This window comes from Sciurus vulgaris (genome assembly GCF_902686455.1).
Source record: "Sciurus vulgaris genome assembly, chromosome: 9".
NCBI lineage: Eukaryota > Metazoa > Chordata > Mammalia > Rodentia > Sciuridae > Sciurus > Sciurus vulgaris.
In genome coordinates this window covers 36,238,954-36,348,611 of record NC_136469.1, presented here as the reverse complement: position 1 = coordinate 36,348,611, position 109,658 = coordinate 36,238,954, and the positions used below count along the sequence as shown (strand labels likewise).

At 36.3% G+C, this 109,658-nt stretch overlaps 1 protein-coding gene across 2 annotated transcripts; it reads left to right on the top strand.

Moving 5' to 3' along the window:
• The first annotated feature begins 15,075 nt into the window (after window positions 1-15,075).
• GASK1B (golgi associated kinase 1B) lies at window positions 15,076-64,685 on the top strand. 2 transcript variants are annotated; one of them, XM_079153546.1, is made up of 5 exons: window positions 15,076-16,064; window positions 17,295-18,439; window positions 33,035-33,249; window positions 56,702-56,928; window positions 61,138-64,685. In XM_079153546.1, the coding sequence occupies exons 2-5, from the start codon at window positions 17,530-17,532 to the stop codon at window positions 61,343-61,345; spliced, it is 1,560 nt and encodes a 519-aa protein (XP_079009672.1). In that variant the 5' UTR covers window positions 15,076-16,064; window positions 17,295-17,529; the 3' UTR covers window positions 61,346-64,685. The 2 variants fall into 2 exon arrangements, with proteins under 2 accessions (XP_079009672.1, XP_079009673.1); XM_079153547.1 differs by lacking the exon at window positions 15,076-16,064 and adding an exon at window positions 16,359-16,605.
• Window positions 64,686-109,658: the final 44,973 nt, after the last annotated feature.

The window sequence follows — 109,658 nt, the reverse complement described above, 5'->3', positions numbered from 1 at the left end:
GCTTCAGGAAGTCACTGTGTGATCATTCAGTTTGGGGACAAAGCCGGAACTTGGACAAGGGCAAAATCACAAAGAAACATAGCAAGCCTTAACTGAACTGCATGGAAACATACTCTGTCTCTGGATGTTCATGTGACACTAAACCAATAAAATTGCTTTTGGTGGAGGCTTGAGTTGGAATTTTTATGTTTTCTGTTGCCTGAAACAAACAAAATGAAAAGCTTCCAACTAATAACTGGAGAATGACTTCCTGTATTGTGAGGCAGAGAATTCAGCTTAGCTGGCCAGTGTAGCTCCTGATTGTCCAACTCTCTATAATTGTTGGACTGCTGGTAAAATGGGCCTCTCTTAATCCAAGTTCTATGCATAGGTAGATTTATCACAAATCAAAAATGGTTAGGTTCAAATGTGCCTTGATAACTCTGAATCTTTTAGTTTGGTGTGGGAGTAGCACAGTAGCTTCTGGGCTGTGCCAGCCTAAAGGTCAATCTGTAAGGCCTGCTCGTGTCCCCAGGTTGTGGGTGGAGTGAGAGTGTACCGTCAGCACTATTTGTACATTTGCCTACCCTCCAGTAACAGCCCTTGTGGACCCAACTGAGTATTTGTGCCTTGTCTTTAACCCCAAAGAGAAAGATATAAAATGCTTCTTGCTCTCTTCTCTGTCTGGGAACTAATAATTAAGTTTCATAACTAAACTAGCATCGCAAATCCAAAACCTAAAGGAATGAAGAAAGTAGGTGGAACCTTGATAAGCTGAGCCAGCTGTAGGAGGAGTCATTTATGTGTGTGTGTTTGTACGTGTGTGTGTGTTGGGGACAAGCATACTCAGCTATATCATAGAGCTACAATTTTCTGGGGGCTTAATCTCTGGCCAAAGGGCACCTGGTTAAGAAACTGGAGAGATTTAGAAGCATCAAAATTTTATAACTAGATGTGAAAATGAAAAGAAATTTTCTAAACCTCAAAAAATAAAAAAAAAAATAGATTGCAATAAGCTACATTAAAGACTAGATTATTTTTCTATCCTCCTTAGAGAAAGCATTAAAAATCATTGCCATTTTAAGAACTTATCAAAGAATACGTGCCCCAAAAATGTAGGATAGGTATTAGCTGTATCAGGGGGTTAACTGTTAACATTAATAACAAAAATTTTTGAAGTTTTGGAATTGACATTGTTCATAGCATTTGTTAAAAACGTGTAATCAGTTTTTATGTCTTTGCTAGTATTCACTTTAAGATCTAATTTTGCATTTTTTAATTTAAATAGGGTCCCCTAAATTGTATTACTGTAAGACACACAAAATCTGAATTTTTCCCTTGTTTGTATGATTAAACTATCCTTAGTCTTCTTCAGATGAGTAGGTTTGAACCGAAACTTATCTCTCCCTAGCATTTTCCTGCAGTCTTTAGGAAGTAGGAACATGGTCAAGTACTTGTCTATTTTTTCTTTTAATTTTCTAAAACCTTAGCCTTGTTAGGCACATGGTCTGATGCCTAAAATGCAATGGTTTAGCCCACAGTTTTATTACTGCATGCATTAGTGACCTTAATTTAAATATACCTGCAAAGGCCCTGCTTACTAATATGATCACATTCTGAGATTTTAGGTGGAAAAGAGTTTTTAGAAGACATTATTCAAACCAATACAGTACATAACAGGGATATTAAATATTCAGATGGGGATAGAGTATTCTCACTGCCCCTATTCCATGTGGACTCAGCCAGTTCTACATAGTAGGGTCTATATTCCACAGGATTTGAGTTTTAAGTACAAATCTTTGCATCAGATAAAAATCTCTAAATTTCAAGTGATTGAAACTCAATTTAAGCTTATCAGGCAAAAGGGTAAATTTATAGGCTTAATTATGGAAAAGTCAGGGAAGATGGAGCATAGAACTAAGGCCTTTAATCTGTGTCATTCTCTTCCTTGTCCTTCACTTATTTTTTTTTTTTTGGGGGGGTGCTGGGGATCGAACCCAGGGCCTTTTGCTTGCAAGGCAAGCACTCTACCAACTGAGCTATCTCCCCAGCCCCCTCCTTCACTTATTTTTGACTACTGGCTTCATTTTCTTAAATTGGCTGAGATGATGACCCTTATTACTTTCTGGCTTCATGACTAGAAACTCCTGGCTTTATGACTAGAGAGTGAATATTTTCAACTTAAAGGCCATAAGGAGAAACCTAATATTCCAAGCTTGAATGAAGTTCCCAGCCCTGGACCAAGGGCTGAGTAAGAGTGAGGTCTACTCTCTGTGTCATAGATGAGTCGTGTATTCTCACATGAGGTGCCATGGAGTCTGTTTCCAAAATAAAGGAGGGAAGGTGTTAGGTAGACAAAAGTTAGATGGCTGCTATCAGTAAATTACAGTTCCTTTCTCCATTCTCTCTTATAGTCCTTCCCCTCTGAGAGCACAGGGAGTGAATTAGAAATTGCATGGATCTCAAAGCAAGTAATTATTAAAGCTAACAAAAAGTGAAAGAACAGTAGTTTTGCAGTGCTCAAAAACCATTTGTAAACAAAAACAGTGAAAAACAAACAAAAAACCAAACTGGAAAAACTGGATATGAGAAACATTGTCACTTGAAAACTGAGTAACCTGAATCTTAATCTTTGTTATATCTTTAAAATTATGTGATCTTGAGCAAGTGACTCACCTGATACTCTCACTATCAACATATTAGGCAATATATAAAAGTCGGCAGGAAAGCTTTAAAAATAGTTCAGGAAAATCTATCTTTGAAATGGTAGGATGAGCTATATCATCTGATAATGATTCTGACATAATAAAATCAAATGAGAAAGTTTTGTAAGCAGAAAGGTCATTTAATTTGAATTCAAGCGTTCTGATTCTGGTTGTGCCTTGTTCGACTTTCCTTAGGTAATTTACTTGTATAACTCTCAAGCTGTTCCCTCTATAACAGCCACTGAATTTTATTAGTTTGTTTCTCAGAACTCATCCAGTACTAAGATTTAAAAACAAACAAACAAACAAAAAAAAAAACCAATTATACCTCAGTTTTCCAAACTTTGTATTGTTTCCATTTTATAAAGTCCATTTATCCTTATTGGGGTTTGTGGCATTTCTTTAACATGAGATATTCTTGGTCATTTTCTTTTCAAATATTATTTTTGTTCCATTTTTTTTCTCTTTTCTTTCTGTGTCACATATAGACCTTTTCATCATATGTGATGTCTTTCATGCTCCTTTCTGTATTCTCTACACTCTTAACTGTCCATAGGTCAATTTGGATATTTTCTTTTGACCAACTTTTCAGATTAAAATGCTCTTTCCAGGTGTATTTATTTGGTTTTTTAGAAAGTTAACTATGAGGTGTTTATTGATAGTATCCTTTGTAGTTAAACTTACATTGACTTTGATGATTTTTTTGAATCTTTGATGTGTTTTAATAGATGGAAAAATTTTTTGTCATTGTCTTTTCAAATGTTGTTTCTGCATATTGCTTTTCTTTTGGACATCTAATCACACATATGTTTGATCTTTCAACTGTATTCAGCACATTTCTGAAACATTCAGTTCTATTTTTCTCTCACACTCAGTTTTATTCATTTTTCTCTGTGACATTTAACTTTCATATTTTCTAAGTCCTGTTGTATTCTGCTTTGTCAACTTTGCCAACTTTTTAATTTCAGATTTTTAAACAATTTTTCAGATTTAGAATGTCCATTTGATGCTGTTTCAAAAGTTCAATATCTTTTTGAAATTCTCTCACTCCTCATTTTTGTCCATATTTTATTTTTATATATTAAACTCACTATTTTAGAGTCTGAATCACCTGGGGATCTCCATTTTCTGTTTAAGCCATTTTTTTCTATTTTATAAAATATGAAAACTAAGAAGTTTCACGAAAAATTTAATCCTTTGTACCATGCATAGTATAGTTTAAAATCTTGAAATAGAACTAGTATTTTAACCACCATATCTCATCTATAGTCAATGAGCATTATTCCTCTTAATTCTTGAAGAAATTACCTGTATTAAATGCACTGAAAAGAAACATCATTAAGTTCCATTAAATGATGAATAAGCCTAAATCTCTTCAATCTATTTGCATTCATTAACTAGCACTCTAGGGTAAAAGTAATTATGACTTTTGTTATGGCTTTATATTTCTTTACAATACTGACTAAAATAAATTTCTAATTTGGAACTAACTAATTAGATAAGAACTAATGCCATTTAGTTTTTTTTTTTTTTTTCCCAACAGATTCAGAGAAGCCTTTATTCCTTGCCATTTAGTTTTAACAGGATTTTAATCATCAAACTAAAGACATAAAAGACATTATCACTTAAAAGTTACCCAAGTTTACTTCTTGTTCATCATTGAATCAGAAACTCCTACATTAATTCTAACAGAAAATCTAAGGAATTATTGGATCCACCTCCAAAACACATTAGGAAATACCCTGAAAAGTTAGAATAATGGCAGAAGAACATCTTATTTTAACTTTTGAGATAATAAAACAAAATTATTCTTTTTAGTAAATAGATCGTTACTACTTTATAGCTGTGCATACTACAGTGTTTAAAGATTAAAATAAGCAAGAGAATACCATAATACACTTGAAATAAGACTGTACTTAACTTTCATAGGCACAATTTCAAGCAAGACTAAATAATCCTCATTATTCATTAGGACTACTTCATATAGGGCACCTTCAAATAAGGAGGACTTTACAAACAACTCTCACTTCAATAGGTCTTAGGATAAACATTCTATTTTTGAATAGTTATATGGATACCACAAAGATACTTTTTATCATTTACTACTTGAAATTTCTTACTGTCCTTCCTGATTTCTTCATCTTTTTTTTTTTTTTAACAGTGGGTAAGTGATTTTCTAAGAAGTCTGAACATTCTCTAGCATACAACAACCAAGTAAATTTGTGCAAGTCCGAAAATGGGGGCAAAGTTTTCTTATTTCATTTAACTTTGAATAAATGTATTTCATAGAACTGTAGTCATGTCAGCAAGATGCCTTTTGAATGATACTTTCAGTTGATCAGTGGCACAGTTCTGGGAAATGTCAGTGACTTTCACAGGTAGCATAAAACTGAGCACCTTTCAATAGACATGGCCTATGGTGCTGGTAAATAGCAGAAGCCCAGGTCTCCAGTAGCTCAGTACTGGAAGTTGGCCTGGAAGTCAGGTGCATGCACAGGAATAGGAAGTGATGCACCAGGAAGTGACACAAATCTCTGTGGAAACTGATGCACAAGGTTCTCATGCAGGCTGAAGGGCAGCATGCTGGCCTCCTGGAAGGTATGGCAGATGATGCATTGGTGTTTTTTTAAAAAAACATTTTTACATGCCTTTCATTTCTGTTCATTTTGATTGTTTGCTTCTGTTATTTTAAACATGTTTTATAATCAGTTTTCAGATTACAGATGATAAGATGTAAAGGTTCTATATGATGTTCCTACCAAAAAATGTTAATTTTTGTTTTTTAGTAATGAAGGGTTTCAGTGGATAACCTGATCCAGTCAAGACTTGATTTTTTTAAGCTTTGTTATGTCTGATCTATTTCATTTTTGCTAATTATAGGATATGATCATTTTTAGGACATGTTTTTTCCCAAGTCTCTTGGGTTTAGCAAGTCCTTTCCACCTTGATTTCTGTTCTTGAATTCCTCAGTGTCCTTCAGCTGTGGAAATTACTGCATTAGATTTTCTGTCTGCTGTTTTCTGTATATTTCTTGGAGGCTTGCTTTGTGCACAGCTCAGATGTTGACTAGCAATTTAAGGGAAAGTTGAATGCAGATTTTTGGGTGCTCTCCCCTGTTCCTTTCATTTCAACAGTTTGCTCCTTCAATATCAGCTCTGCTGGAATCCTTAACCTCCAGTTCCTCTCTTCAGATGAGTGTGACTGCTGCTCTCTTCTTGGGGTTTTCTCACCTTCACTACAATTTGGAAAATACCCTCAGGAAAATTCCGAGGTCAAGGTTAATACATCTTGTATGTTTCCCTTTCTCAAGGATTTTAGCTGCTCAGTGTTACTTGGCGCTGGCTCTCCAGTGCCTTCAGAGGATTGTTTATATGTTTTTCCAACTTTTAAAGTTATTTTTGGTAGAAGATTTAGTTCAGTATAAGTTCTACTCGTGGGTCGAGGACCCAGTTTTTTATCCACTGAATTTTAATTTCAACAGTTACTTTTATAATTTCTAAATGACATTTTTAACTAAGGAAGACAAAGTGAACATACAAAAAGAATTAAAAATGACATGGTACGTGTTGCACAACCCCTTTGCTTTCCTTTAAACATTTTATGTGTGCATTTATATATGAATTCTGTTTCTCTTTTTCTTCGTATAGTTGTGATTTCTTGTGTTCATCTCATATAAACTGATGCCAATTTGTGAAAGTTTTAAATTTGAGAATCTTTCATTTTTAGGAAAATTGTAAATGATTGATTAGATGCATTTTTTCCTTATACTTTATGGGTCTAGACTTAAAATAACAGAGCCTTTGAGGTTTTCAAGATTGGCAACTGAAGCAGAAATTTATACATTTTAATTTTGAATTGTGTTCTCCATGGAAAACTTGAAAAGTAATAAAAATGTTTAATAACCTGAGCTTCACTAAGCTTCTCAGTTATAAGCTGTACCTACAGAAATTCCAAGTTCATCTTATTAGAGATTTTTATTTTTTAAAAGTTATGTATGTTAGAAGGAAAGTTGTTAGCTCAAGTTTAATCAAATTTAAAGGATTTTTTTCTTTTTCTTCTTTCTTTCTTTCTTTCTTTCTTTCTTTCTTTCTTTCTTTCTTTCTTTCTTTCTTTCTTTCTTTCTTTCTTTCTTTCTTTTAATCAGGGATTGAACCCAAAGGTGCTTAATAACTAAGTCACATCCCAAGTCCTTTTTTTGTATTTATTTAGAGACAGGACCTTGCTAAATTGCTGAGACTGGTTTTGAACTCATAATCCTCCTGCCTCAGCCTCCTGAGTCTCTGGAATTACAGGCATGTGCCACCATGCCTGGCTAGGATTTTTTTCCTTTCTTCAGGCAAAGGAGAATGTCTTTTTCCCTGCTAGGATTCAGTAAGTGAATATGTGAAAATAAGTTTTCGTTCATTTAAAACTTATGACAGATTGATAAGTGAATTATTTATTGAGTAAAATGAATTATATACACAACTATCTAAACTATTCTAGTACTGTCACTTGGCAGATGACAAATTGGTTGTAATTAAAATTATTATATTTGAGGCTGTATGTAGGTATAATATACTGAATTACAGCGAAATAAAAAGAACTGAGACCTGAAACTGGACATCTCTGTTAGGTTTGGGCACATGCCGAGGGTGGTAGATGGGGAAGAAGATGGAGAAGAGAGTTGAAGGTTTTTAGGAGGGAGACTATAAACCCCTTGACTGATAGGCCATTGTTTATCTTTTTCACTACTACATCCAAAGAAATTTGACAGCTTATCACATAGTAGTAGCTCCAAAAATATCTTAAGCGAAAATATTAAAGAATAATAGGCGGACCTAAAGACATAACAACAAATACCTCTGCCTCTGATAGGTTGCCTCATGTTTCTCCATAATAGGAAGAGATATCTTCAGAACTGGCCATCTAAAAGGATCCAATAATTGGTGACCTTTCCCCTCATCAATGCATAAATGGGCTTGAACAACTGTCAATTTCTAATTTTTGGCCATAATAAATGAATATTTATGAATTTGAATTTTCCCTATCACAGTGTTCTTTCTGGTAATGACAAAGTTAACTTCTTTTTTTTGTATGATGAGGGATTTCAAGTATTCATGAATTTCATGTATTCATGATAAGGGCTTTTTTTGGGGGGAAGGGGTTACCAGGGATTGAATTCAGAGGTACTCGCCCACTGAGCCACATCCCCAGCCCTATTTTGTAATTATTTAGAGACAGGGTCTCACTGAGTTGCTTAGCGCCTCACTTTTGCTAAGGTTGTCTTTGAACTCACTGTCCTCCTGCCTCAGCCTCCTAAGCTGCTGGGATTACAGGCATGCAACACCGTGCCCGGTGATAAGGACTTGTATGTACTAAGTTATACAACTTTTATATGAACCCTATGAGATAGGTGCTACTTTTAAGAATAGTAAAATTGACATTAATCAATCTATTTTCCTACTGTTGTCCTCAATATTTTTTGTTCTGGTGATACTGTCAGAGGCCTAGGGGAAGCGTGTATAATCAGCATGAAGGTGTCAAACGGTGTCCAGAAGAAGTTGTCTAATTTCTCTGCCACACATAATATCTTTTTAAAGAAATGCCTTGGTTTTCCATTATATGGCCAAGAATTCACTTCACAGTAGTCTCATATAGGTTACTATAGACCAGTTCTAAATTTCAAAAGCAAATAACCAAAGATTTGCATTCAATTTAGCATGCTAAATACATTCCTGATTATCTTTTAAGTCCTTGAAGTATAGAAGGAGATAGCAAAGCAAATTCTAGATAATTTACTGCATTAGTAATTTAGTAAGTTTAACAACTATTTCATTAACATGAAATTGTGTGCCAATCAATTAAGTTTTATCTGTCAATGCCTTCTTGTGGTTTCCTGAGAGAGTACTTAGGTTTCGGCAGCATCTTTGCAAGAAAATGGAGACAAGTGAATAAGCAATTACTTACAGTCTATCAAACATCACAGAAAGTGTTTGATATGTAATGAGTAATTTAATTATTAGAATCACCCTGTGGCCTAGATATAATCCTAGCTTTTCAGATGAGGAAACTGAGCAGAATTTAGCATCTTGTGATAAGCATCAAGCTAAGAATTTTTTGTTTACAAATTCCTTAACTGAATTGAATCGAATGCAAATTTGTGGTCATAAACTACATTGTCTGGCTAGTTCTATGTGGTAAGCAATTAGTGCCAAAATAAAACAAGGAGTTGCTTCTGAGCTGGTGATTACCTTAATGGCTTCCCTAAAGAACTGAAATCTAATGTGCCTTCTTTACTAAAGCACTGGTAATTTCCTGTGGAAAAATAATTGGCGTGTGTTATATTTAGAAAAAGAATACATTCGTTCTTACAAAAATATTTAATTTTCTTCTGTTATACTCTTTTGTATCTTTTCCTCTTTTTCATTTTAGAACCTACTCCAGGCTCCTAACTGAAAGCTTTTAGGCTTATAATTTTTAGCTATGCTACAGGCTACATGACCATGGGGACCTGATGACTGCCCTTTGGAAAACAGCGTGATTTTACTATAAAAGGCATCTTTATGGATGCAAAACTGGCAATGGCCTGGAGAGGTTCGGTTTCTTCTGGCAGTTTTCCTGAGATAGTTCCTCCACCCAGCCATAGTGCTCCTGGTTTTTAATCCATGAGCTTTGAATTGTAGTCTATCTCAAATTTCTTCTTTCCTAGCATCTACACACCATGACATTGCTTTGTATATGAGGTTGGGTGGGTGGCTGGACAGGATATGTGATATTGACACATTCTGTTTTTGTCAATCCAATGACTGAGATGTCAAGAAAGAAACGGAACTCTTAGAAAGAGGGGTTAGGTTTAGAACCATAGACAAATTGCACATGTGACTTTAAATCTTCTCATGGCTTTTTACTTTTTCTACCCTTCCTCTTTTGGCATCTTTCTGTTTTCCTTCTGGCCTGCCCCATTCTTTTTAGGGTTTTCTCATTTAGGGCAGCTGTTCTTACACTTCTGATCACCTGGAGGGCTTGTGACAATACAGGTTACTGAGTCTTTCCTTCAGAGTTTCTAATTCAGTAGATCTGGGGTGGTGATGGAAGATTTGCATGTCTAACACATATTCAGGTGAAGCTATGCTGTGGGTCCAGGGACATGCTTTGAGAATCGCTGTCTTTATCTCTTAATATTTTCATTCATTCATTCAATTCATTCATCTCACATTTATTGAGATAATACTGAGCTAGTCAGTGCCTTAGACATTGAATACCCTTCATGGAACCCACCTTCAGTGACTGGCATTTCATAAATTTTTAATAAATGTTAAATGACTATTCCATCTATATTTCCCCAAATCTCACTAGCCTATGGATTCCAAGTACTCTTTAGTAGGAGTGATTCAAATTGCACTGATTCTTTTTCTCTAGCATATCTCAATAAAACACTCAATTTTGTCTCAGGGATGCCAGAGCTTGTCACTCATATGTTTATAACCCGAGTTCTAGTTACCTTGCATAAGCCTCACTCATGGATGTTTTCTGTCTGTGCAGCTACATCAGGGCAACTTACTACTGTGCCTGCTGTCGCTGCTGTGGGACCTTCTGTGGGACCATGCCATTCGTGTCAGGGTGCTACCACAGCAGTGCTCCCAAAGTCCCACACAGCAGTGCCCAGACAGCGAGGGAGAGAATGAGATGCTGCCAGACTCCACATCCTGTTTCCTCACCTGAAAATAAAAGTGTGCTGCTAGTGTCTTGATATCTCACAGGATAATACATGAAAGTATCTTCAACACTGTCTTTCTATATTTCGTGGTACTTGAACCTGCTGGAACCTGGGTAGGTGGGAATGGGTGATTGGGCAGGGTATGTGATATTAACCCATTCTTTTCTAACCAGTTTCTCTGTTGGTTCATAAACATGTTCATGGTTAACATACTCCATCCGATAAGTTATCAGATATGCCATGTATGTTTGAATCATATTGGATGATACACTGGAGTCTCAAAACCACTATACACAAATAAGTAAAAGATACAAACTTCTCTGCCTTCTTCTCCTCACTTTTATGGTATTTATTTATAATTCCAATGCATTTCTAATGTGCCAGATTTAGTCTGGTGTAACCAGGGGCTGTTTTTGTCAGCTTTTTCAATGCTGTGACTAAAAGGACCCAACCAGAACAACTGTAGAGGAGGAAAGGTTTATTTAGGGGCTCACAGTTTCAGAGATCTCCGTCCATAAGGGGCTAGCTCCATTCCTAGGAGTGCAAGGTGAGGCAAAACATCATGGCAGAAGAGTGTGGCTGAGGGAAGCAGCTCACTTGATCAACAGGCAGCAGAGAAATCTCCACTAGCCAGATACAATATATACCCGAAAGTCGTGCCCAAAAGCCCCACCTCCTCCAGCCACACCCTACCTGCCTTCAGTCACCATCAGTTAATCCTTGTCAGGGGATTAATTCACTGATTGGATTAAGACTCTCACAACCCAATCACTTCTCCTCTGAACCTGCTTGCATTGTCTCACATGTGAGTTTCTGGGGGACACCTCACATCCAAACCAAAACAGGGGCCTTCCTTCCTTGAAATGTAACACTACAGCTTATTTATTATTATTTTTTTTATATGAACAGTACCTAAGGAGAAAAGAGAGAATTTGCAGCTTGATGCTAATTTTCCTGCAAGATCCCAAGGATTGAGACAGATTTGCTTACTACAGTACAAAGGCACAAAACACTGCTGCATGTTATTCTGTCTAGACCAAGAATGATCAGGGACCAGCTGTCTGTCCTATGTGGTTTCTCCTCTGTGTGCAGCGTGGTGGCCAGGATGGAGGGCAGGGGAATGAGGCCTCAGTGCCCTCTTTGGTCTGCTAGTTTAGTTGTCTAGATTGTCTGGGGGTGCTGGGGGGAAGCTCCAGTCAACCATCAAGCTACATATGTGTCTTTAACTCTTTGATGATTATATGAATTATCAGTTCTTAAAACTATGAGAAAATGCTAATTGTCCTAGTGTGAGTAAATTGTGTAATTATTAAGAGATGAAAAAATAACCTTAAAATACTTGTCATTTCAAATATCAGTCAAAGTGTCTGTTATACTTGTTATCTATTTATTGTTTTACCCTCTGTTCAGCTTCTGGTCAAGTGGCAGAATCATCCTAACACACATTTTTCAGGAAATTGAACATGCATTCCTTGGGAGATGAGGCTAAATGGATTATTGCAGGAGATTTCCACACTGGTAAAGGGCAAGGAGCCTAGGTATTCTCTTAGCCAGGTTTAAGAATAGAGAGAGGAAAGAACACCCACACAAGCAAAGGCCAGGAGTTATTCCTAGTTGTTGCTCTCTTGGTCACATATGAGGGATTAAGCTATGGTACTCAGTGTTGCTTCATGAATTTGTAGCTCTGAAATAGGGAGACTTCTCCTAACGTACTTCTACTGCAAATACACATATGGATCAACAGGAAAGATGTCTTTAGGGCTGAGCAATCATGAGACACATGAATATGCACATATTTCAATAAAACATAATGCAATGTAACTTCTTTTGCATAGAGTTTAAAGACAAATCAATCAGAGAATATTAGTTTAAGCATTACAAACTCTTTGGTATCAATTAAACGCCTTTATGACAAAATCTCAAAGATTATAAGGCTAAGGGCTTTCAGTGGCAGGACAGGGCACTTTGATGCCATCCAGGCCTGAAGTTAGAATGAATAACAAAAGTATTAGCAAATTTCATATGGCAAACAGGACAGAGGTTATGTTAGTCTAAAGCTGGGATTATTGTTCTAGAAAGGGGTATGGGTTCTAGAGGTCAGTAGGGTGGTGCGCTAGGATTAGGGACACAGTGGAAGGTTTCAAGCAGCATAGAACCAGGTTTCCACCTGCCTGTCTGTAATATGCATAACAAGCATGGCTCAACAACAACAAAGGAAAACTCAGTACTTAGTTTTTCGACAAATTGAGTCCTTATATAGTTTTCTCTCACTTTCCGAGTGGCTTTCAGCAGGTGGGTCAGTGATACCCATGACAGGAGTGGAGGAAATGAGGTGCAGTGGGTGGGGAATGTGAAAGTTTACTCACTATCTAATCTGGTCCAGGAGTTCTCCCAGGCTGAAGGCAAAACAGCCTTTACCACACTTGGGTCTTAAAATTGGGAATCTTAAAGGATTTACCGATTTAATTGCCAGTGAAACCTAAGACTTACCATTTTACTGTAAAAAGGTGTTAATTAGCTTCAGGAATAAGCTATTTAACTCTCAGAATAGTGAACTATCATCCTGAACATTACAAGTTTTTAAAACTATGAATTCCTGGGGTCCACTCAGATCAATTTAATCTGAACCTCTGGGAAGGTGGATATAGACTAGTCATCCATATATTTTCTCCTTAAAATTTAATTTTAAAATAACCAAACTTATATGAACTCTCTATTATAAATAAAAGATGTAGAAGACATTACTCACTTCTCCTCTTACATACATGTATAAAATGCCTAAAGTATAAACAATATAATGTGAATACTGGTTTTATTCACCAACTCTTTAAATTTTATTAAATGACCAGATGTTATGGTTTAGATAGGGTGTTCCCCAAAAGCTGACGTGTGAGACAGTGCAAGAAGGTTTGGAGGAGAAAATGATCAGGTTGAAAGCCTTAACCTGATTAGTGATTTCATCCCTGATGGGAGTAATGAGTGGTAACTGGAGGCAGGTGGGGGTGTGGTTGGAGGAAGTGGCTCATTGGGGGCGTGGCTATGGTGTATATATTTGTATCTGGCCAGCGAGGTCTGCTGCCTGATCACAGGATGAGCTGCTTGACTTTCCCAGCTCTTCTGCACTGAGGTTCAGCCTCGCCTGAAGCCCCAAGGAATGGAGCCGGCCTTCTACCTCTGAAACTGTGAGCCTTCAAATAAGCTTTTCCTTCTCTACAATTTTACTGGTCAGATCATTTAGTCACAGTCGGGGAGAGGTGGGGAGCTGACTAAAATACCAGATATATATGGAAGTGTGAAGAAATAGCCTATTACCACAATCCCCAGTCCTCACTCATATTCCTTCTTTGTGAATATTCATTCCCTCTGCTCTAGATGTATTAAAAGGTTCCCAGGTAATTATAATGAGACTTGTCTTATTATTTTTGGTACCAGGAATTGAACGTGGGAATGCTTAACCATTGAGCCACATCCCCAGCCCTTTTTATTTTTTATTTTGAGATGGTCTTGCTAAATTGTTCAGGGCCTCGCTGAGTTAGTTGACCTTGTTTTCCTTGCAGATTATTTTTATGGAAAGAAAATCTGATCATTTCACCGCTGAATATTCCCGTATTAGCACAGGAGCTTTTGCTCTCATATCCAAACCATAATATATATTATGATATGGTAATGGCTAGAGAACTTTGAAGAAATCTAAGTGTAACTAGAAAAGTCATGGAGCCTGCTTGAGCTTTCACCCAAGGATATTGAAAAGTAAGGAACTGGGGACTTAGCTGAGTAGCACGGTGCTTCACCTGTGAGGCCTTGGGTTCAATTCCCAGCCCCTCTCTCCCCCACCCCTCCACAAGCGCGCATGCCCGCCGCCCCCCCCACACACACTCCACATCAGGTTTGATTGGGAAGTGGGAGGAGTGATAAAATTGTTTCCTAGTTGTATCTGATGAGTCCTGTTTATCTGCTGTATTGGTTTTATCAACATATTGATTTCATGGAAAATTCCATTCTTGTTCTCAATTCTACCAAAATACCTTGGTATAATAGAACTGGGAGGAGGGTCGCTGAGGAGTTCAATAGGGTGTGTGTATTGCGGGGTGACTATTCCAAATGACCACTTCCTTGCCACTATCTCATGTTAATCATCACAAGAAATCCATGGCTCCAGTGCTATTATTCTTCCTCCCTTAAAGACAGGGAAACAAGCTCAGTTGCATACAATTACATGTCCCAGGGGCAAGTGAAGGAGGAAGGGTAACTGGGAGCTGGGCTTCTTCCTCCGCAGCCCATTCTCCAATCATCATGTGCTGTAACCTCCTCTGTAAGTGGAGGCAATGTTATTTCTTTTTTCTAATACAGAGACATTTCTGTGGGGATTCAACCAAATTTACAACTCACACAAGTCTTACCTGCTTTTAGTCATTCTCTAATTTAAAAGTTGCTTTAAAAATAATTGGTGGTGTGCAGTGATGCACACCTGTAATCCCAGCAGCTTGGGAGGCTGAGGCAGGAGAATAGTGAGTTCAAAGCCAGCCTCAGCAAAATCGAGGTGCCAAGCAACTCAGTGTTGCTTGTCTCTAAATAAAATACAAAATAGGGTTGAGTGCCCCTGAGTTCAATCCCAGTACCTGTCCCCCCAAAACAAATTAGTTGGAGGAGACTTCTGCTTATCACAATCTGGCCTCTACAAAGACTTTTTCTTTTCTCTCTCTCTTTTTTTCTTTTGTGGTGCTGGGATGGAACCCAGGACCCCCACATAAAAGGCAAGTGTTTCACACTGTGCTCTACCCCAGCCCTTTTAATTTTAAAAGACTCAGGTCATTTATTCTTTTAAATATGTGAAAATCATAAGCTAGTTATAAAGAGCAGCTGTATCATGGTTTTCTTTCAGGAAGTTCATATTTACTATCTAGAAAATAATTCTGTGCTTACGGAAGTGTGTGCTTTGAAAGTTTTGGCTCATACAGAAAATGACTCTGATGCCTGAATTTTCTTGAAGTTTAGTGAAAATCTACAGGTACATCTAGGCTACTGTCAATATTGGAATTGTTCCTTCTCTTTCCAGTAGAACTTTTAAAAAGGAAAAAAAGGTCTGAGTTTCAGAGAGCTGAAATAACAGTCCTATTATAACTTGTGGCTTTTTACCACTTGGAAGTTTTCTCTCTCCTTTGCTATATATTCCAATTCCTTGCACTTTTTTTTTTTTTTTCATTGTAAAATGTAGCACTTTTCAGACCATATACCATGCTGCAATCTCTTTCCCACTTCATTTTCCAGTGTTAGAACCATTTTTTTTTTGGTAGGGGAAAAATGTCCTTGTTTCCCTCTGTGCCTTTTTGACTTCTGATTCCATTTGCCATAGAAGCAAATAGAATAAGCCAAAGTGAGAACCCAAGGTCATCAGCTCCCGCCTTTGTACCAGAACATGCAAACAACCTAGGCCAATCCCTAACCTGTTTTTTTTAAAAAAAAACCTCCAATCGGAGAAGCCCCGTGACTGCTTTTTGTGAACTGCTGCACTGTGCAACTGCACACTATAAATGTCTTTCGCTATCTCTGTGCACTCTTATCTCACTGTTCTATTTTTCTCTCATTCATAGTAACCCTTTCTTAACTTTTCTGAACTTCTAGGCCTTCTCTTTCCAGAACTGGGAGACAAGTGCTACTCTGCAAATGACCAGGATGGTGAGGTAAGTAGTAGGTCCTGGAACCCTGGTGCTCCACTCCTCAGCTACAGTGGGATGGACAGAGGGGCGGGCGATGGCATTCCTCATTTTCCAAGGTGTTTATTCAGCATGGGCTGCTCCACCAAACTTAGCAAACACTTGGAATACTTTTTAACTTCACAAGACTGACATTTCTGAGTCTGTTTGCAAACAGGACACTAGAGGGCTCCCAGGGGTTAAAAATAAGTGGAAAGTTGTTTGAATGAAAACTGATTCTGTACGGCGTTTGTTTTTATAGAATTTAAAATTAAAGTTTATTTTTAAAATTTTCTTAAAAAAAAAAACCCTTATATGTCTGGAAACTGCAGTAGCTAGGTTACAAGCAACTACTTTGCCTTGCCATCAGTAATTTTCAAGGGAGTTTTAAAGCTGATCTGAAATGCTTGAAATGTGGAACACTCTTGACCATGAAATATGTTCTACTTACATGCCTCAGCCTTTAGAAGTTCTTTGCATTAGAGTCAGGGATTACATTCTTCCTGGAGCCAAGCATGAGTCCAGCTGTGTAAGTAAGATTGCTTACGAGTTTCTTCTTTTCTAATAATGTGAAAACAATTGTACTAGAGATTCTTTTGTTTTCTTTCAGCCGTCTTTGGTGGAAAGAAAATAAATGAAAAGTAGCTGGATTTGTGTTTGATGTGTTTGTGTGTGACTGAATAAATGTAACTGCTCTCTTGCTATATAGATATTTATGGCTTTATATTATACTAACATTTAATGTAAGATAATGGAATGTATTGTGAAGAAAAATCTGTATTATATTAGATTTAGATAATGTTTCTGAGTTTGAATGTTAATACTTTGTGCTTCTGCCCAATTAGTTAATGCATGCTTTTTAAAAATAATGTAGGATAGCTATAGATTTTTAAAAAGCCATCTGTCTTAAGTTATTTCTGAAGTGTAAAAAGGAAAAGACCAGGTTAGTCAAATTTTACTGCTTTGCTTCAGATCAAATTAAAAGACTCTAGCTACAAGTCATAAAGTATGCTTGTTTTTTTTTGTGACTTGTTTTCACAACTTTAAGCTGAATATAAACCTACACATCTATTTTGCTTTCAGTTTTTTAAACTTTACATATTTAGTGGTAAAATTTATGGGAGGAAAGGGTTACTTTTTTCTGTCCTCTTGTAGAGGAACTGAAATGGTTTGAGATGTGACTCAACTCTGTTTAACTCTGTTTCCATTCATTCCCAGAATCAACTCTTATTTCTCCTTGGGGAGGTTGATAGGAGTTTAAAAAGGTTTGTTGTGGCGAGTGTCAAAAACATTCCCAGCTCTATCACCAAGACTTCCCTTCCACTTCTACCCACTGGAGACCACTTAGATAACCAACCTGACAGGACAGCTGAATTCAGGAAACCATGCATCGTATCAGCAGGAGCCAACTGCAGACCTTAAACTCTGTTCAACATGTGGATACAGCAGAGAAATGACCTGTCCAGACAAGCCAGGGCAACTCATAAACTGGTTCATCTGCTCCCTGTGCGTCCCGAGGGTGCGTAAACTCTGGAGCAGCCGGCGTCCCAGGACCCGGAGGAACCTCCTGCTGGGCACTGCCTGTGCCATCTACCTGGGCTTCCTGGTAAGCCAGGTGGGGCGAGCCTCAATCCAGCACGGACAAGCAGCTGACAAGAGGCCATCCTGGAGCCGTGACTCTGCAGAGGCACCCTTTCCCGAGATCCCCCTGGATGGTACCCTGGCTCCTCCCGAGTCCCAGGGCAATGGGACCACCCTGCAGCCCAATGTGGTGTACATTACCCTACGCTCCAAGCGCAGTAAGCCTGCCAATATCCGTGGCACTGTGAAACCCAAGCGCAGGAAGAAATATGCAGTTGTATCTGCCATCCCTGGTCAGGAGGCGTTGGTTGGACCATCCCTTCAGCCACAGGAAGCTGCAAGGGCAGCTGATGCTGAAGGGCCTGCGTACGCTCAGGGAGGAATCCTAGCCAAGGTTGCAGAACGACCCTGGAGGTTGGTGCGGGGTCCTGGAGTCCGAGCTGGGGTCTTGGACTTCCAGTTGCCCAAGGCCAGAGAGAGCAACATCAGGATCTACAGCGAGAGCGCCCCCTCGTGGCTGAGCAGAGAAGACATCCGCACAATGCGCCTGTTGGCCGACGGTGAAGTGGCGGGCCTTCAGCCTGTGTCCTCAAGAAGTGGTGCCCGCCTGCTGGTGCTGGAGGGGAGCACAGCCGGCTCACTGCCTCGTTGTGGCCCTAACCCCTGTGGCTTGCTCAAGCAACCCTTGGACATGAGTGAGGTGTTTGCCTTCCACCTGGACAGGATCCTGGGACTCAACAGAACCCTGCCTTCTGTGAGCAGGAAATCAGAGTTCATCCGAGGTAAAAGATTCACGTGTTTCGTTATTTGCAGCTGTTGGGGATTCGGGTTCCTTTTCCCTTTTCCCTTACTCTTTTTCTAAATGATTTCTCTCCACCCACGTTTCACATTTGGACAGCAGCAGCAGCCTGTCTTTCCATACGCTTGGCATTCATTATTTTCCCAGCCTGGGAGGATATGAGAGTTCCAACGAAATGCTGTGCTGGACATGCAAGAGTAAGCCCACACTGTGTAATCTTTGCTCTCCATTTCCCTGCTGCACTTCCCAGTGGCTTATTAAATCTAATTAAAGCCAATGGCAATTTGCATGATGAGGAGAGGAAGCCAGGGTGGAGGGGTGGAGGCACAGAACTTGCTGACAGTCAGGCATGTTATTCTAAGATACTATGAAAGTAGAATTTTGTTCTTTGGAAGTTTTTAAAAGTAAGAGGAAATGAATTATCTTTGTTCAGTAGCTAGAATCTTTTCAAGAGGTCCAGAGCCAGACCATGCTAGAGTCAATGCCTTGATTCTCCCCTACCTCCCACAAATGGATTTAACACCTTTATTTAACAAATAAAGGAAGAAAAGGAAGAAACCACACTAACTAGCCATGTGGTTTCTTCAAGCTTCATACTGGGGTTTATTGAGCCTGTTTTCCAAGATTCTCTCTACTTGGGAGACAAATATTTTGATAGGTTCTAGGATAGGTAGCCAGTTACTACAGCTGTAGATGAAAGTATTGGTCTGTGATCCTGCCATACCACATAAAGGATATTCTCTGAATGTTGAAGCTATTTCAGGATTTGAATCCAAAGTATAGCAAGTGAGTGGCTTGTGCTTGAATGCAGAATCATCCCAGAGGTTATACCTGTGGATTCAGGTTGACCCAAGAGGCTGAGAAGCTCCCCCAAGGAGATTGTAAATTCAAAGGATGCACCTTTTCTTCCTGTTAGCAACACCTTTAGTTTTTCAGGGAGGTTGCCAGGGAGGCGGAAATGAAACAGATTAAAGTTATTGGGAGTAGTTGAAAACCAAACCACCATTCCATTAACTTTGGGATTATAATTTAGTTTTAGAAGGGATAGTTCTTAAAGTACTAATGATTTGCTGACTGGTCTTCCTTATACTCCTTCATGGCTAAGTGTTCAAGATTCACAGGTACATTTTGATATCTCAAGTTCACAAAGTAGTCTATCATAATCTCAATGTCACTCATATCAAACATTTAATCTAATGTTGGTAAAAGCTAATTTTTGTTGAGTACACCATTTGCTAGGCACTATACTAATTGATTCATATAGTGCACGCATTCATGGATGCCTGTAATTCTCACAATGATGCCATGAAGTAGGTGCTATTGTTATCCTCACTTAGTTGATAAGAAAATTGAGGCTTATCAGGCAAAATAGTTGGCTTCATCTTGCACACCTAGTACATGGCTCAGCTGGAATTCAAACAAGGCCAACAAACTTCAGAACGTAACCTCTTTAACCAATAGACTTGGGTGATTGTATAATTTGTTCAAATTGGAACACTAGAGAGTAAAAAGGGCTATTGGTGGGCATTGGGATGACAAGCATGCATGGAGGCTGTCCTAGCAAAGCAGGGCACAGTGCCCCCCTTGTTATGCTTTTTTGCCATTCATTTTCATATCATAAAGTTTCCAAAGAAGAGAAGGTGGACTTTTGGATATATCACAAGGCTGGGTAAACTGATATATCCTTTGAGTTTCCTGAGGACACTCTTGAATGGAAATTGAGATGATAAAGTAATAGTTAGGAGCCTGGGCTCTGGGCCTGAACTGTCTGGGCTTGAATTTTCCAGCTGTATAACCTGGAAATCTCTCTTCGCCTCAGTTTCCTCAGCTTGACAATACTGCCTACCTCAGGAGGTGGTTGTTAGCTCAGACATGGAAAATGCTTAGTTCTTGGCATAAAGTTAATCTTCAATAAGTATTGGCTATGGTCGTTACTACATGAAGCACAAGAAGGACCAAGTTAATTGAATTTCTCACATAGCCTTTGAACCTCAAAGATTATTTCTTTATGTTAAAAACCTATGACTAAAGCCATTGTTTCTTGATGGCTTAATCAAAATTTGGTTACCAAGATTCCTTTTAGATTTTAGATATTTGATTCTGTGCTCTAAATTTCCAGCATTGTGGAGAATAAAGATTCAATTTGAAGGAGGGGTTTATAATTCCAATATGTTCTGAGTGTTCCTTTCTCCATTCATACCTAAGTGGTGATGGAAAGAAATCATTAAGGTCATAGGGATGTGACTCAATTTGAGTTAAATCTCCAAGATTACATGCCAAACAATGCCAGACCTTTCTTTGTTTTCTTTGGGGTGTCTTCTCCCATTTAGTTATTTGAGTATCGGGTCAATTTCCTCAGGAACTTATGAAGTGATTTTTATACAATTTTAAACACTCTGTACAATATAATTCTATGCATTTAAACTGTTACTCTTAGGCAAAGTACATAGACCAGTTCTGGTCATGACGTAGACAATCGTAGGTTCTCAGTACCTCTCTCTACCTACCCTTGCCTGGACTCTTCCTAACTTGTATTTTTTTTCCTGATTTGCACAAAAGTGTGAATTTTCCCTCCAGAACCCTTCTACTTTTCTCTTAGTCCAAGCTTAGCTTTACCTGAGCCTCTCTGTCCACCCAAGGAGGAAATAGATCTTATCTATCTCCAATTTGTGGCTCATTCTATATCATCATGTTGTATAATACACATTTGTATCATAATTGCTTGTTTTGTATTAGAAATGAATTGATTTTCATAAACATTAAAAACCAAAGAACAGAAATAATATTTAGGGCATATTACTTAGAGGATTTGCTGGCTACCTATTCTCCCTGATACTTAAAGATACATTCTTACATCAAGCCAGGTCATTGGAGAAATATATACTAAGTTAAATCCTACAGTTCCTCTTATAGAAAGTCTATTATTGAATGATACTACAGGATAATGCCAACAGACCATAGCATTTTAAAAAGGTAACCATGGACATTTGTCATTACCTCCACAATCAACTCTTCATGAGTTCTCTAGGAGAAATCCCAGCCTGTATTTTACACCAAAACTGGTAGTACTTATTCTGAGTATTGGGAACTGGAGGCACTTATAGATTTACAGTTCAGAGTTAGTAGAATAACCCAAGAATCCATTTCTGCATTACTTCAAAATATTTATTGAGCACCTACAATGTGCCAGATTCTCCATGAGGATCCAGAATTATAAACAATAAATAATACAGGTAATATCTCTGTACCTAGAGACTAGTAGTAAGGAATAGATGGTTAAGCAATTATGATACAAATATGTATATACCCCAAGGGCCCATTTCCCTCTAGTTATATCCTACCTGAGTATAGTTACCACCCAGTTGATCCCTATTAACAGTATTTCACTGATTGGGTTAAGGCTCTCATAACCCATTCATTTCACTTTTAAACCTTTCATTATCTCACACATGAGCTTTTGGGGGGGGGGGGCACCTTATATCTAAACCATAGCACCTAACCACTGAACAGTGTAGCTTAGCCTGTCTGATCTTAAAATTGATAAGCTAGCCCATGTGATCACCCACATGAGCCTATAATTGGGCAGTCATCTAAGCCTGTTTTATAATACTGACTCAGGTATATACACATTTGGGCATTTTGTGTGCATGATGGGATATGAAGATCACCATACAGTATCCAGAAATGCTAGCAATGCAGGACACTGTCAGGTATCTGCTGTCTATCCTGGCGATTCTGGGTACTGCTACTGCCCAGAATCACAGCAGAATATAGATGATGTATAACCAGCCCAGGGAAAGATCAAAATTCAAAATTCAAAGCATACTTTCTACTGAAAGTTGTAAGTTGGATCATGGTAAGTTGGGGAGTGTCAGTGTGACATCCATATTCAGATTTTTTTTTTTTTAATTGATAAAACTGATGTAGGTGATCCAGTCATCACAGTGTCACTAGCTCATGTTAATCTGGGACAAGTTCTTTGTTTTATAATGATGAATTCTAGATGATTCTTCTGCATATACAAATAGACATATTTAAAATTGGTGATCTAATGAGTTTCATACTGTATACCAGATCATTTTCTAACAGGTGTTACTTCAAAGATATCCTGGAGGAGGAGAAGGGTATACTTGGGGAAGGGCAAGGTTGTAATTAGGTAGGAAGTGACAGCAGTGTACCACAGTATAAAATCCAGCCATTATCACTGGTGCAGATTCTCATTTCATGTGTATAAGGGACATACACAACTGAGCATCTTCAAGTGTCCTTTTTCAAAAAATAATTCCATTTTTTTTGCAGTAAGATTCAATTGTGAATCTATATTCAATTGGGAGTCTATAAATTTACAAATCTATAAAGAATACAGTGTTATGCATCAGATAGTGACTATACCATATGTGATATCTTTTGTCTGTTATGATTTAACAAATCTGTACAACAGATACTACTATTATTTTAAATATTGGCATGCTAAGGCTCAGCAAGGTCATGAAAATCTCCCCATCACCTAGCTAGTGAGCAGAGGATCTGCAATTTTTATCCTACTCTTTTATATACTAATGTCTCAACTTGTTGCTTTTGTTAGCCCACATCATGTCTCAAGTATAATTTGGTGTAATTATGGGATATTGAAAAAAATGTCCAAATTTTAGCATGGTAGTTTCTGACTTTACTAGCTTGTCAAGATTTCCATTTAATTTCTTTTTTCAACTCCACAATATAACTTTGTTGATTTTCTTACTCGAGGGACTCTGAACACTGCTACAAGTATTTTTTTTTAATGCAAGTCAATGCTCCAGTACTTAACAGATTTTGTTTACCATGAACAACCATATGTATGCAAATGTGACTGACTGTATCAGTTTGTTTTCTGCCATTCTGTCCTTGTAAGGGTCTCAAATCATCACAAAAGCCACCAGACACTGTATGGTGCTGATACATTTAATAACCTTTTTGAACAAAATAGATTAAAGTATTTGTCTAGGCGAAGGCAAAGCAGACTATGTCCATGTAAAAGTCAAGAGCATAAGAAAAGAAAATCCAGTACCCTTCTGTGATCTTTGATTTAGTGTCTTTGCCAAAGCTTCCTCCATCGTTTTCATAGTCACGGAAATGTGAATGAATCTCGAGGGACACCATTTGGGTAGCATTTAAGCATTGTACTATTTTTCATGCCCAGCATGGAAGATGCATTATGTAGGCTTTATTTTTAGGATACTGCTTTATTGCCACAGAACTGTCATACTGAATTAAGGTAGCCTAGTTCCAGGAATTCTGTGTGGCAGGCTGCTTAGATGACAAACTACAGGCACCCCACAAACTTCCATTTAAATTCATTGTAGATCCCAAGTCGCTCACTGTTTTCCAACTTGCATTGCTGCTCCTTATTATAGAGTAGGAAAAAGACACTGTGTATTTTTCACTGTCTTTTCAAGTCCATTTGAGCAGCATTGTGAGTTCTGGATGGTACAGTTGCCAAGACCGAGAGATGGGATAGGATGGCAGCTTCACATTTCATAGTTTTAGTCTTTCAGGTGAGGACAGAGCCCAAAAGGGAGCAGGGAGTTTTGAGAATAACTCAGTTGCCCCTACGACTTTAGAAACATGCTGGCTTCCAAATCTTAGAAATCTTTAACACATCTGCAAACTTTCTTAAAATATTTATTTGGAAGTGTATAAACATGTTTAATTTTGAAAATTGGGATTGAATGCATATTGTATTCTTTATCAGAGAAGCCCCAAGGCTATTTCTTTAGCAATCAAATTGAGCTGGTCTGCTTAATACTTGCATTCATCAGTGAACAAAAGTTTACTGAGCATCCTTTCTCAGCAGCGCTCTGCTGCAGAGAAATCTTGTTTGCTCACTACATACCTTCATAGGCAAACTGGGGGAGCCAAGCAACCTTCTCTGCTGTGCCTCTGGAATTTGTCCCTTGATCTCACACATGGCTAGGATAGAAGGGGCAATGAATGGTTGTCACAGCACCCACAGTGAAAGAATGCTTGCTCCTTAACTCCATGCAATCTGTTTCCTTCTATAGGATCACATTTATCTTTATTACTTTAACAAATATTTATTGAGCACCTGTTATGTCCCAGCTACTCTTCTAGTCACTGGGGTTGCATAAAGGAACAGAATAGTCAAGAATCCCCACCCTCATGGAACTGACAGTAATAGGCACTGGGAGAGTTCAGTGGCCTGGACAGAATCTTACTACCACTGATTTCAGAATTCACTCAGTACTTCCTGAGTTCAAGGGCATGACCTCTATCAAAGAGGACTGACTCTGCTGAAGATCTGGCTTAGTCTAAAGACCACACAGGTGCAGTAAGACTTCCTTCCTGAGTTAATGGGCAAATATTACAATTTCAGTCCAATTCAGTTGCGGTCAGTTGAGGGACAATGGCATTTACTTTTTTGTGTTAAGCACTGTCCTGGGTACTAGGGAAAAGCATTGCAGTTTCTAATTCACATAGCTATGTGATTAAGGGTGTAGACTGGCAATGTAGACCTCCTGAGTTTGAATCCTGATTCTGTCACTTCTGCCCTTTGACCAGAAGTAAGTTGCTTAATTTTTGTACTTTTCTTCCTTTGTATAATAGGGATGGTGATAATAACACTACTTAGACATGTTGTCAGAATTGAGTTGATATATGTAAAAATTTGTAACAGGGCTTAACACATACTCATAAATATTACCTTTTATTTTCATTCAGTTTGAAGCTGATTTAGCTCTGTGATATGTTTCTTTAGATTTTATTAGTTTATTTATCTGGATTGATGTTTACTTGAACTAAATGGGTACCTAAAAATTTTTATGTAAACAAACTCCTTGGAATAGTGAATTGTAATATCTCTCAGTTGTCGAGTGCTAAGCACTTTACATTCATTACCTCATTCAATTTCACAATCGTCCCATACATCAGATATTCTTGTACATATTTCCAGTGGGGAAACTAAGTCTTGGAGCTGTACATATGTCCTCTGAAGGCCCACAGGTAGTGCAGGTAGGGCTGGGCGACAGACCTGAGTTGGGAGGACCCAGTATCTTGCTTTTCCTCACTGTGCCTTACTGCCTCTGGTTGTCCCTCACATCCCATGTTAACCTCCAAGAATTGTACCTGTGGCTTTCCCTCTTAATCAGCTATCCAGATTACAACCCGCTTTCTCTATTATCTGTGGTCTAATTCCTGAACAGGTCTCTGATGTCTTAACCCTTCTCTTTCTCATGACGGTGATCTGGGGTCAGGAGGTGAGAGGCAGGGGTGTTTCTACCACTTTGGTTTTTCCTTGTTCCCATATCTCACAGAATCATGGATACTTGGGAATGAATGATTGAACACAAGCTGCACAGAATGAGGACATGGAAACCTCTCTACATTCCTGGATCTGTTTTTTTAATTTTTTTCCTCTAATCCTTCTCAATTCATTTACAGTAAGGCCACTGAAATCACAGATTTCCAGGATGTCACAACAACTAAAGTTTTATTCTGGGTCAGTTGGTCATTGCCAAGAACATTGTGGGGTTCTGGAAATTTTATTCATTTATCAAATATTTTGAGTGCTCTCTTTGGTTTAGATATTGCTCAGGACTTAGAGATGCAAAGATGACTAAGCAACAATGTCTGTTTTCACAGGGCTCTCAGCCTGGAAGGCAACAGACAGCTAGGCAAACCCACCGTACTAGAAGGATATGATAAACTCAATGGAGATACTTTTAGGAGGTCCTACAGGCCCAGAGAGCAATCGAGAATTTAGTGTAGAATGTGTAAGTTGACTTTTGGTAGAGGTAATTGGCTCTTAAATGTCAATGTGGGTGGAGAAAGAGATGCGATGGGTGTAGACAGAGTAGAGAGAATAGATTTGAAAACTTGTGAAGGAAGCATGTGTTTGAAACTGCAAATAATTGTGAACAACTGGAAATTGGGCTTTGCAGGGATGAAGTGAGATAACTGTGGTAAGTAAAGAGTGAGTTATGTCTTATTTTCACGTAAGGACCACTGACTTTATCTTGCAGATGATGAGAAATCACTGAAGGGTTGGAAGAGGGGAGCGATGTAATGGGCTTTGCATTGTTGGAGGGTTGCTTAGGTCAGGAATTCATGGCTTCTTGAATTACTGTAATATGCACTGCATCCCTAAGGAACAGATCATTCTAACATAATGAGACTTTGCAAAAAAGTGATTGTCTTTGTATTCTGGCATAGTCACCATTGGAAGTCAAATGTAATTCCTGTTTTTTTTTTTTTTTATTATTATTAATGGAACATTGAGACAGGAAGAGCCTGGGAGTTTCCATTTATATAGGAGAAGTCTTTTGTAGCGGATGTCTAGGTCAGGCCTAGAAAGTAGAAGTTCCTGCCCATTCGTCAAAGGTTCAGAACAAAGAAGGACACTCTGTTTTTTAAAGTAGAACTGATTAAGTATTTACTGTTTTACTGGGTTGTCAAAAGAACCTGCCCAGGTGCATTTGGAAGGTACTCTTTTCTCATCCAGGGGAAGTTAGTGCCTTTGTGGAGACCAGTAAGAACACCAGGGCTGGAACTGATGACTTGCGACTCCTTTCTTAACTTCACTGACTCCACCCAACTCTTAGTTCTTTTTCAGCAGACGTTCTTTCCCTTATGAATTCGGGCATCTGATCACCTTACTGAGACTCAGCACTTCTGGATCTCTTGATTTTATGACAAGAGCTCCATCTTTAGTTCTTCACTTGTTTCCTTCAAAACATTCATTCACCTGTGGACATCTGTGTGTACCTGTCTGCTCCTACTAAACTCAAAGGCTTTGAACTTGCCTGGGAGTGGGACCTTACAAGGCCACCATTTTTAGTACAGCCATCTGTCTGAATTCTTTCTATTCCATACATGAGAACCAAATAGGTCCATATCAGTATCAAGGGATGCTTATAGATCCTTATAAGTCTACAATACCTGATGAATAAGTGAATCATACTTATTAAATAAGTGAATCAACAATACCTACAATGCTGAGCATATATAAAACTTCATCTAATTTTCAGTCACTCCTCCCTCAAGGCTGTCACAAACCTTACATTCCTCTTTTGCCTTTCCTCATACTAACTTGCTTATGTTCACCAACCTCATGCCAAGAGATCTTAATCTGCTTTTTCACTTCAGTCTAATACTTCTTTAATTGCCAAAGTCTTATTGTGATAAGTGTTTATGTTAGATTTTTTTTTTTTTTTTTTTTTGCCACTGTGACTGAAAGACCTAATAAAAACAATACAGAGGAGAAAAAGCTTATTTTGGCTCAGATTTCAGAGGTTCAGTCCATAGATATCTGATTACATTGCTCTGGGCCTGTGGTGAGGCAAACCATCATGACACAAGAGAATGGTGAAGGAAGGCACTGAAGGACATGGTTACAGGAAGTAGAGAGAAAACTCCTCTCACCAGGGACAAAATATATAGCCCAAAGTAATGCCCTGGTGACCTATTTCCTGTAGCTACACCCTTCCTGCTTGCAGTTATCATCTGGTTAATCCATGTCAGTGAATTCATCCACTGATGAGGTTATATCTCATAATCATTTCCACCTCTGAAATTTCTTGCATTGTTTCAAAAATGAGCTTTTGAGGGACACAACATATTCAAACCATAACAATAACCTAGTAGAAAAGGAGAGCTGATAGTATTAAGGGATCACTTAACAGACACCTGCTATAGTATCATGAGAGTTGATTCACTGTCAATAATTGCCTTTTCCAATAGGAGACCTGAAGCATGAACAGTTTCCCTCAGTGCCTTGTTGACAATTGTGATGGAGCCCGACAGAATCTGTTTCCTATAGCAAAGATGCTCCCCAAGTTCTGCCTAGTCTTTGTTTTCTTTAATGAGTTTTATAGAGTTGTTTTCAAAGACGGTGAACCATCTGAGCTGGACTATCATTTCTGTTTTCAAAGACGGTGAACCATCTGAGCTGGACGGTCATTTCCTTTATATCTCGGTCAGGGGGAGTCTTGGAAATTGGTTCATGCAATAGAAGGGACTTTTTATTTCGGAGCTCAGTATATTTTTACTCACTTTTGCAAAATAACAAATACTGACAGACATTTAGCACTCTGCCCAACATGCTTAGCATTCACCTATAGTTCAGCAAAACCAGTCAGCCCATGTTCAAAGTGAAGGGCACTTAATAAATCTAGACAACGAAGATTGTGCAAAGCGTTCATTCCTGGTTAATTTTCATGTTCATCTTTTCATAAGGATGTCTTCTTTGTGCTTTTGAATAAAAACATGAGAGAACATCAGAATTCAAGGGAAATATTCAGATATCGGATAAAAGTTTTACTGGCAAGTCTCATTTTTTAAGACAGCTGTGTAACCTTTAATTCACATGAACACCCACATATCTTTTAAAACCTGCTTTCTCACCACTCTGACAGTTAGAATTTTATCTCTTCACTCTTAAAATTTCTCCAGAGAGTACAGTACTGCATCATTCTGACAAACCTGAATGTGAGGAGATGAATGGGCCTCATCCCCCAAACACTTCAGGGCAAGTTGCTTTAACCAGATACCTGTTTTCAGAGGTATTTTTCTGTCATTGCTTCAAATCTATCAAAGTTCATTTAATTCTTTTAAAAGCCATATTTTATATAAAGTGGAGTTCTTCTCATAGTACTGAGTACTTCTCTGAGATCCTGAACCACACTGACTTGTGCTATTCCCTACAAGGGGCCAGACATACTCACATGTAGCAAGAAGCCCTGGAAAGGAATGTGAAGAAAAAAAAAAAACAAAAAAAAGCCTTGCCATCTTGGACTCAAAGTCTGCATGTTGGTGTTCTCCCCACGTCCTTCATATGCTCTGGAAATTCCCTTTCCTGAGGTGCATGAATTCCTGCCAGGCCAGGAACGAATGTCTTTATGTGGTAGTCAGCATTCAAAATATTTTGCTGAGAGGACATGGATGGCTATAGAGAAAAACCACAGGATACTAATTGAAAAGCTATTATTTTTTCAGTTGAACATCACCTTTGGCAGTTTGAGAACATTTTTTTAATTGCTGGTACAAAAACTGTGCCACTCGAAGACTTTGATGAGCTCAGAAATAGAATCCTTACCTATATGCACAGGCCCTGGGATTCAGCTCCACTACCCACTTTTTGCTCCAAAAGAAATGTGCTGGTCTAAAGTGGGGAAATGGTAAATGAAATATAGTAAACTTGTGGCCTAGTAGTGGGTGTGGGCTGAAGGTGGCCTGGTCCTTATTTTTATTTTATGAACTAAGAGTGGTTTCTGCAATTTTAAATGGTTGAAAAATATCAAGAAAATAAAATTACTCTGACTTGTAAACCATATGAACTTCCAGTTCAGCGTTCATAATAAAGTTTTGTAAGATAATTCCAAATAGTTTTTTTTTTATTTGCATATGTTTTGCTTCTTTTCCTTGGTAGAAATGTAAACTCCATGAAAGCAAAAATATACTGGCATTTATTTTATTTATGCATTTAGTTTTGGGTTCTAGAACATTGACAGTAAATGCTCAAGAAGCAATAAAGATCAGTTGAAGACTGATGAATTATTGATGTATTATGTGACTGTATAATGTATGTAATGTGGTAATAGTCACCACAAAATATTTCTGGGGATGTGTTTATGTTAGACACCAGGTTGAAAGCTTCATTTATTTTTTATTTTTAAATTTTTTCTTATTTAATTGATACCTAAAAGCATAAAAATTACGCATATCAGTAAAAACCATGTAGTACTTTGATACATATGTACCTCACGTAATATTCACATCAGATTACATATATCTATCCCACATCTGCCACTGCACAGTAGGTTGACTATAGGTAACAATTATGTACTGTATACTTCAACAAGTTAGAAGAAAAAATTCTGAATGTTTTCACCATGAGGAAATGATAAAAGGAGGAGAGAATTTTAAAGGTGTGAACTCATTTAATCCCAACAAGATAGGCATCAGCTCCATTTTACAGAAAAAGGGAACTAGGGTCAGAGGGGTTATATAACTCATCTGATGTGACACATCTAAGTAAAGTGACCAGAATTCAGAAAGTCTGTTGGTTTTCAGAGCCTGAGCTCCAGTCATAAGCTATTTCTTTTTCTTAAACTTCTAAAAGCTTTTTACATATTCAAGTGAGAAGGAAAGGGATAGGAAAGTACTAGATGTAAATATACCCATAACAGAACCAATTACTGGGTTATAGGTGATTTTGTTTTTTTAGCTATGCATCTTTAAGTTTTTCCACATTTTCTGAAATGAGGGAATTTTACTTTTACAATAAAATCTGGATACTGGGCTGGGGAGATAGTTTCTTTGGTAGAGTGCTTGTCTCACAAGCATAAGGCCCTGAGTTCAATCCCCAACACCGCAAAAACAAAAACAAAAAAACCCTGGATATTTCTAAAGGGAGGGGGAAAGAGTCAAGTCTTCAATTGTTTATGCTGAGCATTTCCTTCTTCAACTGAGGGCCTTGTATGAATTGCTAAGGAAACTCTGTGGTCCTGTCTGTCCTGTGTATTGATCTGTGTTGTCAAAATTCTGTATTAGGTTTCTGTATTAGGTTTCAACTCCTTAAACTATAAAGTGCTATTTGTGTATAACTTTGGTGAAAATACACTAATAGAGCTTGGTGTTTATCTATTTATTTAGCTGTGCTGGGAATCACAGTAGGGTGAAAGAAGCAATTTCTTTCATTGATAAACTGTATAAAGAATGATAAGCCCCAGTGAAGTCCTCATAAACAAGAAAGACCATGATAGGGCATATTGAATGACAATTCAGGCTTAAAGCCAGTAACATCTTTCCCAAGGCCCTGTTTCAGCCAAAGAAAGTCACAAGGATGGAGTTGCCCAGCCCCCACCCCCACTCACTGTTGCTCATCTTCAGACATCTGAAGCACAGGTCTTGGAAAGTTGAGTTGTTTTCTGTTCTTATTTGGTTAAAGTGATCCAGAAGGATCTGCCACCATATGATGGGCTGATTTCACCTGGGATTTAGTCTCTCTCCCTTTTCACTGGCAATATATTTGGGGTCCACATATTTAACATAATTTTATATAAGAAAACAATTAGGTCCCAGAAGCTCCAAATCATTTAATAAGGTGAAAAGACAGGAGAGTCTTACAAGTGAAATTCTCTAGTGACAGCTCATATTTCTTTTTCTGTTTTTCTCTTAATTGTGTGTCAATGACTGTGGCAGATATTGCACAATTCAAAGGATGTTTCACATGCCCTGGCCTCAATTGCAAAGTGAAGGGAGAGCAAACTTCCTTTTGAATAAAGCTGGAATGTAGGTGATTAGAACAATTATGTGAATGCAATTAAAATTATTGAGGTTAGTATGGCACCTAATACAAGAATGGTTAGTGAACAAGACTGTTTCTTATAGATAAGAATGTCAGAAGAAGGCCAAAAGGTGGTGAATTAAAAGTTTCTAGCTAGCAATGAATAAAGTTACAGGTTAAGAACATCTGAGGTTATTTAAAAGGGCTTTTAAAAATTCCTGGGACATGTCTGGACATTCCAGCCACGATTTCAGATGTCTCCGTTGTTCAGGCCTGTTAAGTAGGCTTTTTCAGATCTTTGTAATTCAGGTTTGTTTTTTTTTTTCCCCCAAGAGCATGATACTGATTTTTGAGTTATAAGCAGAGCTGTTCAACTCCATCTCTCTGTGACTTTATTTGGCAGAAATGGGACCTTGGGAATGATGTTATTGGTTGTAAGCCTGAAGTGTTGTTCAGTGTGCCCCATCATGTCTGTCTTGTTTATGACGACTTCACTGGGGCTTATCATTCTTATACAGTTTAGCAATGAAAGAGATTGCATCTCTTCTATCAGGAGTGAGTGAGACTACAATTCAGTGATATATTTGAGAAAAAATCATGTGTGCACATATACATGAAGAAATGGCATTTGCTTATAAATATACTTCATGAGATTTTGTGTGGAGAAATGATCCATTACCCAGAGCACTGTCGGGCTTGCACTATTTCTATCAGAAAAGAAAAGAAAAAAAAAAAAAAAAAACCCACTTAATTTTTTCCTTCCTTTTTTGGAGATCATAGTGATTGGTGTGGGACCATACAATTTCACTTTGAAATTTTTGACTTCTAAAAATTCTTTTTCTTCCTGACATCATAATGTGTTCTCAGAAAAATCAGACAGTTGTTATTACAAATAGAGAGCAGCTCCACTCAGACATTGAATAGACAATTATAAATGTCTGGATTCTTTCCTTTTTTGTGGTGGCTGCTTTTAGATGTGGAATAAAACCACATTAACCAGAGGACATTGTTATTGGTGGTTAGTAACCTATTCCTTCCACATCTATAAAGTATTTTGTTTAAAATTTTTTTCATTGTCTAACAATAACTTTCCACTTTGTAAGACTTCTAACAGGAAGCATCACTGAGGGATAAAATTACTGAAACTTTAGAAGACAAAGGGACCATAAAATATGATTAATCAATCTCTTGCTTTGGACAGAGAGAGTGAGGCATTGCCGGTGAATTTCCTGCCTAAAGGGCAGGCACAGGGTCGATAACAGAATACTGAAAGCATATTTCCATCTGATTCCATAGATGGCCGCCCATGTCCAGTCACTCTCTGGGACTCATCTTTATCTCCAGCAAGTAATGATACCCATTCTTCAGTCAAGCTCACCTGGGGAACTTATCAGCAGTTGCTGAAACAGAAGTGCTGGCTGAATGGTCGGATACCCAAACCTGAATGGGGCTGCACTGAAATCCATCACCATGAGTGGTCCAAGATGGCACTCTTTGATTTTTTGCTGCAGGTAAGTTTATCAAGTCAGCAGGTCATTATCTAAGACTGATCCTTAGTTATATAAGCCTGGCACTAAGAAATTTTCAGTGCCTGGAGTTTTTGTGAAACCAGAGCTTAAGTTCTATAATGCTGTATTTGGTGAGTGTAGTATGCACATTATAAAGTCTTACATTCTTTTGGGGCAATCATAAATGTGCCTTAGTCTTTTTATGAGTTTGTGAAGAGGTAATTTACTGATAATCCTACAAGAGTCATGCCCATCATAGCTACAATTTATTGAGCTATGTGGAATAGTCTTTTCCATTTGGAAGGTGAGTAAACTGATGTTTGGTGAGATTAAGTACCTCCTCCAAGTTCTCATAAGTACTAAAAGCTGAGGCTGGGATACCCTGGGATCTGTTGGTGGTATAAGTTTGTCTGCTTTCCATCATCTCACACTGTGTTTCAGTAGTCAGCAGCCATCTACTAACAACCACCAATTCCCTTCTTTTCAGTATTGTTTTCTGGAAATATTTTATTAAGATTTGACATTGGAAAATAATAAATGTTGACCATCTATGGAACTGGATGACTCCTGACATTTTATATGTTACTTATAACTCTTCTTTGTTTCATTGATGATCTCATGACTCTCTCTACCCTATCATTCTGATTACTGCCTTTCCTTTCTTCCAATTTGGAAAACTGGTTTTCTGTTGTTCTGCTAATTAGTATCTTCTGGAAATTTAGGACTGTTTGCAGGACATTTTCAAAACATTCTCCTTTTGATAGTTTGTGTGTGTGTGTGTGTGTGTGTGTGTGTCTAGAAGGAAGAGATACAGAGGGGCCAAAAATTAAGTAGAAAACAAGTTTAGTGCAGAGTCTAGGAAATAGGAACTTGATGAAGGAGAGAAGGACCCCTGGAGTCAGTGATGCAGAGCGATCCATGAGGAGTGAGCTAGGAAGCAGAGGAGGAGGCAGCCAGTGGTCACCAAATACCTCACCCTTGAAGAGCAATTGGAGTCCAGCTGTGAGGCTTAGACTGGTTTTAAGTATTCCATACACATTATCTCATTTTTCTCTTTATTAACATGTTGTCTCTGATCTGGCATCTTCTCTCCATTTTGCATGTAGAGAAACTGAGGCATAATTTAGTATCAAGAACTATGAAGAGTGAGGTTTTACTTTGTTTGCAAGTGAAATAGCCTGCCATAGTTTGATGGACATATCCTGGGTTGGAAACACATGACTTTATTACTCATGACATAGCGAGTGGTATGTGCCTCATGCTTCCTTGACCCTCTAGTTCCATGGGGGTGATATAGAATGGCTGTGGTGAATGTTTCAGATAATGTTTGTGTCAAGGTTGAGGAATCTGAAGCTTAAGAAATCCCTCATCTTAAAAGGAGCTGCTAGCAAACCTGCTCACCATTTTTCTTAGAAGGATACATGATCTTTCCTATCTTGGTTGGGAAATAAATCTGCTATATTACCCAGAGTGAGATGCACGGGGGATCCTTCAAAGCTGTTTACTATAATAGCATTCTTAAAAATAAGTGCAGAATAAGGGCCAGGGGTGTAGCTCAGTAGTAGAGTGCTTGTCTAACATAGATGACATATGGGTTTGATCCTTAGTATTGTAAAAAAGAAAAAATAATAATGCAGAACAAGACTTGATAGGAGATGTTCAGAAATGCCATAGAGAAATATCTTTCAGTAGTTACCTAACTTGTTCAGTGTTATATAACCAGGAATTTCCTAAATAAGATCTCAGCAAGTCTAGCTAGCTCTAGATTACATATTCTTCACAATCATTATATAATAATTACCAAAACTATCCTTGGGTTAATGAAGCAAATTGGTATAATAAAATATAATAACAATAAAATGTAGTACAAGGGAAGAAACTTGGGGTTAAAGTAGGTAAACAAACTTACTTTGAGGTAAGATGTTTGGGAAATATGTTAGTATAGATGTTAGGGTTCCTGAAAATGATGACTGGAGGTATAAAGGAGAAGAAATCAATGATTCCAAGGAGCAACCTTTATGGAAAGTAATGACCTTGAAGTTTGAAACCAATGGACATAAGAACTAACCTATAATGAATAGATAGCAAACTGGTTGAAATGCAAAGTTCAATAAGATAATTATTCCCACTACCACACTCCAGGTGTTTTTTTTAAGTGTTTAGTTGGGAAAATATAATATATCTGTAAGAATGATTGAATGAATATAAATTTTTATTGTTCTGAGGTCAAATGGGGGAGAATACTTTGCCATTAAATAGTGAAGGAGGAAGAATTGAAGTAGCATCATAGGGTGGTTGTAGATAGAATGGGGAAAAGCAAGAGGCAGAATATGGGATTGGTGATGCCCATTTAATATTTAAGACATAAATATAATATTTGAAGTGGAGAGTTGCTTGAGGGAGCAGCAGTGCTTCCTGCCTCTAAGGCATATGATGCAACATGAAGGAAGAGACCTGCTTTCACAAGACGGGTATTTACCGGTCACTCTCTTCATTACACCGACTGAGCAAGAGCTAATTCCAGGTGAGCCACAATCTCCTTCTGAGAGCATCATTAACTTTTATCATCATTGTGCGGTTGTCTGTGATCTCATGGATGAATCTGGGCATGTGAAATCACTATGATGAATTTTCAACAAAGATTAATATTTCAAATCCCTTGAAATAATAGTCTTAAAAATTTAACATTCATAGAATGCTTGCTGTGTGCCAGGCACTCTTCTAGGTACTTTGATTCTAAACACTAAAGTAATAACATGTTTCATCCTTCTATCAACCCTATGATATTAGTACTGTCATTGTTAGCATTTTAAAGATGTAGAAACTGAGGCAAAAAGAAACAAGGTAACCTGGCCAGGGTCGCACAGATAATATGCACTGGCGTCAAGTTTAAGAATCAAACTCCCTTGTGCATGTATGAATATGTAAAAATAAATCCTACTAGTATGTATAATTATAATGTGCCAATAAAAATGTTTAAAAAGGAAGACTGAAACAAAAGAAAACAAGAATCAACCTCCCAAGCAATGCTGCCTTCTCTTCGTTACACGGAGGAATAGTACCTTCATCATTTAATTTTCTATGGAAAAACATTTAGAATCATACAGATGCTTCTGTGATACCTCACATTTATGTGGTGACCAAAATCTTGATATCTCTTACCTCCTTATAGGAATGGATGTGCACCTGTCTTTTTAATGTGTTGTCCTTTCTTACCTGGATGACTCCCTCTAATTCACTCAAACTGGGGGTATTTTATAATTCCACGAGTAAGGTATAAAAGTGCCTGTTTCCCTCTTTTTGCCAACTGAGAGAAGTGGAAAGCATAATTAATGTTTTTGCTAATCTTATGGGGTGGTTGAGGTCTTGTTTTTAGTTTTTAGTTTTTCATGATGAGTGAGATTGAGGATATCAGTTTTCAAATATTTATTTTGTTTTCAGTGAATTGCTTGTTCAAACCATTGCCATTTTTGTTTCATTTCACGACTTTTTCTTATTGTTTGACAAAATCTTTTTATAGCTCATGAAAATCAATCCTATAGGTCTGCATTAATCTGCTTTCCATCACTATAACAAATACTTGAAATAATCAATTTATGAAGAGAAAAAGTTGATTTTGGGCTGACAGTTTTACAGGTTCCAGTCCATGACTGATTGATCCTGTTGCTATGGGCATTTGGTGAGGAATCACATTATGGCAGAAATGTGTGGTAGAACTTGTCTCATGACCAAAAGTCAAAGAAGAAGAGACTGGGGTACCATGATCCTCTTGGAGGATTATTCCCAAAGACTTGAAGGCTTCCCACTAGACCGCACTTCTTAAAAGTTCTACCACCTCCAAGTAGCACCACCCTGGGGACCAAGACTTAAACATATAGGCCTTTAAGGAACATTACAGATCCAAACAATAGCCATATCTCAAATAATTTTTATGAATTTGTTTAATTTGTTTATTATTAATTTTTATTAATTTGTTTTTATAAGACCATATCTTCTTTTTTTACTTCAACATTTAGCATCATAAAATGTTTATAGAAATATGTTAATTAAAAAAGTTTATTGAACAAATGAATGCAGCAACGAAGGTCATTTATCATGGTATCATTATAAATAGTTGTTATTTTGTACACAAGATTGTTTCTTATCAATGACACTGCAAATTTTATTTTAATGTCAGAATATATGCTTTTTTGAAAATGGCATTCAGGAATGTATTGGATGAATTTTGTGAATAATCTTAGACAAATTAATCCCAAAGCAAAGTAAAATCACTTCCTCTCTGATACTCGAGCAAGGGCAAGGGAATACAGAACCCAGTTGTTACTTTTCTGTATACAGCCTTTTTTTTTGTCTCACCCAGTTAACAAATCTACATTCACAAAGGCTATGCCATTTACTGGCTCTGTAAAATGTGAGAGAGACACAAGTAACCTTTTATTCTTGAAGTGTAGGGGGTATGAACTTCATAGACTAAAATTCTCCACTGTTAGGAAGACAAACAGAAGGATTCTAGAGAATGTTTGAGTTTCTAAGATTTGGTCAAACTTCTCTCCAAAGATTATATAAATTAAGAGGAACAAATTCAAGATGTAGAATATTGCATTCTGATCTAAGGGACATTGTAGTATGATAGTTAAAAGAGACTCTGGGAGCTTCCGGGCAAAATTTGAATCCTGTCTGTGATAGTAATTTCTTAGCCTTGAGAAGTCCCTGAACTTCTCTCTGCCTTGGTTTCCTCATCCGTAGAAACAGGACAATTATAATGCCTATATACAAGGTTATCGAGAGGATTAAATATTTTTACATGTAAATAAAGCAATTAGAATAATACTTGGTACATAGGAGGTCACTAAATTTTAACATATGACAAACAAATTGATCGTCCAAAAATAACAATAGAGGCAAATAAAAATTAAATAAACTTATTCTTTAAATTGCAAGTCATTCCAATAAGTTCCTACTTTTTAATACTCTGATGGTCTTTTATACCTATGTGGTAGGTCTCAGTCTATTAGGGTTTAACTATATTTGACTAGTCTGTTTTCTCCAGTAAGCTGTGAATTTTGCAAAGGCAAGACCCTGTCTTATTCAACTTTGTAACATTTCTGTTAGCAGAAGAATGTCTGAAAATGTCACAAGTACTCAGGGAATCAGTTTTGGATGAAAGAAAATTACCTAGTTATATTAAAATATTAAACCCCAGGTGCCAAATACGAAATGTTAAAATCCGAAGAAATAAAAGTGTAGTTGTAATACAGGAATAAGTAATTTTGTTAAAGGGAGAGACTTAGAAGATTAGAAAATAAAAGACTAAAATGAATAGAAAATGTTCAACATTTTTGCTATTTAATGGTATAAGTAAAATATATTTTCCAAGAATAGCTTTTTATTCAATGAGAAATTAATGGGTATTCACATAGAGGGGACCAACAATCTTGGGAGATACTTGCTTTCACCATCAGCAAAAAGCATTACATAGTTCTTTCCACTTAAATTTAACAGACTCTTTTAGGTTGTTATATGTCCTAGATACTGAGCAGTTTTACTGCTGGTGGTTAAAATATCAACCAGACCATCTCTCTGCCCTCAAGAGTTATACAATCTAGGTATAAGAGAAAAATAATGATAGGCTATATTGAGTACCATAATTAAGCTTAAAATTTTGCAGAAAGAAATAAGGTGCTGTCAATTCTTGTGGAATTAGAGGTTAGAGAATGTGAACTGAGAATGTGAAACTTAATATTGAAATGAAAGAACACACAGAAATCTCGTGAGCCCAAGGGACAGGAAGAGAGTTTAAGAGAGAGGGATCCTAGCAAAGGGCTAAAAGTGTGAAAAAGTTCATTGAATGGGAAAAATGATGCCTACATAAACTTCCTGTTTTCTAAAGGTAGTTTTGTCTCAGATAGTTGTGAGTAATAAACTTATGTTCAAACATTCAGCAAGAAACCGCAATATGAACTGGTATGTCTTTTTTCCCCAGAGTGGTCTCTTTTCTGTTACCTCTTCCTTCCTCTTAATCTGGCTTGTAAAGATCATTTCCTGAATCTAATGAATTTGATTAAGAAGTGTTAATCTTTGACCTCTTCCCTTCTCCTTTGATCCTGTGGGTTGTTTTTTCCATTTAATGCTATGATAAAATAAAAGTTAAAATTTCAACCAACTATCTTCTAAATATGAGGGAACTTATTATTTTTTTCCTAAAAGGATATTTGTTTCTTCAGGAATTTTCTATGTACTAAAGAAAGAGTCTGATTATGGCCTTCTGGAAGATTCTGAAATTCTTCCACACATTCCCTCCTTTTCCTCGTTCTGCTCAGTGATAAGGGTCTCACTTCTAGCTTTCAGAAAGAGGAGGGACACAGGAGGGACTCTGAAAGCCAGATGCATAGGGCTTCAGGGTCTCAGACATTGGGATTTCAAATAGTTGGGTCAGTCTTATTGTTTCACAGAATGAGAATATTGCCAATCTAAATGACCTCCAGCCATGTACTTATTGATCAATCCAAGCAAGAAACTGCTATCATTTCTCACTTATTTGCTAACGAATAACAAGAGATGATGTAGTCAGATAATGTCTTGACTTTGAGTGGCAAAGAGATTTTGGGTTTAGCTTTGGCAATATTGGTCAGCATGATGAAATGACTGGGATTTGGTGAGCAAAGATTGCTGAGGATGAGAGGGTTTAGAGAATTATAATTTCTGCTTTTTTTATTTTTTGTTGAGGTATCTTCCCAATTTCTTTTATGAGAAAATCAGACTCTGAGTGGTTTGCTTGGTTACAGGGAGTTTCTCACTAAGGTAAAAGATCTAGGGACTGTGTGATTCTAGGCATCACAAATGACAAACTTCAAACTTTTTGGGTGTGGGCATGCTAAGAACTGAAACGAATTTTAATTGTTATAGAATTTTAACTGCATACAGATAACTTTGTCAGTGAAATTGAAAATTATTTCAGTATTGATGATGCTACTTGAGATAATGAATGATGCTACTTAATACGATCATGTTATCTCATCTAAAAAGGCCTAAGAAGACTTTCAAAGTTATAACAACACAATTTGATTTTTCTGAGTACTGCTCAAAATAACACAGCAAACTGGACAAAATACTTGATATTTATTGGGTGCCTAGAATGTTTTCTTGCTTTTTATGTTTAAGTGTATACAGATAAAGAAGTGATGGAGAAGAAGTATACAGATCGACTTATGAGAAGAGGAAACAGATTATTGCAGAGAAAAGAGTGTAAATGAAATAGCTAAACCATGCCAAGAAATTGTTGTTATTAAAGGAGGGTTTGAGCTATTTTAATATTAGATCCAAGAAGATTTATCTTTATTTAATTAATTTTATTATAGTATGTTTAATTTATGATTCTTTATTTTTTAAATGAGTCATCATTTTTGAGTAAAAAGCACGAAGGTTATCGTTTTTATGCATGCATAGCTAAACAATTTCCTTTAAATAGCATGTGGTCACTTCAGCAGCTCCAACTTGATGTCTGGAAGCAAATCTGTCACCTCATTCCCTAATGATTTGCCCTCTTGACTTAATCTATTTCTATTCATGATATTACTTTTTTTTAAATCTGCCAGGTATGAAAAACTAGTCACCTTTTAATCTTCCTTTGCTCAGTGCCTCATAGTCAAGTAGCAGCAAACTTTGACAGTTCCTGAAAATCACCCGTCACCTTTTCCTTTTCATTCTTATTAATGCTACCTGCATCAGACTTTCATCAATATGGTCAAAGTGTTGTAGGAGACTCACAACTGATCTCCTTGTCTGTAGTCTTCACCAGATGTCATTTAAAGTGCAAATCATTGCTCAGTTGATCTTTCCTACTTCCCTTTTAATCATATGTCCTTTATCAAAATCTCTAAGGACTTCCATTTGTTTGGAGAATAGTGCATTAAATTTATTGTGGAGGATTAGGGGTAGAACACATGCTTGGCATGTGCAAGCCCTGTTCAATCCCCAGCACCATCCCCCCAACAAGTGGAAAAATTAAACATAACAAGGTATTATGATGAGCTCTCATGCACCTATCGCTCAACTGCAACAGTCATTGTTTCATCTCTACCCTGTCTACTTCCTATGCTTTGTTAATTTGGAGCAAGTCAATGACATCAGGTTATTTCATCTGAAAATATTTCAGTATGTACCACTAGAAAATGAGTACATTATTACACATAAGCGTATTATAATACCCCAGAGAAAATGTAGCAACAATTCCAGTCAAATAAGTAATCAGCGGTCAAATTCTTAATTGTTTCATAAATGCTATATATTTCAGTTTATCTGAATCAGAATCAAATTAAGCCTACCCCTGTGATTGACTGCTGTGTTTTACATATAGACTCTAGTTCTGTCACTCCCCCCCGCCCCATTCTCATTTACTTATTGAAGAAACTAGACCCTTTGTTTTGTGGAGCTACACTCTGGATTTTGCTGGTTGCACTTCTGTGGTGTGGTGACTTTTTCTTCCCCGTGTACTATATTTTTGTCTGTGGAATATGTACATTGGTATTAAATTTAGAGACTTAATAAGATTTGCCTTTGATTTATTTTGACAAGCCTTCATTATAGATAGTGCTGCATTCTTTTATTGGGACACACTTAATATCTAGTTATTTCATGATATTAGCCATTTTCATGCTAACATCAATGTGGATCACTCACATTGATCCAAGAATTCACCAGGCATTGGAAAGTGGTGATAGTCTAGTTATATCCTACTTTTTCACTTAATATTTTTCTTTAAAGAAAAATTCCCCCGAATCTCCTGTTTGATTGTCCAGTGGAATTGTTTATACAGAAAAAAAGATCATTGCTTTTAAGAAATGCCATAACCTGGCCTTCTAACTTCTTTTCCATCTGGTCATCATTGCCTTGTGTTTTTTTTTTTTTTTTTTTTTTGTGTGTGTGTGTGTGTGTGTGTGTGTGTGTGTTTTGTGTTGTAGAGCATGGTCTATCTGAAGTCACGTTTCTGGCCTGTTCTCCACTGTAGTACTCCTCCTAACACAACCTGCCCATACTCAAAGTCCAGCTCAGATCATTGCTCTGCAAAGCTTTCTGGAACTTGCTTCACTGGATTAAGTGCCCTTCTTCTGAACATCTCAAATTCTTCAAATGAGTGTATATTGTATTTAATTTATAGAGAGGTGACAGAATGTTGTACATGTAAAATAGATTTGAGTTCAAATTCCAGCTTATTTAATAGTAGAGAGTTCATAATTTCTCAGAACTTCAATTAATTAATTAATTTGGTGCAGCAGAATGAACCCAGGACCTTGTGCATGCTAAACTTGTACTCGACCACTAAGCTACATGCCTAGCCTCAATTTACTACTTCTTTTAATGGGAGAATAATTCTACCTCCATTGCATCCTTATTATGAAAATAATGTAAAATAATGCACACTTCTTATTGTAATGCCTGGCAGATATCAAGAACTCAATCAGCATATCTACAACCAGTCCATTTATAAAAATTTGAATTTCATATATATATAACTATCATAGCTATTATTTTCTGAATCTCCAAGAATGATGATCCCTTAATAATAGGGATCATATTGGTATTTCTTTGAATTTTGTACAGTGTAGAGATACTTGTTACAGCATCTGGTGCTGAGAGAAACCACAGGACCATATAAGACCAGTTTCCTTGGACCTGTCATTCTGGTCAGTTTGGGACAGGGACTGTCATTTTTATGTAGAAAGAAGGAACTGCAGAGTACCTCCTGAAATATTTGTTAACTGTGGGGTTCTCAGCCTACAGAATTTATAAAATAATTGATATTTCATTCCTGGATTGTGTTCCAAGGTTTCTATTCTTTTTAATCAATGATAAAAAAAAATACCAAAGCATAAAGACTAAAAAAAAAAAAAAAAAACCATTTCTCCTTTCCAGAATTATTCTCTGTCAATATTATTTTCATACTTGCATTTAGTCTTTAGAGCTATAAAAAGAAGTTGAAGTTCCCTTGGACTCATGTCACCCTCTGCTGTTCTGCATTTTCTCCTTATAAGTCATCCCTCTAATGAAATCAGTACACATCTTTCCAGTCAATTTAAAGATCATTTTGCATGCATGTATGCATGAATCCATGCATAATAAGTGGATATCTGTGTGTGTTTTAAAAATGTACCTACTGTAAATGCAACTGACTATCTGTATTTTTCTTCAAATTGCTGTTCCTATGTATTTAACTATTAGGGAAGGACTTAGTATAGCCAACTGGATGCCTGAAATAAGGGTGTGGTAGGAGATATTAGAGAAAATCTATTCCTAACATATATCTATAAGGAAGCAGCCAAGAAATATTCCCAGACTAGAACCAGAATCTTAATGTGATGGATTCTACAGAGCATATATTTATTGCTTTTGGGCATTTTAACATCATATAAAAGGCTTTGGCTTTGCAGGTGTTTATTTGAATAGTTTGCTTTATAATTATTCTATTTTTCCTGTTGGCATCATTCAGTACTTCTTATTTTACTTTATAAACAAAACCAGGAATTATGGACATACAGGAAATTGTTTAAGGGATTCAATTAAACACATCTGCATGAAGGGATTTCTATGTTCTATCTGGACAATTCCTACAAAGTCTGTGGGCCTCTGTCATCATTTGAGATTTTGCAACTTGCCTTTTGAATCTGACAAAATGTCATTTCCATGTCTGGGAATGAGTGTCCTCTTGTTTCTCAGTGGGGTTCCTTCCCTTAACTCGATTGATCTGCACATCTCATTCCACTTTAACTGTCTACAGAACACATCCCATTTCCACATAGAAATGCCTTTGAATTTAACTTTTCAAACATTGTCTGATCTAGGAATTCTGAAAAATCTCCCTCTGCAGAAGGGAGTTCCTTCTGAGTATTAGGCCTTCTCAAAACCTTGGGGAGATTGGGAAACCAACATTAGAATTATATGGGTCTATACTTAGTGGAACTTTCTCCAGTGCTCAAATTCCATTCCAGAATATCACAGTTTGGGAAAGTAAATACAAAGGCATTGATCTACAAACCTCCCTTTTGACTTTGACATTATTTTTTCTAGTTGAGACATGATTTTGGGGACCATATTCTCTCACTTCCCAGATTTTAGCTATTTATTTGTTTTTGCATGTTGGGAACTTTGAAGAGAAAAATTGGTTGAGTCACACTGTGCTATGTTTGCCATAGAGCCATAGCTTGCTAGCTAACTGGTCTCTGCAATCAGAATATACTTCTCTGGAGTCCAGCACACTTCTTTTTAAGAACAACCTGTGACTCAATGCATATCTCTCTTGTTTAGGAGCACATGATTCCTCAGAATTTTGTGTATTCCTTTTTTATGATAATTTTTTTAATTTTTAAATTTGTTCTAATTAGTTATACATGACAGTAAAATGCATTCTGACACATTGCACACAGATGGAGCACAGCTTCTCATTCCTCTTGCTGTACATGGTGCAGAGTCCCACTGGTAGTGTAATCATACACATATATAGGGTAATATCTCATTCCACCAACCTTCTCACCTCCATAGCCCCTTCCCTCCCCTCATTCCCTTCTGCCCAACCCAAAGTTCCTTCATTCTTCCCTTACTCACCCCCCATTATCAGTCAGTATCTGCTTATCAGTGAAAACTTTCAGCCTTTGATTTTTGGGGTTTGTCTTATCTCACTTAGCTTGATATTCTCTAGCTTCATCCATTTATCTTTCTTTTTTTCTTTTTTTTTATTTACTTTTTAAATTATTTAAACAAATGGGATACATGTGTTTCTCTATTTGTACACGGAGTCAAGGCATACCATTTGTGTAATCATAAATTTACATAGGGCAATGTTGTTTGATTCATTCTGTTATTTTTTCCCTTCCCCCTCACCCCTCCCACCCCTCTTTTTCCTCTATACAGTCCTTCCTCCATTCTCCCCACCCTCCTTATCCCTAACCCTAACCCTAACCTTAACCCTAACGCTAACACCTCCTTCCCCCATTATATGTCCTCATCCGCTTATCAGCGAGATCATTCGTCCTTTAGTTTTTTGAGATTGGCTTATCTCACTTAGCATATTCTCCAATTTCATCCATTTGCCTGCAAATGCCATGATTTTATCATTCTTCATGGTGGAGTAATATTCCATTGTATATATATGCCACAGTTTCTTTATCCATGCATCAACTGAAGGGCATCTAGGTTGGTTCCACAATTTGGCTATTGTGAAATGAGCAGCTATGAACATTGATGTGGCTGTATCTCTGTAGTATGTTGATTTTAAGTCCTTTGGGTATAGGCCAAGGAGTGGATAGCTGGATCAAATGGTGGTTCCATTCCAAGCTTGCTGAGGAATCTCCATATTGCTTTCCAGAGTGGCTGCACTAATTTGCAACCCTACCAGCAATGTATGAGTGTACCTTTCTCCCCACATCCTCGCCAACACCTATTGTTGCTTGTGTTCTTGATAATCGCCATTCTAATTGGGGTGAGATGAAATCTTAGGGTAGTTTTGATTTGCATTTCTCTTATTACTAGAGATGTTAAACATTTTTTCATATATATGTTGATTGCTTGTACATCTTCTGTGAAGTGTCTGTTCATTTCCTTAGCCCATATGTTGATTGGATTATTTGTATTCTTGGTGTGGAGCTTTTTGAGTTCTTTATAGATTCTGGAAATTAGCACTCTATCTGAAGTATGAGTGGCAAAGATATTCTCCCACTCTGTAGGCTCTCTCTTCACATTACTGATAGTTTCCTTTGCTGAGAGAAAGCATTTTAGTTTGAATCTATCCCAGTTGTTGATTCTTGCTTTTATTTCATTTATCTTTCAATGTCATAATTTCATTCATTCTTCTTTAAGGCTAAGTAATATTCCATTGTGTATATATACCACATTTTCTTTATCCATTCATCTGTTGAAGGGCACCTAGGTTGGTTCCATACTTTAGCTATTATGAATTGAGCTTCTGTAAACATTGATGTGGCTGTGTTACTGTAATATGCTGATTTTAAGTCCTTTGGGTATAAACCAAGGAGTGGGATAACTGAGTCAAATTGTGGTTCCATTCCAGGTTTTCTGAGGAATCTCCACACTGCTTTCCATGGTGGTTGTATCAATTTGCATTCCCACCAGCAATGTATGAGTGTACCTTTCCCCTCACATCCTTGCCAACACTTATTATTGCTTGTATTCTTAATAATTGCCATTCTGACTAGAGTGAGATGGAATCTCTGTGTAGTTTTGATTAGTATTTTTCTAATTGCTAGTGACGATGAACATTTCTTCATGTTTGTTGATCAATTGGATTTCTTCTGTGAAGTGTCTGTTCAGTTCCTTAACCCATTACTGATTGGGTTATTTATTTTTTGGTGTTATGTTTTTTGAGTTCTTTATATATCCCGAAAATGAATGCTCTATCTGAGGTACATGTGATAAGGATTTTCTCCCAATCTTTAGGCTCTCTTCACATTATTGATTGCTTCCTTTGCTGAGAAGCTGTATTCCTTTTTAAAAATATTTTCCTAAAATTTTTAATTGATGCATAATACATATGTGTACATATTTATTGGGTACAGTGTGATATTTCAAAACAATATGCAATGATCAAGTAAGGGTAAGGGTGAATGGAATATTCATTGGTTTTGAACATTTATCATTTGTGTCAACAAGTTATTTTATGAAATGTACATTTAATTGTTGTCAACCATAGTTAAATCTTACTGTGCTCGAGGACATTATGTTCTTCCTCCTCTGAGTCTCTACACCCTGTGCCCATTAATCATCTTCTCTCCATTCTTCCTTCCCCTAACACTTCCTAGCTTCTGGTTAATGATATTAGTCTACTCTCAACTTCAATAACATCAACTTTTTGACCTCCACAGATGAGTGAGACCATGTTGTGTTTGTCTTTCCATTTAATATAACATCATTTAATATAACATCCTCCATTTTTATCCATATTGTGGAAAATGAAAAATGACAGAATTTAATTTTATATGGTTGAATAATGTTCCATTATGAATGTGTACCTCATTTTCCTTATCTATTCATCCATCAGGCACCTCAGTTGGTTCCACAACTTGGCTATTGTGAATAGTGAGGTAATAAACATGGGAGTGCAAATATCTCTTTGACATACTGATTTCATTTCCTTTGGACATATACCCACTGGTGGGATTATTAGACCATATGGTAATAGAGATTAATATATTTTCACTGTTTACCATGCATTTACAGAGATTATTGGCATTAATTGTTCTAACGCCTCATCTGTATAAAATGTAGACCAGGAAATTGGTTGACCTTGGTCTTTGCCCTTGTCTCAGTCAAAGAGAAATGTCCAGTGAAATATGTTGTGTTCATAATTTTATATTGCTTACAACAAATCAAGCATTTCTTGATTTTCTTTAATTATATAATTAATCACAGTACAGCATATATTTTTTAACTATGTTATTTTTGCTTATTACCACGCTTGCCACAAATATTTTAGGCTGTGCCAAATTGATCAGAAGCATAGTTAGTAAACTTCAGTCATTAAATCTAAATATTTATTATGTTCTCAAGCACACTAGGGTTTAAGTATGGTTGATAATGATATTAATCATACACTTCAAAATAACTAGTAGAAACAAATGTTAGTCAGTGGATATTCCATTTACCCTTACTCTTACTTGATCATTACCTATTGTTTTGATAACACATTGTACCCAATAAATATGTACAAATATGTATTATGCTGCTGATGAGATCAGGGATTTGAGAATGCCTATGTGATTCTATATGTAACTATTTGATTCAAAGATTGTTTGAATATTACTTGAACTAGCTTTTGGAATTGGCTTCTACACTAACTGTGTCTAGACTCAGAGTGGTGAGGGTTAACTGAAGGCTGGTTAACCCAGTGCAAAAGTGGGATAAGTATTCTGTTAGTCCCATGCTCTTCCCACATTTATGTTGTTTATGACACAATTCACTAAGAGATGTATGGAGCTTTGCGGAATCATGGTCAAATTGAATGGGACTGTTTGTAACAATAGATTTTTGTTTTTTGTTTTCCTTTTCTGGGAGCCCATGGAGTCACTTATTTTTATAATAATACTAAAAGACTTTTTCTGTTTTCATTTTGTACTGATATTTGCATTAGTGGGTGAATCTGTCGATGTCAGTATGAATCAAGATAGGCACTATACTACTGGTAGTCAGTACAATCTTGGCTATCACCGTACTCAGAGAAAAAAACACATGAACTAAATGCCAGATTCACTTAGGAGTGTCCTTTATGAAGCAATAAAACCCATCAATATCACTTAATGTTTATCCATAAGTACATATAATTTTACTATCCTAGGTGACAAGATGAGAGGAATGTATGAAGCTTATCTATTGCATCTCTCAGTGCAGTGTTTGTATCAAAAAAAAAAAAAAAGTACTCATGATTGTTGGAATTTAGAGATTATATTCCATTGAAAATTGAAATAAAAATTGTACTTCTCTTAAAATTTTTTGGTGAAATATAGCAATTCCCTCTTGAGGAGGTTAATTATGTTGACATGTAATGTTATTTTTGAATGACTTTTTAAAAAAATTCTGTTTATCTTTAATATGCCACATAACCCTCATAAATGATATCTCTTAAGGAATTTTTAATTTTTAAAAGTGTCAAAGTGTCCTGAAGCCAAAAGTGTATAAACCACTGCCCTAGGTTCACTTTTCAGAAATAGGGTCCCCTTTGTCTGCGTAGTAAGTCCCTTGAAACTTCGAAGGTATTACATTTTTGCGATTCTAAGATTCTGAGATTTTAAGATTTTTGAGATTTATTTTATTTTATTTCCACAAGAGACTGTTCAGGGGGAAACAAGGAATACAGACTAATTAAAGACTTTTTAGCAGTTAACTATTTGTACTATGTGAGTGAGCTCCCAATAAGTGAGCCAAATGAAGCCAGTATGCATTCTTTCATTATTTTTCAATAAATACTTATTAAATTTGTGCACTTCACAAAATGTGATGTGGAGAGGGAACACAGAGAATTATAATTGGAGGCATTAGTCTGTAATCTCCATGAAGCCAAGAACACTGTCTTGCCTTCCATGGAGGCAGTAGGTAGGTCAGGCAGATGTCTGTGAAATCCACATTGGTCACTTATTTCTTCCTCTTAGGCTACCAGTTTGGATTATTTTGATTAGAGACTTTATATTATGAAGTATATTAGCATTGTTCTGGGGTGTCTTATCAGGTTACCTAAAGGGCTTTGTTTATAGCAACTTGTTAATTCAAGGAGCAGAGAAACCAGTACATTTTAGAATGGGAAATTCTATAACATATGTAAAAATAATTTTTGAAAAAAGTTTAAAATATTTTTAATGATCAAAAAATAATCAGTCTGTCAGAATTAATTTATTGAAAGAGAACCGAGTTCCATGAAAAAGTATGAGTTTAAATAGCTTTAGGATTTGTTATATTTGATTCTGTTAACTATAAACAGTGGCATTTTGCTGTAACCATTGTTTACCTTATTTTTATCAATTTCCTTTTAATAAAATCCCTATTATTGGGGAAAATAAAATTGATGGAAATTCTATGAAGAAACTATTAATTCACAGTAAGTTAAACAAAAGACAAGTTTCCAGAGATAGTTTTCTTTTAGATATAAATGAACATGATTCTTAGCTTATTTATAATCTTATTTAATGACAAGTTAAAATAGTGTCTCACTACATTGTAAGAAAGCATTTAAGAAAATTTTATTATAAGCTTATTCCCATTTAAGATTTATTTGTGTAGTATAAATTCATTATATAAATCAGAATCATTAAATGTAAAAATTATTGTTTTTGTTTGTATGCTTTTTTAAAATCTTTATAGGAAGGTGGGTGTGCCTTTGGCAAGAGGTTATTTTCATGCAGTTCTGTTTGTTCAAATTATAGAACATGAATTTTCCTGTCTTAAAAATAGATTGCCACTTGCTTAGTGATTCTCCCTAGAGTCTGAGGTAGAGTGATGCTTGACTGCTGGTACTTATCCAGAGGTGTGGTGTATGGGTTTAAGCATTGTATCCATCCAACCAGATCCCCAGGTCCAAATATATCATGGTATTAAAAATATTTGTATTTATCCATAAAGAAATACCACTATGACTTGACTTGTGATTCAGTAATATTAAAGAAAGTAGAGATTCTTTCTTGAATTGGCATATATTGATATTTATTTTGTAAATGTGGAATCTAGAGAGAGAGCAATCAATGATTGCCATTTACAGAAGCAGAGGCACAAGGAGCCTGTGCTTTTTGCTAGATGTATATGTGGAAGGGACACTATTCACATTTCTCATTGTTCATCAACTGCTCTGCCAGTCATATTTGCATGCTTACTACTGTAATAGGCACCTGTTGTCATGGCAGCAAGGAACAAAAATGATATCCATTGTTTCACAAGGTGAACATTCCCAAGTGGTCCAGGTGCCAGTGTGGGAGAACACAGTGGGCTTTGGCTCTTCGTAGCTCACAGAGAGGCTCCATCTGTATTGACAAGTGTCCTAGGGACTGTGGGGCTTGTCCAACATTGCTCTTCCCTATGACCTGGTGTACCTTTACACACACCTTAGGCTACTAGGATTCAACTCTAATTACATTTGTAAACTTGTAACCATACACTGATGTAAATCCAGAAAAACTCATGTACAGAGATATTCCAATTGCATTGTGGAACATTACGTTTCTCTAATTTTTAATGATTACTTTTTAAAACAAATTAATAGTCCACATGGAGAAGCATTGGTCTAACATACTGTTTCTCTACAGATTTCTTACCTTTATGCTTTTGCCTGTTTTCTAGCTAATACTGCCTGGCTCTTAAAACCCAACTGTAATCACCTGTCTTTCATGAGTTTTTCCTTGAACTCATACAATGAAGTTCTTTGTGTTTTTGTTAAACCCCTTACAACCAATATTTACTGAATGCAGTATCATTTAACATGCAGTACAAATGTGCTTGCTTTTTTGGCAGTATTGCCTGGGCCACTCCAACTAAGAGACAGGTCAGGAATGGCTAGACGCATGGATCTCAAAGTCATGAACATCTGGGTTTGAATTCTGAGTTCTGCCCTTTATGAGCTGAGGGTTCTTGGGGAAGTCAAATAACCTCTTTGTGCCTCACTTTCCTGATTTATCAAGTGGAACTATTGGTACAACCTATCTCTTAAGGTTACAATGAAGAGTAAAAGAAATAATACATGACACCTGGTACATACTAAGCACTTGATATATGGCTATTATATTTTTCATTATTAATATTAGCAACATATTTAGTATATTTTCTTTTCATTTTCATAGTTTTTAATTGAAATCATATATAAGATGAGTTTATTCCTGTTCATCTTAACAGATTCTTCCTTATATCTGCCCTTTTCCTTTCCTATTCAGTGAGATTTGACTTTCCATTCAAGGATCTTCTTGTGTCTTAGTCCAGTTTTAGCCTGGTGACAACTTCCTTGCTGGGGTGAATGCCTACATGGATGGTTGTGCCATTAGCCCTTTCCCGCTGTACCTATTCAGTGTACATGCTGGTAAACCTGGACTCTTTGCCAATATGCTGACCTTTATAGTGTTTTTGGACAATATGAACTTCACCATCCTTTTCATCTGAAAGGATGGGCATGAATGAAGCACTGTACTTTTGCTTTAGCTTTTTGAATAAAGTGGAAGACACATCTTCCTGCAATTGTGGGGAGGTACATCAAAATGCCTTTTATGGTTCTTGCTTTGTTCAGAAGTCACAAAGCCCCTGAACTTTATTTTGGATGTTGTTGTTTCAGTGATGGCCACAAAAAGGAAGAGCTAATATATTTTTATTGCCTTGTTTGGGCTTTGCCTGCAATTCATTGTTTAATCACATTGTTTTGAGGAAAAAGAAGCTATAAAGAAGCTAACCCAATTACTTGATAGACTGATTTTTGGAAACACAGCTAGAATGGGTGGTGTGCACGTGGTTTGCAAGTCACTGGGTTTCTGTAGATTTCTAATGGGTCTGGGGAGCCAAGTCCTTAGAGTCTGGGTGCCCTCATTTAAACCTAAGCAAATCATGAATCACTCATAAGATACTTTTTTCCTATTAGCAAAACTAGGGCTACAAAAGGAAAATGGAATTAAAAACTTCAGAAGGAAATATATCTAAAAAAAATATACACTGGGTCCCTCCCCCCACAATTGATTGGAATACCTGGATTTTTCTTAGTATAATTTTAGTTAGATAAACACTGAAAAGATATATTTTACTAAAAAAGGAAAGGCTGATTTTATGGAAAATTGTGGTTGGCAATCTTCTTCATATGTGGAAGAGCAATTTTTCAAAAGTATTTATTTGTTTTAAAGAATAAGAAGATGTCAATTCAGTACGACCATACTGGTGACTAACACTCACAATTGCTTAAGTGACAAAATTCATACCCAAATAGCCTTCTTTGTAGGATAAATTAACAGAGAACAGAGGCATACAGATACAGCACACAGATATGAACTACAATGCTTACTCTTGTAATAATTAAATGATTATTTTAATGTGTGCACTAAACAAGTATATTGAAACCATGTTATGGATTCATAGCTATGTAGGATATGCTTTATTAGGCTTTAAAAAATAGGTAAGCTGTCTTAAATGGAAGCAGGAATATGTTCAATATATAACTAAAACAGCTGCCAACCAAAATGATACTGAATTTAAGGAAGTGGATTATAGTTTTGTGGTCAAATCATTCCTGGTATATTGAATAGGAATTCAGAGGATGACTATAAAAAATTCTGAGAAGAGTTAGCATGATTTAAGAGATATAGAAGCACTTGCTAGACCCTGGCAACAATACAAAGACATAATTTAGTATATTTGGAAGATAAGGAAAACAAAGTAAGATTATTTGAGACCTCACAATCTGATTTTGCATCTCTGGGTATACATACACACAGACACACACATTCAACATGTGACTAAAATAAGCATTAACATTTTGTAGAAGAGAAGTTGAGCTGAACACACACACCCATTTTTAATAATGTCTGCTAGACATGAATGGCACAACAGTTGGCCAGGCAAATGGTAAAACCATCACAGACTGTTGAGTGATTCAAAATTAGATCACAGAAAGAACTTTAAAATATACTGTAGGAAATAATCTAATGTTGGTAAAGCAAAAAAAAAAAAAAAAAAAAAAAAAAAAAAAAAAAAATTAGTCTTTTCCACCTCTATCTTTGAATATTTTCATGTCATTTGAAAATAGCAATATACAGAATTTATAAAAGTATTAAAGGTCAGGACCTAATGAGTATATTATTTAACATTAATATATTTACTATGCATGGCTTTTGCTAGTTTGGGTCTGAAATGCCCCCTGAAGGCCCATGTGTTAAAGGCTTGGTCCTTAGCTTTGCACTTTTGGGGGGTGATGGAACCTCTAGGAGGTGAGGCCTCATGGGAAGAAGTGAGGTCACTGGTGGTGTGTCCTTGAAGGGGATATTGGGACCCAGTTACTACTTCTTCCTCTCTTTTGTTTCCTGGACATGAGGGGAGTGGTTTTGCTTCAACACATTCTCCTGCTGTGATGTGCCATCCCAGGCCCAAAGCAGTAGGTCTGATTGACCTAAAACAATGAACCAAGATAAACCTTTTCTCTTTATAAATGAATTATCTAAGGTATTTATTATAGTGATGGAAAATGAACTAACACAGCTTTTTTTGAAGAAACAATACAAATGTAGCTATGTCCTAGTCCTTTCCCCACCACTGTGAAATCGACAATGAAGGAGGTTAGGTTCAGAGCCGTTTTAAGATATTTGGTAGATTTTTGTCCTTAAGCATTAAATTCTAAACACATATAGTTAATATAATGGATCTTATTGTTTTGACCAAAATTTAAAAAGATTTTTTTCTTCATTTACAAATGTTTTGACGTTAATTGACATATAATTGAACATGAGCATATGGTGATGGAAAAATTTTATAAACATTCTTTGATAATAATTAATGTTTATAAAGGGAAAATTGGGCAAGAAGGTGCTTCTAGAAAAATTATTTTTCATGATCTCTTTGACCTTAAATAGTTGGCAATCAGATGCAGTCTTTTTTATAATTTGATTTCTCATACATTGAATGACCTGGAGGTACTATATGAAATGAATGAAATCATTTGAGGAGAAAGGCTAAATAAAATTTTCTAATAGTTTTAAATTTATGCTTTTTTTTAATTCCATGTACTCTTCTATCCTAGTAATTTGTTTGAGATACCTGGGCTCACCCTGCCTAGGCTGATGTCAAACAAATGTGCTTTAATCGGTGGTAACATTGTTATCTGGAGTGGTCATTTAATTTTGCAAACTTCAAAAACTGGGCAAATGATCTTCCTCTGTCTTCTGGACGCAAATGAATTTCGTATCAAGTGGCATTCTCTGAGAACAGGAACAGTGACCTTTTGGATAAACCATTGGTTAGACTTATGGCCCTACAGATGAGCTGACTGAAGACAATCCCTATTGCTCACTGACCACCCCTGCCATATATCATCAGCTTTACAGAAGCTTCTGAGAAAATTGGCCTGTGATAGCTTCTCTTCCAGTCCCTGCTCTTCAAAGCATGAAATTTGACACAAAATCCATTTACATTCAGAAAACAGAGAAGAAGTTCATTTGACCAGTTATTGTGTGGTGGAAAGGCAAAGGTAAATGACCACTTCATTTTCTTTGGAAGTAGTGAAGGTGAGGAGGTGCTGGCCATGGGGAACATTTGCATTGTTGTCCAGTTCACTGATGGGCTGTAGTAGATATTCAATCAATGTTTATTGAATTTTAATGTGAGATCATTCCCAAGTAGGCTGAATTTTGGCACTGCATTTCTGTATTATTTTCTAAGTAGCTCACCTCCCAGAGTAATCAGCCCTATGGGGGCAGCAGAAACACAGAAAGAAGAGAGAAGCATGGGAATTAAATGTCAAAAGAATAGAAGTGTCTAACCATATTTTGAATTATAAACATAGATACAATATTTGGTCTCAAATATTCAATGTAATGTGCTAGGGGTAAAATGTGGAATTTTGGAAACAAACGAATCTGTGCCTATAGCCTAGCTCTGTTACTTACTAATATTCTACCCTGGGCAGTTTACTTAACCTCTCAGAAGCTCAGTTTTTCTTCTTATAAGATGGGGTCATTGCCCTTTATTTTGGAATCTTGTTATCTATGTGTGTCTCAACAATAGCAGCCTTAGTTTTCAATTTTTTCCAGCATTGCTTTATTCAGCTTTCTGGTACTGTAACAAATATCTGAAACAATAATCTTAGAAAAAGTTTATTTGGACTCATGGTTTTGTAAGTTTTAATCCACGGTTGGTCTAGTTGCTTTTGGATCTGTGGTAAACCAGTACATCATGGGTATTGCATGGCAGAGGAAGGGTCTGGAGTCCCAATATCCACTTCAAAGGCACACTATTGTTGACCTAAAACCTCCACTAGGCTCATTTCCTAAAGGATCTACCTCTCCCAATTTTGCCATGCTGGGGACTAAGTCTTTGTCACATGAGTCTTTGAGACCATTCAAAGTCCAAACTATAGTAAGTGTCTCCTAGATGCTTGCTGGAAGGTATACAAACATTTTCATTCATCTTCCTACCAGCTATGCAATGAAGATAGTACCATTTCTGTTATTTTATGATTAAATGGAAAGAGTGTTATAATCTGCACAAGAATGTGGAGCTAAGTGTGACAGCAGAGAATTGACTTTAAATTTACTTAATTCCTAAGTTTAGGCTGATTAATATTTATTTTTCTTTTCATTCCCCAAATGGAATTACATAGTTTTCTAATTAATCTGTTTATCCTCTTCTGTAAGGTAGCAGTTCCTGTTACCCATAATAAACTCCAAGTATCAAAATAGTTTTTATTATTGCTCTCCTATTCAGAATCTACCTCCACATAAGTAATGTTTTTAGTTTTTATTATTGAATCTAATATCTTTCCAATAGACTTCTATATTATTTCAGATTAGCTACTGACATACTGAAGTCCAATGCAATAAACTCGTAGGTCAATGAGATTTTGAATAATCCAACCTGAGGGAGAAAGCAAGATGTTACCTCCTGGGTAAGTAAAAGTACAACAGTGTCTTTTCTTTCCTGAATGGAGTCAGAGATCCTGCTGGCCACGAGTCTGTGTGTGATGTCAGTGGGAACTTTGAATACTTAGGGTGGAGATGCCTAACTTGGATGATCTGATCCTGGAGCTATTAGCAGAAGCTGGAAATGCTTAGAGCCATGGCTGAGTCAGAAGGCTGTGAACCCTGGACTTATTCTGACAGTTGCCTTTAATTGAAGAATTCTGGCAAGTCAGCTATTCAGACAGTACCATCTCTGTGGAAATCTTTTGACTTTCCCAAGTTTTATTTTTTTGCTCAACTTCTTGGATTTTGTTTCTGTTTTCCATTTTCAGATTTATAATCGCCTGGATACAAATTGCTGTGGATTCAGACCACGCAAGGAAGATGCCTGTGTACGGAATGGATTGAGGCCAAACTGCGATGACCAAAATTCTGCGACTCTAGCACACATTATCCAGAGAAAGCATGACCCAAGGCATTTGGTCTTTATAGACAATAAGGGTTTCTTTGACAGAAGTGAAGATAACTTAAACTTCAAATTGTTAGAAGGCATCAAAGAGTAAGTTTTGTGAGGGAATAACATCCTTGGGACATGGCATTTGTGTTAAATGAGTGGTAAGCGTCTGAGAAAACTCACACCCTATGTCCAAAGGATTTAACTATTGAAAGGAACTGTGAATGTGAATCTGGGAGTCGCGGTCAGGAGAAGGGAAGGATGTCCAGAGTGCATAGGGGCATCTATTAACAACCTGCATGGTTGTGTTGCGTGGTCCTCATTATGAAAATCCATATGGGTTAAGATGGAAGACTGCAGGATGCCTGGAATAGGAAGTGACCAAGGAGGAATAAGTGGGTGGCAGAGGCCATGTTATTAGGGCATGTGATAGGACATGGGGGGAGCTAACAGATAATGCAGATATTGCTATGGCAGGATGTCCAGATTCATATAAACTGAAGTGACTTTGTGAGTGCTGTATAAAATTAGAGTCAATCTGGTGTGAGGGGCAAAATATCAAAGGACAGCTGACTATTTAAGTCAAGTAGGAGGCCTCTTTTTTTTTGTTTTTTTTTTGTACCAGGGATTGAACCCAGGTGTGCTTAACCACTGAGCAACATCCCCAGTCCTTTTCATTTTTTACTTTGAGACAGGGTCTCGCTAAGTTGCTCAGGGCCTTGGTAAATTGTTGATGCTGACTTTTATTAGGTAGGAGGGTTTTGGGACACTTGAAAATTCTTTAAATAGACAAAGATTTTGGAGGAAGGTATTTAACATCTAAAAGGGAAGTCTGATGAGAACAGATAAAGGAAGAAGTACTGCTATACTCAGGAATGACCAAGAATTCCGGGGTGATCTCAAAAATCTGGGGACATCTGGCAGGACTTAGAAAGAATGCAGAGTGGAGTGGGGACATATGGGGAACTAGAGGAGTTCTGTTTTGCAGAAGTTAAAAATACAATAGGAAAGTGGATAGAAGCAAAGCACATTGTACACACACGTGAAATTGTCACAATGAAACCCCCTTATTTTGCACGATTAATACGCACTATTCATTGTAAGTATAAACACAATGGGGTGCTTATGGAATACTTGATCTTACAATTTATTTGAAAACGGGCAATTGACACAGTTAATAGTGGCGGGAACCAGCTATAAAGTTTGAGCTATTCGAACCTAGCATGGTAACTGACTATATTTCAAGGTCCACCTTATAGTAGTTGGAACTACCTTCTCTTTGCATCCTACCTTAGTCAGAAATCACATTGACTAGGGCACTGAGGTAAGTTGGAGGCTTACAAATACAGTGGTGCTTTAGTAAAATAGCAAACCAGTTCTGTGAAGTTAAGTGACTGCTGAAAGCATACCAGCAAGTCTAAAATTAAGCCTGGCAAAGAGGCTACGGTAGGAGGACATTAAGTTTGAGGCCAGCCTGGGTCACAGTGAGACATCACCTAAAAAAAAAAAAAAAATAGAATAAAGTTGAGGTTAGAACCCAGTTCTTCCAAATCCAAGCCCAGTATTTTTTCTTGTAATAATAAATGGTGCTCATGCTTGGTAAATATTATTTAAGGCTTGAACGTAGCTTGATAGAGAGTTTGCCTACCATATGAGACCCGGGGTTCAATTTCCAGCGTGATGTAAAACAAAACTCAAAATAAAACAAAAACACCTAAATTTTCATGTTCATAATATTCTGAAGCACATTTTGATTATTCTTCCTGAATGCTATGACTTAGGTAATGTGGATTTTATGTACTTTAAAGATTAAAGGCAATACTATTCCTGTGAATTTTGTGGGACAAATTTGTGAGACAAATTTCGTGAGGTTTTGCCATTTCCTCCTGTCCTATTGACTATTGATACCTGTTCTTTATGCTCTGTTTTTTTTTTTTTTTATTTTTGATATCAGGATTTGAACTTGGGGGCACTTAACCATAGAACCACATTTCCAGCCCCCACCTTTTTCTTAAATTTTTATTTTGAGACAGAGTCTTGCTGAGTTGGCTAGGGTCTTGCTAAGTTGCTGAGGCTAGCTTTGAACTTTTGATCTTCCTGCCTCAGCCTCCTGAGCTTATGGGATTATAGGCATGGACCACCTTGCCTGACTTCATGTTCCGTTTTTGTATTGAAGGTAGAATATATGACAGATTCTGTTTTTTGAGTGTCTAAATTAAGAGAATTTTATGTATAGGAAAATTTACTTTCCTAAGACATCACTTACTTAATTGATATTACAGGGCCTTAAGTTTCTTCTCTGAATTAAAAGTGCCTGTAGAAAATACTCCTTCCACTTCAAACATTCATATAGATATGATACTCTTGTTTGTTCTTTCATAGCAGATTTAACTTCAAGTACATTGTGAGAAACATTGGGTTTAAAGCTAAATCTTTGAATATATAATTCACACATTGAAAAGCTAAAATGAAGACTTTACTAATTCCAGATTTATGCGTTGTATTTCTATTAATTAGTGTAATGCAAAGACCAGTGATATTTTTGTTTTCCTTTATGAAAATGATTAGTCACTAAAGAGACTAATGGTTTTAACAGTTTCATCTCATATATTCTGCCACAGCTAAATTAGTTGAAACACTATAGAATTTGTAAATCATGGATTATTAATACTTTATAGAGTAAAAACACTACTCAATTAATACTGTAGCTCACTAGATTATATTATAAATGCCTTTAGGAAACGCAGAGCACCTTGTAGGCATTATTTAATTCATTCCATGTTTCAGACTCATTAAGCATGCCTAACTCTGTGGCCTTTGGTTTTCCAGCAGGATCAGAATGGCTAAAGCTCATAGATCCCTTGCATCCATACATCCTCACTATGACCCATCAAAAATTGGAAAAGGTGGCTGGGCACTGTGTTGTACACCTATAATCTCAGCATCTTGGGAGGACGAGGCAGGAGGATCGCAAGTTCAAAGTCAGCCTCAGCAACTTAGTGAGACCCTGTCTCAAAAAATAAGTAAATAAGTAAATAAATAAATAAATAAATAAAAGGAAAGGGCTGAGGAAGTGACTAAATGGTTAAGAACTCTGGGTTCAATCCCTGGTATTAAAAAAAAATTTTTGGAAGAGGTACTTAGAGGGTCTGAAATTTTTGGCAATGCATACTCTTTAAGCAAGTATGTATTCTTTTCATAGTTTTAAAGGTACAATTGGGTTTATTTTAAAATTACTGTTAACCATAATATTTTATAATATTTTCATCAATATTTTAATGAAACCCGAGAGAGACCAAATAGAATTTCGTGCCCTTTTAAGGTAATTCAACAAAGACCCTTCTAAATTGGCCTTAGGTTTTCCAGAGAGATTTATGCAATGACTTGGTTTTAACACTTGTTTCACTAAATTTATTTGCAAACAGTTTGTGCAGGTCAGCTTTCCATTACTGTAACAAATACCTGAGATAATCAATTTATTAAAAGTAAGTTTCTTTTGGCTCATGGTTTTGGAGGTTTCATTCCATGACCGATCGGCTCTATTGCTTTGGGCCTGTGGTGGCACAGCATATCATGGTGGGAATGCATGGAGGAGTAGTCCCATCTACCTCATGGCCAAGAATATGAAGAGAGAGAGGTAAAGGAAGAGGCAGGGCCCCATGATTCCCTTCAGGAGTAACCATCTAAAACCTCCCACTAGGCCCAAGTTTAAGAGGTTCCACTGTCTCCCAATAGTACTACCCTGAGAACCAAGCCCTTAATATGTAGGTCTTTTGGGGGGCATTGTAGATCAAAACTATGTCCCACTTTAACCCTCCACTAAATAAAATGCTCCCAATAATCCCAAATGTATTTAGTAAAATGAGAAATTTTCCTTTCTCAATTGTGTAACTTCTACTCATGGAGAGTTCCATTGTGAAACTCAGCATTTTTCTTCTCACATTTCCTTACACAAAATCCCAACTTGTCACTTGTGAGGATACCGACGAGATAGAGCTCAGATTGAGGAAAGTATTCTTGCTTGTCTGTTGGAAGCCTAATTCTATGCCACTCTTCACCTACATATAAATGACCTTAAGTAAGATGTTACTATGTCAGGTTCTGAATGGCTTAGGAAATTCAGTTCACTTGAAACATGAGCTTCTATATTATCATTAAGAGAAGTGTCAGCTTGGCAGTGACGGAAGTGTTTTCATTCTCAAGGTATCATTTGATTATGTGATCTATGCCAGATGAATGAATGGCAGAGCAATTGGGAAAGGACTCATATTTCCAAGCAATTACTAAGAATGAAATATCACATTGTCTTTTCAGGTTTCCTGAATCTGCAGTTTCTGTTCTGAAGAGCCAGCATTTACGGCAGAAACTCCTTCAGTCTCTGTTTCTTGATAAGGTTTACTGGGAAAGTCAAGGTGGTAGACAAGGAATTGAAAAGCTTATTGATGTAATAGAACAGAGAGCCAAAATTCTTATTACCTACATCAATGCACATGGGATCAAAGTGTTACCTATGAATGAATGACATAAAGGACTCTGTCTAGAGTGCTGGATGTGTTTATGCATTTTTGTTTGTTTTTAAATCAAGAATATCAACCTCAAGTCCTTCTAGGAATGAGACAGTATATATGAGTATAATAACATAAATGAATTTAACCAAGTAGATATGATAACTATGAACACCATTTGTAGACTTTAAAAGGTTTAAAAACACATTCAACTCAAAAATATTCATTGATATTTTTGAATGACATGACAAGTGTGTATCAACACCTGGTTATAGAATAGTTCCAATTATTATTCCAACTAGTTTGTAAAAGCACTTGTTATATCACTTAATAGAGCAGTATAAACCTTTAATAAAACATATTTTATGCCTTAGCTGACCAACTACTAATGACTTAGCTGACCAACTACTAATGGGAATGGTTCTTGAGGTTCTTCTGTCGCTGATTGTTAGACCACAGTCCTAGCACTGCCAAAGGCAATTCTACATTGGGAAATTGAGGCACGTGATCTGTGAAAGCGGTCGAGGCTCTAAATGTGTTCTAAATAGATTTGGTTTATGAATTACAAAACCACCGGTATATTTTTTACAGTTTCTAAATAATCAGCCATCTCCAAGCAGTGAGAATACCATTCTATTGTTGTTTTAGAAATTTACTTTGTTGTCAGTATGGAAATATCTTTATCTAACCATGTATATGTTAGTTAGCTTTGATCTCAGTTTTGATCCAATTTATGTCTAGTGTTTTAGAAATTAAACAATTTCTTTTTTTTTGTTTGTTTGTTTGTTTTTGTACTGGGGATTGAACCCAGGGTTGCTTAATCACTGAGCCACATCCCCAGTCCTTTTAAATATTTTATTTAGAGACAGGGTCTCGCTAAGTTGTTTAGTGCCTCGCTGAGTTGCTGAGACTGGCTTTGAGCTCATGATCCTCCTGCCTCAGCCTCCAGTGCTGCTGGGATTACAAGTATGCACCCCTGTGCCCTGGTGAAGTTAAACAATTCTAAAATCTGAAGTTACCTATTGAAAATATAATTAGTATTTTTTTCAACAAATGCTTTTCAAAACTTTGTCATTTTACTAAGGATATAATTTCTGTGTATTTTATTAATAGTAGTGGTTTTTGTTCTATGCAGTTATATTTAATCTGATCTAATTGGTATTGCCCAGATAAGGACAATAGGTCTAAATACTGAATGTGTTTAAATTTATTGTCTAGTTTATTTCAGTATGAGATGTACAAGTAGAATAATTTAAAACTTGACTCTGATCAGTTCTTCTCAATGAGAGAATACAACTACAATCAAAACAATGAATTTGGACAATATTAACCCACAATTAATTACCCCCAAACTTCCTCTGAGAACTTTATAATGAGTTTGGAAGGACTTGAACATAATCGTATCCATCTGTTGGATCTTCATGTTCTTGGAAATTACCCAAGATCATCTTGTATCATAGGTACTCATAAAGAGACTTCAAATGTAGACCAAACCATCATTTCCCTCCCATTCTCACCCATTCTGCTTATTTAAAAGTTGATTTACTGGCTGGGATATAGTTCAATGGTAGAGCCCTTTCCCTGGGTTCCACGACAGCAAAAACAAAACAAACAAACAAATGAAAACAGAAAACAAAGCAAGTAAAATTTAAAAAGCAAATAAAACTAAGGGTAAGTGTTATTTCTTGAGTTTTTCTTTCCCTGAATATTGAAAAATACAAATTATGAATGTTCGTAATAAATTCTATTGTCTCTTTCCTCAATCCTGTCTGTTATTGCTAACATGCAAGGCCTTTTCTGTGTTCTGATCAAGGGTAACTCTATATCATTGTGAATTAGAGCCATTAAAGACATTAAATTACAGGTTGGATTTTAAAAGAACAAATATATAAATTTTAATTTATAAAAACTTATAGCATGTTAAGTACAAGAGCAGATGGGCCAAGGAGAGGGATCATTTGATTACCAATTTATAACTTGTCTACTCAACTTCAAGTACTATACTTAGTAACCTTATTTGCTGCATATATCTTCTGCAAGTTGATCTTGGATAATTATTCTCTGATTTTCCCCATATGGCCTCTGTTGCCACAGATTCATAGTACTTTTGGTCCATTGAGTTCCCACTCTTCTCTGCTTTGCACCTTCTCTCATAAATCATTCTCTTAATTAAAAATTAGCCTAACAAAAGTTTAGAGACTCAAATTCTCTTTAATTGAGCTCCTGATGTGAAATAACTGTTTTTTTGGTTTTTTTTTTTTTTTTTTTTTTTGCAAGTTGCTTATACCTAGTCTTATCAAGGTAACATATTTGGAAATAGGCTTTTTAATAATAGAATTTACCATCTTAATCCACATTTTTGTGATACTGAGGATAGGAATTGCAGGCTCCTTAGAAGCTATCTTTAATGTGGTCTTAAGCTACACTGCTGCTGGTTCTACTGTCTGTGAATCTGACTATATTTGCCTTTAGTTATTCCAAAATACCTAATACAAAGTGAAAGGTCCAAGAACATATTATTTTAGCAATATTAGAATTTTAACAATGTATTGTGTTTTGTAATCAGTGAATAATTCATGATGTATTATTTTTGAATAATGGATAGCTGAAGGTTAAGTTGTTAATTTTAATAGGTAACTTCTCTAATTGAAACAATGAGAACACTGTGCATTTCAAATCACTCGGATTATGCTGTAATTTGGGCCTCATAAACAATTATGTAGTTTATTTATGACATAACAAATTTTAAATAGAATAATTTTTCATGGAAAACATGCAAAAACTTACTCTGTGTGACTTTTTTTCTTTAAGCTAATGAAATGAAAGCAAATATATATCATAAAAATCTAATAAAATATTAGATAGTAAAAACCTGTGTTATTTTTGGTAAGTGGGTTCATTTTCTTTTTTGGAGATGGGTAAGCTTTCAAAAGCTAAGTATAGAAGAACATTTGTTACCTCTATCCACGAATAAAGAAACAATTGAATAGTAAAGACCTTTACTGAGTAATATTTGTGTGGGCCTATATTTTATATCATCATTAATGATAATTATGCTTTCTCTCAGTGTGGTGTGTGTGTGTGTATGTATATACATTGTCACATAAGGGTGACAAGCAAATTGGTTAACATATAATGTATTCTAAGAAAAGTTTACTTTTCTTGGTGTGAGTCTTACAATTATATTTAAAGTTTTACTCATTCATATTAAGTTTATTGGGCACCTAGAGAGCTTATCAAAATATGTCTTAGACTTATCCTTAAAATATTTAGAATCTTTGGGCTTGTGTAATAGCCTGTTTATTCTGTTGTAAGTATGCATTACTATGCATCTAACAAATAAAATACCTAGATTTAGATCATTTATACACTCTTATGAAATTATAATGTTCATCTGAGCATAGAATTAAATAAAGTTCATGTGTAGAATTAGTTTGAAGAACATGGAAATTGTGCTTGGGTCAAATAAAAATGATAGGGATCTTTTTCTAAAAATTAAATAGTATAGTCAAGAATCAAGAACTTTCATTTATGGGAGATAATTTGACTTGTCAGAAAAATTATCTGAATCTGGTCTTGATTTTCTACTGAATGAGCTATTTAATAGGTTTGGGGGGCAGAGGTTAACGGGGATTTTTATTACATAGAAATGTAAATTTCTTTCTGGTGGAAAAATAAGCCTAACATTTACAATTTAGTACCATTTGGACATTAACCAGTTTTGTATCTAGTCCAGCAATTTTATCTTAATATTACATATAAGTAGTTTTTGAAATAGTCTTTAAATAATTTTACAATCTTATTCTATTCATTAGTTAATTATTTGAATAGATCTTGGACATATATTTATTTCCTATTTGTATAAGTATCATTTTAACATTTTATTTAAAAATTGCTTTAATATCTGTTCCCAGGGTCATTTATTTGCTTGAGAGTCATGATTTTATATTTTTGAAAACTTTATTTTACCAAGTTTTAAAAACAGTTACATAATTTTATAACTGAATTGTAGCATTGGATCAGTACCTTGTTCAACCCCTCATCTTCTAGATGAAGTGAAGCCTAATGACTCCCCAAATTACATAGATGTTGACCTAGAATATACAGTGTGGAAATGACTTAGAAAGTTAGAATGCCAAAACTTTCTCAGAGGTTTCACTATCTACCAAGACAAAAAATTCCAACTTCAACCATGAAGGTATTACAAAAGCACATGTAGTGATTAATGTAGGATACATATTTTTGTGAACCTGTTGAGAATGAAATTAATATGGAAGCTACTCATTCTATGAAATTTTTGATAGTCACATTGCCCAGTTGACTGAACATCTCCCATGTGTTATGCTCTGTGCTGGACGGTACAAATGTACAAACTAACCAGGAAAGTTTTAATATATTAACCATCAGGTAAGACCTGTAGTTAGGCTTTAAGTTACATCCTCAGTGGCAAAAGTGTAGGAAAGCAATTTTTTAAAGAATTTTATTAGTTGATGAATATTTATTCATATGTGGTGCTGAGAATTGAACCCAGTGCCTCACACATGCTAGGCAAGTACTCTACCACTAAGCCACAATCCCAGCCCGGAAAGCAATTCTTTTGAGGAATGTTCAGGAACAGAAATTGTTTAAATCAGATCAAAAGACCTGACAAGAACAACTTAAAGGTGGAAAAAACTACTACCATTTATTCAGTAAACTGTAGAATAGAATCTTTTTGAGTTTTTTGTTTAACGCTTTAACTTATTAAAAATTCTCAGTTCACTTATTTGCTATGATTTGTAAAGTGTTTTGGAATGTGAGAGAAGTTAATATATAGTATTAAAAGAAGTTACTTGATTTACTGCTTGGGGCTTACTGGGTATTACCATAATGTTCCCACTTTTTATAAAATAATTCCCTAAATAAATACATGAACTTTTGCCAAGGGCTCACTTCCTTGACATTTATGCAAAGAAGTGTGTGTAACCCTTTCTTACTTTGGCCTCTTAAAGAGTTGAGTGTCTACTTATTTCACCTTTTGTCCCCTTTCGTATTCACCCACAGCTGTCTTATGTCAAAATATGGCATCTTCCCTACTTTTTAAGCTCTTTAGTCTCCTGGGATAGGGCCCTGCTGTAAGAAAGGTCTGATTCAGAGTTGTTGGCAGACTTTGTTTCAGAATCTAAAAATGCACATGGTAATTGAATGAAGTCACATAAATTTTTTCTTGCAATGCCATTGCATATGGTTAATTTAGTGTTTATTTTTTATTATGGAAAGACACCTTTTTACCTAATGATTTAAAAATGTATTTAGTTTATGTATAAAATATGTACAATTATGTGCACATTGAGAAATCTCTATGCATCTTCTTTTTGAAAAAGTAATCTGTATTTCTTAACAGTTCTTGTCAAGATTTTCTTAAGCTTTTGTGACAGCTAAAAAATAAAGAAAACCTCCCTTGTCGGTGGCTGTAATCACATGCTGCAGAATAGCTAGCTGTGCTATATTTCAAAAGGCAAAATGGGCTTCAGAGACTGGGACCAGTCACTAAATGAGACTGAAACAGCTGTGATTTTGCAGAATGTGCCAACAGTTTCTTTAGCTCCAGGACACCAGACATTACTTCGTTTATAAAGTACCCTATGTTATTGGCTCAACTTCTGTTTAGGGGAATAAGAGATTATGTTCTGTATTCTCATTTTGGGCCCCCAGGACTGTTAAAAATTGAGGTCAACATTTAAAAAAAAAAAAAACTTCATAGTACTTTATAAAAACTAGATCATGATCCAGATATCCTTACTAACTTTGTGAGAATATATTCTGATTAAACTTGCAGAATTTAGGTTCTTTGTAAGAGAACAATGGAATAATTTATAATTTCTTTTAGGATGGATTTAGTATTCTTCCGTTTCAATCAGGTAACAAGGTAACAAATCACATTTAAGTGTAAGACATTCCCAAGAGTTTTGGTGACTATTGTGACACTACTATTTGAGGCTAGTACTGTGTCATTTCCTTTGTTGGTTGCACTATCAAAGTATTATCTCAAGTACAGGGAATGTGTACTATTAATTTGTGGAAGAGGAATATGGCAGCATCCAGAGTTGCAAATTCATAATTATAGACAAAATTCCTAATTAAACCGTTAGCACAGACTTTCTCAACTTCAGCAGTAGAGATATTTTGAACAAGGTAATTCTTTGTCATGGGCATCTGTCCTATGCATTGCAGGATATTTTGAGGCATCTCTGCCATTTACCCACTAGATGCCAGTAGCAACAACCTGTCTAGGTGTGACAAATAAAATAGTCTCCAGACCATGCAGAATTTACCGGGAAGGCAAAGTCATCCCCCAGTAAGAACCTGGCATTTTGGTTTAGATATGAGGTGTCCCCTAAACCTGCATGTGTGAGACTATGCAAGAAAGTTTAGATGTGGAATGATTGGGTTATGAGAGTCTTAGCCCAATTACAGTGCCTTAATCCACTGATGTGGATTAACTAGAGGTAACTGTATGCAGATAGGGTGTGACTGGAGGAGATAGGTCACTGGGGTATGCTTCTGGGGCATATAGTTTTTCCATGGTGAATGGAACACTCACTGCTCCCTGATTGCCATGTTCTAAGCTGCTTTCCTCCTTACATTCTTCTGCCATGATGTTCTGCCTCCCCTGTAGTCCAGAGCAATGGAGTTGCCTGTCTGTGGACAGAGACCTCTGGAACTGTGACGCCCCTAGATAAAATTTGCCTCCTCTAAACTTGTAAAGTCTTTTGGTCACAGAAGGAAAAAAAAAAATGAAAACAAAAGAATCCCAAACCTAATTAAAACACCTGGCTCATTGAGTCTTTCATAAAAGGTTAACTTTTGCTTTCTCTCCCCTTACATTTAGTTTGTGTAGATTTTTCTCTGTCAAATTCCTTTCATTAGGATTTATTGTCACATTGTGGGACAGCAGTAAAAGCCCTGGGAAATCTAATGGTTTAAAAAAATGAATGGTTGAATAAATTCATCTAATAGTAAGAGCATCTGGACTCTGAAAGATTTTTAGGAGAGGAATATATGAATAGGGAGAGAAATAATAATACAGGAATATTAAAAAATAAATGTCAGGGCTAAAATTTTGGAATACATTGTTGTTGCTAATAAGAATACTTGCAAATATGTGCTTTTATTATCCTTTGTCCCAGGGTCCAGGATCTGTATTTTTTAAGAAGATGCCTTAAGTATAAAAAAAGCTATGCTTTTATCAGGGCCTCAACAAACCTGTAGGAGTCTCTTCTGAAAAAGGGTCAAAGAAGTGGAGGGTATTTCCCTACTAGCAAGAGAGGAAGAGGAGTAGCAAATGCACTAAAATAGAATTGTTCTGCCATGGGGCCTGTAGATTCACACTAGTTAATGGAAAGGAAGGATGAATGAGTAGTCATAACAGGCACATTAGTCAGTTTTCTGTCACTGTAATGAAATATTTAGGCAATTAACTTACAAAGAGAAAAGGTTTATTTTGTCTCCTAGTTCTGAAGGTTTCAATTCAAGATTGAGTGGTCCCATAACTTTGGGCCCCTGATAAGGAGACTCATCATGGTGGCAGTATGTGTCAGAGTCCCACATTCTAAAGGTTTCACCACCTCCCCCTAACATCAATGGCACCACTCTGGGGACCAAATCTTTAATACATGGTCCTTTGGGAGGACACTCATCCAAACCATAACAGTAAGTTAAATAATGCAGTAACAAAATGAAACCATGTCTCAGTGGCTTAAAACAACATATGTAGATTTCTCATGGTATGTGTTCATCATAGGTTGGCAGGAAAGATTTGTTCTTTTGTGAATGCCCAGCTACCCAAGCTTATGGAACAGCCTGGATGTTTCTATCTCCATGCCTGAGCTCAAAAACACAAGTCTAAAGGCACTTCCACCCACTGGACAGAAGTAGCCTTGAAAGAAATAAAATACACTAGAAATATCTTGTGAATAACATAATTAACTGGAGCATAAGGCAAAAGTTACAGGTGGTGTCTCAGATTATATTGGAGAGAAATATAACCTAAACTTGTGTTTTCCCTATAGATTTTTTCTTCCGGGAGTCATCTACCCTCACCCCACACTCATTTCATGTCTGTCCTGGTTTTCAGGCCATAGCTGATAGGTTCAGTGTTACACATGATTTAAGGTGGGCAAATCAGTTCTTTTATTCATCCTTGTTTCCTGTTATAATTAATTGGATCAAATTTGGGCATCAGACTTAAGTGGACCAATCAGAATGCATCACTCAGAATTTTAGAATTGGAAAAGGAAAAAAATAAACTAGAACTGAAGACTAAATTCCCACAGTCTAAGCCATGCTTCTTCTCTATGTGAGCTTGTGGAAGTTAATTGTAGGGATAGAGTGAAAGAACAAATATAGAAACAAAATCATGGAGGATACATTGGGAAAGACAGATATATCTCATGGCTTTTGCTTTCTCTGTGTTAGTTGAATTGGAAGTGTTTTCTAATTCTTAGTTTCTGGAAATAGCTAAGTCCTCTTTCATAATTCACCTTTTTGCCTCAAATTCATCTAGGTTGATTGTTTTTATTATATTTGCAATGAACATAAAAACCTATCACTGATTCCCAAAGCAGTTACATCTTTTTCTAATTTATCACATTTAGAAAGTATGTCATGTTTTCCTCCTGGAACAGATGGAAAGGTTTGTGCTCTTGAATTTTGTCTGTCTACTTCCCCTTCTACATAATCATTGTCATTCTTACATTGCTAATATTCTTAATATTGACCCTTTGTTTTCCACTTTGTCCTAGGTGCTTTAATTCTATTGGAATAGATTTCTTGCCTACCTCATTCCTAAACATTTTGTTTGTTTTTCTTTGTTTATCTCATTTCTGACTGACTTCATCATCAAGCAATTTTTTACAAACATACAAATGAGTACCATATTTACTGAGCCTTGCTCATTTGGGAATAGTAGTTGGTTATCTTTATGGATATAAATAATAGTTTGGTATAAATTTTGGAGTCCATATTTTTATTCCCCTGGAAGTTCATAGCCAATGTAGCACTGTCATCTGGCATTGAATATTACAGACAAAGATTTCAAGAGTTTGCAACTGGGCTATAGCCAATGAAACAGTGCTTACCTAGCATGCATGAAGCCCTGAGTCAGTTCCTAACACGACACATACACATGCACTCACACATGCTCACAAGATTTTCAGAGGTCACCCTGCATTTCCTCCACTCTACCAGTTCAGGTGATTTGCTTTCCCAATTTTTTCTTTATTTCAAATTTTAACAAATTCATAGGACATGTCTTAAAATTGGTAATTTGGCATTTAATTTTCCTGAAGCCCAATATGGCATCAACAATAAGTGTGGTTACTTCCATTTTAGAAAGATTGTACAATATATATTTGAATATATTTTGGTTCTTTTTTTCTATTTTTCAGATAAAGAGAAATCAATCATTTATGTATAGCATCTGCTTTTCTATATTTTTCTTCACAACCTGTACTGTTTTCTCAAATATCATTTTTGTATTTCTGACTCTATTTCCTCAGCATCTCTATTTTACTTCTTATTCTAATTAAGTTTAGTTTCTCTAATTATTACCCTGTCTTCAAATTTCTTTTCTGTTTTCCTCACTCAGCTTTCACCTTTCAATGCTTTTTTAACTTTATTAGAAATGCTTCATAGTTACACATCGTAGTTGGGTTTACCAGATAAACTCATGAGTGCATGAAAATCAGTTTCATTTAATGATTTCCCCCTTTTCCCTTTTTATTTATTTTCATTTCTTTTTTAAACTAGCTTTTCAGAGGATTTTACAAACTTTCTTTGAGACTACAGGGAATAATTTCTGAAACTGTGAAAATAAAATTTAACAAAATTAAAAACTAACTTCCTCAGTCATTCTAACAATATTTCAGATGCTCAGTAGGCACAAGTTTGATGGCTACATTTCTTGTCATATCCGAAAGTACAGACACAGAACATTTCTATCATGGTAGAAGAGTCTCCTGGCCACTCTTGCTCTGGAGCTTGGAATCTTCGTTTTTGTGTGGGAGAAGAGTATGCATTTTCAGGACATAGCTGCAGTTACTCTTTCCATTTTCTTTTTCTTTCTTTTCCTCTACATATCAGACAGCATATCTGGGTTAGGGTTTTGTTTTCAGAATAATAAGAGATGATATCTCTGTAGAGACTCAACCAGCCTTCTTCCCATGTGCTTCCATGCTGCAGAACTGGATTCCTACTGTTCCCAGTTCCATCCATTGCTAGTCTCTGATCAGTGAAAGACCATTGTTAGGTGCTTAGGACACTATCTCTTATTTTCAAAGAAATCTACTCAGTGCTTAGTGTATGGGGAGTATGAATATACATTTTTGTCTACCCCCAGTTACCAGAAATTTTGTTATAATTAGCTGATATTCTCTTGTATTTTGCTGGTAACCATTTTGTAGTGTGTTTTAGACAACTTTTTTGCTACTGCAACTAAAAGGATCTGACAAGCATAATTATAGAGGAGGAAGAGTTTATTTGAGGGCTCATGGTTTCAGAGGTCTTAGTCCATAGAAAGACAGCTCTGTTCCTCAGGGGCTTCTCAGGTGAGGCAGGGCATCATGGAGGAACGTTGTGGCAGAGGGAAGCAGCCTGCATCATCAGGAAGCAGAGAGAGAGAGAGAAAGAGAGAGAGAGAGAGAGAGAGAGAGAGAAAGAGAGAGAGAGAGAGAGAGAGAGAGAGAGAGAGAAAGAGAAAGAGAGAGAGACTCCACTCACCAGATACAAATATATAGCCCAAAGCCACACCTCAATTCCAGTCTCCTCCAACCACAACCCACCACTTCAGTTACCACTCAGTTAATTCCTATTAGGAGATTAAATCACTGATTGGGATAAGACTTTTACGACCCAATCATTTCTCCTCTGAACCTTCTTGCATTATCTCACATGTGAGCTTTTGTGGGACACCTCAATCCAAACGATAACATAGTGTAATAGGTAAATCATTCTTTCCCATAGTTTTGTCTTTGTATTCATTTCAATGATTTCTACCCAATGATGTTACATTTTTTTTTCTGTCATATTTTATTGAGAGGCTATTATGAATTCTTCAGGAAGCCAGGAATGTGATAAATGTAGTGTTAGAGTTGATTGGAGTGTGTGTTGTGGAAAAGGGGTAGGGAAGACATGGGCAAGTAATTTACGAAGCGCTAAACGTTACTCGGCCATGAGATAATTCAAGGAGTGAGGTAGGATGGGTCTAGTTTTGAAGTGTTTTTCATATGTAATTGTGTATTATTGTGTATTTTATGATTCAAAAGATTTACTAAATTCTGAGAAAAATATTGCTACAGGAAGCATATTCTTGAAACATTATGTAAAACAGGCTGTTTCAGGCTTTAGATATAATTTCTTCAGTGTGGTCAAGTCTCTAAAGAATGTATCTTAAGGAAGTCACCTGAGAACAAATTATTGAGAAAGTTTCAGAAGGACACACACACACACACACACACACACACACACACACTTACATACACAACAAATCCAAATGAGGAGTTAGATTTTTTTCTTTTTTTTTCATAATAAATAGATTGATTTCTTTTCACAGTTGATTATAAATCTAATTGCCTACTATTATTGGAGTTGGAGCTCTGAATTCAGGTTAAGATACCCAACACACTCAGAAAGGATTCCTACCTCAGGATTATATGACCTAAGAAGCTCTCAGCTAGTGACTATAAAAGAATTCACTTGCTAATTGGTTTCTCTAGGGCTTTATCTATTCATTCATGTAACAAATGTTTACTGAGTGCCAACTATGTGCCAAGATTGCTTTAGGTCCTGCAGTAGGGTAGGGAACAAGCAGTAAGAGCATTCATCTTTAGCTGCTTCTTTTCTTCAGGTTAATGTCTGTATATCTGTGGGATAACAGAAATCAGGAACACATGCCCAAATCATGGAAACATAAGAAAGTTGAAGTTTATATAGAGTTCCCTCACCATTCTTCAAATGTTCTTGTTTTAAAAAAGAAGCATTAATTTTCAGACATCTTAATGTATAAAATCAGAATCTCTTGAGCAGTATAAAATATCTATAGTGGCTCTGGCCAACACATTTTATTATCGGGAGTTGTGTGTTTTGTACAGTTTTACAATCTGGTTTTCTTCCCATTTTATCTTTGGTTAAAAAAAAACAACCCTATAAATCATGATAAAGACTACAGAAAGAAGGAGTTTGGATTTTTGCCAGTCTTGGTAACAAACTTTCAAATCAAGAGAATGTTCTCAAAAATCAATATTTAAATAACATATTTGGCAAAATGTTCTTGCCTGAATGAAATGGATGACATTTTGAAGAGGAAGACTAATGGAAACCAGAGAGCAAAGTTCAGGAAGCCATCTTCTTTGAGCTGGCATCCCTTTCTGGCAACATAATCCCCTTCAAGGGCCTTCACATCCCAGATCTCTTTCTCCATGACTAGCAATATTCTTTTCTTCTCTTTTCACTTAATTTTTAAGTGCATTGCAAAATTGCTACCTCCATTTTATTTTTTTCTAGAAGTTTAATTTTTTTATCTTTTCTATAAATTCTCTTTGCCAAAACACAGAGAAATAACCTTTAATAGTTTGACCATTCTCATGTTTTCTCCACTTCCCTTCATATTCTGACAAAACTTTCAGCCTGTATTAGTGCTCTCAAGTAGATGTATAACTTTGTTTCTACTTCTGAGGCAAATAACAGCCCTGCCCTTACTGAATACCTCCACAGTCTTTCAATCCTTTAAGAGTTTCTTGTATAAAAATTGGATGTACTTAAATCAACAAAAAGAGGGCAAAATAATAGAAACCTGGACATAATGAGAAACCTAGGCATAATTGGAAACCTGGATATTTGGGCTTATCTGGCATATATTTTTCATTGACATTTAAAAAAATGATTGCATATGTGCTCTAGATAGTTGTGGCATGGAAAAATATGGTATATATTCTACCCCAACAATAACAGATACTCATATCAGGCTCTTACTCTGAGGGAGGCATAGTATAACATACTTCAAAAAATATTATTTACTTTAAAAAAATATATTGATAAATTGTAGTCTCACATATTTATGGATTGCGAGGTGATGTCATGGTTTTGAAATATTATTCTGAATGATCCAATTAAGGCAAGTAACCCATCTTCACCTCAAACTTCATTTTTCAAAATTACTGACAATATAAAAAAAAAAAAAAATGGAAGCACAGAGAAGTTAATAATTTGCCCAAAAAACAGTCAGGAAGTGACCAAACTGATTTGAAGTCAGATCCAAATCTGCTTGACTTCATCCCTTATGCTTATGACAATGAGGATACATAAGTTTCCCAGACCATCTAGTGCTTTCTCCACCCCATCACACTGGCTTCCCTGAAAGAATTTGTTTCTTACACACTGTAAGATAAATTGCAGAGATTGCAGCCAGATGTTTCAGTGAAAAAATAGACATCTGATAGAGTCAACATACTGTAAGTCGGCAGTATGTCACCCATGTTTGGCTCTACATGTGAGATGATGATCTTCAGGGTTCCCCAGTACCAATCCTATACCTAACATTTAAAAGGATTATCATGTTAGGCCATGTGTTTGGGCTTCATGATTCATAGGAGATGAAGAAAGTTTCAACTCTCCATTGCAATCCCAATCCATTTGTCGCGATGCTGAGTTACGCAGAACTAGGGCGCATGTAAAATAAATACCCCTTTCTGTTCCAAGCCTCAATGAGCATTTTTCTTGATGCATTTGGATTCCTCGGGTAAGAAAATCACAATGTAAAGCCATTCTTTACATTTGATGTTGTGAGTTTGAACAAAGGGCTGTGGGACTGCTATGGTGTGAAAGCTGGCAAAGTTCACGGAACAAAGGCGGGCAAAGCCCCCTTAAAATCACAGCATTCCACTTCATTTTACTTTGTGTTGTTATGTTGAAAGTTGAATTTGCTAGTTTGCAAGTAGATATAATGGCCAGTAGAGCTTTGGTCAACTGATTAGTTAGTGTGTTTTAAAGCAAGCGATTGGCCAAAACAAAGAACAGATTTAAACTCATAAAAAAATCAGCTCTGCAAAGGGAACGGATTCTCACTTTTACTTAGGGTCATATAAAATAAAAGCTTATTCTCATGATCAAAAAAGTGATACTTTATAAAGTTTGATATTGCTGCTTTGATTTGATTTTGATTGGGAATTTTTAATTTTTACTTTTTGGTATTATCTTTGTTACCAGTTGTGGGAATGACAGCATCCTTAAAAATAGCACTTCATCCCCAGTACACGGTCAGCCACCAATATCTATTTACTTGTCTTATTTAAAATTTTAGAAATTTTATACTGAAATTTGGGGAAGATTTGGAGGTAAAAATACATATATCTCTTTTTGTGAGCCAGCACATTTTTTTAAAAGAATACTTGGATTCTCCATGTAACCACTGTATTATGAGCAGAAAGTAGTATCAAAGCTTAATGTTGAGAGACTATCTGTGTTTACTTTGTGACACACAGAGTAATATGAAATCCATGTCTGCAATCCAGTTCTCTGTGGGGAGATAAGATTCTTTTTCAAAATACTATGTTCATTTTTATAAAGTCACTTTACAGGAAGTAATTGTTGGAAGAGAAAGTTCCATATATTCTGTCTGGCCAGACAAGTCCTTGTATAGTAATTGATTTATTCTCATTAATGTTCTTTCCAATCTTGTTCCAAAAAAGATTTGATAAACACCTGGTTTCCAGAAGTAGCAAAACATTTAAGCTATAAAAATGTTAATGATGACCACTGAAAACCTAAATTTTGGACAATAGAAAGGAAAAAGACTAAGAAATAAAATTATTATTCTGAAGAAATTTGGTCCTGAATATAGGAACTCATAAAACATATGGAAAAAAAATTGAGCAAATCAATCAGGACTAGAACGATAAATGTGATGAACACCTGGAAAGACAATGTCTCCCATATTTCAGTTACATAAAAGTTTCACTATTCCAATATTTCTTTTGAATATAGAATGAAATTGTATTATGTATTTGTATTATAAAATATATATAAATAAATTTATTGCATTATATAGTATATACTATTAAACATGCATATTTTATGTATATATACTAAGTATATTTGTATATGCATAAGATATGTATATTTGAATGTATATATGTATAAAAATGTATATAATATTCAGGCATATGTATTTATGTATGTCTACATTTTATCATGTATTAATTAGTTACTGTATGTAACTTATTCCATATTATATGTTTAGTCCTTTCCACCTAAAACTTGAAGTCCTTATAAATTCAATATTAAAAAAAGAAATTTTTTGGCTGTTGATTACTTATATTAAATTTCTGGTAGGTATTAGCTAATTCTTTCAACAAATTTTACCAAAGGTCTGCCATATTTCAGCCCCAAGAAAACAGATACAGTCCTTGACTGTTTTGAAGCTTACACTTGGGGGACAATATGTACAACCAAATCGAAAATTGCAATTGAATATCATGAGAGATAACAAGGAGAAATATTACAGATTGGGAAGAGGGCATATTTAAATTGAGCTCTGTAGCCCAAGAAGGAATTGCCCTGAGAAGTGGAGAAAGAGCATTTCAGGAAGAGGAAACTGCCCAGGAAGAGTCCTGGGGTGGAAAAAGTTTCCTTATCTTCTGGAAAATATAAAAAGGCTGATTTTTGAAAGCATCATGAATGAGAAAGTGGCACACAAGGTGGTTTCAGAGATAGGGGGCAGGTCATGAGACCCTGCTAAGGAATGTGAATTTTGTTTGATGTTTAATGAGAAGATCACTCTAAGAGCAGTATGGAGAATGAACTAGTGAAGGGTGAGGTTGGAAAGAGGGGAGACAGTCTAGAAGACCATACAGCAAGAGAGGACAGACTAAGATAGAGGAAGCAGAGTGGATAAATGTGGTGATACTTATTGGGTATAGTCAACCAGTCTTGACTGTCAAGAATTCAAGAGTGACTTTCGGGCTCGAACAACTATTTCATCCTGGTGCCATTTAGTGAGATGGGAAAGAAGAGGTGAAAAATGGGTCTGTGACACAAAAAGAAAAGCACCCTTCTGTTTAACACATGTCAATATGCAGCAAATGGAGATGTCAAAAATAAATGAACAGTGTGAGGTGGGCAGGGTCTCTCAGCCTTGCACTATTAACATTTTGAGAAAAGATAAGTCTGTCTCGGGCGCCTGTCCCAGGTTTGTAGAATGTTCGCCTACCCACTAGACAAACCAAAATAGCTCGAGACATTTGCTAAATAGCCTTTGGAGGGTAAAACTACCACTCATTGAGAGTCACTGCTTCAGGACTATAATTCAGGAGTTGGAATATAGATGAAATTTAAAATCCATGGAAGTAGAAAACCAATCCAGGGAGTTTGATTTCCACTAAATGATGCACTGAATAAATGTGGAAGTGCTCCATGTTTAAAATGCTTGATAATAAATAGCAATGTTAAAAATTTAACAGAGGCATAATAAGAGAGAAAGTCCCTAGACATTAGAATAAAATTTTTTTAGAAACAGAATGGAGCTTAAATTAATAAGCATGGAGCAGACACTGCCGTGGCCTCGATGTGGGGATAGAGGGGTAACTACACATGGAAATAACCATGGGGCTTGAATTTTAATGCCTATACTGCATAAGGCAAAAATTTAGAACTCTTCATGAAAAAATTCTTCAATAAAGTATGAACCATAGAAATTTGAAGTTTCAATGACAGGTGGGCATTAAATATCTGCCCTTGGACCCAGAGTTTGACAAGGAAGTTCATATTTGTCTAGTGTCTGGGAAAAAGTTTCCAAACAAATCAAATCCTGAAATAATCTACTATTGGGAGTCCAAATTTGCAGTACCTGAGAAGGTCAGAGTCCCCTAGATGAGAAGTAATATAAAAGTTGGTCCTTGTGAGACCATTAGAATGAGAAGAAAGTAATGCCAGCTTTTCAGGAGGGTTATTTTCACTATTATCAGCATGAAGACCAGTAAAAACAGCCCCTTCTGAGAAAAGCACAAAAATTAAAGTCAAAATTTAAAGCACCCAGTTTATAGAGACCAAAAATAAGAGAATTATTCTAATCATTTGAACCAATAAAACCTGAAGCAGACTATAACGATACTGTGGAACACAATTAAAATATCAAAATAAATAAATATGTGAGAGAAGAGCAAGAGATTATAAAAAAGCTGACAATAGAATTCTTAAAATAGCAATTATAATAAATGAAATTATGAACACAAAGGAAATCAATAGTTGGCTATTGCTAAAAGGAATTTAAGAAAGTAGAACAGAACTGAGGAAATATTGCAGATTATAAAAAATACATAGTTATTTTCAAAGAGAGCTTAAAGATGACCTCTTAATTGAAGAAAAGGACCAATAAGTGCTTATTAGGAGTTCCAAAATATTTTAAAAAGAGAGGTCATCTAAGCAAAGGGACTCAATACAGATGAGAAGAGGGTCTGCAATGGACTCCTTAAGAACATCAATAGAGAAGGCAGATTGAGTATGTAAAACCATTTTAGATACTAATAGACAAATAAGCTGCAAGTGGAAAGAAAAAACAAAACAAAACATAACCTTGTTGAAATAAAACTTTCCTTTCCAGGGCACGTGTACCATATATCTAATGTGAAGACTAAAGCTAAGCTTCTTGATATATTAGCTTGATCTTGGGACTCTGCCTATTACAACATCAATCAAATAAAAGGTCCTCAACCACAGCCACCCCGCACCAACTTTCAGGGTTAAGACATGTACAACATCTTAATTCTTAAGTTCTATTTTATTAGTCAGGAATCAATTCTGTTAAATGAAAGAATTTGCTAGTTTCATGGAACTATGATAAAATAAAATATTGTCTTTAAAGTTATTTTTCATTTGAAATTTTCTCAGTGTGTGAATATATTTGGTAAATATTGCATGAGTTGTTGAAATGGATGAATTTTTTGAACCTCAGAAAATCATGTATATGTCTGTTAATGTTTAAAAATTATTTTTAAAATTCCCAATGACAAAATTTTGTCTTGTTTCCCATCATAGACTGATAATGTCTAGTCACAAATTTCTACTTAAATGAAATCAAATTTTTCTTTAACATAGACTTCATTTATGCATTTTTTATGCTCTTCTTTTTGTGACATACATACAATCTTACTGTCATATCATATTTTATTTAACTTTGGATTCATTATTTTAGATGTATTTCTTTACACATCTGAGTACATTACTAAATTTGAATTTGTCATTCAATTTGAGAGACTTAACTTTCATGTAAGCCACTTTCAGATGTTTTATTTCATTGTAAAGTGTATTGCTTTTGGCATAATTTTAATTTTATTCTGCTTATTTAGGTTTACTTATTTCTATTTTGTCATCTGCCCAGTAAACTATGTTCTGTTTACTCATATTGATAACAATTGCTATTTTAAGTTGCCAGATATTTTTATGAATTAAAACTAACAGCTCTAATTTATTGCACACTTTCTTTGTGCCAGATACTTTCACAAGGATTTTCTGTTTCAGGATTCATAAAAACCTATGAGGAGGTGCTTTATCTCTGAAGTACAGGTGATGAGACTGAGCCAGGGAGAAAGTAAGAAATAGCTCCCTTCAAATCATAAGACAGTAAGAAACAGTTAGATGTAAACTCAAAGTTTGAACTCCAAAGCCAGTGCTCTTAACAGCTGGGCTGTATTTCTTCCCCAAACATTAGCTCAATTAATTTTCATAACATCTCTGTAAGATGTTATTATCATATTTTACAAATGAAGCAAATGGTACCCACAGAAGTTAAGGCTGTCATTGAATTTTACACAGTTAGTGAGTTGTGGATCTGGAATTCCAATCCCTGAGAGGTGATCTAAGAGGTTATGTGTTTCCTTAGGGAATGTTTGCAAAGAGAGCTGTTTAGATTGGGTAGCAATTTGCCAAGAGACAGTAAAGTGCAGTGGTTAAGAATTCAGTACCCGGGTTATGCAAAGTCTGAATTTGAATCTCAGCCAGACTATTTCTTCACCCTGTATCTTGAACAAGTTGTGAAACCCTAGTAAATCTCAGGTTCTCAATCTGTAAAGTGGCAATGATAATTGCAGTACCTTGCTGTTTGAGATGTTGTGAGGAGTCACTGGGAGAATGGATTTAAATTTTCTAGTACATAATGGCAGGCTTAAAGTATATGCTATGAATGTCATCTTTAAGAAACAAACAGGATCAGCATTCCTACCGTCAGGCAGACATTTCCTGCAATTCCATATCTGCCAGGTAGTCTATCAGTCACTTCCTTCTGGTGAACCTCTTCTATTTGAGAAATGCTTGGCTTCTTGCTCAGATATGCTAAGATCCCGGGATTCCCTTGGTAAGTAATTGATTTAAATATACTTTCTATTTACTGATTGATTTCTTTACATCTTGTTTTAGTTAGCTTTTCTGTCTCTGTGACCAAAAGACCTGAGAAAAACAACTTAAAGGAAGAAAAGTTTATCTTGGCTCACAGTTTCAGAGTTTCAGTTCACAGTTGGCCAACTCTGTAGCTCTGGGCCCTGGGTGAGGCAGAACAATCATTGCAGAAGGATGTGGTGGAGGGAAGCAGTTTAGGACATGGCAACCTAGAAGCAGAGGGAGAGAACTCCACCCACTGGGAACAATATATAAACCCCAAAGTCATACCTGCAGTGACCCACTTCCTCCAGTCACACCTGGCTTCAGTTACCGCCTAGTTAATCCTTATCAGTGGATTAATCCACTGACTTCATTAAAGCTTTCATAATTGAATCATTTCACCTCTGAGTGTTCTTCAATTGTCTCATGTGTGAGCTTTTGGTGGGCATCTCATATCTAAACCATAAAATATCATATCTGGATGTTTTGGTCAGCTTTTTTGCTACTGTGTCCAAAAGACCTGACAAGAACAATTTTAGAGGAGGGAAAATTTATTTTGGGCCTCCTGGTTTCAGAGGTCTCAATTCCTAGATGGTTGACTCTATCAATCTGGGTCCAAGGTGAGGCAGAACATCATGGTGGAAGAATGTAGGGGAGGAAAGCAGGTCTGGAAATGGCCACCAAGAAGCAGAAAGAGAGAGAGAGAGAGAGAGAGAGAGAGAGAGAGAGAGAGAGAGAGAGAGAGAGAGAGAGAGAGAGAGATTCACTCTGAGGGTTGGGGGAGAATATTTACCTCAATGGCACAGCCCCAGGGACTCATCTCCTCCAGCCACACCTTACCTGCCTACATTTACCACCCAGTTAATCTCTATCAGGGGATTAATGTACTGATAAGGTTAAGACTCTCATAACTCAATCATTTCATCTCTAAACTCCATTGCATTGTTTCACACATGAGTTTTTGGAGAAACACCTGATATTTAAACCATAACCCTGGGTTCTACAGACTTTTTTTAAAATTAACATTAATATAGTTTTAGGTTTTATATATTTAAAACCAATCTCAAAAATTTTTATCATTTTCCCTGAAAAAAATGTATAATTTTCTTATAATTTTTTTGGTACTGGAGATTGAACCCAGGGGCACTTTACCACTGAGCTATACCCCAGGTCCTTTTTATTTTTTTAGACAGGGTCTTTCCAAGTTCTGAGGCTGGTCTCAAACTTGCAATCCTCCTACTTTAACCTCCCAAGTTTCTGGGATTACAGTCATGTGCCGGCATGCCTGGGTGACATATACATGATTTTTTATCTGCTAATATTAAAACATGAACTTTAAAAATTTAATTCAGAAATTTGCCAATTATCCCCTTATTTTGATAAAAGTACATTTTGTTCATAACTTTGTTTGGGACCTTGAATCTCAGAATTCTCATCAGTTGAATCTTCTGTTTATGGAAAGAATTTCAGCAATGCCTCAGAATAAGGGAAGGGCATTGCTGCTTCCATGGATGAATTACCTCAACCTCAGAGGATGTATTAGATGTCTCTAGAAAAAAACAGCAGTCTTATTATATCCAATAGTTGCACTGACAATAATTAAATAAATTTGTTTAATATAATCAAGTTAGGAGAAACATGGTTCAGTAGCTAGACTATGGCTTGGAGTGGAGGTAGGAAGTCACTTCTCCAACTTATTTGCAATATAACCATTTTTGTGTGATCTTGAACAAGTCAACCCAAATTTTGTATACTTTCATTTCTTCATGTTGTGTATTATTACAAATTCCATATTATTTATCTCATTTTATCTTATTCAGATATCTAAATGATCTAAAATAGTTTTTTATGTTCTAAAGGGCTAAAGCATCAAGTAGGATGAGGAATGAATGCTATTTTACAAAGAAGTGAAGACTTTGGAAGCAAAAAGGAAAAAATTTTTTTGTATTCAAATACTTAAAATAATTTTGTGCAGAAGAGGGGGAAGAATAACTCAAGTTTTCCCTCAAAAACAAAAACAAACCTGTGTTTGGAAATTATAGGGACCTAATGTAGTCTTTTAAAAGACTTTCTCATAAGCTATATGGAAATTTGAGTAGAAGAAGGTGTATCTTTTGTAAGGTGGTTCTGTCTCCAGGATTTAGGTCAGCAGTTCCAAAGCTTGCAGATAAATATCCTGTCACATATCTACTGCAAAGGAAAAACTGAGGCAAGAAAAATGTTGGAAGATGAAAGAATGTATAGAGAGATCAGGGTCATTTTAGGGTATTGTCTCTTTTCTGTTGCTATAACAAAATATCTGAGACTGTGTGATTTACAATGAATATATGTTTTCTTTAGCTCACAGTCCTGGGAAGATCAAGAGTATGATCAGGGACTTCTTCCTGTATCACATTATGGTGGAGGGTATCATATGGCAGAGAGAACAAGAGTGCTATAAAGAGATCATTCATTGGCTGGGGAGATAGCTCAGCTGGTAGAGTGCTTGCCTTGCAAGCACAAGGCCCTGAGTTCGATCCCCAGTACCGCAAAAAAAAAAAAAAAAAAAAAAAAAAAAAAAAAGAGATCATTCTTACAGCAAAGTCTATCCTGTGATAACTTGAGAGGATTAATCAACTCACAAGGACAGAGTTCTCATGAACAAATCACCTCTCAACTATCTCACCTACCAACACTGCTGTGTTAGGGTTAAGTTTCCAACACAGAATTTGGAGAATAAATTTAACAATAGGAGGTACTATATTAACCATTATTTTATGGGAAAATAGTGAGTTATTTTTGCATATTAATTATTTATTAATTTAAAATATTTATTGAGTGTCTAGTTTATAAATAATAAACCCCTAATCTCCTGAAGCTTACATTCTAATGCTGGGAAGACAAATGGTAAATCAAACTAATAATATATAGTATGTTGAAAGATAAGTGGAGTGGGGAAAAATTAGAGCAAGTTGAAGGAGATTGGAAGTGCTAAAGTGAGGTTGTAATTTGAGAATGTGTGATCAGGCCTCAGTGAGAAAGACATTCTTGCTAGCAGAGAGAGACTGAGCCACATATGCATTTGGGTGGGAACCATGCTAAAGTGAGGCAATGTCCACTGGTTTTGAGGTACTTGCTGCTTTGTTCTGAACAGAAGGCCAGCAGAGTTGAAGCAAAGGAATCCAGGATGAGGGTGCAAAGGATGGTAGAAGAGAAGTAACAAAGGGCAGGGCCATGACGTATGGACCTGTATACCACTATAAGGAATCTAGTTTTTACTCTGATTGAAAGACTTGAGAAAAAGGATTTATTAGTCAGATTTCCATCTCTATAATGAAAATACCTGAGGCAATTAGCTTGTAAAGAGAAAAGGTTTATTTTGGCTCATGGTTCTGGAGGTCCCCTGTCCAAAATCAAGTAGCCCCCATTGCTTTGGGCCTTCAGTGAGAGCAGCACATCCTGATGGAAGTGTGTGGTGTAGCAAATCACTCACCTCATGAGACAGGAAGCAAGAAGGAAGAGAAGGAGACTAGGATCCTACAGGATCCAGGATGTACTCCTAATGACCTAAAGATCTCCTAGTAGGCCCCACCTACCCAAGGTTCCTTCACCCTAGTAGCAACACCAGAGGGATTCAGCCTCTAACACATGGACCATTTGGAGGTATTAAATCAAAACCATTGCAGGGTGTCCTGATCTAACTTCTCTTTTAATGGGATCATGCTGGCTGCTGTGAGGAGTGTACACTACAGGGGGTGAGAGCATAAGCAGGCAGTCCAGTTAGGAAGATGAGCCACGAAGGTGGTGTGAACTGTGGTGGGTGCAATGGCAATAAAGAGACGTGATCTGATGCTGGATACATTCTGAAGGTGGAACATACAGATTGCATGTAGATGTGAGGGAAATAGAAGAGTTGATGATAGGGATGCACACATTAGATATGTTGGGAGAAATTCTAGTTCTTGGCTGACAGTAGTGAACATCTCAAGTGTGTAAACCTGCAGGGAGGAGCATTCTGCTTCGGCCACCTAGGAAAGTACACAACTCCCCCCAAATTGACTCATTGTTACCAAAGGAACCCGGTGGTCTGATCCCCTGTGGCACATTGTGATTGAGCAAGAAACCTATAAAATGTATAGCTGTTCCCGCAATAAACGAATTTCAAGCTGCTCGACACAAGCTTGTTTCCACCAAACTCCCAGAGTCTGGGTCTTGACTCTGCACCGCTCACCCGACATATGAGCTAGCTGGGCACAAGAGAAGCTACATCGAAAGGTATGGGTAGAGGTGGGCATGGAGTATCTTATGTTTTAGGAATTTCCTGTGCCTGGAAAAGAATTTTTTTTTTTTTTTTTTGTGGGGGAGAGTGCATGATTTTTCTTAATATTTTCATGAATTGAGATCATAAGAATAAAATAAGGAACACCATAAATTTGCATGTCATCCTCACTTAGGAGCCACACTAGTTTTCTCTGTTGTTTCAATTTTAGTATATGTTCTGCTGAAGGAAGAACTGCCTGGAAGAATTTGAAGTGGCCGAGAAAACAGGAGGAAACCTAAGATACTTTAGTACTCTGGAATGCAAGAAAAAGAAAAACAAAAAACAAAAGCAAAAGCAAACCAACAACAACAAATCCAATATTTTCAAGAAAGTTGAATTGGGGTGATTTAAAAAAGATGTGAGAAAAGAAATTGAAGTTGGCAAACATATATTGAAACAAAATTAATTCTGATATTCACATGACCTGAGCACTATAACTTCTTTTTGTCTCTATTAGAGATTTTGAATGTGTTACAAAGAGGTCATGCCTCTCTACCTGCTCCCTAGGAGAAGATCTGTGCATGACAAGGAAGAATAATATTTGCTAAAGTTTTCTTGCACATTATTTGACCAAACCCCTTGGAACAACAAGAATACCTAGGACTCATCTGTCATACTTTATAGACCAATCCATGAGATGTTATACACTTTCAGATATGATGCATATCACTATGGTACAGCCTTTTACTATTACAGATAGTTATACTTCACAATATAAATACAAACAATATGTATTTATAATTTTCATAATGAGCCTTTCTAACTTGGGGTTTAATTCTGAAGGATTCATGAATCTCCCAAAGAGACTAACATGCCAATATTGCAATTTATTCTATGGAAGTCCATTCTATTTTACCAAAAGAAAGCAAAAACTTGAAAAATATTGTCTTTTTAAAAATTTTTGTCTTTTGAAATAGAAACTCCTGGGATGAAGCCTGACTTGGTGGTATTCTCCTGTAGTCCCAGTTACTAGAGAAGGTGACAGGAGGATTCCTTGAGCCCAGGAGTTCAAGGTAGCCTGGGCAACATAGCAAGATCAAATTAGGTGATCCCTATAAGCCCAGATGGTAAATTTGGGACAAAAATTCACTGTATAAAATTCCTTCTTGTGGAAGATTTCACTGCTGTTAAAGAACGAGCTTGCCCTTTTGTTGGGGATAAGAATAAAGAAGTGAAGCAATAACTATTTCTCATCTCTGTTCCCAGGTTTTATGTGCTGGTAAAAACCTCCAGTCCCACTGTGATTGGGTCTGAAACCTGGAAACCCTAGAAATGGATCTGGGTAATTTTTTTTTTTTTTTTTTTTTTTGCAGTGCTAGGGATTGGCCTTATTCATGCTATGCAGATGCTCAACCACTGAACTACAGATGTAGTCCATAATCTGGATATTTCAAAACCAAATTAACATGAGCAGTGTCAGATGAGCCTAAGTAAGCACTGCTAAGTGCTGAAATCACTGTTCATTCACATGCAACAGTTGGTCAGGAAGCATTTATTTATCATTTTTTTTATAGACCATTATATTTCCAAATGCTTCTACAAAATTGCTTTTAATTAGAGTCAATTAATCACTTGCTAGGTTTTAGTTTTGATCCTGGATAACATTTACATTATGTTCATCTTTTTTCTTTCACTGAAGATTAACCTATTCCATAAATCCAGATATAAAAGAGGAGTATCTAAACAATTTGTAAAAGTCCAGCTTTTGTGTGGCATTTTCTTTGATATGCTTTTGTGCAGATGAAACAAACTTTATCTCCCTTTCAGAGATTTCTTCCCTAAGAAAGAAAAGTTACCCCATTTGCTTCCAGTCCTTTGACATTGGATGAATTTCTATTGTTGCTTAATCTCACAGGTCTTGTTCATCTCTCATTTTCTGTAATTTTCTTCATCTGTAGTGTACTGGATTTTTTTTTTCCAGATAGCTTTGACCTTGGAGTGTTTTATATTTCTCTGGATAAGAGTGCAGACAAGCATCTGCTTCTGCCGTTGCTAATGCCAAGGTTATTTGTCAAGAACAGAACACAGGTTTCTCAACATTTTGCAAATAAATGACTCTTAATAAAAGATTTCATGGGAATAAGAATATTTTGCAGTTAAAAAATTACAGAGAAAATATTCATTCTTTGTGTGTATGAAAGATGTTCATAAATTATATATTTGTTTATTGGTTGAGAACAAAATCTTTCTCCCTCCACCTGTCTGCATTAGATCTTGTAAAAATTTCACAATGGCATCTAAAACAACAATAACATTCATCTTTTAGTTTAGTAGCCTAAATGTCTGTAGGAAGTAGGCAGCACTTTTTTTTTTTCCCCCAAATGTTTTCATTTTAATGCCCTTACAGAATGCATGCACCTCTAGGGTTACTTACACTTTGCCATTGATGTAGGCAACATTGATGAGTGAGACTTGTTATAGGAGGATAGATAAAGAGGTGACCTCTGTCTACAGGTGAAAAGAAAAAGACATGATGGTTTTTAATGCTTAAAACTCCAGTTCCCATATTTAAGAGGTATCTATGGCTAAACCTCTTTCTCATAGAGATGGTGAGTGCTTGGAGCACTTAGACCAAATACTTTACATGCATGATCCTGTTACATCTGCGTGAACACACAACGTATAATGTTTTTTATACACAAAAAACGTTAAATAAGGGTTATAAAGATTAATTTGTTCAAGGTCAGATGGTTAATAAATTGGAATATCTGACCTTGAATTCAGGAAGTCTAACTGCAGAGGTCTTGCATTGAATGTTATATTGTATTGTGTCTCTCTGGAAAGCTTATGTCAAGTGAAAATAGTTATTTGACAAGTTCTAGAAAAAAATACTATCACATTTTCTATTAAAGATAGAAGTCATGGCTCCCAGTTACTTTATATAAATTGATGATATTTTTCAAACTTATTGGTTTAATTCTTCTTGTTAAAATTCATGTTTAGCAATATTCTTAGGTTTTATTTGGCTTCATAACTAAGTTAAAATGTGATTAACTGCACTACTTTATCTCTAATTGGACTACATTTTTCCTTGTCCTGAATAGTTTCTTAGTCCTTTCTTTTCATTGACTATAAATACCTACCTTAATAAGTGAATGCATTTAGCAATGTTTTTTCTCTGTATTTAAAAGAAGGGGTTGAGGCAAAATTAATCTCTTTCCTTTTAAAAATTTATTCCAGCAAATACAAAACAACGTGGTGCTTCAGATTTCTGATCATACAGAAAATGGGAATTGGAGACAGGTTGAAATGAATTGTAGGGAATAAGGTGTAACTTATAAAAAAAGTCAATCTGAATTTTTATTGCTCAGTTCCAAGGACGTAAATCATTATTTGATTAAGACTATGATTGCTCTGTGTGTAGCTGTCTTTTTTATATTCAAAGCTAGGCATTAGCAGCTGTCCAAGCAAACCCGTCAGTGCTTTTTTGGGCAAATTGAAATGCTGAGAACTAGGAGAGTTGCCTGAAGAAATTTGAATTTGAGATGGTTGAGCAGCTGCACAGAATCTGAGAGAGATTTTGGCTTTCACTTATAAGCTTATTTATTAGGTAGAGAGGAAACGTTTCTTGTATTATAATGTACATGCAGTCCTCTGAATGATATAAAAAGGGGGCATTTTCTCTTCTGGAGACAAAATTGGAAATCTTTTTTTCCAATTAGGGATTGGAAGCAAAAATCAAAACAAAACTGCATTTTTATATATATATATATATTTTTTTTTTCTTTTGTGAATTATGCAGGCATCATGGTGGATATAGAAATAAGAATAGGTTAGGTACAATTGATACTTGGGAATAACTGAAGCTATCACTCACTGGGTGTTAGCTTGAAGAAGCACCCAACCTCCCCGAGTCTTAATTTCCTGCTCTGGGCATAGTAGGGTGATTGGTTTGGTTAATCTCTCTTAATAATCCACCCTGTGAATTTTGGTATGGTGCTAAGCTCATAGGAGGCCATAGAATATCTGCAGATTGACTGACAAATCAGATGTAGTGGTACCTGGGTCCAGCTAGACAATACAAGAGAAAAAGGAATACAGACTTTATTCTAAAAAAGTATCCAGATAATCAGATCTAACTGGAAACTTGGCTTCAATGGTTCTTATCATAATTTATAAATTATTCTATAGGTAGAGTCATGGGTTAAATTTTATCCCCTTCAAAAAGATAATTCTGTTCCCTTCAAAAGGATGAGTTGAAATACATATTCCTGGTGCCTGAAAATGTGATCCCGAATAGGACCTGTGTAAATTTAATCAATCTAATTTGAGTTCTTGAGGTGGACCTTAATCCAAAATGACTAGTGTTAAAAATTGGGACACAGATGCAGACAAATGGGAAAAATGTGTAAAGATGGAATCAGGCACTGGAGTGATGTATCTCCAAACCAAAGGGTACTGGAGATTGATGGCCATCACCAGAAGCTAGGAGAGATGCTTAGAAAAAAGTTTCCCTCAGAAACAATACTGCTGACACCTTGAGGTCAGACTTCTAGCCTCTAGGACTGTGAGAGAATAAAATTCTTTTGTTTTAAGCAACCCAGTTTGTGGTTAATTGTTAGAGTGGCCCTAGAAAACTAATGCAAATAGGAAAGTTCCTATAAGTTATGTTGTCTCATATGATGAAAAAAAAAAAAAACATATCTTAGTAATAGAAATGAACTCAGGTGCTTAGCTGAAGCTGAGTATTATGACCGTGAGCTAAATGTTCTCACTGAAAGCTCCTCTTATTTCCCCTGTATTTAGAAACATTTCAAAACTCCCACAATGTCAGCAATTTGTGAAATTTATAAGATCCTTTGGTTTCTACTCTCATAGTGTAAATTATTATAAGGGTTAATTATTTCAATGTTAAAAGACATAAATCATGCCTAGTATTTTGTATTCAAGTATATATGTATGTGTGCATCTGTGAAATTAAATAATGACAAATCTCAAGGAGTTTTACTAAGGCTTCCTAGTGTGGCTTAGTAGTTTTCCTACTGACTATATGACATTATTTTTCTATTATACCAGTACATCATGGCAATTATATGATATATGCCCTGCGACATCTTCAATGTTCACTTTCCCTAATCATATTGGGGGAATCATTCTATCTACATGGGTTAATAAGGATGCAAGAGGAATAAATACTAATTGGTCAACCAGGTGTATGATTATGAGTTGGCATTGTGCCAGATACTTGAAAAGACTAAACAATGCTAAGGCATAGCCTGTCTTCCAGGTATTTAAAATGAGACAGAAAGCAGGGATCAAGAGTGTCACACCTGGAGTTCGGGCTTCCCTGACTTTAGTCTTACCCTCATTTATACTCTCCCTAAAATGATGGGTAAATTACCCTCTCCATACTTTATTTTTTTCACTTATAAATAAGGACAAGGCACAAAGTTTCAGTTGAACAAGAATAAGTTTTGAGGTCTGTTGCACAGTAAATAAAGTCAATAATAATGTATTGCATATAATAACTTAAAGTAACTTTCAAATGTCTCACCACAAAAAGTGAAAAGTAAGTGAGGTCATGGCTATATTAATTAGCTTGGTTTAATCAGCATACTTTGCATATAAGTATCAAATTATCACATTTTATTCCTTGTGATTTATCAAAGTAATATGAGTTTTGAAAATAAAATAATGATAATAACTACCTCTTATATCATAAGAGCCATTTATCTTTGTATTAATCAGATCTCTACAGGGAAACAGAACTCATAGGACATATTTATATATGTAGATATATAGCATAAATATATATATATAAATTAGGAGAGATACAGTGATTGTTATAACTATATATAGTTTTAAATATAAATATATTATTTGTTTATTCATTAACTCATTGTAAGGCATTAGCTTACACAATTATGTCAACTGACCAGTCCCAATCTGCAGAATGAATTGGCAGGCCAGAGACCCAGTATCCCTGGGTCTTTACCTACTAATACTACAATTGGCAGGTGCAATCCATAGGCAGTTTGTTGTAGAACAAGGAAAAGACATCATCCTAGATGACGTTCAAAGAAGGTCTGCTCTAAAATTCTCTCTTAGTTGGGGGAGGCTTATTCATTTTGTTCTTAAGTTCAGGCCTTCAGTGGATTGGATGAGACCCACTGACACCAAGGAGGACAAACTGGTCTTACTTAAAAGTACTTCCTAAATGTTAACACCCCCCCCCCCCCAAAAAAAAAAAAAAATCCCCACAGGAACATCCAGAGTAATACTTGACAAACCATCTGGGGACTCTGTGACACAGCAAAATTGACACATGCACATTCAAATAAACATTTCAATATTAAGTGAGATGTTTAACTTACAGTGATTAGTAAATATTGTATATTATTATGTTACTGGTATAATTACTTTTAAAATTGGCTTGAGAAACAATACTAACCATTATAAAAAACACTTAGGGAGGACTCTTGGGAGTAGAGGTTAAAAATATCATTGTTCCTGTCTGGAATATACAGACCTTGTTCCATGCTAGACTTTTCTATTCCAATCTTGGTAAGTGGGAAAGAGGTAGTATCATGAACAAGAGAGGAAGGCTTGCCAGTGAGTAGTGTAGAGAGAGCAGTCTTTCCAATTAATAAAAAAAAATAACTGGATAGAAAGAAAATCTGGAAATTTTCTTTTCTTAAAACTTTACATTTGACAGTGTTTTTAAAAGGATTTTCCTGAATGCCATACTCATTGTGTAAAAGTAAACAGAAGAGTAGTATTTAAGCCGCCAGATGTCAGCTGTGGTAGGCGGAATAATGAGCCCCTAAAGATATCTACATCCTAATCCTCAGATCCAGTGAACACATTACCTTACATGGCAAAATATATCTTACAGATGTGATTGAATTAAGGATCTGACATGGAGATTGCATCTTGGATCACCTAGGTGAACACAATCTGATCACATAGGTGCTTAAAAGCAGAGAACATTTTTTTGGTCAGAGGAGGATGTGACTACAGAAAATCATCAAGCAAAGTCTCTGGAAATGGAAGATGGAGTAAGGGAGTCATGAGCCAAGGAATGTGGGTGGCTTTTAGAAGCTGGAAGAAACAAGGAAATGGATTCTCTCCTAAAGCTTCCAGAAAGGAATGCATTTCTGCTGTCATCTTGATTTTAGCCCACTGAGACCCATGTCAGACTTCTGACCTACATAGCTATAAATAAAAAAAATCTGTGTTGTTTCATGCCTCTAAGCTGTGGTAATTTGTAATAGCAGCAATAGAAAGCAGTTATTGCATATCATCAAAACAAGGTAAGGAAAGGAAATTTTTCATCCCTTTTCAGCTGTTTTCTTCTTCTTTTGTTCCTTTAGTTGTGTTTTTAAAGGTGGGAAAAAATATCCTTTTTCTACCTAGGATATAGCAACAGAGACTGAAAATATCCTCCTGCTTGACAAAACTGAAGCAGACAAAACAGCCAATATATAACAAACTGTTTTCAAGGCACTTACATAGAAGGACAGGGATCCCTAAAGGAAACAAAGGGAGTCCTGTCTTTTCTCAGTTTAACCTCCAGGTTGCAGTGCAGGATGGGGAGCCCAGGTAAAAGTCCAATGGACTGAGGGATTGGAACTGAGGGTCTGGGGGACTGAAGAGGCAACAGTCCTCGAGACAGAGTACTGAAAAGAAGAGTGCTGCAGAAAGTTAGACCTCTGGAGATCTGGAGATGGCTCCCTTAAGTTTCAGACCATGTGCTGTGAAACAACTAACCAAGGCTAATGAAAGGGTCATCTGAAAGAATTTGAGAGAAGTGTGCCTGTCATTCACACAGGGTTGGAAATAGCTCCACCAGTCAGACTGAATAAACTCATAATTTTTGGAAGATCTTGCCAGAAAAGTAGGAAATTATTATCCCTAAATATAGTACCTCTAAAGCACAAGAAAGGCAAGACCAAGGAAGCTTACATTATTTTCATGTAATTTAACTGTATCCCAGAATAAAGCATCAAACAAGGTAAAATTCATATTTGTCATCAAATTGAGGATTACCAGGAATGCAAAGAAGTAGTAAGAAATTATACATAATTAAAATGATATTTAGAAAATGGAAACTGACCCAGAACTTTCACGGATGTTCTAATTAGCAAGAAAGGACAGTAAAATAGTTGCTGTAATCATATTCCATATGCTCAATGTGTTCATTGGAGACAAGGAAAAACTCTGTTTAATTTTTTATAGGTAGAAACTAAACGTCTGACATGGCATATATATGGGACAGAATCAATAGAAGATTAGACATTGTAGAAGAAAAAATTAGTGAACTTGTAGATCTAGAAATTGAAAACGTATGAAATGAAACAAAGAAAAATATGTTAAAAAGGAAAAGCATCAGTGCATTTTTAGAAAACTTTAAGCAAATTCATGTTCATGTGACTCAAGTTCCTGAAAGAGAGAAGTGGAGGGGAAGAAAAATGTTTGAAAACATATGCTCCCCTGATATATTTCAAACTTGATGAGAACTTCAATCTCACAGCTAGAGTTAAGTTCATAGAAGACATAAGAATTTTAAATATTTATGTCCCTAAGAACAGAACTTCAAAACGCATGAAGTTAGATCTGAGTAAATTGCAAAATGAAACAGAAAAATCCTCATCGATAGTTCTGAATTTCAGTACTTCTCTCTCAGTAAAAAATAGAACAAGTGCTATAATTTGGATGTTGAAATGTCTTTTTGGACCAAAGGGTGGTGCTATTGGGGGTCTGTGGACCTAGTGGGACATCTTAGGTGACTGGGAGTGTTCCCTTATCCTGGTCTCTTCTTTTATCTCTTTTGCCTCCTGGCCATGAAATGAACAGTTCTGCTTATTCATCTGCTCCCACCATGATGTGCTGCCTCACTGTAGGCCTAGAACCAATGGGTCAACCAATCTTGGATGGAAACCTCTAAAACCATAGGACATAACAAACCTTATCTCTTTGTAAATTTATTATCTCAGGAATTTAGTTACAGTAGTAGAAAGTGATTAAAACAAAAGTAGAATGAAAGTCAGCAAGGATATAGAAGATATCAAAACCATTTTTCAATTTGGCCTATTTGACATTTATAGAATATTCAATGCAACAAAAGGAGAACATGTACATGGACTATTTATCAAGAGAAACCATATTCTCAGCCATAAAGCAAATCTCATCATGTGTAAAGTGATTCAAGTAAATAAACTATTTCTTGATCATAGGGGATTTAAGTTATCAAGAATAGAAAGACAGTTGTAGAAGTTCCAAATATTGAAAAAATCAAATAACACATATGTAAATCAACCACAGATCAAAGAAGAAATCAAAATGGAAATTAGAAAGTATTTTGAATGGAATAAAAGTGGAAACATTACATACTGGAATGTGTGATGTCTTAAACAGTGTTTATGGGAAATTTATGCCATAAATATGAGGTAAAGAAGTCTCGTTTACAATAATAAAAGAAAAAAAGAAGTCTCACATCATTGTTTTCAGCTTCTGCCTTAAGAATTTTTTGAAAAAAAAACAATTTCAGCCCAAAGGGAGCTGAATCAAAGAATAAAGACTGAAGTGAATACCCATGATAAACAAATAAATAAAAGAGAAAATAAATAATCCTAAAAGAACATAGATAAAACTGGTAAAACTTTAGCCCTGCTGACTAGGCAAAAAATAAGAAGAAGAAGAAAGAAGAAGAGGAGGAGGAGGGGAAGGGGAGGAGAAAGAAGAGGAGGTAGAGAAGAAAAAAAGAAGAAGGATGTTTACAATTACCACCTTATTCAATCTTATTCAATATTATGGAAAGTTCTGACTGATACTTCAGGAAAAAAAATGCACATTGTAAAAGAAGTGAGATTGTCTTTATTAACAGGTGGTATAACAGTATATGTAGGAAATTTGATGAAATCTACAAAATAACTTTACTAGAAATAAAATATTTGGGAAAAGTGCACAAAGTAAGTTCAATAATCAAACAAGTTGATTATATTTCTACAATAACAACAAATAATCAGAAATTAATATAAGAAGTATCATTTACAATAGCATCAACACACAAAAAATGGGTAGGGATAAATCTGACCAAAGATAGGAATGATCCATTTACTAATAGCTATAAAATGTTGATGAGAGAAATTAAAGATGACCTGAATAAATGACAATATACACTTTCAAATATCAGTTCTCAAATTCATGAACAAATTGAATGTAATTTCTATCAAAATCCCAGTTGGGTATGTTTGCAGAAACCGACAAGATGATTTTAAAATTCATAGGGGACAAACAACCTAGAAGAGCCAAAATAAATTTGAGAAGGAACAAATTTGGGGCAATAATACTATCTGGATTTTCAATACTTCTCATGAAACCATGCCAATTGAATAGTGTGGTGTTGCCATAGAGAGACAAATCTATCAAAGGACCTAAAATCAGCAAACTACAGAGTCACATCAATGTTTATAGCAGCTCAGTTCACAATAGCTAGATTGTGGAACCAACCTAGATGCCCTTCAACAGATGAATGGATAAAGAAACGCTGGTATATATATACAATGGAATACTATTCAGCCATAAAGAAGAATAATATCATGGCATTTGCAAATAAATGGATGGAATTGGAGAATATCATGCCAAGTGAAATAAGCCAAGCAGAAATAACCAAAGGCCAAATGTTTTCCCTGATAAATGGAGGATGATATATAATGGGGGTGGGGGTAGGGAATGAGAGAATAATGGGGGAACTTTAGAATATGTAGAAGAAAATGAGAGGGAGGGGTGTATGAAAAATGGTGGAATGAGACAGACATCATTACCCTGTGTACATGTATGATTAACGAATGGTATGAATCTAAATCGTGTACAACCATAGACACAAAATTATGTATCCCATTTGTATACAATGAATCAAAATGCAGTCTGTAAAAAATTAAAAGCTAAATAAAAATAATAATTAAAAAAAGGGAGTCTAGAAACAGATCCATACAAATGTGAATAAGGATTTATAACAAAGGTAAAAGGACAATTCCATGGAGAAAGGAGAGTTTTTTCAACAACTTGTGAGGGAACAATTGTATATCTCTATATAAGAAGCAAAACAAAACATAATAACACTCTGATCTGTATTGCATCCCATCATATGCAAAATCAACTTAAAATAGAAGAGACCAAAATGTGAAGCCTAAAGTGATAATAATTATTGATATAAACATAGCAAAAAATCTTGGTGATCTTTCACTAGGTAAGGAAATTTTAGACTACCAAAAACACAGTCTATGAAGAATAAAATTAATAAATTGGACTTTAACCTAATTAAAAGTGTTTTCTTGAACAGATTCTCTTGAAGAATGAAAGGACTAGTAGTATATTGGGAGAAAGTACAAGGATTTATCTATAATACATAAAGAACTCTCAAAACTCAATAATTTTTTCCCTCTCACATAGTAATTAAAGTTTGAATGTGTAGAATCAAATAAAATTACAAAGCAATCCTTCACTGAATTAAAGCACTCTTTGTTTTCTTTCTTTCTTTCTTTCTTTCTTTCTTTCTTTCTTTCTTTCTTTCTTTCTTTCTTTCTTTCTTTCTTTCTTTCTTTATTACACACTACATTTTGATTCATTGTACACAAATGGGGGACATCATTATGTTTCTATGGTTGTACACGATGTATATTCATACCATTCGTGTAATCATACATGTACACAGGGTAATGATGTCTGTTTCATTCTACCATCATTCATACCCCCATCCCTCTCATTTTCCTCTACATAACCTAAAGTTCCTTCATTTTCTCTCACCCCCACCCTCCAATCCCCATTATATATCATCATTCACTTATCAGGGAAAACATTTGGCCTTTGGTTATTTGGGATTGGCTTCTTTCACTTAGCATGATATTCTCCAGTTCCATCCATTTATCTGCAAATGCCATGATATTATTCTTCTTTATGGCTGAATAATATTCCATTGTGTATATACACCAGAGTTTCTTTATCCATTCATCTGTTGAAGGGTATGTAGGTTGGTTCCACAATCTAGCTATTGTGAATTGAGTTGCTATGAATATCGATGCGGCTGCATCATTAAGGTATGCTAATTTTAAGTCCTTTGGGTATAAATTGAGGAGTGGGATAACTGGGTCAAAAGGTGGATTAATTCCAAGTTTTCAGAGGATTCTCTACACTGCTTTCCAGACTGACTGCACCAATTTGCAACTCCACCAGCAATGTAAAAGTGTGCCTCTTTCTATACATCTACACCAACATCTATTATTGTTTGTGTTCTTGAGAATAGCCATTCTAATTGGAGTAAGATGAAATCTTAGAGTTGTTTTAATTTACATTTCTGTAATTACTAGAGGTGTTGAACAGTTTTTCATACATTTATTAATCACCTGTATGTCTTCTTCTGTAAAGTGTCTGTCCAGTTCCTTGGCCCATTTATTGATTGGGTTTTTTGTATTTTTGGTGTAAAGTTTTGTAAGTTCTTTACAAATTTTAGACATAAGTGCTCTATCTGAAGTGCATGTGGAAAAGATTTTCTCCCACTCTGTAGGCTCTCTTTTTATATTATTGATTATATTCTTTGCTGAGAAAAAGCTTTTTAGTTTGAGTCCATCCCATTTATTGATTGTTGCTTTGATTTCTTGTGCTTTGGGAGTCTTGTTAAGGAAGTGTGATCCTAAGTCAACATGATAAAGATTCGAGCCTATTTTGTCTTCTATTTGGTGTAAGGTCTCTGGTCTAATTCCTAAATCTTTGATCCATTTTGAGTTGAGTTTTGTGCAGGGTGAGAGATAGAGGTTTAATTTCATTTTACTGCATATGGATTTCCAGTTTTCCCAGCACCATCTGTTGAACAGGCTATCTTTTCTCAATCTGGATAACAGTTTGTCATAATTTTAAAAGGTAAATATAGAACAACAATATGGAGGTTTCAAGATGGCGGCCTAGAGTGTGGCTGCATTTCATGTTGCTCCAGGACTCAGGATTCAAAAGAGGAGATATTGAGAGACTTGGGACCAACTCAAAGCAGCCGGGTGAGTCTCTCCCATTGGGGAGGCGTCCCGGATGGGACGGTAGTCCCGGAACGCAGGGAACTTTGTGAAGTAGAGCTGCTGGCGAGACGCCCCTCCCCCCACTGGAGCAGTGAACTTGGACAACTGGGAGCATTGTAGAGGAGGCAGCTCAGCACAGCGCTGGGACTCGGAGCAACCACTGGGGCTCCGGTGGCTGCCCAGGGGAGGAGCGGTGAGGAGAGCTGTGTGGACTCAGAACACCGGGGCCTGCCCTGAGGAGGAGGAGGAGGAGGAGCATGGCCACTTGGATTCGGAGTGGCTATACCAGAGCTACAGGCGGATGCCAGAGGAGGAGCTGTGCAGCGAGCTGTTTGGACTCAGACCACTTTTGAACACCAGGTCCTGCCCGGAGGAGTAGGAGGAGGAGGAGGAGGAGCGCGGCGGGTAGTTTGGACTCGCAGTGACTGCATTAGCGCTCCAGGCGGCTGCTCAGAGGAGAAGGCGAGTGGTGAGTTGTTTGGTCTTAAAGTGACAGCTCCTGAACACAGGGGGGCTAACTGGAGGAGAAGCGCAGTGGGTCGCTTGGTCTCGAGTGGCCGCACCAGAGCTCCGGGCGGTTGCCCAGAGGACGCGTGCAGCGGGTCACGTGGATTCAGAGCCACTCAGAGCGACAGCTCCTGAATACCCGGGGGGTTACCTGGAGGAGGAGGAGGAACGGGGAGGGTCACTTCGACTCGGAGTGATTGATTGCCCTGGGCTACTGGTGGTTGGTGGGAGGAGGAACGCAGTGAGTTGCTTGGACTCCTAGTGACCGCACCGGAATACTGGGTGGCTGTCTGGAGGAAGAGGTGTGTGGCGGGTCTCTGGGACTCAGAGCGATTGTACGGGGCCCCAGGTGGCTGCTCAGAGGAGGGGCCGCATAGCCAGGTGATTAGAAGCAGAGCAGGGTCCCAGGATCTAGGAGGCTTCTTGGTGGAAGAGCCACACAGAGACACACTGAGGGGTGCAGTGAAGGTTCCAGGACTGCGGGCAGATTCTCTGAGGAGGGGCAGACTAAGGAGATTCATCTGCGAAGGGTGAGGCTCCCAGGCCCAGGAGGTAGGGCCGGGCCCCTGGGAACTTTGCAGAGGAAGGCAGCCCAGCCCAGGCAGTAGCTGTAAATTGAGGGAACCTCTAGGAGGGAACTGACCAACGAGACCTCCCCACCGGGTGAGTCTTCCCTGCTGGATGAGGTTTCCCCACAAGGACGGTAAAACCAGAGACACAGGCCCAAACAGGCCTTGCCTCAGCCTGCAGTCTTGTTCCCCTTTGGATGACCATTGGTCAACAAGTGGAGGCACCTCTGCCCACTAGCAGGGATTATACCCCACCTGAAGGCCACTACTCCTAGAGAGGCAGCTTCCTTGTGGAGCACCGCATTATCAACTTCCTCCAAAACTTCAGCCTACTGAAGGCTAAGGGGGGATATATATAGAAATCTTCAGGGACATTGTAAGTCAATAGTGGAAACCTACAATATCTCAGCGGTCCACTGATACCTGAACAATATGAGAAAAAAAGGAAAGAAAATGCTGCAAACAAATCTAGATGTTACATCAATAAAACCCAATGACAGCATGGCAGAAGAAATGGCAGAAAAGGAGTTCAGAATGTACATAATTAAAATGATCAGGGAAGGAAACAATGAGATGAAAGAGCAAATGCACACACCGAATGATGAGATGAAAGAGCAAATGCAGGCATTGAATGATCGCACCAATCGACAGTTAAAAGAGCAAATACAGGAAGCAAAAGATCATTTCAATAAAGAGTTAGAGATATTGAAAAAAAACCAAACAGAAATCATTGACATGAAGGAAACAATAAACCAAATTAAGAACTCCATAGAAAGCATATCCAGTAGGATAGAACACCTGGAAGACAGAACCTCAGACATTGAAGAAAAACTATTTAACCTTGAAAACAAAGTTGAACAAACAGAGAAGATGGTAAGAAATCATGAACAGAATCTACAAGAATTATGGGATATCATGAAAAGGCCAAATTTAAGAATTATTGGGATTGAGGAAGGCTTAGAGAAACAAACCAAAGGAATGAACAATCTATTCAATGAAATAATATCAGAAAATTTCCCAAATCTGAAGAATGAAATGGAAAATCAAGTACAAGAGGCTTATAGGACTTCAAATACACAAAATTACAACAGACCCACACCAAGGCATATTATAATGAAAATACCTAACATACAAAATAAAGACAGAATTTTAAAGGCTGTGAGAGAAAAGAACCACATTACATACAGGGGGAAACCAATATGGATATCAGCAGATTTTTCAATCCAGACCCTAAAAGCTAGAAGGGCCTGGAACAACATTTTTCAAGCCCTGAAAGAAAATGGATGCCAACCAAGAATCTTATACCCAGCAAAACTTACCTTCAAATTTGACGATGAAATGAAATCCTTCCATGATAAACAAAAGCTAAAAGAATTTACAAAAAGAAAGCCAGCATTACAGAACATTCTCAGCAAAATATTCCATGAGGAAGAGATGAAAAACAAAGAAGCAAATCAGCAAAGGGAGGAATTATCCTAAAGGAATTGTCAAATAAAGGAGGAAACAAGTTGTGTCAAACAAATAAATAAATAAAATTTATAAAAAATGAACCAAATGACCGGGAAACCAAATCATATCTCAATAATAACCCTGAATGTTAATGGCCTGAATTCATCAATCAAAAGACATAGACTGGCAGATTGGATTAAAAAGAAAGATCCAACATATGTTGCCTGCAAGAGACTCACCTCATAGAAAAAGATACCCATAGACTAAAGGTGAAAGGATGGGGAAAAACATACCATGCACATGGACTCAGCAAAAAAGCTGGAGTATCCATCCTCATTTCCGATAATGTGGACTTCAAGCCAAAGTTAGTCAGAAGGGATAAAGAAGGTCATTTCATACTGCTTAAGGGAAGCATAAATCAGCAAGATATAACAATCATAAACATCTATGCCCCAAACAGTGGCTCATCATGTATGTCAAACAACTCCTTCTCAATTTCAGAAACCAAATAGACCATAACACAATAATACTAGGTGATTTTAACACGCCTCTCTCACCACTGGACAGATCTTCCAGACAAAAATTGAACAAAGAAACCATAGATCTCAATAACACAATCAATAATTTAGACTTAACGGACATTTATAGAATATACCATCCAACCAAGAGCGAATACACTTTCTTCTCAGCAGCACATGGATCCTTCTCTAAAATAGACCATATATTATGCCACAAAGCTAATGTTAGCAAATACAAGAAGATAGAGACACTAGCATGTATTCTATCAGATCATAATGGATTGAAGTTAGAAATAAATGAAAGAGTAAAACACAGAAACTATTCCAACATGTGGAGATTAAACAATATGCTATTATATGATGAATGGATAACAGAAGATATTAGGAAGGAAATTAAAAAATTCTTAGAGGTAAATGAGAACAAAGAAACATCATATCAAAATCTCTGGGACACTATGAAAGCAGTACTTAGAGGGAAATTTATTTCATGGAGCGCATTTAATAAAAGAAGTAAAACTCAACAAATAAACAACCTAACACTACAGCTCAAAGGCCTAGAAAAAGAAGAACAGACCAGCACCAAAAGTAGTAGAAGACAGGAAATAGTTAAACTCAGAGCTGAAATCAATGAAATTGAAACAAAAGAAACAATACAAAAAATTGACAAAATAAATAGTTGGTTCTTCGAAAAAATAAACAAAATTGATAAACCTTTAGCCTCACTAACAAAGAGAAGACGAGAGAAAACCCAAATCACTAAAATTCGGAATGAACAAGGAAATATCACAACAGACAGGATTGAAATACAAAACATAATTAGAAGCTATTTTGAAAATCTATACTCCAACAAAATAGAAAATTTCGAAGACATCAACAGGTTTCTAGAGACATATGAATTGCCTAAACTGAATGAGGAGGACATACACAATTTAAATAGACCAATTTCAAGTACTGAAATAGAAGAAGTCATCAAAAGCCTACCAACAAAGAAAAGTCCGGGACCAGATGGGTTCTCAGCCGAGTTCTACAAAACCTTTAAAGAAGAGCTCATTCCAATACTTCTCAAAGTATTCCATAAAATAGAAGAGGAGGGAACCCTCCCAAACTCATTCTATGAAGCCAATATCACCCTGATACCTAAACCAGACAGAGACTCATCAAGGAAAGAAAATTTCAGACCAATATCCTTAATGAACATCGACGCAAAAATTCTCAACAAAATTTTAGCAAATCGCATACAAAAACATATTGAAAAGATAGTGCACCATGATCAAGTGGGTTTCATCCCAGGGATGCAAGGTTGGTTCAACATCCGGAAATGAATAAATGTCATTCACCATATCAATCGACTTAAGTCAAGAATCACATGATTATTTCAATAGATGCAGAAAAAGCATTTGATAAAATACAGCACCCCTTCATGCTCAAAACACTAGAAAAAATAGGGATAGTGGGAACATTCCTTAACATTGTAAAGGCCATTTATGCTAAGCCCATGGCTAATATCATTCTAAATGGTGAAAAACTGAAAGCATTCCCCCTAAAAACTGGAACAAGGCAGGGATGCCCTCTTTCACCACTTCTATTTAACATCGTTCTTGAGACTCTAGCCAGAGCAATTAGACAAACCAAAGAAATTAAAGGGATACGGATTGGAAAAGAAGAACTCAAACTATCCCTGTTCGCTGATGACATGATTATATATTTAGAGGAACCTGGAAATTCCACCAGAAAACTCTTAGAACTCATAAGTGAATTTAGTAAAGTAGCAGGTTACAAGATCAATGTTCATAAATCCAATGCATTTTTATATATAAGTGATGAGTCTTCAGAAAGAGAAATTAGGAAAACTACCCCATTCACAATAGCCTCGAAAAAAATAAAATACTTGGGAATCAATCTCACAAAAGAGGTGAAAGACCTCTACAATGAGAACTACAGAACACTAAAGAAAGAAATTAAAGAACACCTTAGAAGATGGAAAGATCTTCCATGTTCTTGGATAGGAAGAATTAATATTGTCAAAATGGCCATACTACCTAAAGTGCTATAGAAATTCAATGCAATTCCAATTAAAATCCCAATGATGTACCTTACAGAAATAGAGCAAGCAATTATGAAATTCATCTGGAAGAATAAGAAACCCAGAATAGCTAAAGCAATCCTTAGCAGGAAGAGTGAAACAGGGGGTATTGCAATACCAGATCTTCAACTCTACTACAAAGCAATAGTAACAAAAATGGCATGGTATTGGTACCAAAATAGAAAGGTAGATCAATGGTCCAGAATAGAGGACACGGACACACAAACCCAAATAAATACAATTTTCTCATATTAGACAAAGGGCCCAAATATATGCAATGGAGAAAAGATAGCCTCTTCAACAAATTGTGCTGGGAGAATTGGAAATCCATATGCAACAGAATGAAACTAAACCCATATCTCTCACCATGCACGAAACTAAACTCAAAATGGATTAAGGACCTCGGAATCAGACCAGAGACCCTGCAGATTATAGAAGAAAAAGTAGGTCCAAATCTTCACCTTGTTGGTCTAAGATCAGACTTCCTTAACAGGACTCCCATAGCATAAGAAATAAAAGCTAGAATCAACCACTGGGATAGATTCAAACTAAAAAGCTTTCTCTCAGCAAAGGAAACTATCAGCAATGCAAAGAAAGAGCCTACAGAGTGGGAGAATATCTTTGCCAATCATACTTCAGATAGAGCACTAATCTCCAGAATCTATAGAGAACTCAAAAAACTCTACTTCAAGAATTCAAATAATCCAGTTGACAAATGGGCCAAGGAAATGAATAGACACTTCACAGAAGAAGATCTACAAGCAATCAACAAACATATGGAAAAATGTTCAACATCTCTAGTAATAAGAGAAATGCAAATCAAAACCACCCTAAGATTCCATCTCACCCCAATTAGAATGGCAATTATCAAGAATACAAGCAACAACAGGTGTTGGCGAGGATGTGGGGAGAAAGGTACACTCATACATTGCTGGTGGGGCTGCAAATTAGTGCAGCCACTCTGGAAATAAGTGTGGAGATTCCTTAGAAAACTTGGAATGGACCCTCCATTTGACCCAGCTATCCCACTCCTTGGCCTCTACCCAAAGGACTTAAAATCAGCATACTACAGAGACACAGCCACATCAATGTTCATAGCTGCTCAATTCACAATAGCCAGATTGTGGAACCAACCTAGATGCCCTTCAGTTGATGAATGGATAAAGAAACTGTGGCATATATATACAATGGAATATTACTCCACCATGAAGAATGATAAAATTATGGCATTTGCAGGCAAATGGATGAAATTGGAGGATATCATGCTAAGTGAGATAAGCCAATCTCAAAAAACTAAAGGACGAATGATCTCGCTGATAAGCGGATGAGGACATATAATGGGGGGTAGGAGGGGTTAGTGTTAGCGTTAGGGTTAGGTTTAGGGTTAGGGATAAGGAGGGTGGTAAGAATGGAGGAAGGAAGGACTGTATAGAGGGAAAAGAGGGGTGGGAGGGGTGGGGGGAAGGGAAAAATAACAGAATGAATCAAACAACATTACTTTATGTAAATTTATGATTACACAAATGGTATGCCTTTACGCCATGTACAAACAGAGTATCCCATTTGTTTACAATAAAATAAAAAAAAGAAAAAAAAAAACAAATTACAAAATAACTTGTGAAATATGATCCTATTTTAGAATAAATACAAACAAAACAACCTTTCACAGTTGCTTCTGTATAAAGATAGCACATTGCCCGAAGCACACACTACACTTTCAGATTGTGGCCACTGCTAGCAACTGTGAGTACAGAGGAGAGAAAAGCCTTTGCCATCTTATTTTATTCGCTTCTGTATTGTTCAAATCATTTTTTTTCTCTTCAGTGACTGCATACTAATGTGATTTAAAAATGTAATCAAAAAATAATTCTCCTGCAAAAAAAAAAAAAAAAAAAAAAAAAAACAATATGATCCATTCTTTCCATTCCTAGGTATTAACTCAAGAGAATTATCCAAAGATTTGTAACCAAATGTTTATAGCAGCTTGATTTGTCATAACAAGAAACTGGAAACAGCCCAAAAATCTACCAACATGTGAATGGATAAAGAAGTGGTATAATATGGAAAGCAGTATGGAGATTCCTCAGAAATTTTGTAATGGAACCACCACTTAACCCAGCTATCCCACTCTTCAGTTTACACCCAAAGGACTTAAATTCAGCATATTACAATAATGCAGCCACATCAATGTTTATAGCAGCTTAATTCACAATAGCTGAACTATGGACTCAAACTAGATGCCCTTCAGTGGATGAATGGATAAATAAAATGTGGTACATACACATAATGGAATATTACTCAGTGTTAAATTATGGCATATGTAGGTAAATGGATGGACCTAGAGAATATCATGCTAAGTGAAAGAAGCCAATCCCAAAAAACCAAAGCCTGAACATTTTCTCTGATAAGCAGATGCTGATCCATAGTGTGGGGGAGGGTAAGTAGTGAAGAATGAAGGAACTTTGGATTATGGGAGGGGGAGTGAGAGGAGGGGTGAGGTGGCAGGAATGGGAAGGGCAGTGGAATGAGACAGACGTTTTTACCGTATATATATAAAATCACACTCCTGGTGTGACTCAGCACCACGTGCAGCCAGAGGAATGAGAAGTTGTGCTCCATTTGTGTACAACGTGTCAAAATGCATTTTACTATCATGTCTAATCAATTAGAACAAATGAAAATAGAAAAAATACATACAACGTAATACTACTGAGCAATAAAAAGTAACGCACCACTCATATGTACATTAAAATGGATGAATTTCAAGATAATTATGCTTAGGGAAAGAAGCCAGACAAAAAAGAAGTTATATACTTTTATAATTCCATTTACACATGACTCTAGAACATGCATACTAATCTATTGTAACATGGACCCTCATTTACTGGATCAGGGAAATGGGAGAAGGACATTACACATTTGTGAATAATAAGTTTATACATATTGCTGACTGTAGAGATGGGATTGACATATGTCACTTAGTGTGGCCTGTGAGGAATAAGTACATAGAAATGTATACAGGAAAATTCCCTAGAATGTGAAGTAAACTAAATTATTAAATATTAACAAAATGTCTGAATTGAATTATTTCCTATATCAGAGTTTTTATGATTTTCAACTTACTTACAATTAGAAACTTCTTTTTCATTGGCAGTGGTTTCGTTTTGCATCCTCTGCCTTCCATGAATTTTTTTGTTGAATCTCTTATTCTAAGAATGAGTCCTAATTCAATGAGAGTCTTCTTCTTTTGCTATCACTAGATTTCTTTTTCTTTCCATTTTAAACCTTTCAGCATGATTTCTTTAAAATTAACATGCATACTATGGATAAAGTGGCCATCGATTTTCAAAAATACATACTCTCAAAAATTTCAAAATATAATAGGTGATATGAAGCCCCCAAACAAGGTGTCATGAGAGAATAACTGTGGTGATAAACGAAAAACTTACTCTCATCTTCAAAGAAGAAGTTCTAAGAAAATGACACAAAGAGGAAACTTGGAAGCTAGCCAACCAGCCCATTGGGGTAAGGGACCTTCCAGGCAGGACAGGCCTTCGTGTGAGAAGGAGCACTAGGGTGACTTAAGGGACTTGAAGGCATTGCGATGAATGAAAGGGGAGAGTGTGGATGCAGAAGACTTCCAGAAAAAAACAGGAGAGTACCACGAACCATCCGGAAGCATTTGCAGCCTATCCCAAAGGCCAGGCTGGCTCACTGTATGATGTTAATGAAATCACCGGGTACCCCAATGTTTCCAGATTTAAAGATCAACCCAGTAAGTCTCTTCGGGGTGAAGAAAGTTATCACAAAGCAGAGGAACAGAATGTCTGGCTTTCAACAAACTTTCATTAAAGATATTTCATGTAGTCAATCAGCTTTTATATTATGAAACCTAACACTTAGTATGTAATAAGCAATAACAGAATCGAACTCACTCTGTCTCTGTCATTAATAAAAAATAATTAGGAATAAGGAGATTCTTGATTATATTGTGCAGTATAGAATAATAAGTCAATTATTTCTTAATTCTAGTTCTTGGATTTATTCATTATTTGTGTCTAAGGAAAGAGCAAAATAACCTACTAAATCCTGTCTGCTAATAGATAGCACAACTTGGAATCCTGTCAGGATGTATTAAATATGTTTTAGTCTTCGGAAATTATGCAGGGATGTTATAAGGTGGGCTGTGCGAGCAAGAATTGTCAAGTGCATCAACTCAAACAATCCATTCTTTATGTTCTGCTTTTGCTTTCCGGTATGGAAAGGAGATACAAGATAGAAAAATGCAGAATAAGGCAGCATAATTGTAGTAACTCACCCATTTAGGAAGGCCTGTGTTGGTGGCACAAAATAGGGCAGCAATTTCCTTTCCATTAAATGAAAGAGGAGGGAAGTGGAAAGAGTAGTACTTTATACAGATTAAGAGTGGCTAGAGTCAAGTAGCATTTCATCAGTGCTCTGTAATCAGACCTTTCGTTCCATGTGTAGAGTCAAAGATGTAAATAAAGGAAATCTTCATGAGCTATTCTGTAGGGCATGTCTGCTGAATACTTAAGTGGCACATTATCAGCTTTCTTTGGTTGGACTCATTCTCAGTGACTGACATTAAATGTATGAAGGGAAAGGGGCGGAGTCAACTATTCTATCAATATTGTGGACACCTGAGGTAATGTGGAAGTGCTATTTTAGATAGAAACTCATGAATGTTCCAGAATTTGTGGTTGATTGCTTTAGAATAATGTGATTTATCATTTCTTTGTTGTTAATAAAATTTATTTTCTTTTAGAACTGCTTGTGGCTATTATTATATTCTAGGCAGTAACTACTATTCTAGACAATTTTGCTCATTATGTAGGTGAAGAACCTATAAAAAGTGTTTCCATTTTGGGTTTTCTGTGTCACCATGGAAACCATCCCTGAGTTAAGTATTTTTGAATGGTTGACTGTCTTTGAGGAAACAAACTTTAAGTAAAATAAATACCTTTGTGACCCACATATTTATTTGTGTGTGAAAATTTCAGAGCATTTTCCTCCCTGACCCAAGATTCAGTTTCCATTTTTGTTTCTTTAGTTCCAGATGAGATTTTTGGTTTTGTTTTAGCTAGCACAATTGCTCTCAGCAAACTCTTTTCTCTCTCAGGCAGTTCCAGTAGGGATGCAGAGTGGCTGTACAGCCTGTCTCTGAAGTGATGATTCTTGATCCAGCATATTATTTGGTGCAGAGAGTTGCAAACAGACAAATATCCTTTCAGCATCACATCTGGCCGAGGAGCTTTTTTATTTTTAAAACAATTTCTTAGAATCAAATTAATTTCCCTTTCATTTTTCATATTGCAAAATTTAGAGAAGCCAAACTGGCAGAATATTTTTATTTAAGAATATTTAAAATAAATATTTTATTTAAATATTTTTATTTAATACATAAACAAAGTATTAAAGGATCTAAAAATATTAACTTCTCTGATTCATGCTAATTGTTTTTATTAAATGATTTTTAAATATCCATGGTTATTAGTTAAAATATTTAGAATTTTATACAGGAATACAGGGGGATCTAATATTTTTGGTAATAGTATAGTAAATTGCAACGTTTTAGCACTAACTTTAGAGGATAATAATGTATTTTTTAAATAAAACTTAAAAAAATTCCTGTAAGCTCTAGCAATACAGACAAACTACACTAGATGAAAATTTGTATCAAATATGCCATTGTTAAACAGATAATTGCTTCATGATTTTGAGAAAAAATGTAGGTGACAAGTTAATAGTTTATTCTTTTAGGAAATGTTTAAGTTATTTAAAGAAAAAAGTCACTTTAGGTTTTCAAAAGAATGGTTTTTAATTTATTCTAATTAATTATACATGACAGCAGAAAGCATTTCAACTCATTGTACACAAATGTAACCAATAAGCATATTGATGATAAGCAAATCTCATACACTTTGAAGCAACTGCAATGGTTGTGTACATTTAGCAGCTTTTCTCCAATTATTTTTTTGAAATATGTTACTAGAAAAAAATGGCATCATATTTTTTAAAGTATTTTTTTAGATGTTGATGGACCTTTATTTATTTATATGCACAACTGAGAATGGAACCCAGTGCCTCACACATGCTAGGCAAGCACGCTACCACTGAGCAATGACCCCAGCCCAAGGAATCATATTTTTTGAATATTCTATAATTCAAATATTTCAAACAGTTTTACTGAGGTGCAAGTCACATAACATAATTCACCTGTTTAAATCAGTTTGTTGAAGAGACATCCACACTCCCATGTTCAGGGCAGCACTGTTCACAATAACCAAGAAATGGTAACAGCCTAAATGTCCATGAATACACAAGTGGATAAAGAACATGTGGTCCATCTTCACAATGGAATATTATTTGGCATAAAAGAATGAAATTCTATCATGTATGAAAGGCAAATGGAACTGGAAATCATAATGTTAAGTGAAACAGACCAAGCACAGAAAGAAAAGTCTGATACGTT

Coding starts and splice junctions, on each gene's coding strand:
- GASK1B (XM_079153546.1), top strand. CDS start 17,530: ATGACCTGTCCAGACAAGCCAGGGCAACTCATAAACTGGTTCATCTGC. Junction 33,250..56,701: donor TCTTTGATTTTTTGCTGCAG/GTAAGTTTATCA, acceptor TTCCATTTTCAG/ATTTATAATCGCCTGGATAC. Junction 56,929..61,137: donor TTGTTAGAAGGCATCAAAGA/GTAAGTTTTGTG, acceptor TTGTCTTTTCAG/GTTTCCTGAATCTGCAGTTT.